The following is a 144,179-nucleotide window of genomic DNA, read 5'->3' as shown; positions in this document are numbered from 1 at the left end:
TAAAAATTAATTGTCCTTTTATACTTACAATTCCTTCAGCAGAAAATCAATACTTCATTTCAGTAACTGTGCCTTCCTATGAGCATGACTTTTCCTGTGTAGCTGAAGGCAGGTTTAATCTTTGCTTTTAATTCACTGTTTGGCATTTTGTTTTGGTTGTTGGACTATTTTATTTCTTGATTTACATAATGACTTTAAAGCTTTATGCTTGGCTTAGTTATTCAAACTCCTTTATTTGATCTAGCCCTCAGTTATGGTCAAGAGACAAATTCCCTCCACACACTTGCTTTTAGCTAGTTGTAAATCACTGGATGTCAGTATTCCATCAGAAGACTAAGGGCATCATTTACAAAAGCCCAAAATTTGAAAACAAATAAACACATAAATCAATCCGGGGAAAGTTTTAAAAATTGCTGTTGCACAAATGTTTCCTTCCTACAGAGCCCCATGGCAGGAATAACATTAATCTTCATTGAGAAAAAGATGCAGCATACACTTAAAATAACTGTGGGCTGCTTATAATTTGAGAGCATCCTATATCAAATAATAATTTCTCACTCACTTCAAGGAGCATGTGGAATTACTCATTAACAAAAGATTAAAAAATAGATGGTTGTGCTTGGGAGCAAGTTGCTGTTCAGAGCTATGGAGTGAACAGAGGGACAGTTGGGATCTGAAAAAAAAGTGTTTCCAGCCTCCCAAAGCTCAGCTTTTGTGAAAAACCCTTGAATAAGCTTTGCTGAGGTGAGAACACCTGGGAATCTTTCTCAGAGACTGGAAGTGGTCATTCAGAGGTAAGAAAGAGGGTGGGATCAGTGAGGCACTTTGTGGGTTGCTGGCTGGACACAAGAGTGGCTAGTGTAGGACCCAAGTACATAAACATGGGCAGGCAATGCAGGATGATGCTGTGGTGTTGTCTTTGTATCAGTTGCTTTACAACCCAGAGGGGAACGGGAGGAAAAAGAAAATCCAGAGCTCCCTCAGACCCCAGCCCAGGGATTTTTGCTCCCCTCCTTGCACTGTCCTGGGCTGGAAGGCTCCTCCCTGGTGGAGGGAGCTCTATGACTCCTGTGTGAGCTGCAGGGACATCCCTTTGGTGCCCTGTTTGTGTTTCTGCCGTGTGAGAGAGCTGCAGGGATGTACAGTGTGGATCAGCCCATCCTGGCAGTACTGGCTCCCACCCTGGGGCTGTTGGGAGCATTGATTCATCCTTCAGCTGATAATGCCTGGAAAATGCAAAGCAACACCTGTGATGTGAAGAGTTTAGATGAGCTTGAGAAGGAACATCTGTCTGAGCAGTCCATCCCTCATTGCATGTGTGTTTTGATAAGGGGGCTGAAGCTGCTCTCCTTATCCTGCTGTGATGCACTGAGTGCATCCCTTTCATCCAGGCAAGAGGCAAACACAAAGGAGCCTTAGAGAAACAAATGGATTAGGCTTTTAAGCCATGGCTTGTAAGGTCTGAACAGATATGATATAAACTCATTTTAATGGAGTATCTGCTTTTTAAACTCTCTGCTGTTTAAATCCTCTGAAAGGAGACAAACATGCTTGTTGGTCCTGGCAGTTATTTTATAAATCAAACAGTGACTGTTAGCCAGGAGAATTATAAGCAAAGATATGGAGAAATTTTTCACTGCAGCAAAGCTGACAAGGAGGAAAAACGACCCATATTTTTCTTTACTGCTCTGAATTGTTTCATTATTTCCTTTTACAAAAACAAAAGGCTCACTTCAAGGTAGAACAGCAACTCCTTTTTACATAAACATTACCTTGTGGTGGTGATGTCCAGTAGTCTCTAACTTGCAGGATAGGATACCCCTCTGAGACACATCTTTTGCCCTTTCATCTTGAAAATACATACAGATCAGATTGAGGCTGTATCAATCTTTTTCCAATTGAGGGAAAGTGTTGTGGATGAATTCTCAGCAAAAATAACTGGGTTATGCCTGTAGAACTGCCACAAATACAGGCAGAAAGAAATAATGTAGTCCTTCTTCACCTCTGAATCACTTATTTCAAATCTGAAGTTAAATTATTGCTAATGAAAGTAACTCCTAGTCAATAAAGTTTTAACAAATGAGCAGCAAAACATAAAAAATAGTTATAGGTGTCTTTGTCATTGTAATAGCTGCAGGTACTCTTTAATCCATACTGATAACTAATTCATACACTTTTTTTTTAAAACAGGCTTTACTCAGATACTTCAGAAATTTGTGGGGAGAGGGATTTGATCAATTAAACATAAGCAAAAGTCAAACTCAAGGTCCAAAATGTGTTTTGGCTTGAAACAAGACAAACAGATACAGGCTTTGCACAGGGCTTCCATCACAGCACTGCTCCTGTTCCTTTTCTGAGCAGTTTGGTCTGCAGGGGATGGTGAGGATGGATGTTTGTGGCTTGTGCTCATGCACAAAACCTCCTGTGCTATTGCTCTGATGCTGTGTGGTGATCTAACCAGGGCTGTGATGTCAGCTGAACCACATCCTATCTTAAACTGGAAAAAAAAAATAACTTGCACAGGAGGCTTAAAGACTGGATGAACAAGCCTGAGATGTAGTACAAGTATGGACATGACTGCAAAGCAGGACATGAGGTTAAAATAAACACTGTCAGCATCTGCTGCCAGGTCACTGGGAAGAAATGGAGCCCCAGGAAGAGCAGCCCCAAGAGCCCAGAAATGTTGTTGGGTAAGGATGAGAAACCCTTAGAAAACAATGGCAAAACCAGCCCTACATAACAGATTTATCTCTCCTCACTGATATGAGGAAGAGGAGGAAAGAATAATTGAAGATCTGGAATGAAAAGTTAGGGGCCCCAGGTGGTCCAAGCAAGTTTGGTTAGGGCTGTCTGAGGGAGCAGAGCCTTGTGCTACATGGGACACCCACAGCAGGCTCTGCTCCCTCCCTCTCCAGCTGGAAAGCCAGAATTATTGCAGCATGTTATCTAATTTCAGCTATAATTTGCCAACAGGAGAAGCAGAAATATCATTACTAGTTTTTCCCTGTTTTCTTTTCTCAAGAGAACAGTTTTTCTCCTGCTACTATAAGAGCTGGGAGAATGAAAGCTGGCCGGTTTTCAGAGGCACTGAGTGCCTCCAGCACCATCTGGAGCCAGTGTGAGCAGCCAAACAGCTCAACAGCACAGAAAATCTTCCTGGTTTCAGACCCTCCCCTTTCTGCACAGCTCTGCACATGAACACTGCACAAAAGATTCTTTCTGATGAGGATCCAGTTGGCATCCATATAAACTATATTTTCCACTGTCTCCCAACAGGGGATGGATTGCATCTTCCTTCAGAGAGAGGCCAGATGACTTTTATTACAAATGAACCAAAACCTTGAGTCAGGACATGCATTACATTTTCCATGACAGCCCTGGCTGGAGTGAAGGATCCTGATAAGAATTTAAGGATAATTGAGCTCTAGTCTATAGCTCTGTAGGTAGGTAACAAATATAGCAGCCTCCAAATTTGGCATGTCACCAAGAGAGGCTGGGTGAAAGGATAAATGGCCCATTGCTAGATGAGTGAGGATCAGTCAGGATCCTGAGCCTGAGCCCCAGCTGTTCATGGTCTCTGTCTTCTCTTGTCCTTCCCAGGACATGTGGGCAATATCTGCTGTAGTAAATCAAATGTGTCCAAGGCTGTTTTTTGGCATCAAGGCTAGCTGGTAAAGAGCTGCCTGTGCAAATGGGGAAAAACTTTTTAGTAGGGCCTGTTGTGTTAGGTACTAAACAGGATCTATTTAGATTAGATATAAAGAAGAAAATTTTTACATGGAGGGTGGTAAAACACTGGCACAGGTTACCTAGAGAGGATAGTGGATGCCCCATCTCTGAGCAACTTGATCTAATTAAAGATCTCCCATCTGATTGCAGGGGCTTGGAGCTTGATGACCTATAAAAGTCCCTTCCAACTCAAACCATTCTGTGATTCTATGAAATCCTGCTAAACTTGGCCTCTGTGACAGATTGTTATGTTACAATGTGGTTTTATAGAGGGATGACAAATTAAACTGGTAAACTTTGAGTATCTCTTAGTTGGGGAATGCATTTATTAGAAGTGCCAGATGGGTGGGTATAAAAGGCAGTTTGTGTTTAATCAAAGACAGAGAACAGTCAAAAATTATCTCTGAGAATGGTGAAGCAATGGGTCTCCTTCTGACTGGGCTTTGGTGGCAGGAGGTGATCAGGAGGTGATCACCACACAGGCTGGCACTGAAGACTGCCCAAGCAGTGAAAAGCCACCCCATGGTTTCCACCCTGGTTGTTGTTCTCATTTCTGGGGGATGTTCCCTGGATCCCCTTTAGGTGAATCCTCAGGTGCCCCTGCCCTGGGGGCTGCTCCAGGCCAGGCTCTGGTTCAGCCTCCCTGCAGCAGCTCTGGTCCATGCCAGTGCTGCCTTTGGCCATGGCTTTGCTTGTGCTTGGGGTTTTGGGGGTGACTGATGTTTTCTCATTCCTTCCTTCCCTCTCATCCCAATCTGTACTGAAGATATTCCCAAGTATAACCCAAGGCCTGAGTGCTACCTGTGTTTCCCCATGGGGTTTTTTCTGATCATGTACTCATGTACACTCTCTAAGTACACATGCAGCCTTTTCATCACATCAAGAAAGGTCCTTTTCCTCAGCTGGAAGCTCATTGACTTTTCTATAAAACTTGTAGTCAGAAACACTCTTTAATTAAGACTTTACAGAAAAGAGCTTTGATTCCAGACGTGTGTTACAGCCTGATGTTGTTTTCTCTGTCACTGCAGCAGATTACTGGAAGTGTAGTCCTTGATTAAAAAGATTGTGGGCAATTACATTCCATCTCCACATCTTCAGCTAGATCAGTAGCTTGTCAGTGGGTCACTGGGAATCAGATTGCCAGAACCTTTCTACATGTTCAATTTATAAAGGACTGTTTTTGGCACAGCACCCATCAGTCCCAGACAGCCAATACCTTATTAATGCACCATTGGCCACAAGGAACATTTTAAAGTGAACCTAATGTACAGGGAGCCATGAGGGCTTGCCTGAACTGACTCAGCAGTTTGGAAGGTCTTTTCTCCCTTGCAGGGATCACACTGACTTCTCAATGTGCCCAGATGTCCCAACCCTAAATACTCTCTTACCCCCTGTAGCCATCTTTTATTTTGGTTTTTATGGGCTGGGATCACTGTGGTTTAAAAGCAGAGAAGTGGGCTGAGGAATAGATACCTGCCATAAGGGAGTTCTCTTTAGGGTAACTAAAATGATCAAAGGGATGATCAGTTGCTTTATGAGTGTCTGAAGAAGATGGGTAAAAGGTGGCTGAGGAATCATGTTTGAGCTATACAAACATCACAGATCAGGAGAGTGGGAAAATTGTTTCCTTCCAATCAAAAAAACAAAACACTAGTTTTCAAAAGAGGTAAATTTGGGGGCATTCAGTGAACTAGTAGACAACCAGCTTGTTATTGAAAAAAGGACTCTTTTATTCAGCAGGTAGGTAGTGACTTCCCCAAACTTGCTACCACAGAGGACTGGAGACAGCACCAGCAGGCTTTTTGAACTGGATGAATTAAAGACAACAGGTCCAGAAATAAACCCTGAAGCTGTTAATCAGAGGTCTTTCCTATGATCTCCTAATACAGCAGTTGTGGCTATGGGAGGATGGGCTGCCAAATATGACCAGGCCAACACAGTGTCCCTAATGAGCACCTCCCCACAGAGCATTGGGCTGCCCCAGAAACAGCTTCCTTATGTTCTTATTTCTTGGCTTGTCAGTGTTTTTGGGCTGCCTCTGGAAAGTCCCTTTAAGAGAAGAGCAGATATTTAAGATCTGATTGAATTTCAGCTTCAATCTCTATTCATATCTGTAAGTAATACAGCTCTAATACTTTTAAAACCCAGCACTGATCTTTGCTTCTAGTTTAACACTGTCTCTTTATATTTACTGAATGTATTTATATTCAGTGCAATAATGAGATTCCTCAAAATCTCTTCATGCATGAAAAGAAACTAAACTCAAACAGCTCAGTCCTATGAATAATAAGGTGAGATGTGTCCCAGTGGGTTCCTGCCTGTCCATGGCTGGTATTTCTTTATTGTCACAGGCTCATTTTATGCCCACGCTCTTGGAAGTTTAATTAATTGCAAATGCAGGCAGTGGAGAGTTGCCTGCAGTACAGGTGACTTTGGGCCAGCAGCAACACAGGAATGATGTGGGGATCCAGATGTGGGGATGAGACAATTACCTCTGAGCACCATCTCACCAGACACATAGCACAGAGCATCCAGCCAAAGATCTCTAAAACTGTGCAGGGAGCACGACATGATGGCACCATTAGGATTAACCAGATTTTCCTGCCTCCTTTGGTGTACTTCTGTGTGAAGATTTATGTTAGAACTCACAGGACTGCAGTCATGACTCAATGCAGACCTAGATTTTTCTAAGGCCAAATTTTTATATATGTGCAAATGCAGATCTGGGACTGAATTTTTCAATTTTTTTTTTTTTTTTTTTTTTTTTAAATTAAGTATTCTTTGTTTCCCCTTGGGCTGTTTACTGTTTTCCCTGCAAGGTCTTCTAGATGATCCTAATGCTGGTAGGGAATGACTCCAGATCTCCCACAGGTTCAATGTGCTGCAGCTGAGCCTGGAGCATCTGGAAGGACAGGACACTGAGCTCAAAGCAGCCCTTGCTTTTCAGTTTCTCAGCTGCAGCTCTGCCTGGTGCTGTGCTCAGATGCTGCTCCTGCTCCTGTGCCAGTGGCAGTCACACTTCTTACAGCAGGGGTTTGATTGAGGAGGGGGAGAGTGAAGTGGAGATTTATAACTCCATCGTGGTTCAGCACAGGACTTCTCTTAGAATGCAAACAAGGGCAACTGGTTTTGCCCAGTTCTGCAGTGTTTCTGATTCACAGCAAAAAGAATCCTCAGATCTTCTCCCATGTCACTGCAGATTAACACAAAGAAATATCTGGATGCTGTGTCTAGGGGAGAATTGTTCCCTCTATACTATAAAACCCTGGCATTCTCCTTTGGAAGCCCCTGTGTAGGTACAGCCTGGCATGCAGAGGTGTGTGAGATGCTCAGGGTTGTGCAGGGGCAGCTAACACAGTCACAGGGATTATCCATGGCAGCACAAGGCAAGGGGCCATGTTTTGTTTCATCTCTTTAGAGCAGGGTTGTTCAAGTCACCTGTAACAGTGAAGCACAGATCTCAATTCTAGCTGAGTTTAGGAACTAACACTTCCAAAGGAAGGCAAATAAAATCTTATGACTTCTATTTTTCTGAATTGCTGAAACTAATTATTAACTGAGAAGATGCTAAGCTCTTTTAAAAGCAGAAACCTCCAACTCCCAGTCTGTAAGCCTGGGCTCTGCCTCTCTTGGTCTGCTCTGCCAAGGGAACTTTGCAAAAGGAAATTTCCTCCAGCATCTCTATCCAGGTATGGGACTGCCCCAGCTGCACCTTCTGAGGGGGACAGCAATGGAAAGTAGCCTGAGAGTGCTGTAGAATTCAGTTCTTGTAGCTGTGCCAAGCAGCAAAGGCGTGTATGGCTGGTGGCTGCAGCAGATGGAGTGTGGGAAGGAGGCTGGGAGCCTGCTCACACACAGCCTGTGCTGTGACCAAGGTCAGCAGCCCTGGAGTGACACACGGTAAATAATGGGGCAGTGTGGCAGGGCTGCCTCAGGCACCCTTCCTGGGCTGAAGGAACCCTGCATTTCAAACCATTCAATAGCTGGGAGACATGCAGCACTCAGCTAGGAAATAGCTCTTTATGGGCATGCTAAAATATGGTCTGCACGTGGTTGGTACCTCTCTTTGAATGACTTTCCCCTAGCAGAATAAAATATCTGCCTTCTATTTACATGACTGCCAGCACCCTTGAACTAAATTAGTTTTGTTGGACTGGCAGTGGGAGGGTTGATTCCTAGTGAAATTCTTTTCATAATAAAATGCCTCATAAAAGCTGCATTGACTTCAACCAGGCAGACTGTGGGCAGCTAGAAACTTCTGACAGCTTCACTTCAACCCAGTGCTTTGGGGCTAAGCAGAACACAAATGGCATCATGGCTGTGCCAAATGTCCCTCATGAGCAGGAGAATCAAGGGCAGCACTATTTACATCTGCTGGGTCAGGGCTGAGGAGACTGTGATATTCACTGGGTAAACTTTGTGCTTCCAAGACAGTGGAATCAGTGGGATGTACAGGCTGGCAGCCTACACTTGGCATTTCCCATACTGAGCAGTGGTATGACAGACACAAACTTTAGACCTCCTCCCCCTCACCCTTTTTTATTCCATGCTCACTAGGACTTTGCTGTGAGAAAGACAGTGGGGTTTGTGCATTGCTGGGTCCATGTGCCTGAAGGTACCATCTCAACAGCTTCCAAGGCCTCCATAAAATCAGGACTGGGACTAAACAGTCTCAGGAAACCCTGCTGAACTTTCTCTCCCAGGAAAGCCTTACTGCCAGAAAGGATGCTCTGATGGGAACACTGCATTCCCAAGCCAAATTGCCCTTGGAATAACTTCCCCTTCTCTGCCAGCTAATAAAACCCTAATTTTCTCAAAGGAAAGTTCAAGCAGAGTTTTGACTTTGAAAAATAAGTGCCAGCAATTATCTGCTGTTTGATATAGCCAGTTCTATTGATATACAATATTTAATAGGAAGTGTTTAAATATTATAGTAGCAACATAAAAAACTGCACTTGACCACAAAGAATGGTGTCCAAATTATTCCTTTGGAATCTACGGAAGGTATAGCTCTAAGTAAGTCTTCCAGAAGTCTGATAGGCTGTCTTGTCACAACCTAAAACTTCTGTGAAGTAATTTCCTGAGTGCTGTCCTGGGATGGGTTTATTTGATACACTTGTTTTTTCCCTTGGTAACCTACTGCAGTGGACACCAATTAAAGCATTTGGCAGGTTTCTCATAAATATAACCTTGAAACTGTGGAGCAATCTACTGGTGAAACAGGGCCAGCCTATGCATATCTGTCCATCAAATGACTCTGTAAATGCCTGGTTAGGAAGGAAAGCAGGTTTAAGAAATTGGGGGTATCCTCTCCACACAGCACCCTGGTGCAGTTTATACTGCAGGGACTCCTCTCCACCCCCTTCTATTTCAGGTCTTCTGACAAAGCTAATTATGGCAGTGACTTGCATCAATGACATTCAGGGAGCACAAGCATTTTGGGCTTGGGAGTTCTTGAGCGTTGCCCTGTCTGCAAATTTTTCTTCTTCCACTGAAAGTGCAATGGTTTGCTATTTATGTATGTTTAGGAAAACTCCTTTGCTATAATTCACCTTTTCTACTTTACCACCAGTCTTGGATAACAAATATCCTCAGAGACCTGCTGTGTTACAGGCAGGGACTCTAAAACCTATCTTCCCTTCTGTTGTGTTTTTTTTTAAGCTTGAGATGCAACATTGCTTTTCTAACCCTAAAAACATAGCCTGGGAACTGGATCTAGGTTCTTTGCTACCTCATGAATCACCACACAGGGAATGATTCCACACTGGAACTTGGAACAGCCTAATAATTCAGGAGCCAGGAGACATCCTAGCTCCCACACACCCTGGCCTTACATATGGCATTGCTGCATTGCTACTGGATATAAAAAGCCTACAGGATCTGCTTCAGTCAGGAAGCAGCTGGGGCTGTGAATGCAGATGAGAAACAGACTTAATTCACTCAAGGAAAACGAGGCCGATAGAAAACGAACATTATTTTCCTGTCTATAATTGCATTTTAAGTGCATAATAAGTAGATGATGGTAACTATGTGCTAAAGGGTCCAACTGTTCTTAATTGATTAAAATAGCTTCTGAAGGCTGTTCTGCTGTGGATTTAACACAGCATGGTATTCTACCATTGCACCAGGATGAGTTTGTAGTGAGCTGTGTGTCCCTTCTCTGGGTTAGAGAGTTTCACTTGGTCCTGACAGTCACCTGCCTCTGTCCCTCTGACCTCAACAGAGGGGCAACTCAATATATCAGCACCAAAACCCTGCTGTCCCCCACACAAGCTGAAAGTGTCTTTCCCAGGGGCTAATGCAACATTCAGCTTCTAGAAATAAGCAGAGTTTGGTGGTCAGACATGCTGAGCTGGGGCCATTGTGCCCAGCTGGTTTTTTCTTCATTTCTTTCCCTCTACTCCAATGGCAAATCTCTGATATCAAACTCTGTGGTGTTTCAGTCTGAATGTGTTAAACTTCCCCTCAATAACCCAGAGCAGGCCTGGGAGTGAGCACAGGATCAGCCACGCTGGCAAACTGCAGGGAGGGGAGGGTGATGGAGGATTTGGGACGGACAGGTGGAAAAAAAATAATTTATCCCAGGCCAGCAGGGTGAGGGGGACCATGCCTGGCTCTATCCTGGTAAATTGCATTGAGTTAAAGCAGCATGGTGAGACAGGAACTGAGTTTGTCCTCTGTGGGAACTTCAGACCTGGGACTGCATCTATTTCTGAGTCTAGTATCTCATATCTCAGAGATGGGGGGAAAAAGCTGAATATTTTCCCTGTAAGATGAAGTAGAAAAATCAAGTCTCTTTTCTCTGTGCAAGGAAGATACTAGGAAAAGTAATTTCCACTAGGGTCCTAGAATGAAAACACTATTTATCCTACCAAAGGTTTTGTTCTCCAGCCAGAGAATGAGTGCAATTCTGAAGTGTCTTGAAGTTGGCTGCAATACAGGTTGCTCAATATTAATTAAAAAAGAAATAACAACAGCATAATCATTATGGTCAGCCCAGTGTTTTATTCCACCTTCTTTAAACAGACTAAATAAATCACTGACTTAATAAATATTTTCCATGAAGCAGCATGGCAACTGCTCCAGTTCACTGGCAGGTGTGCAGGCAGCAGAACCTGAACACCCACATTTGCAAGGCAGCATCTCTCAGCCCTGTCTGTAATTGCAGAGCCTTAAATCACACAACCCATCTTGCTCTAGGCTCTGTCTCTCATCTGTGTCTTATGTTAACCTGTTGTCAAAATAGATTTGATTTGCATATATACAAGAGCTGGGCTGATACTTTAATTGTAGATCACTCACGTGAATGCAGTTTTCATGCCAGGATTTCAGCCTGGCTTTAAATAGGTACTAAGGGCAGACCTGAGAATAAAGCAGTGAGGACAAGATGTATAATTGCATTTAGGTTATTAATTCCTTGTAGACTTGCTTAACACTTCACAGATTCACAGAATGTTCTGATCTGGAAGGGACCCATGAGGATTATTGAGTTTAGCTTTGAGTAAATGTCCATATGGATTGAGCCCACAACCTTGGTGTTATCTGCACCCTGCTCAAGCCAAGACTTGAATGAGAACAGGGGTTTCTAGGAAGGATTCAAGAACCAATTTATTCCTATGCCTTTGGCTTTTAACCTAAGTCCAGCTAATGCTGTCAGATTTAAAATATGTGCTTGGTTTGCTTGGTTTGCTGGAATTGCCTGTACATTGCAGTCTCTGAACTGGACATGGCACTTCTCCCAGTCTCCACCTTCATTATTGAATGTTGAGGCAGAAAATTGAAGCACTGCTAATTAAACAAGGAAGGAAGTTCTCAACTTTAAAAATGAATGTGTTTATCTGGAATCCTCCCTGGAATTCAGATGGTTTCCTCATATCTCAAGAAAGAGTAACCATCTCTTTCCTGTTGGTTATTGTCTATGAAATAATTTTAATCCATGTGATAAGTGATATGAGATTGAGCTAAAAAAAAAAAAAAAACAAATCATAAATCTGTGCTGACCATGCATATTATTTTAAAAAAGGCTCAAAATGACTTGGTCAGTAAATGAATACAAAGCCTTTGACATCATGGGTGCTTCAGACTAATATCTACACAGCTGATAAAATGGAAGTTTGTCATCCCAACTATTAAATGGAAGGAAGGTCAGAAAAATTAATTAAGCAAATATACAGGAAGCCTGACCTAGCAGCCATTAGAAACTAAAATCAATGGGTATTTGTCTTGCAGGACAAAACCATTACTGCTTACAGAAACGTTAAAGAACCATGGACTTGGATCAAGTAGACAGAAATCTATTTTGGAAGGCTTTTCTTCTTAGCACAGGACATTTTCAAGAGCATTTAATTGCACATTTTCATTTTAGAACTGAATGGTAAATCCTTTACCACCCTGACTGAGACCACAGCCTCACATAACCCCTGGAGCAGCATTTCCCCTAAACAGCAGCAAATTTGTCAATGCCTGACTTTATTAATATGAAAGCAAGAGCTCTTGCAGCAGAAAGAGAAATCCCTGTGGAATGTCTTTGGCCAGGGCTGTAGCAAGCTCCATTTTAAGTTTTTTGCAGTGATGTTAGTAAATGCCAATAACAGCCTTGGCTCCTGGCGTGTGCTGAAGTTCATGAATGGCAGCTCTGCCACTGTCAGAGCTCAGAGGACAGCACACCATGGGAAACATCCTCAGGATACCTGGAGTTCCACATTCTTATCTGGGAGACATGCAGGAAATAACACCAACACACATTCATTTTCAGCCTCATTTTCCACCTTGGTGAGAGGCTTCTGCCCGTTTCAGTGATGGTAGGATGGTGTCTGCAGTGTCTCTGAGCCCTTTCCAAGAATGGCAGCAGGCATCTCCAGGCTGCTGACAGAGCTGAGTCTCTCCTTGCTGGAATTTAGAAACTTGGGAGTTTTGAGCTTTTTGTGGTTTTTGATATTGATTTTTTCAGGTAGTGCAATTACAACGTTTACATCTCCTGTTATTGCTCATTGCATCACAGGCTGCTCTCGGGTCTCTGAACTATTTCTCTCTTTGTATTTCACAGAACACAACATTGGTAACTGCACTTAGATCTTTCAAGTGCTAGCCTTTTAAGAAGAAAGACTATTTAGCTTTCAGATTTATTTGCTTATGTCCTACATGCTGCCAGACTCTAATTGTAGATAAAGTTCACCAAATGCTGGACTTGGTGACAATAATATGATCTGGAAGTGTTTCACTGGAAGCTCGGAGCAGTGGCTGGGAATAAAACTTCTCCCTGGTTGATGTGGTTCAGCTGTGGATAAATAAGCAGTATGTGCTTTGGTACACTCCCTGTGCATTCTGCTCCAGTGGTTCACTTCCTCTTATTTTGATTTATTTATTTTTCTGGCATAAAGTTAACATAAGACAGAGCTGTGCAAACTTGATAACCTTAAGGAATTATTTGGGACACAGTGATCTAGGCGTAATTCTCTCCTCCTTTATACCCATAAACAACAAAGACCATAAATCACCTTCCATCTGCTTTGGCATGCAGTGGCACTCAGGAAATGCTATGCAGAGCTCTCCATCATGCAAATCTAGGCTGGGACCCTGTGGCCAGTGAAGTCAGTAGCTTGAAAACTTGCTTCCAGATAGCAAGCAAAGAAAACCATAAGACTAAATCTTGATTACTCATTCCTTTTCCTTTTTTTATTTTTTTTTCTTTTATTTTGTTTGTTTGGTTTTTCTTGGGGGGTGTTGTTTGGTTTTTGTGTGTGTGTATGTAGAAAGGAAACAATCAAACCAAATCACACAAAATAATGCACATGCACAAGACCTAACTATCGGTCTGCCTTTACCTTAAAAACTTCCTTTTCCTCATTTGACAACCTCTGAACTTGGTGAATTTTATGAATCCTGTTTTAAAATATGGGAGAACTGAGCTGTGTATAAAGCCAGCTTTTTTTTGAGAGGGGATGGGTGGGTGGGGTGTGATTTTTAAGAGAAAATCTTTTTTTTGAGGGTTTGACTCCAGATACCTAAAGTGATTCTCCACTCTGTCTGAAAATGTGCTCTCAGAAACTTTAAACCACAAACTGCAATATTCAGTTGTTAAGGCAGCAAATTACATGAGCAGGGTGTTTTACTGCTGTGATTTGAACACCTTGGAAATGCTGAGGCATATTAAAATATTTTGAAGGCATTTAATGAATAATAAATGTATTTATTATTGCTGTGCCACTCAAGCAGGGAAAACAACATCAGCTTGCATGAAAATACGTCGGCAACTGCTCTGCAGCAAACAGAAGTTGATTATACACAAATCTTTCCTGTGGCTGGGCTAGAAGTATTTTCTTGCATGCTTTTTACACATCATTCCTTCCTTTTTGCAAAGGAGAATTGTGGTTTTCCCTCTTTGCATGCACTTGCACTTCCTTGCCTTTTTTAGTTCCAGCAACTGGAAATGATTTCTTCCTTCTCCTTTTTTGTAACCTGGTGAAAAAAGTGCTTTTATTCCTCCACAAATTCCTTTTCTAAACAGTAGCCAGCAAGGACTTTGGGAGCAGTGATTTTCACAGCACCCTTTCAGCATCCCCAGAGTTGTTCTGCTGTACAAGCAAATGCAGCTTATTTCTGAGAAGGATTGAAAGTAAATGACTTCAGATTTTCTGCGCTCTACTCACACCACTGTTTTAAGCACAGCTTCTCAGAAAGTTACAGAGATCTGAAAATACATTTAAAAGAAAGAGGTGTACAGAATCATCTTTGCTGTTTTGGTGTGATTATTATTCATTCAAACACATTCTGAATGTATTTTTACAAGACCTTTAGTAATTAACACCCTGTGTGTTAATTTGATTATGGGCCCAATAAGCAACATGTTAATGCAAGTTTACATTAGCAAGAGCCATGTGTGGGAAAAAAGGAAAGTGCTAATACAATGGGAAGAAACTAAGAACAGAAATCAGAAAATTTTGCTGAGCCAATGTGTTTAGAAATAGAATTCATCCTTTGCATTTAGTTCTTCAAATAAAGCAGGAAGAAACTCCTTAAGATAACCTTACAAAGAGATCCAGTTGGGAAAAAAAAAAAAAAAAAGTACAGTAATTAGCCCATGTTCTGTGATAAAAGTAAATTATTGTAGAAACTTGATTGTTCTTCTCCTTTTTACTCTGACATAAATTGCACTTAGAGCATTTGCTAATTTTTATTTCATGATAACACAAATATGGGAAAGAATATAGTAAGTACTGGACCAGATCCCACTTTCCTCACCTCTACATGTTTGATCTTCTAATTTTATTCCTTATCTTAAAGTTCTCTTTGATTTTGCTTTCAAGTTGAGGAATATTCTTGACAGCAGCAGGACTGGCACAGCCATCTGAACCTTTTTTGGAGCTGCTTCTGCTTTCTCCTCTCTTACAGCATCACTTTGCAAAATTCATTCTTCTAGAGAGTAATGCTTTAATAACGGAGGAAAAACACAAGTTTAGAATAAACTGTTGTTTGCTGCTATGAAGTAAGGCAGGAGATTAAACAATAGATCATGTACAGGAAAGGTTGAAAATTAGTCTAATCACTCAAAAATTCTGAAGGAACAGCTATTCTTATTTTCCCCTGCTGGTTACTACTCTGTTTTATGGTTCAAACTGCTTTAAAAAATGCTGACTTTCTCTATGCCATAGAACTTCAAAATATTTCAGAGAAGTGCTATTGGGCAGTTGTGTAATAAAATTACTGTCTGCTTGCAATCATATATTCTGCTGCTGTCCAAAGATCATCCTCTCTCAGGACACCCACAGAATTTAATAGAGCTGGGGGAGAAATTTTTCTTTTCCTGATCAAACTTATCACATTTCCCAGACAGGCAATGGGTGAGACACTTTGTTGGCTCGTGGGGTGAAGGGGGGGAAAGCAAGGACAGTGTCCTAGCCAGGGAGCTGGGGCTGTAGTTTGGTGCTTCAGAATTATTCCTCCACAATCTCCTGAAGAGCTGAGCACCTTGGTGGTGCTGCTTTAGCTCTGGGAGAGGCAGTCCTGGTCTTCTTGCAGAACACAGATCTGAGGTACTGTATCTGTGTGCTGGGTGTGGACCATCATCTTTCCTCAGAGAACCAGTGATGGGAATGCTCTTGGAGAGGTCCCAGAGCTGCTCTGCCTCTTCTCCCCCATTCCTGGAATTCCTGCTGTGTGATTTTTGAGTTAGGGTGTGTAACTCCACCCACCTTGCACTTGGAGAAGATGCTTTCAGCTGATGCTGAGCCATGCTGAGGAGCTCTGTGTGCCCCCAGACAAGGTCACTGGGCCCATCTCAAACCTTGCCACTTCACTGCCCTGGATGTGCTCAGACTCCAGACACAGCTCCTGTGCTTGGCACTGATTAATATCCTTTATTATCTCCTTAGAACAGACCTCACTGTGCTGGAAACTATTTTGCATATCATAAACTTTGTGTGAGCAGATGTAACCTGCAAATGGAGGAAGAAAGATGTTGTCGCAGGGAACATTTTTAATTTTTCTTTTTTTTTAAAAGAAGGAATAAAAAGTAAGTGAGGCAGCACAGATTCCTGTTGTTCACTGTAGTTCTCTCTTTGTGGGGTGACTTGTTCCATTGCTTCCTGTTATGTTTACTAATGTGTAGCTTAAATTGTCAGTTAATCTACCTCTCAGTTTAGCCAAAGGTTTTAATGTAGGAACTTAAGGAGATTACAGGAACAAATTGTCAGGAGAAAAGAAAGCTAGAGACAATGGTTCTGAGCCCTACACAAATAAGGAAACAAGACTTTCTTTACACAGAGTATCCCATTCTTACCAAATCCAACAGAAAAAATTCTGCTAGACTGCCAGTGTTATTTCCTTCTCTGCTATTAATTTTAAAAATGCTGCAGGCATGCATGTTTTGCAGATACTTGCTTTAAGACACAAATAGTTGTCCAAATGCAAATAGGAAAGTACAATATTTTTTTTCCTGGGAGATGGAAAATCACTTGGAAAATTCTTCTGCACTGTGTCCAAAATATCAGCAAAGCATTTGTGCACTTCAGTGTCCCAAGGCAGTGTTCTGAGAATGATGCCAACCATCATTGATTTCCATTTCGGAAAGATTCCTTTTAAAAAGTGTTTTGGTTTGAACAACCAAAAGCAGGCATAAATTATTTCTTTTCTCAACATTCCCATGCTCATTCTCTGACAGCTATTCACATAAAAGCTTTATCTTTGGTGGGTGAGTAGTAGGGAATGCAGAAAATCATAGGTTAGTACAAAAAGAGTAGGGTGTTTATTTAGCACGTGTGTGTTTTCTGGCAGTGTCTGACACTCCCCTGCCCACACAGGCTGTCACTTCAGCACCACCTCAGCCCCACACCTGAGAAGGGTGGGCTTCAAGACCACGACAAGTTCAGCTGGCTCAGAGTTAGACCTGGGATTACCCCTTTGTGACATTAAAATGTCAATAATGTATGCACCAACCTTGCCAAATCTCTCTCTGTCCTCTGCTTAGAAAGCGTTGACTCCACAAAACCTCCTTTTAGATGCCAAATTCATTTATTTCAATTCCTGTGCTGGAGTCAGCTTCCAAGCAGGCTCCACAGCAGCTTGCTACAGCTCCTGCTTCCAGCTGGCCAAGCTTCCAAGTGCACTAGAAAGGCTCATGTGTTCCTGGAGATGAAAAGTTTCTCTTTACTTCATTCACCTGAAAAAATGGCTTTCAAAGCTGTGCTAGAGCTATTTCCAGCAAGGTTCATGCTGATGTGTTTCTGTTATTACTGTGGCATAGCACATAACATGGCCATAACTGCAGATGGGGTAGGGAACTTCAATAAAAGTATTACTTCCAGTGTGGTAGGGTTATTATTATGTTTCCAAGACAGCAAGAAACCAAGGTCATGCATCTTTAGAAGTTACTTCTTGTCAGCCAAGACAGAGTAATACACTGCCCATGAGCTCTAGACCATCTCAGAAAACCAAATAAGTTTAAATCACTAAATCAGAGTTCATAAAAAACCTCAGCCTAGGCTGGTTGCTCCTGTGGCTCCCTTACACAGCCAGTGTGTGCCTTTCAGTGTTAAACTATAACTCCTGTGAATTTTAACTAAGAACAATTCAGTGTGTTGCTCTACTGCCAAACTGCCCAGTGAAGCCACTGGAGCACATAGAAATGGTTTTGAGGGCAGCAGGTTTAAATACACACTTAAACTTTGAATATGTGGGGCCAAGTTGCTATGACAGCAATGGTAACTGCAGGGTACAGGGTGAGACTGATCCCTGGTATTTGAAATGTGTAGGCTGCTAAATTTCACCTGCCACACATGCAGCATGTCCAGATATTTGAAACCCAGGCAAGCATCACAGAAGAGTTTGTTCCATGATCAGCAGAAGGACACCTCAGTGCTAACCAAAAGGGAAAAAAAGCCTAGCATCAGCTGAGGTGTTTCCTTATGGGTGGTGACTGATTAAACAACACCTGAAAGCAGAGCATCACTTTTAAAGCAAGATCCCAGGTGCAGGGGAAGCAGAGAGCACATTTTGCTCCATCCCTGCTCTATTTAATCTGTGCCTCCCTTGCCCACAGGCAGGGGTAGGGAGCAGTGCTTGTAAGGTGATGTTCCTTCAGGTCTACAGGCTCAGGGAAGAAAACTCAGAGTGCTATAAACAAAAAAAAAGAGGAATAGAATAACTCTTTATTTCATGAGAAATTTAGTATTTTGTCTTCATAATGTAGGGAAAAGCTACAAAAAGCTTGTGCTGTTCATGGGCTCCAAGTCTTTCTCAGCAGCCATTTATAGTGAGCAGCTGGTGGAAACCCCAAAGATGAACCCCAAGGCTTGCATCTGTGTGTGTGTGCATTTGTACACAATTATAAATTAAATGCCCTCTCTGTATTTTACTGCCACTCAACCTCTTCCTCTTACAGGCAGTGATGATTTCTGTGCAGATTGTGCTTCCTAACAGCTCCATACTGTCCTTTTAAGTCAATCCCACTGTCACAGGGTAGTTTTGGAGACAAATACTGACATTCCCTGACAGGCTGCTGTACAATTCTGTCCAGAGAGCTTGTGATGCAGCACATGAACCTAAACCTTCCTTGGCTGCTGAAACCTTCAGCTGCCTCGTCAAGAGAGACAGGTGGACCCAGCTGGGACCTGCTGCTTTTGCTCCTACATCAGAGACACAAAATGCCTTAGCACTAAATATTGCTTAGGGAAACTTACTGTGGAATATATGCTGCTTGCATTTTCTTTCCAGATCTTGATTTATTTGGGGTTTTTTGGGTTTTGCTTCTTTCAAAGAATCTGCTTCATTTGTATGTGCTTATTATTCCTCACCAAAATCTTGGTTTTACAAGGATTATATGAAGGAAATGCTTTAAATGTAAAAAAGAGAGATGCATTCCCTTGCTGGTTTTCCTTACATTTTGAGATCTAAGGATGTCCAAAAGGCTTTTTAAATCAAATCCCAAGGTATGGAGTATTATATATAACACCCTCCCTAGGTGCAGTATGTCTTCATAAGAAAAGTTACTCAATCTACTTTAATACTATCTGTAACCAAATTTTATTTGTGCCTGTATTATGCTTTCATTCCTCTTCTGAAATATTATTTCCCTTGTTCTGCACATAATTTAAATCAAGACAATATTAAAAAACCAAGCGAATGGAGCAAAACTTCATTGTGTACAACAGCCCTGCTATGAATGTTTAATGTGTGTGGGACTTAGGCAAATAAAGGCCCTGAGGGGAGCTGGGTGTTTGCCCAGGAGGGGCTGCAAACCATGGCCAGGGTTTGCAAGGTCAGGAGCTCCTGCACCTCTTTTATTCTGCAGCACAAACATCACCAAATATGCTCCCAATATACCTTCCAAAAACTCTTTTAGGTTCTGATGCAGAGTCAGTGGGAGTCTCCTCATTGCCTTCCATGGATATGGGATCAAGACACAAAGCAGAAGGCAGCTGGGGGAAAACTCCTCCACAGATGCAATTCTGAGGGTTTTTTGGATTTTTTGAGGGTTTTTTTTTTTTTTTTCCCTTGCTATTATCAACCTGTTCTCATTCTCCAGGCAATTCTTAAAAGAGCTCATTACTAAGATGTGGCAGAAGGAAAATGGCATGGAGTGGAAGCAGGTGTTTCCAAACAGGAGAATCTGCTTCTTCCCAGAAAATGCCCATAGTGAGCATGGAAATGAGAACTGTCAGTGCTGTAATGGTGTGACAGAGTCTGAATGGGAGAGAACATAATGCAAGTCATCTTCAGTGTGCTGACCAAATATAGCACATGAAAGGAGTAAGGAGAGATATTTCTGAATACTTTTGCAGTATTGAACAAGAATTGGATCAGCTTTACTTGGGTATTTCCTTTCTGGCTGCCTTTTGCTTGCAACTTGGAAAACTGCAGTGATGATACAGTGAACTCAGAGGCAGAATATAATCCAGAAAACACAGTTTTCTGGTGGTTTGCTGATGCAGATGGTAGAAAATCTCTCCATTTTTCTTCCTGGGAAATATTTCTGCTGGCTGTAAGACACAAAGATGGTCATGTAATGTTGTAAAAAAATAAAAACAAAACAGAAGCAAGTAATGTTTTGTAAAGCTGTGATTCTGAATATAGGGATCATCTACATTTCAACCTGGTGTGATTTTCATATGTTATGATGTTTTTGAAGCTCTGCTAAGGTTATTGTGCAAGGATATAAAATATATTCTTTATTCTTTATTCTAAAATGCTCTCATATGCTTGAAGTTGAAAGCTTTGAAGCATAAATCCTTAAAAATACCCCCAAATGGAAGACAAAACGAATGCAATGTCTATTTTTTCAGAGTTCAGTCTTTTTGGTTTGGTTACTTTGGGTTTCTTGACTTTGGACAATTATGACTTACCATTATTTGGACTTCTAATTATGGGAGACACTTTCCTGACAAGATCTTACTGACAAAACTTGGTAGCTGAAGTTTCCTCTTCTTTTCATTCCCACGATTTTTCGTAGTCTCTGATGCAGCTTTTGGCTCATGGCTCTCACCAGGCATTTTAAAAATCACTTCCCTGGAAGTGTTCAAGGAGAGATTGGATGGAGCTCTGAGCATCCTGGTCTAGTGAAGGTTCCTTGCTCATGGCAAGGAGCTGGAATGAGATGAGCTTTAGGCCCCTTCCACCAAAACCACTCTGTGATTCCATAATTGATCTCCTCCCTGCTGAATTATGCTCAGACTGAGGGCTGGATTCTAAACTAAACTGGTGAAAATCCAGAACAATTCTGCAATATATGGTGTGATATGGTTATCTGATAAGAAGTCATAGATATATTGGTGATGTTGATAGAGGGAGTGGGAGCTTGAATTTAAATTTGGAAACAAAATTGGATGGGTGACATCAGCTGCCTTGGACTGTTTTATAAGACAAACTAAATGTGTGAAGCAGCAAATTCTCCAGTAATCAAGAAATCAATCAGATGGGGCAGGGAGAGAAATGGAAGGCTTTTCCACCAGGTGCTTTAGATTTGCTTGGGCATGTGATTCTTTACAGCCATCAGCTCTGATTGAAAGTCTAAAGCAAAGCCTTGAAGAAAACCTATGATTTATGATAAAAAGAAATAAATCATTCCCTACTTCTAGCAGAAGAAATGTGAGCATCTGTGCTTTCAGCAGCCTTCTGTCTCATTTCCTCATCTCTCCCTCTGAACAAAGTCCTGACTGGCACTGGGGGATACAGTGTTCTTCCTGTCTAGGAATCTCTCTGGCTGACTACTATGAATTCTGAGTATCCATGGATAGGATCCCCTGAGGCTTAGTCTCCCCAGGGCTGGATGAAATAGATTTGAAACTCAAATGCTAAAATCATGCTGAGAAGAGGTGTGTGTCTCTGCAGCCATCGTTCAAGCACACCCTTGTTTAGTTCATATGCTCTTTCCTTTGTATTTGTGTCCAAAAGGAAAGAAAAGATCATTAAAGGTTCCATGGACTCAGGAAGATTCAGAGCTGAGCACACAGCATTTGGAATTTCTTCCAGATGTTTTAGTGGAAATCAGATACTGATTTGCAGTTTGTTGCTCATGACTGAGTTTGTTAGAACACAGACTTCCACAGCCTTCTTTTAAAGTTCAACATCTTGAATAATCCTCCAAAAAGCCAGGTGCCAGAATTCTTGCCTAAAGTTTAAGGAATAGATGCAGAAGGTGCTGAAATCACGGGCCAGTTCTTCTGCACCCTCTGAAGGTCGCCCTGCCTTACCAGGAGCACTTTGAAGAAACTTTGCCAAACACAGCGTGTGATCTTCCTAATTCTGCATGGGCTTTGTGTGCAGCTCTACACCTTTTGAGCAGCACTTGGGAAAGGCAGGTGCATCATTTTTGCTCCTGTTTTCAATGACAGCTCAGGCTGCAGGCTTTAGGAAGTACTCAATCTTAGTCCTTTAATCCTCCTTGAATGCCACTGCACTGCTGCTTTACTCACAGTGGGTTCTGTGGTTTGTGTGGGTGTGGAAAGTGAGGAGAGGCGCTGTGGCAAATGAAGTATCCTAAATTGTAGCTATTACAGAGTATTAAGTAATTGCCCTTGGAAAGAAGTGATAGTAGAAAATAATAGCATATTTATTTTGTTGCTGAAAATGGACTGTCTAAGCATATATCTGAAAATCCCAATTAAACTCAATCTTGATGCTCACAGCAGATAAGTATAATGAAGATTCTAAGAGATTTTCTTTCATACATATGAATAAAATAATTACTATGCAGCATATCTAAGTAGTTGACGCCATCAGAAAGTCTACCCTTGAAAAACAAGAAAGGAAGAAAATGTCCTTTCTTTTGTAGTCAGAAAGAGAGTATTGACTATTTATGTGGCACATTTTGGACGTCACTAGCTGTAAGATGTATTTCCTTACAAACATGACAGTTCTACTAAGCATGGTACAAAAATTCCCTGCTCTTGTACGAGCACAGCTGAACTTATCTCTTTGAGAATGTGCTGAATGTTGTGTCTTTTAATGTGACATCCTCTGCGCCATTGGTTCCTGGTGCAACAATGACACACACTTTCACTGGGCTTTGAAATTATGCAGCATGCTTATCCACCCACTGTATATTCTTTTATCCAGTTTTGTAGTGGAGGTTTTGCCTCTGGTACTCAAATGACAGTCGGATTTCTTGCTGTCAGGGGAAGCTGTCCGTGCTTCTACATGTCAAAAACTGGTAGAGAGACAGTGATGCAAATTAAAGTAGTTCAGGTGACTACAAATGTTGAGCAGCTACTCTTCATTAATTAAATTGACTTGCAGCTCATTACTGGCAAGGTAGCACAAAATTAGTAAACTTCCCTTTGCATGTTTCTCTCTCAGGTTGCAAAGCAATAAAGTGAACTTGACTTCTGAGGGAAGGCTCCTGCCAGGGTTACTTACAGACAAGATGAGGTGAAAACATTTGTTTACTAATATGCTTATTCTAGACTGAGAAATGAGATTTTATACCTAATGTTCTTCATTTTACATTTGACATGAACAACAATATTTGCAAATAATTCTGAGGTTCCAGTTCAGGAAACACATTTTGATTAAAGACTCAGAATGGCACGAAAGCATAAAACCAGACATAATCTTTGTTCTTTTCTTGTGATTCTCATTATGAATCCAGTGACTTTCCAACATCAAACTCTTTCTTTGCATTTCTTTCCCTCCCCTGTTTTGCACCTCAGAGGAAATAATTTGAAAACAGTAGCTTGTTAAATAACTGGAGTTAGTTTACCTGAAAATATCTGATGATAATGACATCTAAACTGTGTGTTCCGAGCACATTTCACTTGCAGGTAAAATCCCTGCTCTTTCCTCATGACAAATACACCAACACTAGTTTTATAATGCTCAGTCAGAGATACCTTACAATAAACTCTCATCTCTTCCAAGTTTGCTACTGGCTTTGCTGGAAATCTCAATGTAGAAAACAGGGGCAGATGAGGCACACACGGATTGTGAACCCGTGACTGGAAAAACTGCACTGATCTTAGATTCAGATCCTTAAATGAGAGCAACTATAGCACTATCAGAGACTCATAAACAGAAGGGGAGAAGTGGGATTAGAGAGAAAGAGAGGAGAGGAGCAGATCAGATTCAGATGTGATCCACCCTCCTTGTAGATTTGTCCATCTTCAAAGTTGTACAGCTAATGAAGAATAATTATCACTTATTAATTTTGCATTATCTGAGAAATTGCAACTCAATAGCGCCATATGTCACAAGGCTTCTCTTAGAGTAAAAGGAGAAAATTCTCTTGACTGCAGTGCCAGAGGAAGAAAATTCCAAGACATGTGTGTTGTACAGGAGTGAAAAGGTGCCGTAACTTCCAGGGTGTTTTTGGGTCTCATCAGCTGTGCCTGAGTAATGTAAACATTACACACATCTTCAGCAGCATCTCTGCAAAAACTCTTTTAGAAGAAGCTCAACTTTGTTTGCCTGATTTTTGAGAATTATCCCTTCAAATTAGTGATGCTACAAATTTTGCTCAAAACTAAAATGACAGATACTTCTTTCTTCATTATATGAATATTTTACAAGAACTGAATAAACACCAACTATAAACAAATATTCAGTGGGAAAATCAAAGAATGCTTTCATTAGTGCTCCTTTAGGGTCCAGTGGTTATTTATTATTGACATTTGACTGAGTGCAAAAACAGAATCCCTAACTTTTGGCAGTTGCTCTCTTAAGCAAATTTCCGCAATCATTTCCTTAAAGAGTTAAACATGCCCAAAATGGCAGTGAGGCTGAAGGCAGGCAGTTATCCTAAAGCCAGAGCTCTTAAGTCACTGAGGAAGCTGTACCAAGAAACCAGAGGAATGAAGCTTGGTATTAGTTTATAAGTAACAGAACAAAATCTGTATGGTTAAATTTGCTTTAAATGCTGCACAGAGTCTTTCCAAGGGCCTGCAATTACTGCCAAAATACTAATTTTGCAAACACTTTTAAACTATGTAAAAATCCCTCTTCATATAAAGCAAACTTTAACTCATGCTTTCCCTCTCCCACTCAGTACAAACAGAAAGCTGCTACTGCAGAGTACAGAAACAGAAGATCACAATCTAAGAAAGCCACAGGGATGCTCTGATAAAGTACTGCTTACAAACATTTATCTACCAAAAAACATCTGCAATTCCAGACCACTGTGAAGAAATTATCACAAACTAGAAATTAGCCACATCTGCTGAAGTGAAATAAAAACGACCCACCATCAGGGCACTCATTCACTTAGTTTTAATCTACAATTCATCATTACCCACAGGCACAGCCCCTGTAAATCCAACATCAGAGTACCTCGTACCAGTACAGAAAATAGTTTTCGCCCAAGCACAGGAAACACGCTGCATGATTAAGGAGAATACAAATGCTGATAATAAGTTATTAAGCACCATCTCTGCTCAAACACGAGCACAGAAAGCCTCCCCAAAGCCAGTCCTAGTTCAGCACAGGACACAGAGCAAGCACTGCCCTGCAACACCCACACAGGCACACAAAGCAAACCACACCGCAAACCCGCTCCATCCCTGCGCTTCATTGAGCAGCAGCAACCAAGCCAGGCAGCCCGACCCTGCTCCCGGTGGAGGCTGTGTCCCTCCCGGGTGGCGGTCTGTCCCTCTCTGCCTGGCTGTGTGTCCCTCCCGGGTGGAGGATCTGTCCCTCCCGGGCTGGCGGTCTGTCCCTCCCGGGCTGTATGCTCTGTCCCTCCCTGCCTGGCGGTCTGTCCCTCCCGGCTGGCTGTGTGTCCCCCTCTGCCTGGCTGTCTGTCCCTCCCTGCCTGGCGGTCTGTCCCTCCCGGGTGGAGGATCTGTCCCTCCCGGGCTGGCTGTGTGTCCCTCTCTGCCTGGCGGTCTGTCCCTCCCGGGCTGTATGCTCTGTCCCTCTCTGCCTGGCGGTCTGTCCCTCTCTGCCTGGCGGTCTGTCCCTCCCGGGCTGTATGCTCTGTCCCTCTCTGCCTGGCGGTCTGTCCCTCTCTGCCTGGCGGTCTGTCCCTCCCGGGCTGTATGCTCTGTCCCTCTCTGCCTGGCGGTCTGTCCCTCTCTGCCTGGCGGTCTGTCCCTCCCGGGCTGTATGCTCTGTCCCTCCCTGGCTGGCTGGCTGTCCCTCCCTGCCTGGCGGTCTGTCCCTCCCGGCTGGCTGTGTGTCCCTCCCGGGCTGGCTGTGTGTCCCTCCCTGCCTGGCGGTCTGTCCCTCCCGGGCTGTATGCTCTGTCCCTCTCTGCCTGGCTGTCTGTCCCTCCCTGCCTGGCGGTCTGTCCCTCCCGGCAGCAGCCGCACAGGCTCCGGGGAGCCCGGGGAGCGCTGCCTGCTGCAATACCCGGCACTTACTGCATTGCTTCTCAGAGCGGCTGCTGCTCCCGGGCACACATGGCTCGCTCGGCCAGGGCTCCTATTCAGCACAATTCAGCTCCACAGTCTCTGCATGTGCAGGGCAGCTGCCCGCGCTCGGCACTGGGGGTTTCTGGCTGCAGTGGCTGCTCACCCTATCCATTGCCTCTGGTGGATGCTAAGTAAGCAATCCCCTGGGTCTTCATGAGGAGAGGATGGAGAGTCACAGCTTTCCAGAGCAGATAAGGTGTTCTGCCGTGAGCCTCTGTGCTTCCATGGCATTTTAAAGGCAAAGGGGCTGGGATGCTTCATCCTGATTCACAGTTCTGTATCGTGCAAGTTGTGTTCTGCAACTTACAGTGCAATTCTCAGCCGAACACTGATTTAGATGTTTCAGAGAGAGCTCAAGTTATCAATAGAAATTCAAACCAATGCGTTTTTAAATGTTCAGGAACGCACTCTGCCAATTGAACTAAATCTTCTGTTTTTCAGAAGTACAAGTGAAGGGGAGGGGTTTCCTAGCTCTGAAATGCACTGTACCAGCCCTGCTGGATACAGTCAAAAAGTAGTAGCCTAAAACTTCACGGATTAACATCTCAGGTTTAACAAGCTCCAAGCACTGCTCTGGTCTTGCAGGAGGGACTGTCACCCTTGTCCTTTGTCTGTCACTTGTGGGGGCTCCTGCATGCAGATGGGGCAGAATTAGTGAGCAGGAGTAATAAAAGGCAGGAAGACCAAGAGCCACAGTGCCACTAACTCCTCGTTAGGGACCCTAATTTTTTGGCTGTGCTGAGAGGTTTGTCTCAGTGCCTTTGGGAAGCTGTAGGGGAGTTGCACTGGCTGTCCCCATAACCAGCTGCACAGACGAACAGATTTGTGAAGCTGGACCATCCCCTGCTCCAACCCTGACCTTCAAAGGGGCTCTCAGGAGAAAACCCCCATTTTGGGGCCGTGCTTACCTGTTACCCAGGCCTCCTGCAAATGCTAATTGTGCCTAACTGTGTGTGGCAAGTCCATGAAAACAAATACATTGCAGCCCCACGGGCAAAAATGGGGATATTTTTTCCACATAGGCACCCCCAATAGATAACAGAACAACCATTAATAAACATTTCATAAGACCTGGTGCTGTGTAAGGTGTTGATTCACTCACCCCCAGGGCTCTTGGGCAGGGATTTTCTCTGCCACTGATGGGGGCATTAAGCTATCACAAGAAGAGCAGCAGCTTTTTGTTGGTGAGGGAAGGTTTTGACCCCCTTAGCAAAGGCTTTGAGCTTCCCCAGGGGCTGATTATCCTTTCAGATAGCACAGGGAAATCCCAGCCACCAAAACAGTGTGGCTAATAAATTTTTCAGGATTATTAATTGGATTCTTTAGAAAAAGGGCAGTCAAGGACAGTCATCTAGAAAGAGCCCATTTCCCCTTTGATAAGTGTTTTATTAGCTGGACTTCAGTTTCTTCTGGAATTTCTATATAAATGCAGCTTTCTATGATATCTGTCAGCATCATTGGTCCTTCACCTATTGTTTTCTGTGCTATAATTTCTGCCTGTGAAAATGCCAAAAATACTCAGTCTTCCTGGCTGACAGATGTTGCTGGGAAGGTGCTGCTTTGCACTTTCACAAAAATAACACCTCTGAGGAGAGGGGAAACCAGCACACATCAGTGTCAGCACCACTGGATTCCTATGAAATGAGGAGGCAGTTCTATAGTAGCAAAACTGACCTTTTTTTCTCACTCTTGTGCTCACAACTGTGTTTAGCACCTCAAGGTAACAAATTTGTTGAGTCATAGAAAGCAAAAACCAACAAAGCTGCCTTGAATTTTAAGTTTGTTTTGTATAGTAATTATGTATTATGTGTGCATCTTGACTTTTAAAATGCAGACAAGGCACAGCCCCTGTCCCAGGGAATATCCAGTCAAGTCAGACAAAATGAAACAACCAGGATTGCCAGGTGACAGCCTTGTTGCAAGCAAAGCAGGAAAACCTGGATGGATCTGGGAGCTGCAGAAACAATTAACTCACACTGAAGGTTCTCAGCCTTTATAGGACCCAGTAGAAAAGTGCTCCAATTTCCCCCTTTATTCCTGCCTCACCCTTTTGGAGCATATTGATCCTCTGAGTAAATCCATTTACTTTCCTTGGATGGGGGGATAAGCTCTAATGTATTTCTTTAAAGTATGAGTTGGACAAAAATAATCAAGTCAGCACCATAATTAGGTGTGGACCTTCTCAGCATTCCAGGAAACACCAGCCCTGGCCATGAGAAGATAAGTAGTTATTCTAACAAGCATAATAATCTCATGTTCTGGAGCTGTGGTGAGGGAAAGAGCATAGATTTCAGTGGATCATTCTCCTTTGGTTTTCTGGGCTCCTTGCCCCAGTTCAATAATGCAGGAACTCTGCTATGCTTACACATCACTTCACTTTCTGTTGGTAACAGTATTTTACACCCTGAAAACAAAGAACAGGGACCTGATTTACAGGGGGGAGGCACAGAGGATGACAGCATGGACTCAAAGCCTCTAGGAGACATTGAAAACCTAAAAGCATCATTATGCTCCCACCCAAAACCCCCTCAAAACAAAAATAAACACAAAACTGTCTTTACAGTCATTTTAATAAAAAACAATACGTTGTAAAATAACTCTCTCATTTAAGGACAGACCAATAAATAGCCTGGAAGTGTGGGGCTGTCAGGTTGTTGCTGTGTAGGGAGGTAGCAGTGACTAAGAGGCAGTGTTGCACAAGATGATTTAACTGAGGAGCTTTTCCAAGCCAGCTGGAGAGTATATTGTATTTGCAAACTGCAATAAAGGAGAATCGAATTTTAACCTTCCTGCTAGAGAAAAATAAAGGGTTTATAATTGACTCTGGATGTGCAATGTTGAAGAGAGCCATATAGTGCAGAGTGCTTGTCCATGAGAAAAATAAACCAGTTCAGGTATGGATTTATGTTTGCTGTAAATTTATTTATTTATTTGTCACAAATATAGAAATATTTATAAAGTAATAGTATGGCTGTGTAAAGAACAGGCTCTGTATGCTTAAAAAAATTAGGGAGCAGTCTGAATTAGTGTTACAGGTTAGTTGTGGGTGCATGGAATAGCCCTAGGAATATCCTGGGATAACTTGTGCTAGTTACTGTACAGCAGGGTGAAGAGCTTTTAGTGCTGATGATCTGTATTTTATTATTCCAGAATAATTTAACCTGAATGACAAACACCCTAATTTTCAACATAAACTACAAACTAATGATTTAGGAATCAACTTATTTCAGATCAATTTTCCTGAATATGTCTACATAGTGAGAACCTATAAAAGTGAATGCATGGGAATTATGCTTGTCTCCTCCATCAGGACATTCCCAAATCTTTCTTAAACTGATTTCATTGTATTCTATTTGAGATATTACAGTTCTTGAAGATGAGGAGAAAAAGGAACTGAGTATTTAGCCAGCAAAGCATCTCATTATTAGAGACGTGCTTTCTAATTTAATGGGACACTTAACTGTGGGCATCAATATCTTAATTGACTTATATTTTTCTCTTAAATTAGCAGATTCCATGCTCTTCTATAACCTGTTTCAGTTCTTCTTCTTTAGTTTCTCTGGGTGCTCTTACTCTCACTGTACAAATAAAACACATTATTTAAATCACAATTTTTCATCCATAATGTTTTTCAGTTAAACCCATGAGTTCAACTTTACTCTCCTTACTCTTTCTATAGAGTTGTTCTCTCTCAGGTCAAGAATTAGGAGAAATCCTCCTGTCACACCAATCCAGGTATATCCCCAGTAAAACTGAAGATGGAATCATGGAACTTGAACCTGATCCAATGGAATATTGAAGATCAATTTGCATAAATTGTAGTCTCTGTGCCCAAAAATGCATTAGATCCTTCACAGTTGATGAGAGGGCAGGCCCAGCCCTAAAAAATCCTTCAGTTTGGTGGAGATATGTGCTCTGGAGACATGGGAAGCTGTGGTTTTTTTCAGGATGAGAGGGAAAAAAGCAGAATGTTACTAAGGAAAGCAGATGATGTGAACAGAGAGGAATGCAGACAGCCCTGGTTGTCCAAGAGATCACAGAATTTCTTTTCTCCAAGTTTGTATTTGGGTCTTGCCACTGGAATTCTTGGGGAACAGACTCTCAGGTTCATGTGCTCATGGAGGTTGTTTAGACTGGAAAAGAGACAGCCCTGGGCTGAAGGGTGAGTTATGTGGTGCAGGTTTGATTTTGCCAACGAGGGGAGCAGAACTTGAGGCAGTTGAGGCAAGAGAATGGAGCTACTGAGAGCCCTGAGCAGCAGCTGAGGACAGGGCTGGGGGTCTGCAAGAGGGTGGCTTAGCCCTTGGACAAGCTGAAATAAAAAGAAGAGTCAGACCTGGAGTGTGGGAACAAACCCCAGCTGTCCCAGAGTATGCCAGCACAGCAGCTGGAAATTCACAACCCTGATACAGGTCATGGGATGAAGGCAGGACAGGCCACTGGTCTCTTATTGTTCTTCTCTGATAGGTATTCATTGCAGTGAGAGAAAATGAAGATTCTTTCCCATTTGAACAGTATTAATTCTCCCTATCAAGCTTCTTCTGGTATTGAAAATTCTGAGGAATAGAACAAATTATTTTATGTAGCCAGCCCCCAAAAGCCTCAAAGAGAATAAAAATTGAATGGGATCTTCTGAGAATTTTTTTTTTTTCTCTTTCTCTTGTGTCTTTGGGGAAATGCATGATCTGATGAGCTCCTTATCTGTGCATCTTTATTCTTATTCTCCTCAGAGCTGAAGTCAAACTTTCAAAAGCCTGGGTCAAAAGAATTGCAATAGCAGAGAAAGCAATCTGGCTGAAATTGAAGGAGTTAGCACAGTGGGTTTTATGCAGCCAGCTCCTACAGAGAGAAAGGGGAGTGCTGTGCCTGTGCTGTCCCATTAATGTTCTCCTGACTTAATTTAGTCAGGAGCTGGGATGTGACAGGAGGTCTGAGGGTCCATAATGCTCTCTGAAGATGTCTGACATGGCTGATGGTTGTCTTGTGCCAGTGATGCTTTGAAGAATCTACTAAGGAATATTTATATATTTTATATATTTATAATTACAATATTGTATAATTACAATATTATTTTATTTTATTTTATAATATGTGAGGCCAGTGTTGATCCAGGGCAGAACTGGACTGCTCCTGCTCCTGTCTTTACAGTCTGTGGTGGGGCTGGGAGTGCTGAGTAGAGTTAATGAGCCCTCATGAAAGGAGAGAGCTCCTGCTGCTTTGCAAAAAATGTGCTCAGTCTTTCAGTGGAACAGTCAAAATGAGTGTGGTTCCTACTCTGGGGGAGGTTGGTGACCTGGGACTTGATGTTGCAGTGATGGGAAGGACTCATCTGTCATCTCAGATGGCGTCTGTGGGCAGACACTGACTATTAGAATTTGTTTCAACATGAATTTTAGCTTATTAACTAGTGTCTGAATACATCAAGTAGTTAATAGTTGGGTGTGAATCTGTTTTTAATGCTTTGTATTAGGCAACAACTTAAAACTTGTGAATTAAGATGTCTAGGGAGCAAAACTAAATAAAAAAAATAATTACAGCAAGTTAGAACTTCTTAAGAGATGGGAAGAATCTCAAACCAAAAATAGGTTATTAAAGGATGGATCATAAGACTGTGGGTAATAGGGTCATACATTACACCAGCCTCCTTTCAAGTGTTTGCCATTGTGCATGGCATGTATGCCTTGGAACAGCATGCAGGTAAAAAATGCATCATATCTGGAATGTGTAAGTCATAGATGAGGAATAACAGCCATGAACGAGCTCATTCAGCTGGGCATAATTTTCAGATTATGTTGTTATTACTCAGCATCACAAGACATTTATGACCAGGAGAACCAAAATGAAAATATGGACTTGGAACACAAAGCAGTTCATCATGCCAAATGCAAGTTGTTTGTATTTTTGGATTTTTTTCTAGAGAGCAAATAGTGCATTCCTGCCATGGATGCTTTGGGGTTTCTGTGCAGGAGTTTAGCATCTTGATGCTGTTCAGAGAACTGCAGGGAAAAAACCTTCAAACACAAACCTTCCAGTATGTTCTATTGTCAAAGGGAATATCTGAAAACCCAGGATCCAAATGGAGAAACCATAAACCCCGAAGTGACTGGTTGTTTTGGAATGCCCTTCAGTGGATGGGATGCTCCTCTGGAAGTGGAATGAAGCCAGGAACTTGAGTTAGTGAGCTTTGGGTGGGACTTAGCTCTGTTTGGCTGTTTCTTCTGCAGAGCAATTTTTTGTCCTCTAAAAGGCTGCACTCAATACTCCCAGCTTTTTTCATTAGACAAAATAATTTTCCAGGCTTATCCTCTGTGATTTCCAAGGGGTGCAGTAAACAGTATGCCAAGCCAAATTTAGATAAGAACTATTATCTCTGAGGTTTTCCAGCTGATGTGCTTGGTAAGATACTTGAATTGAACCTGTGGGCTTATTATCCAGCCCCACCACAAACCTCACTGTGGGCCTGAGATGAAGCTGCATGAATAGGATTTTTATTTCACTCTTATACCCATTATGTATGAGACTGTTCTGTAAGTCAGTGCTTGATTTGGCACAAATGATCAGTTCTGATTAGAGCTGCAGATGTAGAAGGAAGAGCAAAGTTACCTCTCTATCTTGATTTACCTACTACCTGTATTTCCTTTTAAAACATTACAGCCTTAAAAAATTACCAGGCAGTGGAGGGAAAAGCTGCATTAAAATAATGAGGAGTTCTCTGAGAAATGCAGCTCTATCATTAGGACTTCATTCATTGCACTGTCATAGCAAAAGATGCAAGAAAACTTCCAGTTATTAGTTCAAATAAAATCAGCTCAGCTTGGGAACAAAATAAATCAACCTCAGGCCTCAGGCATATGACAAACAACAATTCCAGTTGAGACCTCCATTTCTTTCCGATGAGACTGTCAAACATTATTAAAAAATCATGAACACAATTTTTTTCTGTAAACAAAGAACACTTCATTATAATATCTGCCAGCTGATCTTCTATGCCAGCATATATCAGCAATGAAAATTAAATGCCTTTCCTTGAAAAATGAAACAGAAGATAAAATTAACTGAATGTAGGTTTTTCTACATACTTAGAAAGTCCTGGTTATATTGCCTGTAGATTTATTCAGTTGCAACCATCTTTTTAAATCAAAATAAATCTCCATCTCTCTTTTCTGTTCTAGAAAAAAAGCTCTACTCCAGCAAAACTGAGCTCAATTATAACAGTTCATTACAGCAAACAAAAAACTCAGTTCCCCAGAGAAAAATAACATTAAGGATGACAAGTTGTTTGCTGTTTTATGACCAAGTGTCTGTGAATGGCTCAGTACTTAACAAATGTCTTTTAATTTTTGCTCATATTGGCATTATCTGTCCTTTACTAAAATAGCTGTTAGATTTCTGCCACAAGTTGAAAGACCAGAAAACAAACCTAGATCTCAGCCTTGTTATTGTAATACAATGTTTTTTAGACTTTTGAACTTATAGTTTTTTAGTGATCTGCAACTTTTTTCCACATTCAAAAATATAAATGATGGTTGTTATCTATTTAGTGCTGCTAAATATTTCACTATAATGAAAATACAGAGTCCAGAAAATCTGAGTCCTATCTCAGTTAGTGTGAGCCAATCCAATGTGACTGATGGAAATCTTCATGGGCATCCCTTCAGAGACTTTCCCATTCACTATTCAGCTAAAAAGGGAATCAGAGCTTGTTCTGACCTCTCCAGAGGAACTTTTCCCATTGATAATAACAACTTTTCTTTCTTTCTGCTACTCATAAAACACTGATGGATTTCTTTTCATCATTTGCCAGGGAAAAGAGAATGAATTTCTCTCATTGAGTCCCATTGTCTAGGATAATCTGAAGGATTAATAGGACAGACTTAAGGGCAACCCAAAATCTGTTTCCACATCCTATCCTAAATGTTTCTCAAGAGAAAGCTTTCAAGGCTGGAAGAGGAGTTTCCCTGCCACAGCATCAGTGCACAGAAACTGAAACTCCTGAAGTGCTGCAGTTCTCATCCATCTCCTCTGTACCAGGACAGCCCAGCCCATCAAACACCTGGGGCTGTACCAGTGCCAGGGGTCCAGAAAAATGGAAACAGATTTGTAAGTTATTTTTCTTCTTCCAGGCATTTATGCTCATTTCCTTAGGTTTTAAGTGTATGCTGTCTTAAGTGTAGCTAGCAGAAGTGGGGAAGTAGGCAAACAAGATGCAGTATTTTCTGTTTCCAGTGCATTGCTCTACCCTCAGTGTATTTTTAGGAAGTCTTGAAAAATATTTTCCATTTTATCCTAGGAGTTCACAACACTTTTTAAAAGGAATACAAACAAATTAAGAAACCTCAGGCCATATTGCAAAAACATTCTTTGCATAAAATGGTTTACAAACAGAGGTGGTATGAAAATATGAGTTGGACAGGGGAGAAAAGAAAGATAAGGAAACAGAAGTGTTGGAAAACTAAAAAATATTAAACAAAGGGACAATTTTAGCATGGGAATGTACACAGCATAAAAGACCTGGTTGCTAGGAATTTTTGGAAGGAAGATACTTGTTCATGCAACACCTCAGGTGGCGACTCACTTACTCCCTCACCTCCCCATCCATGTGAATAGCTGAGAAAACCTACAAAGGAGAGCAAATTCAGCAGTCTCTGCAGCACAGAAGCCTTTTCCACTGCTGACCTAACCTAAAAATCTGGGAATTGTTAGTATAACGTTCTAGATAGCTAATCCTAACTCCTGTGGTTTGGAGAACCAGGGGAATTAAGTGTACTGCTTCCATGAAGAGTTTATGTGCTTCAGCCTGTGCATGTGAAGGTTATTTATGGAGTTAAATCCAAGAAAGCTGTTTAGTCTGAGAGAAGATGGAAAGCAATGGGCAGCAAAACAGTGACTGAGACATGATACCTGGGGTAAACAACTTCAAGGGAGTTAAAATAACAATAATTCAATAATCAGTTGGGAAAATGCTGTTTTCCAGCCCCCAGGCAGTTACACGGCTGGCTTGCCAAGTCTGAGAGCCTGGAGATCAAAAAGAATATGGATCTTTGTGTTGGAACAAAAAAGGGAGGAGTGAGTGGTGAGCAGCTGCCTAGGGATGAGAGGAAAAGTCTGAAAAAGGAAGGGAATGCAGCTGAGCCCAGAGATGCAGATGAATGAACAGACAGGGAAAATGTGGGCTGAAACCTCAGTCCTGCAGAGAACTTATCTCAGCAGCAGGTGGAAGTAAGTCCTAGCACACCTTGGGAACACAGTGACCAGAAATATCTGATTACCACAGGGATTTGCACTGATAACCAGGGGTTTGATGGAGTTTGGTTTCCAGTGGAAGAGGTAAAACTAAATCTGGACTTTGGAGTTGAAATTCCCTTATAGTTTGGAATTCACCTTTTTGTGCTAATATTTCACTGAACTAGCAAGACTGTTCTTTCCACATGGTGGAGAAATTCCTTGTCTACTGAAAAGGATCTGTAGAGAGCTAATATCTTTGTTCATTGAGGAATTTTCATCAACCACTACATGTTGGCTGAGGTGCAGAAATAATTGGTGTTTCTATCCATTATTGAAAAAACAAAATTCTTCAAGATAAGCTTAAATTAAGTAAAATAATTTTTTTTTTTTTTTTGAAACTGTCAAGGAAATGAGAGCCTTTAAGTTGAACTTCTCTGGATAACACATTTGGTTTGAACATGATTGTGACACACTTTGTTTTCCCCTCCCTTTTTCCTCTTTTTCCTTTTTTCCTTCCTCTAACACTGCTCCTATGCCACACTCAGCCCTTGGGTAAATTGTGACCATCCACATGCAGCACTTCCCTGCAGTCAGTGTCATGTCTCCAGGTTCATCTCCTGGCAATTGTATTCAGAAAAAATAAGGTTTTCTACTGAAAACAAAACCTTGTTGAGACAACAGCATGTAAGTACAAGCACTGTCTGTGTGGGATGGGAGTTTATGCTTGGAATGACTCTTTTATCTTTGAAGCCTTGAAAACCTTAATAAATATTTTGGAAGCTGTTTCCCTGACTGGGGTTTGTTTGGGATTTTTTTGAAATCCCATCGTGCCTGCCTCCCACCCCATCCCACAGATTTGTGTTGTCTGTCTGCTGTGGCTTGTCAGCCAAGATCAGCCTCCATGGATTGTCATTATCTCCATGTTCCAATGAGCTGGCCACTACATGCTACAAAAATACTTGCTAGAAAACAATAATAACAGCTCATCCAAGTGGTATTCACTTAAGTATTGAGTTATTGCTTTTGAATTTGGAATTTCTTGTTCAGATCTTCAGGAAAATATTAGTTTTCTGAGAGGAAATTCCTCTGCAGTAAACAGCCATAGCCCACAGCAGAACAGGGGCTACTAGGTAGTGACTTCCATGTTATGCTGCTAAACTGTATCAAATGAACATTTTATATTGAATATTTGATGGATACTGGAATAAACATTGTATTTTTATGGGTGCTTAAAATTCTGCCGGTGGTCCTTGCAAATAGCCCAGTTTGCTGTGCAGCTGCCCACAGGCCCTTTTGGGGTAGCTGAGTCCATTCTCCCTCTCCTCCATGAAAAGGGCATTGTGTTGGAGCCAAACACCTGCCCCAGCTTGTGCCAGTGTGGTCTCCATGCCTAGGTCCACCCATGGATAATGTTAGCATGGAATACTGAGCAGTGCAGCAGCTTGGGATTTTCCATCTCTGTATAAAACTAGCTTAATGTTTCTACTCAATATAAAACTGTGCAGCTTGTGCAGCAGGGGATTATGAAGTCTATCAGAAATCCTGTGCCACTGAGTTTTCAGAGCAATGCATCATCCTTGTTCATCTTCCTCCTCAGAATTAACACCCACCTGAGCAGCTCTCTGCATCGTGGCTAAAGGCCAAGCATGCTCTCAGCCCAAGGCAGGGAAAGGAGGTTCCCAAGAAAGTGCCATCACAGTAGAGGCAGTGACAGCCTCCTGAAACCCATGGGAAGGCCAGGTCTTAAATCATCACAGATTTACAGCTTTGATTTCTTACTCAACAGGATCCTCGCTGGAAGAAACGTGGATGTGGAAAAAAGAGTGGTCAGTGAGAAATCTTTGCATTGGGATTGTATTCACTTTTGCATCTTAGTTCTTCATCCTTCGTACCAAGGGTACAAAAATTGATGTAATATTATCTTTGGGTAATTTGGTGTTCTCAGAACTCCTGGAGGTCCAAAGGAACTGATCCCCCCTGTTCCCATCAGTGAGGGACTTGGAGCCTGTCCAGTGCTCCTGTGAACTCCAATCCCATCCTGCTGCTGCCCACAGGTGAGTGGGAACTTTGGTGGAGCCACACCCCAGCCTGTCATGGTACAGTTTGGTATTTCATACTTACATTTTATTTTTAATAAAAGCATTTCATGGCATGGGATCCTGCAAACACTTGTGCTAACCTGCTAAAAAACTGGTCTATGAAGTCTTCTTAGTTAGCCCTTTAAAATGACAAATCCATGCAATTTTCTGGGATCTGATTCTTCTACTTAAACATTTATACCTTGTGTTCAGAGTAATACCTCCATTCCAGTGCTCAGCTGGTGGACTAATGAACAGTCTAACCTGCACAATGAAAGCAGTACCTGGGCATTCATTTACATCTGTATGACACTTGTATAATTCAAATAACCTCCCATGACCCTTGTGTGAATGCTAGTGTTCATGTAAATACCAACACAAATTATCTTGCCCATAAACCGAGTGAACTGTGTATAAATCCTTGATGTCAGGGATAGGATTCTGAGATATAAGTTATATATAGAAGGAATATAACATGCAGAAGAAATTACTCCTGCCAGAAAAAAGATTGATTCACTGAGTTCTATTTAGCTTTTAATTTATAACAAACTTGCCTAATCTCAATTTCTTTAGCTTCTGTTAAAATATTAAATAACATTATTATATCAAATACATCCCCTGTGACATTAAAGGAAATTGAAAGCTTAGGCACACATTAATTGCATTCCAAAATGTAGCATAGACCTTAATAAACCTAATTTAAAGAACCTGAGAACAATGACATTTATGCTTTAATTAGAGCAAATGAAAGCTGAGCTGTACACTTTTACATAAACAATTTTTCTTGTGGGACTTGGCCTTTCTGGCAAGGTGCACATTTCCCTGCAGTGTGCCACGTGTCAGTCTTCTTCCAGAGGCAAAACTTGCTTCCTGGAGATGGACACTGCCAAACCAAAACACAGCAATAACAAGCATCACAAGAACCAAGCAGGCAGTGTAGGCAGCCTTGAAGCAAAGCTTGCTCAAAACCAGACTGGACTAGCTCAGGAAAATGAAGTTATTTCCCTTTAAGGAGAACACATCAAAATGGCCAGATAGGCACCAAACCAAACAATAACAGTTTAAGATGATAAATGTTTTTTTAATGATCCCTATCACTCTGGTATTATAATCACAGCACATACGGTTAAAATGGAAAACATCCAAATCTGCAAAAAAACATTTGACAAGAGATTTAAAAAAACATCCAAAATCAGATAGATTAATAGATCTAATTTACTTTAGAGGTATTCATAAACTGTTACAAAAACCAGATTGATCATAAGACTCCAAGTTGTTGCCATATGCATCTCACAGGTTCTGTGTTATGTTCCTTATGCTGGCAAACTGACTAATGAGCTCAGGACTGCTCCCCAGACAGGAACATGACAATTTGTGTGCTGTGCATTAGAGCACTTTGTGCTCTGCAGCAGAATGAAACATACATTTTGTGGAAGAATTTAGATGTTCTTTCACAATCTGCTCTGGTAAAAAGGAAATTGTGCAGTTGCTTAATATATATCTAAAACTGAGAATCTCACTGAATGCAGATGAATGATGTAATGCATATACTGCACTTGTAGTTACTTTTATTTTACTTTTTAAATCTTTTACTGCTATTGCCACAATCTCAGCATCTCACTGTTGTTTAAGCCTTCATATTGATAATTTATATAGATCCTTTCTCTGTTGTCTCAGGAATGTCTGCTGTTTCTCTGCAATTAGACAGTTTGGAGGCACTTGGGACCATTGGGCAAGCAGAGCAACCAGGTAAACCTGTTGAAAATAACAGCAATTTAATTGTTTACTCTGAAACCTAATGGCACTAAGTAAAAATGTCAATACTGTCAACAAGTCAATAAGACTATCAATTCAAAATGCAGGCATTTGGAAAGACAGCCAAAGTATTATTTTTAAAAAGCTGATCATAAAATAAAATTACAGTTCCTTAGATCATTGTAGCATCTCTAGAACTTTCCTTGGTATCAGTTTAAAACCCCTAACTTTTAGGTGAGGGGCTAGGGGGCAACAATGCATTCAAGTTCAGAAAGCTCTCATGACTTGTTTCATTTAACAGGACAGAAATATTTGATGCAGATTGTTGAAATTAATGATTTTGATAGGACTGAAACAAAAATTGTGAGTTAAAAATGCTTCCACCTTTTTTGCAAAAAAACTTTTGGGGGAAATAAAGGCAAAGGAATACTTTGATGAAACTGCAGATTCTAGAAAAAGCTGTTGCATTGAAGAAATATCATCAACCTCTATCTTGGGGCTCATTCAGGCAATTTAATGAATACAAAAGCTAACACTTGTAATCAAGCAGGACTAGTGATACATTTTTAAACGGGAAATTAATTTTGGAAAACACTAGAACTCCAACTCTGTAGGACGTCTGTGGCATCATGCCAAGTACTCGATATTAGCTGTTAATTGGCACTCTAATTCTCATTCTTTATGGGGGCATGTATGCCTGAGAAGTGATGAACAGGACAGCTCTGTGCAGGACTGGATGCTCAAGGAGTCCCTTAAAACCATTCCTATAAATGGTCACACCTCACTAGCAAGAGGCACATGTCTGACATCCAAATCCTGGTAGAACAGAAGCTCAGAGTTCATTAATCTTAGACTGTAACAGCCCCAAGCATTAGCAGAAAGCCCAGGTGGGTAGAGAACATGTTCCTGTGCTCCTTGGGATGAAAATGATGATGCTGATGAGCTGTGCAATGGATGTCAGGTGATTTGGGAGCAAAGCTCCAACCCCATGTGATCCCGTGGTGAGGGAAAGACAGGAATTTTCTGAGCATTATTTCTGCTGCCTGGCAGTAAAGACAGGAATAAATGAGCAGTTACTGATGAGTTCTCCTCTATTTAAATCCTGTGACATGACCCACAGCATCACACTTCTGAATTTTAAAACACTGAATCATGCCTTTTAATTGTGGACACCCAAACCTTCATTTGACTGTGGCACAGTTTTGCTTCTGAAGATACAATACAGAAAACCAGAAAATTTAAAGTTAATCTGTAGATAAAAATGTGAGGTACATACAGTGTGAGTGCTAGAAAAATCATTGGTATTTTAGGAAATATTTTTTCATCTCTGTTACCTCCATGGTGTTGTAGCACAACTCAGCAGAGTTGGCTTTCCATGTGCAACTTTGTGTTCCAAGTGATGCTTAGATGATTAGTAATACAACATGACCTTGAATTCCATCACCTACAGACTGGTAATTACACATCTTATTTCTATTTTGCTATTGCTTTAGGCAGGAGAAAATAGAAGGATTTGCCTTCTTTGTGAATACCTTAACAGCAGGGCTAATCTGATTCCATATGGTAATAATAGAAGTTCATTCCTTTTTTTTAAAAAAGTATTTGAAAAATGTCTGAGAACAGCACTTGATTTTAGTCATGGTAGTATGAAAACATTGTGTGAATATTTTTTTCCATGGGAAATACTGCAAGAAAAGAAGCACTTTGCAGATTCTGGTCTTCAGGACACATCCCTACTATCCAATCACCTGTACTCAGGGGGTAAGGCAGTGAGAAGCACAACAAATACCTCAAACACATACTGAAGAATGTGTTCACTGGGAATGAGACACAGAGTATTCAATCCTATTTCTAATGGCTGTTTTTCATTTCAGGAGAAGATTCTCAAAGACCTGATTTGCTCAGGCCTTTTGAAGATTGGAAATTCAGTAAGGTCTGAGAATCAATATGGGGATGAATAACTTACCCAATCCACATTTTGGCATTGGAAAATGTCTAAACCTTCTCATTCCCAGACTCTGACCATCCCAGAGGGGACTCCAGCCACATGCCTCTGTGACATCCAGCAGCTTTGGGGCAGTCAGATAATGAGTGGGAAGGGAAACTGCTCTGTGTGGAAATAATCTGTTTCAGGAGTAGCAGAAGGAAACATCAGACTGATGCTGAGCATGATTAAAGGCACATTTAGACAAGGACCAGCACCATTCCAGCTGGAAGCACTGGGGGAAGTGCTCCCACTCCTGTGATCCCATATTATTGCTCATGCCCTGACTAACCACGTTTCCCTGCTCAGTGCTCTGCTGTCTCCACCGTGCACAGTCACTGCCATGGACTCTGCCCTGGAATTGTAACAGGGGGGAAACCTGTGGCCCAGTGCAGACAGACAGAGCTGCACAGCTTTAACATCCTCCCTCCTGGGGCTGGGAATTAACACAATCTCCGTGGTCCTCTGTAGCTCCAATGCACCAAGGGCATTTCTGGACAATCCTGTCCTCTGATTTTGCCTTCCATCAGCGTTCAATACTCTAATTGATAGATGGTAACTTTGAGGTGAAGCACAACGTGCTTAGAATGGGAAATCTCTGACAAAACCTATAAATGTCACATTACAAAAGGGTAGCTCAGGCTCTGAGGAATCAGGCCCCAACCATCCATTCTTCTGGTCTTTTTTGGCTTTGTCTTTCTGCCTCATACCAATGGGCAGAATAAAATACACCATGAAAGAGGCAGTGTGAAAAAAACAGTGTCCTGCTTAGCCCTTACCAACAAAGCTTTAAAGCTATGTCCTTTCCAACTTGGCTGTGAGCATGCAGCCCTTCAGTGAAATCCATGTGCACTCAGGGAAAAATGTTGATTTTGAATGGCAGTAAGTGGTTCTTCCAGAAGTATGAATTGTCCCACGAGCCAAACAAAAGCCCAACATAATATCCCAGCCTTCATCACATTCCATTTTGAAATATGGAGACAATTGTGAAACAGTTTAGTACTTTTTATTCTTGGTTTTTTAATCCAGGATGAGTGGGAAAAGAAGAAGCTGATTTTCCAGCTTCCAAACACCCAGAATTCATTTGCCTAATATTATGTGGGAGCCTTATCCTCAAAACTCTGTGGTTGTGAATTGAGATGAGATGAACCCAGTGAAAATGCATTTCAACCTCTGGATACCCAGGATATTTAGTGACACTGTTTTTTTCAGTTCAAAGCACACCTCAGGTATTACTATTCCACAGTCTTTTCTTTATAAGCATTCATCTCAGTTGCCTTGCAGTGCTCTTTGCTCTGTACTATTACTCCCTAGCCCAGAAGATGCAGCTACCAAACAGGAATCTGTGTGCCAATTCTATCACTGCACTGGTTAACATCCTGACACTCAGTCTCCTGTTTGAAGGGAATCAATACATGATTTTACCTGGATGGACAGAAATTAATCGATGTGACATTTTACAATAAATTCAGAGCACTGGGCTAATGCTCAGAATGGATTTATTTTGCAAATTAAACCTCCAACTGCACAAATTCTTGTAGTTGCAGTTTGCTGGAAGCAGCAAGAGCACAGCAGAGGGAAGTATAGCTCAGTATTTGCCTTGTCTCTGCCTTTTTCCTCAATTGTTGCAGAGTTAGTGGACATTGTCAGAAACAAAATGCTCAGCCAGCTGGATCTTTGGTCTGATTAGTTGTTATATGTTGGTAACTGGTTTTAATATAAGTATATACTGACACAATCTTATTTATATATATTAGCAGATATGGTAAAAAATTTTGTTATATTCAAGGTGATCTGGAAAAATAGATAAGAAAGAAAAATTATCTATGGCTATATATCCAGCTATTCAAGATGGTTGTTCCTTCCTGTTAATGCAACTGCAAGAACCATAAAGCATATGGTAAGGGATGCTCCATCACTTTTAAAGAACACTTCAGCTAATGCAGAAATTAATTATGCTGCATTCCATAATTCAGGGATTAGATTTTCAAATATAATTTAGGGTGTACTGCCTGGTCTTTGAGACACAGGTACATGTGTTCAGCTTGTCTGCTTCAGAAATAAAATCAACTAGTGAGCTACCAAAAATATTTTGTGCAAGCTCTTTAAATAAAAGGGTCTGCTGAAAATTTGCATAATATCTTACTTGTGAAACGTAAAAACTGTCATAAATCATAATTCAATTTATAAGACAATTAAATGCATGTGTTTCTATTCTCTTTTATGGTTCTTGGAAATCATTATCTTGTGTAGCTGGAGAAAGAGGGGCTAAAGAAAGCAGAGAAGAATTAGAACAGAATTAGCATTAGAACAGAGGGCAAATATCAGACAGTCACTTCCTTCACATGTTTGTTTTTTCTAGCTGTCCTGAGCTCAACTGAAATAGCACAGCATGCTCCACATTCCTCAGAATTTCTTATTTGCCTTAGGACAGAGGTTGCTTTCTATGTCTCATGGGACTCAGATGGTTTTGCTGCAATTAACTTTGAGAGATTTTCTGCCATTTTCTTTTGCAAGAGATTTTCTGCCATTGTAGTGTCTTTGCAGCTTATGATGTTCATTAAATCTCTCTGATGACATAAACAAAACCCTCTAAAGAGGATAGAATGTTGTTTATAAAACTTACTGAAACACTCTTCATAAATTCTTATTTCAAACAAGGCAAAGGTGTCCCTTAAGTAGTAGCAGTATTTTTCTAATGTACCATGTTCTCAAAGTATGTTTTTCAAACTGCACTGCCATAAATGTAAGCGTGTCCTGGTCCTGCCAGTGGTTTTATTGTATGTCAGAACATATCAATCTCTTTGGTTACAAAAAAGTCAAGTTTAGAAATACTGAAAAACTAGAAATTACAAATCAAGAAACAAAATACTTTTTCAAAATTTGTAGTGTAGATATGGCATTACTTGAACCTTTAGATTTCACTACATTCACAGACTTTGCAATAGAGCAGGTAGGGAAGCAGGAATCTGGGAAAATGGCAGTTTGGTCCACACTGAGCAGTGTTTCCCTGCAAAAGCCCAGCTCTGGTTTTACCACTCATTTTTACTAAATTGATCTTTCACTCCAGCTTCTATGATAGCACTAGTGAGTAGGGTGATGTCACACAGTGGTAAAATTGCTGAAGAAAAAGTCTTCACCTTATTGGAACTACTAGTAATGTTCATGTTTTTGTTTCTGCAGAATTTAGTTTCTTATTTCTGAAGGTCAGAAGAGATGAAGATGTTCAAGACTCTCTACTGATGTGGAACTCCATTTCTGTGTCTCCAACCCAACAGGTCTCCATGCTTTAAATCATTATATCCTGATTAAAGTATACCAGCAACACATGCCTTCAGAAGAGAAATCTTTTAGTTCAACATAAGATATATGGCATTTGGGGGAAAAAGGCTTGACTTGCATAGTTCTGATCTCAATTGCTGATTCAGTGCTGTTTCTGTGATATATCCTCTTGCTCATGTCTTGGGTTTATGTAAGTAGACCAGCATTGACTCTAACATTTTGGTTTTTTACCCATTTGCTTTACAGAATGGTTTCAGGGATATAATTAGGTATGCAGAGTGAAAAGTGTATTCCCAGATGCTTTGTGGTCAGTTCTGCCTGAGGTAACCACCAACAGCCTCTCTCAGCTTAATGATGTCTACAGTTAGCAGTACTTCTGCCAGAGAGTGAGGTTAATGTCAGGAAATAAAATAAAATCTGCTTAGTAAACACTGCAAAGAAAACAGGTTAGGTGTTAATGTGCTTGCACCAGCTATTCCTCTCCCACACTTTATTTTCAAGTTTCATTGCCTACATTTTTGCTGTTCATATATGGTTAAATTTATACAAAATTTGAAGAAGCTCAAAATGATAGAGATGAAATTGGGAGATAAAAGATGTCTGTCAGGTGTTGGCTCCTAGTCCATACTTCCACTAGCATAGGAACACTTGTCTGATCTCAGCTGAATTTCTTAGGTAAGAGGCATCTGCCACACACATTTCACCTTTAGAAGTGTTTCTCTAATACTCAATGTCATTTTCCCTAAAGGAAAACCACTGCAGAATTTAACAGCAATAGCTGTAGAGAGCATCATAGAAATTACATTTCTATACCTGCAGGACTGAATAGAGATTAATATAACTTACACATTTCTATTGAAGTGTTTTATTGCATTTTATAGGAAGAATACAATTTTCTCTTAAATTATATGGGATAGTTTAAAGAACAAAGTTGTAATTTCCTTAACAAATGCTTTTAAGACCTTCCTATGATAGTTCATATTTTAAATTTCATCGTCTCTATAGCTTATTTAGGCAAGTGTGGCCACCCATATGTGACGAAACAAATTAAAAAGGGCACATAATGTTCCAGTTTCAAGTACTTGTGTGGATGGGATTGCTTAATATACATATATCATACTCTTCCAAGCTATCAAAGACCTTTGGGTGAATTGGGTGCAATATATTAACTCAATTACAATGGAAACACAGATCAAAGAATGTAGCTGGGAGGTCTTAAAGTATGAGACTTCATTAAAATGTCACAGGTTTTGATTAGACTGGATTAAAGTGTCTGAAATTTCACTTAACTTCTTCATGTCCCCAGAAAAGAAAATTCTGCCGGGTAACTGTAAGTTCATGGTTTCAGACCTTGTTTCTCAGTGTTGTTATTTAAGCAGGATTTTCATAAATTTGTAAAAAACACCAAAGACATTTTTTATTCATTTCTGACACTGAATATATAATCTCATTTGCTTCAATTTATTCCCTTTTTCGTTTGTAATTTTTATTTCTGGCTTTTACTCATTCACATCTATCTTGGAAAGACTTCATTTTTTTCCTAATGAAATAATAATAAAAAACCTCTAATTTTTCTCTATTTAAAAGAAATAAAATAACTTAGAAATTACTAGTTTACATTATGGGATGAACACATAGAAAGGTACAAAGTCCGGTTTTTTCCCACTGGCAGAGCAGTTCTGACCCTTCCAAGGAAAGGTGTTAATGGGGAGCAGTTTCTGTGTGCTGCAGTGCTCAGCTGATCCATCTCTGCCTCTCCAGCCAAGAAACAGAATACACGTGTATGCTGAGCACTGCTATCAGTGGTAATAGCCCTTTAAATTGGAAACAATCATTGTAAAGACACCTAACAGACACTCTCTGGTACCATAATAACAAGATTGAGATAAAAATCACTTCTCTTAATTCGCTTATTTTCCTGTTGCTACACAGGATGTCAACACTAGTTTGTAATTTTATTAAAATGGTGATGCACCCCCTGCTGTGACGCAGGAACAGTGAAAAGTTTGCATATTGCTGTCTTGCATATCCATCATATTTTGTGCTTGATATTGATACAGCCCAGCTTAATTTCTCTGCAAGTGCCAGGGTGGAGTCCAGCCCTGTCTCTGCTTTTGTTGTGAGGAGCCCCATTCCATAGGATTTAGGTTTTCAAGGTACATAGCTCAGCATGAACTCAACAAAACATGAATTCTTTCAGTAACTAAATTGATTTCCTGCATTGCTGTGTACATTCCTTAAATTACAGTGAAAGTTAAACACAGAGTGTGCATTTCCACCATAACTAGAACACAGTTTTATGAGCAGCAAGAGTTTCTCTCTCCAGTTGCCAGTGTCATTGATCTCCCCACAGATCTGGAAAAGTTTAGGACAAAATAGCAAGGAAGCAGTGTACAACAGATAAACAGAATAATTCCATTCATTTATGGATTGTTTCAGGGATTCTGAAAGACTCTGCTAATATTGGCTACTAAGATAGAGAAGATGGGGAGGAGAAAAAATCAATTAATTTCTCAAATCAATTTAAGTGAACTTAGACTTGCGTGTGAAACTGAACAGAGCATGTCAACAAGCTCACACCAGACAAAAAAAGAAAAGCAATTTTATTTTGCATAATTGTGTCTGAATCACAGAAGATTTGACAGAACCTGTTCCATTCTGAGCCCCAAGGTCTTATTTAGCACAATATCAATGTAATGTGTTTTTCCTGGGCTAATCTAACATCTCACGGGGTGTCACGCAAGGGGACGGCACAGGCAGTTGAGTGGTTTCATTGGTTTATATTCAGTCTTTGTAGGACTTATTCCATCTGTCTGTTGAAACTTATGACAATGCACTGTCAGATTTCTCCAGTTTTTTTAGGGTGGCTTCCTTATCTCTAAAATAGGAATGAAATAAGAAATATTAGTGCCTTTCTGGTAAGAAAGAGATAAGGTTTAACCTCTGAGCACTTGTAAAGGTCTTCAGAGGACACTTCAGAAGTGCCTAATGCTACAAATTCTGGCTTTATAAGGTATTTTACTCTCATTAGAGTATTAGGAATTCGACCTTTTAACCTTTATGCCCTTATGTAACCTGACATAATGGAGGCTCATGGCAAAGCTTTCATGACCAGCATTACCTGTGCAATCTGAATACCAGACTTTGCAGAAAACTCAAGGAATTGAGCTATGGCTCTGCAGCAGGGGAAGTCACTCCAAATTTTGCTTTCCTCATAAAAGGTAAGGGTCTAGAAAAACTGTGACCAAGATGCCCTCAAATCACAATGTTTTATCTGAACAGAAGAAAGCTGCATTTACAAAATTGCTGATATTAACAGTCTAGTATTAGCAGGGTAAATGCCTTGAGATCGGAATTAAGATTGCCTGCTGAGCATCCAAAACTCTACAGCATCAGCAGGCACTAAAGCAGTAAGATGCTTGGAAAAACAGCTCCACATCTGATAGGGAAAAGCACAATAAATCAAAGATAAAGTAAACTTTCTAGATAACCAGGAGCATTTAGTGCCGTTCTGATTAAACTCCTCTACAGGAAATGAGTCAACACAGCCTCCATGCTTTCCTCATCTTTCTGCCAATTTACATCTTAATGGATAAACTGGTTCAGGTTACTCATTTGGCAAAGCAAGGGATTGATTTGCGACTTTTCGTTTCGACTGTTCCCATCAACTTCTGCAGGGCTGTTCAGGGCAACTGAGCACAGCCATGGGCAGGCATTTAAAGATTAACAGGCCTTTGCAGCATTCCAGGGGGACGACAAAGCCATCAAAATTCTTTTTTCTTTTTCTCCCCAGTATTTCACACACATTACACATGACTGCTGCCGTTATTACACCGGTGGCTTTTCAGAAATCTTGCAGTTTAATTCTGGGATGCTGGGGGCTTTTCCCCTTGAAGACCTGATTTATGAGATTAGAAGAATCTCCAATTTCATTGAAAGTGTACTTTTTGTCCTTGTGTTCGTAATGCAAAGCCTTGAAATGTGAGCTGATTTACAAAGGATCAGTTGATCAGTTGCACTGCTTAGTGTGAAAGCAAGGGCAGTGTGAGCCAAACCAAGGTTTTAGAGGAATAAGATTCCATTCATACACTCCACCTGGAGGGGCACAGAATGACTGAATTCCTGAACCCTTTTGTACACTTGATGAGTGTGAACTCATGGGGCTCTCTCCCCCTTCCACCTTCCAGAGGACCTTGTCACTTCGGAGAAAAGGGATTTTATTGTCTGGGGACAACACAGATGGTGATAACATCGTTCTACAGCTTCCCTTCAGCATCTGCTCAGTTCTGGGGGATGGTGACCTGTACCTCAATCTTCCCCTTAAGTTTAGGAGGGCATGGACAGCACCCCAAGCTTCCCCCTCAATTTAGGGGAGGGATTGACAACACCCCAACCATTCCCCGCAGTTTTGGAGGTGATGGATATCACCTCAACATCCTCCCTCAATTTAAGGGTGATACAGAGCACCCCAATCTTCTCACTCAATTTAAGGGTGATAAAGAGCACCCCAATCTTCTCACTCAATTTAAGGGTGATATAAAGCACTCCAATCTTATCACTCAGTGCCGGAGGTGATGGATAGCACCCCAATCATCTCCCTCAATTTAAGGGTGACACAGAGCACCGCAGCGCCGCGCTCAGTGCCGGAGCTCACGGACAGCACCCCAACCTCTCCCCTCAATTTAAGGGTGATACAGAGCACCGCAGGGCCCCCTCATGCCGGAGCTCACGGACAGCCCCCCATTCCCGCTGTTTTGGGGCGCTGGGCCGCACCCGCCACAGCCCCGCGCCCGCCCCGCCCGCGCGCTCCGCGGCTGCCGCTGGCTCAGCGCGGTGCGCGCCCCGGGGCCGCGGGTTCGAGCCCCGAGGGGGGCGGCCGGTCGGGGCCGTGCCGGGGGCCGCTCCCGCCGGTTCTTGCGGGGGGTCCCGGCCGGGCAGCGGCGACCGCGGGCCCAGCGCACATGTGCGGCCGCCCGGCACATGCTCACTGAGCGCGGCGCATGAGCAGAGGCGGCGCGGGGCCATCGGACATCTTGGGCCGCCCCGCTCGGAGCGGGCAGCGCCGCCGGTCCGGGGCGGGAGCAGCCGCCGCCCCCGCGCCGCCCGGCCCGCCCGCCCTGGCGCCGGCCGCCTGCCCCTCCCGCGCCTCCCCCGGGCTGCTCTCAGCATCCCTCCGCCCCTCTTGCATTTGTCTTAATTCTTCTCAGAGACAAGATGGCAACGCCGGCGGCGGTAAACCCTCCCGGTGAGTAGCTGCCGTCTCGCCCCAAGTGGCCCCGCCACACAACACGCCCCCGCCCGGCCCGGCCCGGCCCGGCGCGGCCCCTCAGCCCCGGGGCGAACCCGCCGCTCCTCCCCGCGGGGCCCGGCCGGGCAGAGCCGGGCCAGCGGAGCCGGGAGCCGGCGGGGTTCCTGGGGTCAGCCGCCCCTGGGGGCTCGGCGCAGCCCTGCAGATGAACAGTTGTGCATAAGCATTCGCGGGCAGCAGCGCAGGGCCGGGCGGTGCGGCGCCGTGCGGAGCCGAGCCTGCCTGCGCTCCGCACCAGCACTGCCCTTCCCTGCCGCTGCCTTCGCCGGCTTCATTGGCGGCTCCTGCACCACAGCAGGGTGCTGAGACTGACCAGGGGCACCCCGGCAGGTGCCATGTGTTTGCTTCCTTTCCAAAGGATGCAGTAAATGTTTGCTGTTAGTACTAGAGATATTGACAAAAAAAACTTACAAACATTTTCCCATTTGATTTTTTTCGTGGATATTGACAAAAGAAACTTACAAACATTTTCCCATTTGATTTTTTCGTGAGGGAAGGCATTCCCCGACGTTTCGTTATGTGTCTCTGAGATGTAACATCTGTTTTGTTCAGTGCGTAATGGAATAAATTGAGTTTGGATGAAAGGACAGAGTAGTATTTTGGGTCAACTTGGCGTGGATCAACAAGTATCTGACACTGATGCACTGGACTCAGTACTAAGGAAGAATACTGCTATTAAAGGTCAATTCCAGTCTTACTTGTTTTAGCATGTGCTTGTATTGTGTCATTTTTTTGTAGTGTCAGGTTGAGTTCTGACAATTAAAAGCTTGCTTGAGTAAATGCCAACTAATGTTTAAAGCTTATTCATTAGATTAAATCCTGCTGTAGCTGGTAGTGTAGTTGTCATGCTGAAAGTAAATATTATGATATAAACAATGAATTTGGTTCAAATTTGCCAATACAGTAAGCAGAAACTGATATTTGTCAGTCAGATTATGTTTTAATATCAGAATTCTACATATTAAATGAAAATCAGTATTTAAAGGAAGGTTATGAAATTAATACCATTTGGTTTTCAAAGTACCATGTTGTGCATCATAACAGAGTTTCACTGTGTGCACTCACAGCTACAATCAGTTTTGCAGGCAGAGGAGGATACAAACAAAAACTTTTTGACTTGGATTCGTTTGCTGTTCTCCCAGCTACACCCTGAAGGAGCAGCCCTGTCCGCTTAGAGGTCAGTGCTGAAACTGCTGAGTTATGGCAGAGCCCAGTGCCCCTTTCACACCAGCCTTTCCACTTTCTGTACCCACCTGCCTGTGGCTGAGCCCAATAAAGATGTGCTTGCAGGAGGTACAGCATGCATGGACTGCTCCTAACTCTGAGCAGGGCTTCACCATTGTTCTGCTGTGACCACTTGTGAATTGAGAGTGTAATGTGATCATTGAGGAAACAAAACAAAACAAAAAAAGTAAAGAAGAGCCAAGGGTGTTGGCTGTGTGCATCTCTGTGCATGTGACACAGTGAAAGTTGACTTGCAGTGTGGTCCTCAAACTCTGAACACCGATTGCCAGCCCATGGGAAGGATAAGGAAACGTGTTGGTTTCCTGAAGTGAAGCAAGATCACCTTGTGCAAGGCTGAGGTTACAGAGCATCATTCCTCTCCTGTCTGGGCAGCTGGAGCAGATCTGAGCTCAAAGACAAACTCACTGGCTGTTTATGATCCTCCCACGTTTTCTCTGCCTGAGTGTTGTTGTCTGACACCAGGGCCAAGTCAAAGTGGGGAGTTGTGAGAGAAGGAGACCCTTGATCTGTAGCACGGTGCTGCCTTTGCTCTACCATGGACAGCAGAAGAGAGAGCTGTGTGAAATACCTGGACTTGTACTGTGTCTTTTTAAAATCATAAATTGTTGCTGTTCTTTTTTATGTAACTGCAAAGCAATGCAGAGAAACAGTCAAAATCTATAACAAAATTATTTTAGTCCCATTGTTATCTCTTGGGGACAGATCCTCAGCTGGAGTGACATGAAAGTAGCCCTATTAGTATTGGTGAAGCTGTGCCACCTTGCACCAGTTGACTTTCTGATCTGCAGTGTTGGGGGAGCACAATAGAGGATTAACTTGTTAAGCATCTTTAATGATGATTAGAAATTACAATATGATTAAATTTTTATTAAGCAATTGTCTGGGGTTCTAATAACAGTTGGTAATTTAGGCAGGACATTAACTTGCAGCTACCACAATACAAATACATGTGGTTTTACTCATATTCAAGATAGTGGAATGGGGATTAGGGAGAGAGAAAAGCTGGGTGTTCTCTTATCATGTGAAGGTTTTCAGTGTGGGATCTCCTGCTACAGAACCATGCACTGCTCTGTGGCAGCATCTTCTCTCTTGTGTTAGATGCAGATCTATCCTTTTTCCCACTGATCTTTTTTCAATGGAGAGCTTCAGTTAGGGAGGTTCATAGTAGTGGGAGCAGTTTGCATCCTTTCCTGTCTGAGGCTCACGGGAACTGCAGCATCAGGGGCCAAATCTATGATGAGAGTAAGGCTGCCCCTGTGGGCTGTGTTAGATGTACACTGATAGTTCTTTTTCGTGAAGGTGTTTGTGCATAGCTGCAGCTGGACATCCTCCTGACAGAGCTGAGGGCTGTGTGGGATAAGCTGCACGGGTCTTGTTGGGAGAACTTTGTTGGTTTCTCGTACTCTGGATGACGAACTGAAGTGCGAAACAATACAGGTGTGTGGGAAGCTCATCTGCATTGGCACAAAGCATCATAGTTAATTTATTTCCTCTTGAAATAAGATTGGCATATGAAATGGGATTTAAGAACAAAAAAACTGTGGGGGTGTAACAAGCATTTCGTAAATTACTGCTTGCAGCAAAGTAACTTAGTGCCATGTCTGTTTTAAATGTATTATTTTTGGCAGGCAAACTTTGTCCGCAACTGTTGCTTTGGGTTCAGATTTTACTGAAGTTGAGCGCAATACATGAAGTGGTGATTCTTGTATTAGCCAGGGTGGGATGAAAACATAAAACTCTTCATGAGTTTAGGAATTTTTTTTCTTGAGACATCACCTGGTTTTGGGTGATGAGTTCCAGTCTGGCTCAGTCTGCTGTGGTCAGGTGATGAGAAATGCATCCTTTCAGTGCTTCCCAGTGAGGCACCCTGAATGGAAGGTAGTACACACAGCTATATTGCCAAAATGCCACGAACTCATAAGTCAAGTCAAGAGAAATCATGAGATTTTGGAGTTTGTCTAAAGTTAATTTAGAGGGAAGGTGCATTTTTGGCTATGTTTTACGATTTTATTAATCCTTAGGGTTGTGTTTTTATATTTAATTGGGAAAAAAAAAAAAAAAAAAAAGAAGTAACAATTGTTCATGTGATCCCTAAAGCTCCTTTTAGTGATTTCTTTTTGAGCAGAGAGCCCCAAATACTAAGGTATGGAGAACATGTCCTGAAAGGGACATCTACTAGAAATGTGTAGAGAGAGATGTGCCATGAGAGAAGGATTTGCTGGGGCTTAGGACATTACTGCTGCAACCACAGCAGCTCATGAGGGGTTTTTCAGCCCATGGCTAATCCAAAATATTAAAAAATGACACTTTAAATTAAAGATTATTAAATAAGCTCTCTTTACTTTCAGTTTGTAATGAGTTAACAGCAAATTTTCTGTCTTATTTGTGAAGACTTTTAAGCCCTGCATCTGGGCTCTTGGTTTGGGTAAATGCATTGGGTTCTGGCAGGTGGTTTTGGGTTTTATGTGTTTGTTTGACTTGGGAATTAAGTGGAGATAAATCATTCTTCTGTTTGAACTAGAACTGTTCTGGGAACCGAGTAATTTGTTACCCAGCCCTACATTTGGGCTGAAGTTACCAAGATATTAAGTGCTGTGGAAGACTTTTGATGCTGCCTAGTTCATATTTGCAAAAGGAGCTGGCTTTCTGACAATCTGGCCATTCTTTTATTTAGATTTCAAACAGCTTTGAAATTGATGATTCAAAAAAGGAATCTACATCAGTGTTTTACATTTCAAAATTGTTCAGCTCAAAGCCTAAAAGTTGTGTTTTATTGCTGCTGCTCTGCCCTTCATTACAATACAGACTATCCAGTAAACTAAAAAATCAATTTAACAGCATCCTGGGGAGTAAATGGAGTGTTGTAGTGATGGAGGTTATAATGAGCTCTGATGTTTCTGGTATGCAAAAAAGTAGTCATCATTCTAAGATAAAGTTTAAAAAAAAAGGTTTCAAAATTAGAACACTCATTAGCTAATGGGAGGTTTACATTGCAGATCTTTTTCTTCCTGTGTTTTTATAGCTCTTGTACTGCAGAATTGGTCCCTAATTCAGTCAAACTGGTATGAGATGCCAATGCCTCTTGAATTGTTCTGTGATAATGTTTTGTCCTTCAGGACTGCGTACTGAACAGTAAGTGGCATTGAAGAAATGCCATTATTTTATATTTCTAATACATAAGTATAGGCCATACAAAAGATTTCATCTCTTCTATCTCAAAATAGTTATTTAAAATTTGCATATGTAGCATATGGTTAGTTCCAGGTATTTTTTTGATAGAATAATGTTTCCCCATTCCTCTAATAAAAATGCAAAACAAAAGAGATATTGCTGATTTCTATAATATCATATGGCGTTGCATATTTCTTAGCAGCAAGGAAAATTGCAATAGAGATTAGGTAAAAAAGAAAAAAAAATAGCCTTTTCAAAATAGTCAAGGCAAAATAACCCTGTTGATGTAGTGATTATTGTTATTAAGAGGACAGAAATGGGGCTGTCATTATGAAGATGTAGTCAGAGATTATGCTTAAATGGTTGTGAAGATCAGATATGTGTGCCGTTCAGAGTAATTTTGGGGGGCTTACTGCTTCATAACTGACAAGCAAGAATGGAAAATGTGTTAATTCAGTGCTACCTGCAGAAATTACAATGTTATTAAAATTTGCAATAGAAAAGAGAAAGAGAGGTCTTGAGTTTAAGAGATGGGAGCTTCGATCGCGGCTCTTGTTGTAGATCTCTGGCAGATTCTCCAGTCTATCTATAGCAGAGTGTCTTTGGCTGGCCAGAAGTGCTTAGAGATGGATGAATCAGCTCAGGATGAGCTGTTCTGTCTCGCCAGCTCTGGGGGGAGCAGAGATGCTCCCCTGGGTGCAGAAGAGTGCAGGTACCAGCTGCTTCTCTGACTGAACGGGTGTGCTCAATAAAGGTTTTGTGGGAAAGAAATCTGCGAAGTCAGAGGTGCTCCTTCACCATTCTGTCACATATTTCATGCAAAATGTTGCACTTGCTGGACAACACAGGCAAAAATGTGACGTTCCAGAGATCGTGGGTGGGTGCTTGCTCTAGAAACCATTGGTACAGTTTACTTCTTGCTAACAGTGTTTTCTTTGTTCAGCTCTAAAGCATTTCCTGTCACCCCATCTGTATCAATCATTCTGTCAAGGGAGGAAAAGAAACATTTTATCAGGCTGCATTTGTACATTTTATTTGCCTTCTGATTATAAGCCAAGTAAGATAGATGCAAAGGAAAAAAACTTCAGAAAAATATTCCTTCATCATCTTCCATTGTTTCAAATAAAAACCCACATGAAAATTAATAGATGGAATAAACCCCCATGGACCGTGTGCTTTCTGTCTGTTCTGGGAAGAATTACTTTGTCACAAAATGTTACAGGATTTTGGCAAGATCTGGCCTTTAATGTGCAGAAATTACATGTTTTAAAAATGCGGGATGAAATGGAGAGTGACAATTTTTTTAGCGAGAGCTGATTCAGAGTTTATTTTGGATAGTCAAAATTTCAAATGGATCTCAGTTTTATTGTTGGCATGGATTAGCGGCCGTAGTCATGTGATGTGTAATGAATTAGAAGCTGTTTTCAAGATAGATGTAATTTCCTTTTTTTTGTACCCAAAGCACGCTGGTCTTCCTTGAGCGAAGCCATCTGCACAGGGAGAAAGAGAAATCCTTTCTTTTGGATACTCTACATATTTGATGAATGTTTTTAAACTTTTTGCTTCCTCTCTCTTTTTTTGTCAGCTTTTGTTTCCATTTTGCTTATCTTTGGTATTTCTGTCCTGTGATTTCAACCCTGCTTTTCACACTTAGACGTCTCTACCTTTCTCACAACTCCTGGAACTACCATATTTTCTCTGCGCTGAGCTTTGTATTGACTTCTCAGTGTTGTTGAAATGTAAATGAATCCTGGCATTGTGCTGCTGCTACTCCCAAGTCTTTCAACAGCTTGTAAATTCAGATTCCATTCTGTAGGGAGCATCTGAAGTCCCCCTTAGAGAAAAGTGGTACTTCTTCTGTTCCAAGTAGCAACTGTGCTGCCTTCCCTGCAGCCCAGCAGGTACTGTGAGTTGTAATCAGCTGGGTCAAATTAGGAGCCTCTATTAGCTTGCATCTGCCCTGGATGTGTGTTGTTGTTTTGTTCAAGGACAGCTCATAGTATTAATTTCAAATTCTTAGATCTGGGCTGCTGCAGGTTTTTCTCATCTAAATGTCAACTGCATGTGACAAGTAGAATAATATAAAATAATTGTAATTTTTTCTCTAATCAAGCAAAAGGGGTGTTGAATTGTTTAATTACTGGCTTTGCCAGCATGCAGATGGAAAGGCTTTTCAGGTAAGTTGCTCATACAAAATGCCTAAAATGGATAGTAATTAACAACTGGCTCTTCATTGGTATGTTAATTATGCTGCCATTTGTCCTGGTGCCTGTCGTTCTTTAAATGTTCAGTTACACTGAACTGAAGCGTTCATTTCCTGGCAAACACAGAATGTATCAGAACAGTTTGACTCTCAGATATATGCAAATATTTTATGGGAAGAGACATGCCAGTAAATCACTGAGCTGCAAAGAACAAAAACACTGCATATTTGTATTCCTCAGAGGTAAAAGCAAAACCTGTTTCTGAGGAACCTGCAGGCCTGTTTTTGAAAAATGGTCTCTAATACTTTCCCAGTACTAAACCAGAACACAATTCCATGCAATTTTAGGAACTTGTTACTGCTGGCTGTTTCTGTTAGTGAAGATAGGTGGACACCTGGGTGCTGTTAAAAGCCCTTGAAATGCATATATTTTAAAACTCTGTTGCTTGTAATATCTGTATGGAAAATTCAAACTGAACTGGAAATGCTTTTAGAACTTGGGATAGAGCTGATTATTTGAATGCAAGAAGAATTAAAGTAACTTATGAATAGATCACAGCAGTAGTCCCAGATTTTATTCCATTTACTGTTAGATTCTTTTGAGAACAGAGATTGTCTCCTGTTTTCTGGACTATGCTTTGCAGAGTGCATCCCCAGTCTCCACATACTATTGTAATAAATCAAAACAGGCTGTGCCTGGTATGTCTGCAAGTCATCCAGTAGTGTCCTGAGGAGGGCCAGGGTATTAAAGCTATGTGGCAGGTTTGCTGTGACCAGCATATGCGTATGAGGCTGGTATTTTAATGTGCTGAGCTGCTGCCACATGGAAAGTGGTTAATCAGCCCAACAGACAGTGACCCTCACATGTGGCAGAAGTCAGCCCTGAAATGAGGTGCTGATTGTAACAGGAGCTGTGGGAAGTGCATTATAGCCACAAAATTAGCTGTTAAAAGGCACTAACTACTATGTGTCACTGCCCTCTGCATCATCTTTCATCCTATCATGGACAAAAAATTGTATTGCTGTTAGTACTGCCAGGCTGGGCTGGATTTCCATTGTGTTGTGTTCAGTGAAGTTGCTAGCAAAGTTCCTAGCTCAGTTTTGAGCCCAGCTTTAAACACTTGAAGCAGTGATAGCTAGAAGAGCTTAGTTGGAAGTGATGAATTCTTGTGTTCCTAGTCATGAGAGGTGGCTCATTTAGCATCAGTCCATGAAGGCTGCCCTGTGAGAGTTTGGGAAAAGAGTGCTCATTCTCTTGACTACTCTTGTGAGTCATATTCATAATATATGGGACAGCAGTGTTTTCCTTGGATTTAATTTATTATTTGTTAAAGCATCTTTAAGAGATGGCCCTCTGCATATAGATATCTCACCCTGAAAATATTTTGCACTTTCTGTAATAAATAGTGGTTTGACCAGTAGAAAACAAGGCTGTATAATTAAAACTTCCTTTTATTGTAATGAGATTTTCAGTGGATGGGTATAATGGCAAATTATTGGAGCTATGTCAGGGTTTCAGTGTTTCGGAGATAAGAGTTCCTCTGCTAAGTTTTTTATGTTTTCATCTGAAATAGGCAATATTTCTAGTTTAAGGGAAAAAAAAAAAAGCAAATTTATTTGGTGTGCAGTAAAGTTTGTGGGAACAGCAGTTGCAGTGTATGTTTGCTTAACAATGAAGGTTTGAAATATGCATTTTCATTGTTGAGATTAAAATAAATGAACCATCACAAAGAAAAGTATAGGAGCATTTTCAAACTCTCTTATCAGGACTGGAAAATAAGAATACTTTCTAGCTGCATCTCCAGCAAAGGGGACAGTGGACTGTTGGAATTAAGAATGTCTTAAGTTAACATAACAATCTTCCCCAAATGCCAAGTGTTGAGGCTTAAAGAATCCAAATTTCCCAGCTTTCTGAAACAAGTTCTTAAAAATGTGTAATGTCTCTGTGGATTCTCTGCTATCTGTGAGTTAGGGTTGGTCCAAGTGAAACTCTTTCTCTAGAACTGGGTTCTCACTAAGAACAAAACGTTCTGGATCAGACTAAATGGACCCCCTACCAAAAATAGCCCATTACAGACACTTTAAAATTAAGTATAAAATGTCCATGATGGATACTTACAGAACAGGACAGCAATGGGGAATTTTCTTGCTTCTTTGTTGTTGATGATCGCTGTGAAGTACTTGAGTGTATATGAATCTTTGGGCTACTTGTAGTTTACTCATACTTGAGACTTGGTTCTTGAATGATCACAGATGTTGGGTTGTTTTTCTTCTAAATAAAACCTGAATGTTCCTAGACTTCCTGTACTCTCTGATCTGTTTCTGATACACTCAAGGAACATGTGCCTTTCTGTGATGTATTAGTTTTTTACTTAAATATATCTTGATACTCTTTCACTCTTCAGACAGTCTAACACTATACATTTCCAAACTGATTCCTGACTCAGGATTTAATCATATTTTGTTTTAGTGGTGTCCTGCTGCTTCAGAACTCTTTGGTTGTGATCTATAAATGAGACTGAGGCTTATAATGGCCTTTAATGTTTTAGGGGAAGCTGCCAGTCTCAACATCTTTGCTTGCCAAAGTGTTCCCTTTTGTCACCTGTGTTTCTCCCTCCAATTGCCATGCACGTTTTTAAAAAAGGAGGCATGTAAATATGTAAATAATGTTTGAGGTTAGGCAGCTGTAGGATGGTGCTGTGAAATGAAATCTTCATGCTGGTGTTCAATAGCTGAATTAAAAGGTGTGTGGTTTTACTTGTTGGCATTTTGGTTGAGTACTATCAGCTGGAGATGTGTGAGTGGGTGGAAAGAACAGTAACGTGGAGTTCATGCTGAATTATGTTTTGCTGGAGGAAAGCTATTCATTTGTCTCATAGCTGGCACATGCCTCTTTATTCCTTCTCTCAAGTAGTATCTCTGATAACTTTGATGAAAAAGTTGATATGACATTCAGGAATTGGTTCTGCCTCATCTTCTGATGTGCAAAAGCCTTTCTGCCCTTGGCAGAGCTGAGTGAGACACAGGCAGCATGCCAACTCTCACTTTGCTCTAGGAAGGGCAGGAATGTGGTAAATGGTTCAGGGTTTGAGGAGCCTTGGCTCCATCTCTGAATGTTTTGTATGGAGGTTAATGATGGTGTATCCAAGTTCTGCTCCAGGCTTCATTGTGTCTCCACCTACGCCCCTCTCTTGGTTTTTCAGGATGGTCCTAAGGACAAGGCTCTCTTTCGTCATTGCTAAATTTAAAATGAATGTGGTAATGATGAATAAGGATTTCAGAGACCGGTCAGTTGTCACTGTGCAGGAAAATTCCTGGCTGTTGCATGCTGGCTGCACGTTCCTCCTGTATCACTGGCTGATTGCCTCATGTCTGAGAATTGACCCGGGCAAGAAGGCAGGCTCATGGTACAGGCACTGGACAGGGTTCAAATTTACTGCAGGCTTTCTACTGAATCACTGACAAATAACATTCACATGCCACAATTAAGTCGTCTGACTTTTGTTTTCATTTATCTTACCATCAATTTTCAAGTCCTGTTTATAAGACTGTGTCATTTGAGATGTTTTCTTCTTACGTGTCAGTTGTAAAAATGACAAATTTGTAAGATGCCTATACTGGGACAAGCAGAGAATGTGTTTCGTTGTGATGTATTAATTGATAATGTTTTATTAATAGACTTTTATTTCAGCCACATTTAAAAATTTTCCTCCCTTTGGGAAGAAACAGAGGGAGAGAAGGAAAATATACAGCTTCTTTCTCTCTGGAAACAGCAGTTATTATTTATTCCAGGCACATGAATAACCATTAATTTTTATTTTCTTTACAGAGTAGGTAGGATATTTGGATAATGTGATTTTTAACTGTCTTCACAGAATGTACACATGATGGTTATTTCAGTGCTGAACTAGCAACAATCCACCTGCCGTTAAAGTATTAATATAGATTGTACAGCTTATATCTTGTTCTCTTATGGTTGCTTTTGACACGTAAATTTGCCTTTGAAAATGCATTAGTTTATTCTCATCCAGTTACAGTTATGTTAAGATTGAGAGCAAAATATACATTGCTTCATACACCAAGGAGATGATCAAACTATATGAAAAATACAGTTGCACTGAGAGAAAATTATGAGATAGTTTTCAAGTGTTCATTGTGCATTTGCAAGTTAAATTTAAAAAGTAGGAAAATGTATTATGTGGGGGTGTTTGGTTAGTGGGTTAACTCAAACTGCTCTTTAAATCAAGTCAGTGAGCTGTCCCTGGAAGTAAATACATTTTCAGAAATGAAATCATGATTCTTTCTAATGTTGAAATATAACAAAGTATTTGTAGTGTTTTCTTGGTAAATGCATGTGGCTGCTGCTGGTTGTTTGCTTTGTTGCATTGAGTCCCTGTAGTAGCTGGAACCTGATTGCCAGGTTTGGAATTCAGACTAATCTTGTGTGTCCTGTGTACTTGCCTGTGCTGCTCTTCAGTTAGCAAATAGCACAGCTAAAACCTTACTTTGGTCAATATTTACAGACAAACAATCAGCTTGTTTTTTGTCAAACATCCAGTTTGTTTACAGTGAGGGTTTTTTCAGTATCATTCTTCACTTCTGCATTTTATATATGCACAGAATTGTATGCTTTTGGGAACAAGTGGCTTGTAATGGATGTCAGATCATGTTTAATGTGAATATAGGGACATAGAAAAATAATGCTTTGTTGTTATATGCTTTCTTTTTTTTTTTTTTTTTTTTTTTTTTTTTTTTTTTTTGTTTAGTGCTTTGCTGGTAGAACATCCAGCAAATCTTGTATTCTGTAATTCTGAAAAAGCAAGTAAGAGCATGACTGTTACTGCTGATCACTTCAGAAAGTCTAGCACAGCCTACCTGGAAACAGAATTTTCTCTTTTACATTAAAACTGATAATTTTAAAAAGCAAAACATGAGATTCAGTTTAATGAAATATGTTCAGGAAGTAGCTCTGTGGAGAAGTTAAGCAGAAACAGTGTTCCAAAAATTCATGACAAATTCTTGGGAGTGTAGTAAACCTGAAGTAACACTAAGGAATATTTTGCAGCAGAACTTTATAGTATTTTGTATTTTCTACATGCCTATGGAGGTTTCCCTTATGCCATGACATTGTGCCATTTGGAACATTTGTGGTAACGAAAAATTCTAGAAAGTAACAACAACAGCAAATGCGGTTTTGAGCACTCAAAAACTTGTGAACGTCTTTATTTTTTTTTGTTGTTATTTGCAGACATAAAAGATATAATATGTAAAATTACCTAAAAGGAAGAATGTTCTAAAAACCATTTAGTGAAGTGAAGGGGCAGAGAAAAGTAGAAAATTCATTAAGACCTTTATTTGAAATGTTGGGCTTTTTTTTGCTTGCAGAAAAATTCAGGGTTTGGGAAACTGATCTGCAAAGAGGAGGGTAACTACTAATGTGGGTTGGTGTATCAGGTTAGTTAAGACATCAGAGGATGTTCTGAAGGTTGTCCTTGTTGGGAGGTTAAACTGAGCACATCCAGATTGGTGACAGGTGCCAGATGAACATTGTGGGAACCCTGGTGCACTCTCTTCAAGTTCCATTTGAATCTGGAATTTTCTTATCCATAGCCCTCTTCCATGGTCTGAAGGCTGGACTACAGGATTTCATAAACTGGGCAAGGAGTTTGAGAAGTAATGGCTGGAGTACACGAGCAGCCTGTTCAATTGTACACCCTGTTGGACTCATATTTTTTGATCCTTCTTGCTACATTGGAAAAGTGAGGTTGGCTGTTTTCTTCAATCTTTAGGGAAAAAAAAGTAAAAGAAATTTTAATCAGATGATCTCCTTTGACTTAAAGGAATTTCAGACATCATAAAATGAGCTGAGTATTTACAGTGCCCAGGCTCAGGCTGGGTGTTTGAAAGGGAGTTAAGTGTGGGTGTTTTCCCCTGCAGGTTTTAAAGAATGCTGTATTAGAAATCGTGAGAAAAGGAAGAAGTACTAAACCACACCCTGTTTTTAGAATGGGTTTTTGATGAATACTTATATTCTTTTTAAGGTATTTCACATAAAAATTCTTATTCTTAGTAATGAATTGGGGTGTGAAAACACCTGAAAGGCCAATTAATTATCATAACATCAAATAAGCATCATTTGCTTGTTGATCAAGCAGAACTGAAGTCATTAGTGCTATCAATAGAATGCTGTTTAATGAAAACAATAGCATTCTGATTACCCAACAGTGCCCAAGGACACTGTAAATTTACTGATAATTAAGTATTTGGTAACGCAAGTTGCAGTTCTGAATGAAATTTAAAATTAACATACCCTTCTGAGGCACACTTAATCTTTGTAATAAATGATAAAGGCATTTGAAGGACACAAGTCAGTAATTTTCAGTGAATAATTTGAATCAGAGTGGTCCACATTTTACATCTTTGTTGGACTGTGTTGCTCCTGAGCTTTCTGCAGCTGATGGGGAGCAAATGTCTCGGTCTGGTGAGGTGGGGACACCACAGAGACCTCAGGATGTGACCCCAGTGTGGTCAGTGGCTTGCAGGGCAGCTTGTGGGCTACCAGCAGAGCTGTGTGGTGCTGGGTTTGTTGGGATGAGTTTGACCAGAAAGAGGATGTACAGAGCCTTGGTGGTTCCTCACCAGCCCCTCGGTGACTTGGTTCAGCAGTGACTGCAGACATTGCTCCTGGTGATTGCTCCATGCTCTGTTCTAGGCAGGATAACACTTCTGTGTTGGTCTGGCTCTATGTATTTTCAAATTGTTTGGTTTGGGATAAATTATATAACTGCTTGCACCTGTGAACTTAGAATAATGCTTTCTCGGTGAAAATGCGTTACAAGAATATTTTTGTGAATATTTTTGTGAAACAGTTATAAAAGACCAAGACTTTATTAATTCAGTTGAACGTTTCTGCTCATTATTTAAGAAATATGTTGTCAATTTTTTTCGAATGTGAACCAAAAGTTATAGTCTTAAATACTGCCTCTCGTGCTCATGAAATCTAATAGCTGATTTCCTCTGTAATTAACCAAAAATACGGGCAAGTGACGTTGGCAATGACTTTCATGTGAATTCTGTGCATTTCTGGGTAGTGGAAAAATGAAGTAGTTGAGAGAAGACAGTGGATTTCTGGGAAAGCTAGGCTGCCCAGATCTACATTTAGTTAAAATCCATTTTGGTGAATGTTCTGGATGGATTTATTACCAATTAGCTTTTTTTCTTTGCATTTATACAGCTATTGACTATGTTTTATGTAGTTGATAGGAGTTTAGAGAGCTGTCATCTTGTTATGATGTAAACTCTGGAGAGCCACAGTATTGATCTCTGTGAGTTTTTTTCTTATTTGTACCATTGCAAGTGTTTTAATAGCAGCTTCAAAATAATTTCCACTAATTGGCAGTTGAACTTGTACATGAACAAAATAGATTTGTGATCAAGCACTGAAAATGCTTGAAATCTAAGCCAGCCTCTATTGCTGGAAAATAATTGCTAGATAGATAGTAAGAAGCCAGACTACTTGATAGAAAATTGTGGAAATATTATTTTTAAAGAAATGGTTTGAAGAGGAATGAACAAAAATGAAGCCTCAAATTATGACAGTGCAGATAAACTATTAAGCATTTACTGCTCTTATTATTTCTTTATCATACAGTTACATAGGAATATATTAAAGGAAATTTGCTTGCAAATTTTTTTTGATGATTATAGAAGAGAGAAAGGAAACAAGATGAGTTGAGGAAAGAACAAATAGCAGTGATGGTATAAAACTAATTATCAGTGATCCAGAGCAAGGGCATACAATGGAAAATGCTTTATTTCATTGTTAATTAAATAAAGTAATAGCGATAATTGGCTGATTTCTTACCTTTCTTACCTTTGTAGAAGAAATGCACTTAAGAAATGCTGCATCTGCTGCTTCTGATGTAAAAACATGCTGTCTTGTCCTGAAAGTAAAATTTTTCAAGCCCAGCATATCTTTTCTAGCACTGACCAAAAGCAGGTGCTTGAAGGACTATAAATCCAGTATAAAAAGATGTGTGGTGCTTTCCCTGTCCCACCCTCCAGCCATATGTGACTCAGAGGCTTCTTGAGCCAGGCGTGAGGTTTGATTCGTAGAGCTCAGTGAATTTCTTCTCCACAGTTTTGGATAAGCTCTACCTAAAATCTAAATTTTTTTTTTTTTTTTTTTTTTTTTTTTTTTCATCCACAGATGCCCATTGTATGGAGTTTGGGGCATCCAGAGGTAGTTGTGATTGGTCAGGAAAGCTTGACAAAAATACTAAGGGTGTGGGAAGGTAAGAAAGATGAGAAGAGGGAAATTGTGGGGTGGGATACCCTTAGACATTGCCTTTTAGGAGTGGACTGGCTTGGGGACACTCCCAAGAGGGGACAAGCAATGCAGTGGGAGAAGGAATCCAGGCTTAACTCTTCTGGTTTATACATATATATATATATATATATATATATATGTATATATATATATATTTGTGTGTGTGTACATACATCTATATCTCCATCTATGTGTGTATACATATATATATGTATGTATGTATGTATATGTAGCCATGAGAGCAGCCAGCAAAAATGGGATGCTGGGCAAGGCAGGAGATGAAGAGTGGTTGGATGAGAGAGCTTTTCTTTCTGTGTAGACAGAAGTCCAGTCTCAATAAATCTTAGGAATGTAGAGGCAGATATGACAAAACACATCCATGACTGAAGTTGCAGTAAAGCTGATAGTATGGTTGTGTGGGTTATTTTTTATTTTAACTTGCACTTGCCAGCTGGGTAACTCACAGTTTGATCTCTTTGCTTATTTACTGAGCAATAAATTTTACCAGGCCCTTTTAACAATTAGTGACAATCCTAGGGACAGGGCTGTATATAGATGTTTTGCCTAAAACAGGATTATTGTGCCTGGCTTTAGTGTAGCTTTAGCTGGTCTTGCAGCTTCCACTTTACCTCCTGATGTTTTACTGGATGAAATACAGCATGTGTTCTGTTTAAAAAAGGGAAAAAATTGTTCTGTACATGAATTTTTAATTGAATGCCAGCCAAAGCAAGCTAAATGAAACAGACTTGTTAAATGAAGAATTAATGGACTGAGCATGATCTGTCTCTGAGAAGCTTGAAAGAAAGTCCTTAGGATTTATTATTTTTTCCTCATGTTTGTTTGTCCAGGCTGGGTGTGTGCTTGCACAATTTTTGTGAGTTCATTAATGGGTCAGCTGTGGGCAGTTGTATATAACAGAACAGCCATATATGCTATTTGCTAAGTCTGATGTTCAGTAAAAAAGTGTGGAAAATAACATTGAATGTTACCTTCTGTTTCTTGCACATAACTTATAATTATGCAGTTACTTTTGGCAAATACAAAATGTCAAAGAAGGGGGGAGAATCACCATTCATTTCATATGGAAATGATGCATAGTTTGGGGAGCCTTGTTTTTTGGTTATTTGCTTGGTACTTTTGCCACATGTCAGTAATATCAGCCAAAGTAATGTCAATAAAACCAGGGCAAAGTAATGCAGACACAACTGAGTGTGGAATTTTGTTGTATGATTGCATTTTCATGTCTCTAGTGGCCAAAGACCAGGTGGGGTCACATTCAAACACCTTAAATGGTCCTGCTGCTGTTTTCTGCTGTTTTACTGTGACCCTTCATGTAAGTGAAGCACCTGCCTCTCTTCTTTTAATAATGTTTACATCAATCCTGAAACAGCCTTTCAAAGTCAGATTTTCATCCTCTCTGTGAACTGGCCTTTTACAGTAGCTGCCCTACTTCCCTGCCCGATTTGCATGTGCACTTTCCCACTTGTAACTATTTATACCTGAGACATTTGCCAAGTGTTGGAGGCTCAGGTTGTGTTTTCAGTGTGAGTCTATCCCAGGTCCTTGGATTTGCTTCTGGCTCACTCCCTCGTGCACTTACAGATTTTGGATGCAAGAAGTACTTTTCTTCTAATGCATCAGTCCATCATAATCCTGGTGGGGACCTGGGTGCTCTTCTGCTTGAGTTAAAGCCCCTCACTTCTGCAGGGGGAAAGGTTATCAAGTTTTAGAGGCAGGCTTAGGTTCAGGTCAGTTTTCACGTTTATTCTGCAGTGCAGATTCAAGCCTGGTTTTAATTCTGAGAGAGTTTATTGTTTTCCAAGACTGCAGACATCTTTTCAGAATAGGAGCCATTAAGGCTTCTCTTTTAACCTTTGCTCCCTGTTTTGAATTTCAGCAACCTCTTTTGAGGGAAATGGTCACAGTTTGGAGGACTTGTCAGCAGTTGGACGCATTGGCCTATTAAAGAGAGTACAAGAAATAGTTCACCTCAGTCAGAGGCTGAATAGGTCAAAGAGAGATAATAAGGAATTATGAATAAGAAGTGGAAAAATAGCCAGGGAAAAAATGCAAGGGCATAAGGTGCCATGCCATTTGTCAGGAAGATAGGAGAAATGAAGGAGCACCTACCCTCTTCCTTCTTCCCAGCCTCATTTTAAGTAGCCAGGTGCATCTTCTCTCTGTGCTTCAAGTTTAATCTTTAGTCTGTAACATTCTCTGTGGTAGGTGCAGAGGTGTGACTTCTGTTTTCTTCTGGATTGTGCTAAAGAGCATTCTGAGTTGATTCGGTCGTATATGGGTTGTGTTGGTAATTTAGGCAGTGAATATGGATGTGGTCCACTTCCTTTCCTTATTCCATGATGTCTCTGGAAATTTTTGTGCCTTGACCGCAGGGTAGATATGGATGAATGGAATTACCAACATGACTGGAGCGAATAAGGTGATTAACATGAAAATTGGAAATTAATGTAAGAAGTACTGTCAAAATAGCATTCAAGATCACATAGTAATGTATGAAATAATTTTTTGGTTTTACAGATTGATGTTTCCACTATGGGGTTTTTGGGTACTGTGGTTTCTGCATGGCATGCTAATTTTGGATGCTTCAGAGGATCCTGGTTTTTAGTGTCGCTGCTCATTCTGCAGAGATTGGTCTCACATTGTTCCTCAAACTGAGCACTTATTGCAAGAATTCCCCTGAAGAAGCCTAAAACTCTCTTGTCACAGTTTACTTCCAATTCTTTATCTGCATCCCACCTTCTTTTGCCCATCCAGGTGGTGGTGTTGAACTATGGGGCATACAAAAGGGCGTGGTGGATTGCAGTGAAATCCCGGGGCATCCCACATGGATGGCTTGTGTGGGCACAGCAGCCAAGTGTGGAGGCACCTAGAGGGTTTCACCTCTGACTTCAAAACTTGCTCTTCGAGTCCCAGAGGTGGGGCATGTGGCACTTAGTGTGGCACTGCCTCTGGCATCTCCTCCAGAGTCACAGCAGAGAAGTCTAGGTGACTGATCTGGCCTCTGGAACACCAATTAGGATACTCTCTTAAATGCTTGGTCCCAGTCTCTGCTGAACAGACAGTGCCCCTTCAACTGAGCAGCTCAATCTCATTATCTCCCCCCCCGCCTTCGAGTGTGCTTAACATTCACCTGTGATGCAGGCAGAGAATAAAGCTCTGATCTTCATTTTGAAAAAGAGAATGTTTCTCTAGTAACTGCTCACCATATGCCCTAATTTATCTTCAAGATTAGGGGTGGGCCCCCTGCACACACCCCAAAGCACAGGGCGTTGTTGTGGAGGGGAAAGTTTTTAGTTAATTAGGATTTTTATATTATTCCTGTCTTACTAGCTCTTTCCAGAACCTAAATGGTTAAAGTAGAAAATGTTAGTAATTTTGCTGCAAATAAATTGATCAGTATGCAAGACGGTTGTCACCGGCTGAATCATGGTCCACAGTTAAGGTAAACAGATCTGTGATGACATTTTCTGAGCAGAATACCAATGCTGCTACATTTCTTCCCAGAGGTTTCTGACTCTTCTTATATGCGGATAAAATTTCTCTCCAAGAAGGTTTTGTTCACAGGAAAGAAATAGCTTCTCTCTAGGAGTCTTCCTTAAAGGTGGGATTTCTTGTATTTTGTGATTTATTTGTAATCGTAATTCTGTCGAGAGCATGGCAAGGAATGTTTTTGTTTTTCTGCATATTCCTTCTGTACAGTAGATGTTTTTTGATGTGGAGTCTGTTTAAAAGTGTCTGGCAGTGGAATGCAAGTATAACATTATTAACAGAGTTATCAGGAACAATGAAAAACGGAGGTTTTTTATTTTCTTTGAGAGTGAGCTCTGTTTTATAATCTCTGTTAACACATAAAAGCAATGGCTAAATATACAGCTAGATTTTTAGCATTAGTGTTTCTGTGAAATATTTTTGACTACATGATGGCTTCATATTTTTGTTGGCATATTCTAAAGTAAGAGCTATGATATAGTTTATTCTTAAATGTCTCTGTGCTAGGCAGAAAATCCCCCTTGCAATTGACTGCAATCAAAACCATTTAGCTGAGATGCATCTAACTCCCGTATGACTTGAGGGTAGTGAAAAATACAGTTTCTAAAGAAGTTTTTGAAATCTGTTTTCTTAGAATATTTAAAAGAACATTTTGAAATCACTGTGTAAGATGCTGTTGGGATTCAGGCTCGTTGGTAATTCTGTGTTTAGCCTTAGATCCACATTTATTTGGAGGTGATTGACATCTCAGCCATTCTATGGATTAGTGGCTGGAAATCTGTCGCATTTGTATTGATAAAAGTAGAATTTCCTCTGGTTTAGTCAGATGTTGGTATCTGACTTCAGTTGTGTTTATTACAGTAGATGCTGAAGGATAAAGGAGCCCTGTGGAGAGCATGCTCAGTGGTACCTGACATGGAATAGCAAACCTGGAACTGGTCCTCACAGCTAATGTCAGGGATTCAAAGTCTCTGGGAGTCGGCAGAACCATTTCTCCAGTAGACTTTGGGTTTAAACTTGGCCCTGTCCGTGTCTGCTGTATTTAGTCAAGGGGAGTATAGCTCGAGTGGCTGAAAATAGTGCAGTTATTTGTAAGATGGACTTAGAAAGTCTTGTCATGCACAGCATTTCACAGCTTCCCAGCAGGATGCATGGCTGTGGTTTGTGGAAGGGAGCAGAGCAGGGACCACCATCTCTGGAGCTGTGATGCTCCCTGTGATGATCCCTGGCCTAAGAGCTGCCCTGCTCTGGGGGATACCTCAGCAAGTCACAAATTTGTGTCAGAGACAAGACAGCTGCATTTCAGGCAGTGGATCTGGGGTGGGGCTCAAGATGCAAAGTTTGGGCTTGAGAGCTGTGGTTTCATAATTCCCTAGCAAAAAAAAAAAAAAGAAGCCCAGGTTCATCCTGGCATGCTGCACTTTTTGGTAATTCTTGCTCTGGTTGGGGTTCTCGTGCACTTGCATGGTGTCCTTGTGCAGCATTTAGCTTGCTCTTTGTGCTTTGCTTTGTGAAGTGCACAGCAGCTATTTCTTTTGCAGATCTATGTAACAGCTTGAGATGAACATGGATTTTTGAGGGAATAAATCCCTGTATTTTGTCCCAGTATTTTAATGTGCATTTGCAGATTATCTTTTATTTCGGAAACATCCGTGAATATTTTGAGGTTGACCTAAATTTGGCACTGAAGTAAAGTGTCATGTCCAAACTTTGAATGTTCAGCAGTGAAATTAAGTCTGGACAGAAATGGAGGGACTAATTCTGTTTTTACATTGTACCTGGATTAATGTGGCTCCTCAGGGATCCCCAAGATGAACATAAATATTAGTGGCAGGATCTAGCCTGCTCCCAGACATGACAGTGATAAGACAAGAGCTGTTAAGTGTTGTCCAACTGGAGGAATGTTCCCTAAAGATTGTGGGTTGTGCTGGGTTCTGTTGTAATAACATTTCTGTGTTCTTTGGCAGATCTTTTAGGAACTCTCTAACCTCCACATGAAATATTGCATGCATTTTTTCAGAAAAAAAATACTTCTATTTCACACTAAGAAACATCTTTTAAAGATTTTAAAGAAATTTGTTCAGGATGCTGCCTTGATGGTTACCGATGATTTTCATGAATGTTCAGCCTGACCTTGTTTCACTTCCTGAGAATTGTACCCTTATGTTCGTGTTTTAATTCTGGGTAGAGTAAGCAACACTTGTTTTATTTCCATTGGCAGAAGGGAAGTCCACTCTTTGAACATGCAATCTTGGAAGGAGAACACCTTGTTTCCCAACACTTTTTGCTGCTGGAACACTTTTGTGAACATCAGTGTTAATGTGGATGTGGGTTTAGATAAGCCTGAAAACATGATCTTTGTGATTGTTGATCCAGAACGTATTTTCTTTTCGTCTTCTTTTAGTTTTCTGTTTGTGGGATTTTTTTTGTTTGGTTTTTTTGTTTTGTTTTTAAATATATCTGTGATTTGAAGGGCCTGAGCCATTTTTCCCTCTTAGCTGAGCTTTCATGTGGGTAAGTGTCAGTGCATGCCCTGATGAATTTTTTTTTTCCTCTTGTGCTCATATCTTGGAAGGGGAAATTTTTAAGGCCTCGTTTTAGAGCAGTCAGCACAATGAGCTTGGTTTCATTCTCCCAGGACTGTGAAGACATATCTGAAGGCTGATTTGTCTAAGAAGTTACTTTCTGTATTGCGCTGTCTTTGATGTGCAGTTCTGTAGAATCAAGATATCTACACAGTAATTCTTTAGCTTATACTGTGATAGATTATCTGTTTGTTTAAAATGTTTTCTTTCACGTGTTTTTGGACACTGACTTAACTGAACCTCTGGTTTGGCCTTTCCTTTTATCATTTTTCCCCTCTTATAAAAAACCCACAGTTCTGGTCTACTTGAATCTAGATAGCTGCCTTTGCCTCTTGTATTTTCACACATGTAATGCTGAATCTAAGTGCAGAAAAACAACTCATTCTGCTTATCCACAACCACATAAATTGGGCAATGATAGAAATTATTTGTCTGCTTCTCCCTGCCTTGTCAGTGGTGAGAGCAAGGGCTCTACAGAAGTTTGCTCAACCTGTTCTGGATGCATCTCTAAGCATGGAATGTATAAAAGAGAGCAAGGGGGCTCTGTTTCCTTTTTTTGGTGAGCTTTAAAGTTATCTTAAACAATTAATTTTGACTTTTGGACTTTTAAAACCAGGTGAATGCAACCCTTGGTGTGTTTTTTCATCACCTTTGGTTTAGATTGAGGAAAATGAGGTTACAAAAGTTTCTCCTCACAATACAGTATTGTTCTTACTGTTAAAATGCTGCTCAGAGATAATCTGAAATTGTATTACAGTTACTACTTTAAAGAAATCTGATCTCCTCGATGATCTATATTGAAATGTGTTTCTGAGTGATGGGGACACATTGCAGGTAGATTTATTATGGTTTTTACCATCTGCTTTAATAAATGAGTGAGCAGAGCATTTCAGAATGACCTTCGCTTCTGTACATGAGAGATGAGTTTGAATGTTCTGAGTGAATTATGAGCCTTAGACAGCTAAGGGTACTTGTTCTGGAAATAGTGATTTACCAGTTGTTTGTATGCTGATGCTTTTATTTGTCTGGAGATATGCTAATGTACATTAATGTTGTGTTTCCACATAGCTGCAGCTTTAGCTGCTGTGGAATTTTCTGCAGTGTGGGGGCATAGGCAGAGGTCTCATTGTTTGGTCTTGCAGACTTTGTTGAAAAATATTGGATTGTTCTGTTGCTTTTTAGTTGAAAAGGAGTTAATAAAACTAAATGTACTAGAAGAAATTCATGAAATCAGTGAACAGATAAAGTGTTATTATTTAAAATGCATAATGTTGCATAATGGATGTGTATAAAGTGTGGCAGAGATGGAAGTGCTCTCCAGGCATAATGAAAGAACATGGATTCCTGTTTCCATAATTGAAGTTATTTCATACTTATCTGTTGGGGAAAAAATAGCAGGATTTTTAAACAGATTTGCTTTCCATTAGTAATTATATTTAGCTGTAGCTCCAGATACCTTGCCAAGTTGTTTTTTTAAAAGTTGGAAGGAAGATGCATTTTCTTTCAAGATAATTAAATGTTTTGACTGTAGATTTTGCCTCCAGAGTGAATAAAGTATATGTGCATTAGGAAAAAGTTTTAATTGCTCATATAGTTTATAAGTGTTATACAGAGGAAAAACATTCTTAATCCCATGCTTAATAATGGATAGAAAAAAAAGGATAGAAATGTGTTGTATTCCACTTCTCTTTTTTGAAGTGTGATGAACTGTTATTTATAGACTTTAGAACAGACTTTTCTTGCCATTAGCAGTCTGCAAACCATTGCATAAGGTGAGCTTTTGTAGTTTCTCACATCAAAGTTTTGAGGTCTGAGGATCTCATTAATCTATGGTTATACCTCAAGCCCTGGCAGAGGGATGAATATCAGCCTGGATTTTGGGCTCAGTTCTGCTCTGTAAGACACCACACAGAAATGCAGGAAGCCTTTGAGCTCTTCCAAGCTCAGTCTGGCCCTCTGAATGCCTCCAGAATATAAATAATAAAAACCAGTATCACCTGATAATTCATCTCAGCTCTCAACTCTTGGCCTCTCTGGCAAACTGAGTTTTTGAACTTTTATTTTCCTTGGTACCGTGGTACCATGATCCGCAGCTCCATTTGCCTTGGGAATTCAGCTCTGCATTTCTGCACAAGGCACTCTAACTGTTGTAGAAGGTTGTTGGCCTTCATCTGACATCCCCTTTGAGACCTAAAATGAGAACCATTAGGTCAGTGGAATTACAGAGATACCTACCTGCAATTCTCTCTGTCTCCCAGGCACTGTAATGTCTATTGACCTAGCTGGGCTTTTTCTAAAGGATCTGTGAATCTGCTGGATTTAGTAGGAGAGCTTTACTTTTCCTCAGAAATAAAAAGGAAAGCTTTCTCTGTTTGCTTTGGGAAGGGCCTGTCTCTAATGTTATCAGCAGAGATTTCTCCTTGAAGGTAATGGATTAAGGGATTTCCCCCTCCTCTTCCCCTACCTCTGCCTTACAGAAATGGCATCAGATATTCCTGGCTCGGTGGCCTTGCCGGTGGCTCCGATGGCGAGTGGACAAGTGAGGATGGCAGGATCCATGCCTTCCAGAGGAGGAAAGCGTCGCTCTGGGTAAGCCATCTTCTTTTTTTGCAGGTCTGAAACTGGAAATTACTTGTTCTGTAAAACTCAAAATGCACCTATATATGTGTGTGTTTGTTATGTAATGTTATATTTACGTACACTGCATTATGATATTAGTTACTGATGTTTCATTTTTCTCTTCAATGCATCTGTTCCACCTGCAAGATCAAACTTGCTAATAAGCATATAGCTTGTTGTTTTGCTTGTTTCAAAAGATTTTCAGGTTTGGCAAAGCATACAGAAAGGAGTTTGGATCCTGTGGCTGTTGTAGGTATAATGAATGTGTATTGCCTACATCTGTTTAATCTCACAGTGATTTATCAAGTAAATAAAGGTAGCAAGATTGCACATGCAGACGTACTCAACTTCATCTGAAGGTTACTCTTGGAATCTCTTAAAGAGAGGCCTGTTAAAGATGTTTTCTTTATAGGTCCAGGTACAGAAATAGCAGAGATTGTGGGCCATGATCTTATAGGTCTCACTGGAAGTGCAGCACAGTCTTCTTCTGGGAGAAGGGCCTGAATCAAATCCAACCCTTACACAAGCTTGAGGGCTCTGCTAAAGAAAAAAAATTGTTTTATCTAGCATCAGAGACTGATGTGGTGTAGGGGTTGTTGCCCACATCAGATTGCTCTGTGGCAACTCATAGTAATTCTCTGTGTTAGAAGAAAAGTGTAGTAAGAGCTTGAGAAGAGCAGAAAACTACTTTCTAGTTTGACAGCTTCCTCCTGTTTTTATCAAAGGTTCATCACAAATAGTAATGGTCTTTGGGTGATGCTTTCTCAGAGATAACTGATCTGAGAGTCTCTTCAAAAGAGATTGATTAGTCTTTTATTTAGTCCTGAATAAGGCAGTGGTGGGACTCAACAGGAGTAAAATGTTCACTGGCGAACACCTACAGAATGAAGACATCATTCCTTGCCAGAGCTGCTCTAGGGATTTTTCACCAAGGTATGTGGCCAGTTTTGTGTGTCTGCTCCAGTAACAGTGCTGGAGTCTCAATCTTGGAGTGAATTAACAAGGGAGAAGCTGACCTTGCCTTGAATGGGAGCGAGGTTCGTGTGATGGGAACATTCTGGATGGTTGTTCTGAGGGGTGTTTGAACAGAACACTGAATATCTCTCCCCACTGAGTGCCTTTCTTATGCTGAGCTAACTGTATGAAATTGGTTTGAGAACTCCTAAAATCTGTCTTTGACACACATCACATTTTTATTTTCAAGCAGCTCAATGAGAAAACCTTTTTAAACTTGTACTCAAAAGAAAAGACAAAGCATTAACATCTTTTCATTGCTGCCTAACATAGATAAGGTTCTGTACTTGAGTTGCAGGATATTTGATCTCTTTTTTGATTATAAACCATGTCAGCTCTGAGTATCAGTTTGCAATTTACTGTTGCCAAGGCTTGATGCTGCTGACTGTGAAATATTCTGATATTAAATACTGACTTGATATTAATTGAAATGCTTTAACTGTTGCTTTTTAAGTGTTGTCATCTATTTTTGAGAAGGTAAAGTAAGGGGAGGGTGGGAGGAACATAAAATCAAATTATTTTAAATGTCTTTAACATGTTAATTCTGTCAGTAAATTAGTATAGACTCACTTTTATACCTGGATCATGCTATTTCATCTGTGCACCATAGCTCTGAACTAACAGCCTTTCTCCAAGCCTGAGCTGAGAGTGCTTTTTTTTTTCTTTTTTTTTTTTTATGCTTTTTTTTTTTTTTAATGTTTGCTGTGTGTGTGTATTCAGACCTTGAGGGAAAGAATGCCTGCTGTGTCTAATTCCTCTGAGCTTCTCTTTGAACCAAGTTGCAACTAACACTTGGTCCTTTCACTGCTGTTCTGGTGATACATCTTTGTACACCTCAGTCCTTGGGCATTTTAGAAGTGAGGGTTTTCTGTCAAACATAAAGGAGTGGAGCTAGCATACACAGCCAGCTTTCCCAGTTTTGGTTATCTCTGAAAATTGTTTCTTTTTTCATAATTGCTGAGGCAAGCTGGCAGAATAATTGCTGTGTGGACTTGAATGCAGATCAGTTTAAAGTCATTGGCTATCCAGAAAGTGTTTCTGCCGTGTCGGCATTTGGCTTCATTGACAGCTTGGAAAAATATTTTTTCTTTATACAAATTATGCCAACTTCATAGAAAAAAGTGACAGCATAAGATAATGCATGCAGTGGTCAATTACTGCCTTAGGTAATACACCCTCAGTTCTTTATTTAATGTGATTTTAACTTAGGCTTTGCTGTATTAGAGGATAAGGAGCCCTTTCACTTTCCTGGGCTATCTTTATTTGGGCAGGGAGGATTGGGTTTTTTTTTTTTTTTAATGAGTTTGTTTCAGTTATATTGGTTTTGTTTCAGTTCACCATGTAGTCTTGCCTTTTCTCTGAACCAGAGCTATAAAAATCTGGGGAAAAGAGACCTCATCCCACCATTCTACCCCCCAAATTGTGCTGAATAAAAGGCTGTGATACAGATCCCTGTCTGCTTCTCAGCTGCATCTGCTCCTGATCATTCCTGCCTGCCCTCTTCCTGCACTCTGTAATCATGGCAAGCATCTTTTGACATTGCTTGGGAATTTGCATAGTGATTTTGTTGCAGTGTTGAAATCCTCTTGCGTGTCAGTTTTTCTAACCTGTGCATGTCCACCTTGTTGGAGGCGTTTTGGTTTTGCTTTGTTGGTTTTTTTTTTCTTTTTTTATGAAAGTGTTTCTAATTGAGAATAATTAAATTTTTGAAAGTGTTTTTATCACTGTATTTATGGTAGCCTCACATCTTCTGAGGAAAATACATTTTAATAAGTACCTCATGCATCAGACCTTTTCACGATTGATGTGAACAGTGTGAAAGAGGAAAACAAGATTTATGCTGTCTCTTCAAAACAAAAGAGCATAGTGCAGCTCTTTTTTAAAGCCTCTTTTTAATGGGAATTTTAAATGAAGATAAAAGATAGTCTTTCTGAATCTTCTGAAATGATGTCATTTGTCTTCTGGGAGGCTGCTTCTACTGTTTTGCTAATGTGCAGTATATTCTATCTAAACAGAAGATCTTATCTGTCAGGGTATGAGGAGGTTGATGGAATATTATTTTTATGTGTTCTGCTGTGTTCTGCTAAAGGTTACAACTGATTCACTGTCTTTCCCTCTGCCTTGCTGTAAAGCAGACATAGTGGATCAGGCAGGACACCAGAATCAATGACTTTATACCTGAGGGCTTTTTTTTTAATGTTTCAAAGGGTTTTTTCATTTTGCACACTGAAATTAGGAAATGTGTTATTAACAAAGATGGGACAGAGATACATTTGCTGTTGCATTTTTTAAAGGTATTGATACTTTAAATGAAATTTATGTTCAATTTCCATATGAAATAAAGGGGTTTGGGTAGTTTAACAAAGCAAAGACATTATTTAAAGGCTTAGTCTGGTGCAGACTGATGTTATACCCTATGCATTCAGATTCTGCTGTGATGAGCCCACTGTAAATTGGGAGGTGTTACCTGTGCATATTTTTTTATTAAAATAAATGCACTAGTGCAGTAATTGTATATGATAGTTTTATATCAGCTTAATTGTCTACTTTAATGGCAGAGTTACATTATTATAATTGGGGATATAAATATTTATCCACCTCTCTTTAGAGGTATAAAAATGGATAAAATGCTCTGTAAATTATACTATTGTATAAATTTGTAGTGATAATATCTATGATACAGTCACACTGCCTAATCCAGGAATCTAATTTAGATGTCTAGATTAGGAAGATAAACTTCCTAGCCTGTCTGTGTAAGAAGTGAAGAAAGAGGTTCCTGCTATTTGTGGGTCTTTGGAGGAGCCAAACTGGCAGGCTGGGATTTGGCCCAAGGAAGAACTGGGCTCTTCCACAGCCCTGAGAAGCTCTGGGATGTAAATCAGCTGCTCCTGGGTCTGGAGAGGATGAGCAAGACTGGAATCCTCATCTTTAACACCTCAGCTGGCTTGAATGTTCATGCCCCCATTGTCAATGCTTTGACCTGCTGACTTGGAAATCTTGCTTTTACAGAATGGACTTTGATGATGAAGATGGGGAGGGGCCCAGCAAATTTTCAAGGTGAGCATTTACTGAAGAGTTGGCCAAATCACTGACTTTTTTCAGTGGGGAAAGACAGCTGTCTCATTACTGATGATTTAAAATCAATATAAATGTAGGTGAAGAACTTGCCAACAACTTGACCCAAGTACTAGTTACACTTTTTATTAGCTTCCTCTGAAAATGAGGCATTCTGGCCAAAATCTGCCTAATGTGGTTATTGGCTTATAAAGCTGACAGGCTGTGTGTCACAATTTCACTCTGCAGCTATATTAAATGAAGAAACTTGTGATTTTTAGCTTATTATTTCAACTGCTGTAGATGAACTTTGGTTATTTGACATTGCTGAAGTTGTCTTTCGGCCACTGAAAATGAAATTTCATTTGTAGTTTATTTCAGATGTTAATTGCTTGTTAAGACAATTTGACAGATCCTAGAGATGGATTGTTTTTTTAAAGTTAATGAGCTTTACATTATGTACCATTAGGTGTAACTGAATGGTAAAAATTGACAGGAAAATGTTAATTAATGTAGAATATTCAAAGCTAGAAATAAACAGTAAATCCTCATTGCCATTTTTTCACTTTTCCTTTTTTTTCTGGTCACACTGTTTGCATTTTTTCATTAGAAACCAAGCAGCTGCAGTGAAGGGTGTAGATACTTTGAGGCCTGTGGGTAACTGCTGATTATCCAAATTGTAATTGCAGCTCTGTAGAAGCAGCCATGTTGAAACACAGCTGTCACTGTAGGGTTTAACAGGGTTACTGCAGTCAGTCTCAAAGAGAAGTGTGCTGAAGATACACCGTGACACCAAATCATCATTTACTGGACAGGACCAGCAGTGCTTCTGTTTGGTTGATGTCATTTACAGAGCCAGTGCCTGGTGTTAAAACTGGTGATTTGAGGGCTTAGTGCTAATATTTGCTAGGAGACACGTGTTAAGGGAACAAGATTTGTGAGGAATGCACTCTGATTGGTGCCTGCACAAGCACCAGGGTTTCTGGTATGATACACATGTTGGTCCTTCCCCATTTTGGTTTTGGCCTTTCAAAGTTTGGTGGTGGGTTGAGCCAATAATTGATTACTTTTAATGGAGAGGTATTCTGTGCTGTGCTTACACTCAGTTGATTTTAAGAGTCAGATCCAAATCTGATATTTAAGTCTTAACTGCTGTATAGAACCCAGATTGTTCTTAGAGACTACACAAAAGCCATGCAGAGACACCCAGGGCTATGTTCAGACATCCTCTTCTAGTTGTTCCCTTCTCCAGATTGCTTTCATGACTTATTCCTAGCTTGTTTCCTTCAAAATTATTTATTTACCAAAGAGCTGCTGTTGAAATGTTGAAGCTAACCCAGCTGGCTTTAACTGAAGTGCCTGAAGGAGTATGTGTGCAGAGGTCAGCTGGGAGGCTGGAAGGGAAGCAGTAGTTGGAGGCAATAGCATCTTCAGCCCAGTCAAGCAGAGAAGGATGAGTAGACAAGCCCCAGGCTCGTGGGAGCACAGGAGTAGTGGTGTTAGCTCAGTGCTCCATGGGAGGTAACACTCTCTGCTTCTCAGGGCTTCCAGCTCAGCTCAGGTATCCCTGCATGACACCTCATCCTCACACAGAGCTTGTGCATGTGCTTCCCTGTAATGTGCACATTCCTCACTGAATCCATCCTTTTGCTGAAAATTACTCAGACTCAGTCTCTTCTCCAGGCAGAGTCAAGGGGCATTGTCATTTGAATGTTTTGAGGGTGCTGGTGTTGAACACAGCATAAAGAAATACAGCTCAAGACTTGCTTAAGCTTTGTCTTCATTGTTTGGATGAGGAACTTGCATAGGTGGATTACTTAAAATTAGTTTTAATTAATTTCAGACAAAAAGGAAAAGTTCATGATTGATTTATCAGAAGAGGAAAAACATGCTCATTTAGGCTATATTACTTTTATAGCTAATACATGGGACCTTCATAGGCTGTCTGTCGTAATAATTGACATCATTTTGGAAAGTTGTAGTATACAAAATCTCATTTAACTGTTCTTGAGCCATTATGGTCTTCACTTCTAGAAAAGCCATTACCTTATTTTTCTGTTTTCCAAAACATGTTAGCAGTTTGGTTTCAAACAAACAAGTCTTTCCATAACTATGCTAGCAAAATCCAATTTCAAATGATTGGTGTGTTTCTTAGGAAAGAGAAAGAGGAGCAGCATGTAATTTTTTTACTGAAATGTCACATTGCTGCCTGTCTTTGGAACATGCATCAGAAACAGTGAAGCTTTAGTCCTACAGGAAAAAAATTCCCATTAGTCTGGATTTCCTCCATAAAGGTGCTGCTCAAACACTGCACATACCTGGCTGGGCATCCAACTTCTGTTGATTTGAGTAGTAGTGAGGTACCTGTTTACTTCTAGGGAATTAAGCCAGTTTAAATTTCACTTCTGTTTACCCAGCAGTTTCACCTGCCTGCCTGCCTTTTGCCAGTCTCCACGACAGTCAGTGCAGTGTCTGTACCTACAGAACATTTTCCTGGAGGCTCCCTTACATAAGGCATCACTCTTCAGCCGTGTCTGCCCTCCCGTGTTATCTGTAGACCATCAGTGCCCTCTGCTGAGTGGAGGGAGCTGTGGTTGCAAGCTGGAACAGTCACAGCCTGTTCACTTCCAGCACAGCAATGAATATTTCATGGCCTGCTGTGGATAGAAGCTCACTGGTGTTTTCTGTACCTGGTGCTGCTTGTTAAGTTTCCCAAGAAATCAGTGTATGTCAGTGTTTGCTTAAATCCACTGAAATGTGTCTTCTGTTTTTTTAAATATACAAATGAAGTTTCTGAATCAGCATGGCTTGGAAGTATCAGCAGACTCTGTGTTGTCTTTGCTGTATCATTCTCATTCCCTTGTTTTTCTTGCTGTTTTTTGTAATGGTTTGCAGTTGTGAATTTTTTTGCTTTCTGCAAGTCTGTGTTGACTATCATGCAATGCATAACCCCTGTTGATTGATGTACTATCTTTTGTTTCTAGGTATGATGGTGATCAAATCACTGGTGATAAGGAAAAGTTTGCAAGGTAGGCGTGTCCTGTAGAGCTCTTCTGCTGAGAGAAAAGAGGGGGATGTTCATGTCCAAAAAACCTCAGTACGTGTGCCCTAGCTTAGAGAGATGGTTATTTGTTTTAGGTGATCAAAGCACTGCTGACACAGAAGGGAAAGGTAGGAAAAAGGGCAGTCAAATATGGTTTGCCCCAATTTTTCTTTTATATAATGCTGTTCATACTGATCTTTTGGCTGTTCCAAAACTGCTTGAAGTCAGAAATACAAATCCGTAGTGGTTTTGGATCAGCTCCCCCATATCCCAAAATTTAATGTCTCTTTGTAATTTCTGTGAAAAAACTAAGTTAGAAATGGCAGAATTAGGACATCATTCTGTACAAGTTTGTGAATGCCAGGGTTCCTAGGACACACACTTTGGAAGAGGAGCACAACCCCTCTTTTTCTTTTAAGGATTTAAACTTGAACTAGTTTCAGGAAACTTTTGGGGCATTGTGTGATTGAACATTGTCTCAGTTATAGATTAACATACTATTACTTTCTAGCTTTTAAGATCATAAATGAAATGGACTGTTGGGATACTCTTTTTCTCTCAGGAAGTTTTACAGCCTCTTTGTTTAGTCCCTATAATGGTTGTTTTCGATGTCCAGAAGTACTAGAATACTTGACTGGTAGACAATGTATTATGTACTTAAAAGTGTGAAATGTATCTTGAATATGTCTGTTCTTTGTCTCTCTCTCTTTTTTTTTGTAACCACTGCTTCTGTGAAAATGCTGAACTTAGAGCAAGCTTTCATCATGTAAAAATGCTTTTATCTTCCCTGTGTCCATATTTATCTGCATGTACCAGCTGGCATGTACACACGTGTGCTCTGTGTACATGTGCACTGTCACACCAGCTGTTCTGCTTGGTGTGTGTATGATCAACTGCCCCTGTTCTTACATCTGTGCAGACCCACACAAGGGCTGTTCCTCACCAGCTGAAATCAAAGGTGCACTATTATCTCTGGGCAGTGACCTCAGGCAAGGCTTGGCTGTAATTTACTGAGCAGCCATGGGCTGTCATAGCTGGGTTTTCTGTATATCACACAGTAGGCATAGAAATAATAACTCTGCATGTAGCCCTGACAAGTGGTGTTTCTGCAGACTGCCTCATGCATGTAACACCTGTGTGTGTAGGGGCAGGATACCCAAAGCAGAGCACACCCTTGCATTCCTCTATTTCAGGAAGCAACATACAATTCTTTCCTGCATTTTAAGAAAAGGCTTAATTCCTGAAAGTATCCAAAAAATGTGCCAAGCCTAGCTTCTGCTTTCATGGTCAGTCTTCATAGCACTCAGCTCCAAAGAATGTTGCAGTTTCTTTTAATGTTGTGTTATCACATCAGTCAATGCTGGTGGAGTCTCCAAGTGATCACCTCTCACATCTTGTTGGATCAGCCAGCGATCCCACAAGACAATGCCATGCACAGCTCATTGAAATCAGTGGAAGATGCTGCTTTGACAACTGAAGCATCATCTACCTGTCGTGTACTTGTATTTAGCTGCCACCTGACAGGTACAGTATGAGAAGAATAAGTGCTGGGCACTGAAGCATTCTAGGTCCATTTGGACTATTTCAGATGTATATATTGGTGTGATTCCTTAATGCCAGTCAAGCAGTGGTGCTTTCCAGAATGGGAAAACTGAACTATGAATGTTTATTTCTGAAAGTTTCTGGTGGGTGTCCATTTTGGGATTTCTCAAATTTGACTCGCCACCTCAGCCGTATGATTTCTCTGAAGGATGAGAACATTGTAGCCTAGCCCAACTTGGGGCAGCATCAAGTACTGTCATTGTTGCTTCCCTGCTGTGCTAAATTGTCCCTGAACATAAATTCCAGTCTGTGTCTGACAAGCCAGATGTTTACTTGCTGTCTTTCATATTCATTTTATTTATTTATTGGGATTTTTTTTGGAATGTACTGTTATCCCATATATGGTCCTAGTGCTGCAGTCTGATCCTGCAGGCATTTAGTGACTCCCTGCAGGGATGTGGGAAGTTCTAAACAGCTTTGTTTGGGATCTGTGTTGTCACTGAGTGGGTTTTTTCCTAAGTCAGTGCTGATGTTTCCTGCCGACCTGATCCAGTTGTTAGTGAGAGGTTTCCTTTAAAGGACACCTTTTATAAGCAGCTGAGAGATGCATCAAAGCAAATCTGGGAGTTTGACTGGAGTTGGCAGATGTCAGCTCCTCACATATTTCTGCTTCATTTTTGTCCTTAAACCAAAGGAGATTAAACTGGTTAAGAGATTAAGGCCACAAACCAATAGGTAGAAATACAGGTTCTTTTCACAGCTATGGGCAAATCATATTTATCTGTCTGTGGCCTGGATTTTCTGTCTGTAAACTGAGGGGATAACAGTGGTTGGCTTTGTAAAGCACTTTGCTCTCCTGGGGTACAAACAGCAAAACAAGTGGGAAGTATTGTATTCATTACCTCCAGTTCAGATCCTTCCACTGCTCACGTTCTCTCCATTGCTTTGGTGTTTGTTTGAATGCTCAGGGAGAACCACAGTGAGATTGAGAGGCGCAGGAGGAACAAGATGACGCAGTACATCACCGAGCTGTCGGACATGGTGCCCACGTGCAGCGCCCTGGCGCGCAAGCCTGACAAACTGACCATCCTCCGCATGGCTGTTTCCCACATGAAGTCCATGAGGGGCACTGGCAACAAGAGTACTGATGGAGCTTACAAGCCTTCCTTTCTTACAGAACAGGTACCATTTACAAAACCTGGTTTTCCCTGTCTTTTTGGTCTTCAGTGGTGTGAGGAAATGCTGAGAGGAGTAGAGCCGCAGCTTGATCCTTCACTGTAGAATAGCAGCTGGTACCAGTTATATATCCAAGGTGTGAATACAGACAGGTTTTTTGTGACTGTTTGGATTTGGTCTTAGCACTATGACAGATCTTTTCTTTTTGGAGAAGCAAATTGGCATTCTTACCTTTGAGATCTGTCTATCTGAAAAACAAGTCACTCACTGCCTCGCAGAAAGGAATTTTCACCTCCAGACCTGAGTTCTTCTCATCCTAACAAAGATTCTCTAAAATAAGTAAAGATGAGTCTGGAAAGACCTGCCTCTCTCTCTGGGGATTAGAAGAAGGTTAAAAACATCATTTACTCTTAATGCTGGAGTTGCCAGCTGCTGAACTGGGCAGAGATGAATCCCATCTGTACTGGCTGAGGTATTTCCTTGGTTATATTTTTGATGGAAGAAGGAAGATGCACCCAGTGCTTGAAGGAAAACTATGTTTACTGAGCACTGAAAACTCCTACCACCTCCATGGTTTTTGAAGTCCTATGGGCGTAATGTTCATTTTTGTGGTCTGAAGTGATTTAAGCACTTACACATGGAAGTTATGGCTGGAGGTAATACTTTTTTCTCTTAGATAAACAGCAGCTGCTGCTGACCCCTCAGTGCTCATGACTGCTTATTCCAGCTCTCCTGGAGTGTGTTTCTGGAGGGACTGTGCCATTCTGCTGGTGGCACACCCTAGTCACTTCTCATTGCTTTTCTTTTTTTTTTTTTTACATCTTGCAGAATTACGGAGTTTGTTTTAATCTTTTTTAATAATGTGTAAAACTGGTTATATTATCCTCAATATAGTATGGCCAGCTGTGCTATGGTACTTTTTGTTTAGTCAGTAGTTCAGAATCAATGTGCTTTCTCCATAACAAAGCAGCAGAAGTTGACAGTCTGTTGAGTGTTTCTTGAGATGAATTATCCATTTCTCAGTAGTTTGCCAGATTTTTATCCTCACCTTATCAGATAATATCTGCCACTGACTCTGCTGAGCTGTCTCACCTGGAGTGGGAGTCAGATTTTCCAGAGGTCTATGTTTGGGTTCCAGGTGCAGTGTTTTAACAAGCTCTGGTGGTCACTGGAACCACGAAAGGCTGTTCAAGCTTCTTTTCCAGGAATTGGAGTGGTAGTTGTCATTCTTTGCCATGAGAGGTTTTCAAGCTCTGTTAAGGAAAGGGAGTATTTCTGGCTGATGCTGAGGCTTTATACTCACAGGCTGAAGAACAAAAAGCAACAGAACCTTCTTGTGTAGTGGCTCAGGGCTCCTAATGGAAGAGGAGGCTGAGGTTTCTTTTCTCATTCCTATTACTTTCTGCCTTCTATCCAGTGACTGTTTAATGTACAAGCAGAGCTCATCCTGAGCAGGGCCAGGGGGAGCCAAACTAGAAAGTCTTATTGGTTTCTTTCCAGTTAAATTATTTAGAACGTTTAATTAAGGGATGAGTTTGCCATGGTTTAGAGCTGTTCATTTCCTCTGTTTGTACTCAGAAATATCTTTTTATTTTTTAATGTTAGATGCCTGTCACAGAATATGCAGTGAGTATTAGTTGTTTATTTTCCTAAAGTGCATGGAGATCACCAGATGAAAGGCAATAACAGAAAATAAAATGTTGTTTGTTATTGAGATGGGCAATTTATGCTTTGCTGCAAGTTTGGTTGTATTGTTACATCAGTGAAAATTTCTATCGAGGTTTTGATCAGCTACTAAGATCGCAAGAAAACAATATTCTCTGACAGTGACAGACATTATATTTAATTCCCTTTCCTTGCTGGCATTCTAATCAAATCCTTTCTTTGGAAGGAACTGAAACACCTTATCCTGGAGGCTGCAGATGGGTTCCTGTTTGTAGTTGCAGCTGAGACAGGAAGAGTGATCTACGTATCAGACTCTGTGACTCCTGTGCTAAACCAGCCTCAGTCTGAGTGGTTTGGCAGCACTTTGTACGAGCAGGTTCATCCAGACGACGTGGAAAAGCTGCGAGAGCAACTGTGTACATCTGAAAACTCAATGACAGGTCAGATATGGCTGATGTATGGTTCTGTGTGCTCAGGATCCCTGGAGAGCTTTTCCTGACATTCAGAATGCCTGGTGTAAAAATCTGATTAAAGTGAAACTCAGCAAGAGTAAACTGTTTTCTTGCAGGCAGTGCAGTAATATAAATCTTTTGAGTGACTGCATTTTGCTTCCTATTCATTTGACTTCAGTCAAACCACCTACATGTAGCTCTGCATTCAGACTAGTTTGAAATCTGGATTGTTCTCAGACTTGGTCTGGAAATCTAGATTGTTTTCATTTCATCCTCAATGAACTTGTGACTTCTTTACAAGTATGTGTTTCTTTAGGGCAGTGTTTAATTTGAAGTCAAAAATCATACTTCAGACTTTGTTTTCATACAAGTTCCTCATGGTTTGCTAATTTGAATCTTGAGGGGAAAAAATCCAGTATTTGGCAACTGAAAATATACTGGATTTTAATCATGAGGCTCCTGTGCAGTAGTGTAAGTTACCTATAAGTTGATTGCCTCTCATGTTGAATGTAAAATTAAACCTTATTCATATCTCCTCTACTTCTGCAATTATTCATTCTCAAAGCTGCCAATAGGAAACTGCCTTGTCTTTAATAGGGTATGTATATGTTAGAGCTGTGAGAATTAGCTAAATCCTGTTATAACTCAAACTTGGAAAGGAGGAAACTTTTCTTTTTATTCTTCACATAGTATGTTTATAGCTGAAGGAAAAAAATTAGGGGATAATATTCAAAAAACCCTGATCCTTGCAAAAGTCACATAATTTCTCTTTGCTTCAGTAGTTAAGATTTCTGACCTGGTTTGCTGGAAGTTTTGTTGTGTTTCATAACTCAAAGGACAGTGATCCAGTTTTGAGTGAACCTGCACACTGTTTACAGCTTCCATGTCAAAACAGTGCCAAATTCATGATTTCCTGTGGTTTGAATGTGATGTGGTTTTGGCAGAGCTTTCATGTATTCAAATTGGAAGCTCAAAGCAAAATTCTGTGGTGAAAATCCAGATGGATAGAAACCAAGTGAACAGTTAGGGGAACCTGTGCAGGGCAAAACAGCTGAGTTTCATACCATGAGACTTGCAAAAGAGCACAACCTCTGTTTGTATTATGTAGCCTGTAATACATTTTAACATACATGCCATCTTGTCCAAGAAGCAATTACTGCAGAGCCTTAGTGAACAGTCATATTTTGACTTCCAAAAGTGCTCAGTTATGGGACTTAACCTGCTCAAACTAGAGCTGGACTGGACAGATGCAGAGCACTTCTGAAAACCCAACTTTGTGTTTTTTCCAGCCCTAGCTATGGGCTTTTCTTCTGCACTGATTTGATTTGTAGCCAGTGGAAAGAGAAGTTCAATAGTATTTATAGAGCTAAATCTTTTCCCTGCCTGCATCTTTTGGAGTTGTCAGATTGCCACTGAAGGCCTGTAAATCTGGTGTACATGGTCAGCTGAACATTTTCGCAGCATGAGGAAGGCAGGGTTGCCTGCTCAGCTTTTTGAGTAATTTTGTTTTAAAGGTGTGGCTGGTGAAGTGCAGTAATTTTGTATACAACTAGTTCTGTCAGTTTGTGGAGCATGTAGATAACCAGAAAGTTCTAGATTTATTATTTTAAACGTGTATTTCCTTGACTCCACAGGGTATCATTAAGTAGGAGAAGCAGTCTTCTATAAGGACTGTCAATCCAGCCTCAATTTTTTGTTTGTCTAGGAGAAAGGTGATTCTAGAGTCTATTCAGCCAGTTACACTTCCCTTGCTGTAACACAGGCCATATTAAGAGCAGCAGCTTTGTAACAAGTTCTGAATGAAATCTTGCAGTGACCTGAAATATTGCGTGTCTTAGTGACATTTTAAAAGATGTCAAGGAGGCAAATGCATTTCCTCTAATTTGGTGTTTATAAAACAAAGTTTTCCTTGGCTTTCCAAAGGCATATTTCATGCAGAACAAAGTGCAGTGCAGAGCTTGAAAGTGATGGTAACCACAGGCTGGGCAGCTGCATCTGAAACATTTTTTGCTCAAAGTGAAGTTCATTTCAGGCAGTAGGAGCATCCCCATCTTTTAGTGATGTCTGGCTGTTGGGCACAGGATTCTCTTAGGGAAGATTTTCAAGTGAAAGCATAACAGTATGTTATGATTTTAATTTTGCTATCTTCCTCATTTTCTCAGGGTCTGTTTTCTCAATGCTACAACCTCCCCCTTCAGCCCTTGAGCTGGGAAAGCAGTGCCAGCATTTTGACTGAGGAAAAACTTCACTTGTCCTGCAGCAGATCCGAGCTGTGCGCTTTGGCTGTAGTTGTCTTGTACAAGTGCTGATCATTAGTGGTATTGCTGGGATTTTCCCAGCCCCTCTTTGCAGTCCTGCTACCCAGAGATGCTGCTTCAAACCCTGAGAACTTGGGAGGCTGCCACTGCAATGGGGAGGGACAGAGAACAAGCCAGTGGAGGAAGCAGGCTCCCGCTCACATTTCTGCCCCCAGGAATAAGGCTGGGACTGGGGCTGTGCTCACATGAGCGCTTCTTTGGCAGTCACACAGCTTATGCAATCCTCACCTCATTTCACCCTCTCCTCCTCTGGCATTTCTGTGGTACTACATATGAGTCACATCAAGGGGTTGACCTGCTGAAAGCTAAACAAAGCTAAAACCCCTTGGTTTTGGTGGAGACAGCTCTTTGGCCCACCTTATCATGGGGTTTCTCGAACTCTTCTGAGTGCTAACACCAAGGAGAAGCAGGAAGTGAATAGTTAGGAGGAGAAAGGACTCAGCCACATGGTGTGTTTGGGGAGTTAATTGCTTGCTCTTCCTTGAAATCGTAGGATATGGGGAAGGATGGATAGTTTCTGTTTAATTTTGTGTCCTTGGAGATTTTATTCCCTGGAAATTGAACAATTGTCTGCTTGTTTGTTGTGCATTAATTGCTAACACATTGTAGCAACAGGAAAGCTGAACTGTGAAGTGTATGAACAGTTAGAAATGATCTAGAAAAGAGCAGCTGAGCCGTGATGATGGCAAGAAGTTGAGCTCCAAGAAGTCTTTATGTGCGTCATGTGCATGATTAATCAGAATGGGGCAGATATTCAGAGTGATAATTCATTATCACTCTTTGTTCTTGAAAATCTGCAGATGTCAAAATGAATCGCTTTAAATATGGATAAAGATCAGATCCCAAAGGAGGATCCATTAGCAAAGACCACTTTGTGCCTAGGGGGCACTGGTGGAGCTTGGTGGATGTTGAGTTCAGGTGCAGGTTCAGTTCCAGTGCAAGTGAGAGACTCAGTTGCAGACAACAAATCTCTAATGGCACAGGGAACAGACAGAACTTAGATTTAAGTGCAGAGAAAAACCACTTTTGAAGAATTCCTCTGATATATTAGATTTAAAAAAATTACTGAGCAAGCATTGTAATAGACTGTCCTGTTAAAATAAAAAACTGCTCCTGTTCCAGAGCACTTTGCAAGACTGATTTCTACAAATCTAATTCTCTGTAAGTAGTTCATGAAAGAATAGAGTGATGAATCCAGACACCTCTGTATGGTTGCCTGGAAATACTCCCAGTGATTCCATGATGTGTCTGAGATGTGCTTGTCAGGGCTATAAGATCCCTCTTCCTGCATCTCCAGTGGTGAAGATGGGAAACACCCAGGTTTGTTATCTTCAATCCTGGGCTGCAGGCAGCACAGCACATAGAAATCAGCTGTAACATCTCCCTTCAGCCTCACCCTCTCTGTTTAGGCGAGGCAGGGAGCAGGGTTTGTCATCCCACCCATGACACAAAGGCTCCTCAGGACAGTCAGGTTCCTCAGGAGTCCTTGCAAACTGTTCCAGCTGAATTGTTAAGGGGTGCTGAAAGTGCAGAGCAGTGACTGCAAGAAAATTATGAGAACCAGAACCTCTACAGCTTTCATTTTCAAGTGATCTAAAAATGACTAAGTCACTTCACTTGCTAGCTGACCAAGATTAGTTGAGGTTACTTCTGGACAGAACTTGTATGCCAAGTTTAATCTTGGCATGATCTTTTATTGCCATATTTTCTAAATGCAACAAAGTGGAACTTTATGATGGAAATGGTGACTGACCACAGCAAAAGTTGAGCTGATAGGTGTCCCTTGAGAAGAAAAGAGCATTGTGTGACAATTTTCTGTGCCTCGTGTATATTATGGAAGCATCACTCCATGCTACATGAGCATAGATTTAGGCTGGGGAACCTGTCTCACAGAACCTTCTAATAACATGTTGTCTTGCAGTGATTAGTTCAACTTAAGCAGTTTTCTGTCCAGCTGCAAACCTTTGTTGCCAAGCCACAAAATCCAGATGTTGTAGATAGAATCAGATTGTAAAAATGAGAGAAAACTAGTGTTCAGCTTGAAAGCGGGAAGTGCCAGAGACCAGGGGCTCACCAGTGGAGAAGCAGAGTAAGACATTCTACAGCACTGAACAGATGATAAATAACCATGTGAAAGAGAAGATTAAGGATAACTTTTCTCCTCAACACATAATCTTCCTGAAAATCAGCACAGGATTCTTTGTGCTGTGAGCTGCCTTATGCTGCCATGTCTGTTTTCCAGCTCTGATTTCTGCATGATCCTTCTTAGAAGGAAGGGGGTGATTCTCATACTGACAACCAGCCAAGTGAATGCAAATGTGTTTTGAACTCTGACTTTCCATGAATTATTTAGAACTCCAGCTGATACAGAGAAGAGCTGGATGAGACTCCTAGCTGGCTTCACATATAAAATTCTCCAAAGAAATTCAGAGACTGAGTTGAGGCATGACAAGAAACAGTCCTGGCAAATACAATCCTGTTCTGCTGTAAACGTCATCATCAGTAATAGTAAAATTCATGTCTAATGGAAAAGTAATATATTATCAAAACACTGTATGGGTTGAGTTCTGCACCCTATTGGCAAACTGCTATATTAGTTTCTCCACATCCACTTAAAAATTTGATCAGCCCATTTATTAAACAAAAAAGGGTAAAAAAGTCTATTATGGGTATTTGTGCCAAAAGTTATATACCAAAAATATATTGTCAGAAGGTCTGTCTTTCTTCAGTCTTTTATGAACATTAAGATACTTGTCAAAGACTGATATTTTGCTACTCAGAGCTCTTAAAACTGCCTGGAAAAAAAAAGAAGAAAAGAAATAAAAAATCCCTTTTTTCAGGGAATCTTATTTTTGCCGAGACAGTTGACTAAACAAGAAGCTGTCATAGAGCTCCTCTGGGACTTTGTTCTGTAGCCTTTGGTTCTGAAGAGCACATTTGTCAGTTTTATGCATCAGAAAGATACCCTCCGTGTGAAGGGCTGTTTCAACTGACAGCACTTGATTTCTTTATTATTATTATTTTTTTTGCTTCTGTCTGTGAGCTCTTTTAAGTACATGAACCCTAAAGAACCATCTGTCTCTGAAACGTGCCCAGCCCAGCAGATTAGGAAGTCAGAGAACAGAGAATTAAAACCAGATCCCAGCATTTTTGATTTTAACATCTTGGTACAGGATGACTGACCTAGTAAGACTGTTGCCTCTGGGCAGGTAAGGAATGAGTTGTATAATATTTTGTTTATAGAGAGTTAATAGCTACTTGTGCTTTTTATCCCAGGATAAAACAGAGCTTTTCACTGAATGTCCATGAAGCATCACAACCTGTAGAGTGAAAACAAGCAGGCACCCAGTAAACAACACACAGCAAAGTTGATGGGATGGGGAGGAGAGAAAGTTTCCATGTCCTGAATTCTTTTATGTCTCTGCAGAACTGTCCAAGACTTGACTCAATTTTTTATGGGATTTTCCACCCACCCACACATACCCACACAGCCCCCACTTTATTCCTTGGAGGGCTGGAGGCTGGAAACAGCTGTGTCAGGATTATTGTACCTGCAATGGAAGGTAACAGAGAGATTTCTGAAAATAGATGCTTTGATACTCTAGTTGCCTTGAAAAAGAAGGAACAATTCTTGATACACACTGTCATGTACAGACTGTATGAGCTAGTGATGTGAACAGCATATTTCAGATTCCAGTCTGTTTTTTTCTGTAGAAAAAGCCCATTTTGGCAAGGCATTTTTTTGTCTTTTAAGTGTGAAATCTGGAAAGAGATTTGCCTTGTTGTTGACAACTACCACACCATCATGTGATACCTGTTTTTCAGTAGAGTTACGTGGTCCCACTGGCATTGTGGAGAGTGAAGAGGATGTTTCAGATGTGAGACTTTCCATCCACACCAGCCATTGCTGTGCTGTTGTTCCAGAGTAAAAGACCTGCCCACGTTTTTGTGGACTGCTTGTTCTCAAGCAGGAAGGTCACAGTGCCAGCCAGAGATGGCCTTAGAACTTGGGCAGTGCCAAGCATAGGAATTTGTGGATTTTCAGCTTTAGTCTGTTTAGCCCTCAGGATTTTTACATGCAGGATGGAGGAAATGAATGTCCTGCTTTTCCATTCCCATTCTGTTTGATGGTAAATGAATTAGTGCAGGAAACAAGGAACCTGTGACTGTAGGGCATCCTAGAGTGCCATTCCTGCCCTTTGACACACTAGACAGTAACACAGAAATAAGAAAAAACAGTCTGCTCTCAAAAAATTGGTATTTTCAAATGATCATATTTTAAATGTATGGTACATTTAATCTCTCAAACATTCCAAGAGAATTTTGCTTTCCTTTGGTCTCTAGAGCTGTTTCTGGGGGTAAAAAGTCCCAAATGTTGGAAGAAGCCAAGTATGTATAAAGCAGTTCAAAAGCAACTCTTACACAAACACAGTGACCCAGTGGTCTCCCTGCTGCTGACACATTCCATTTGGGTGGATAGTACTGGAAGGAAAACCAGTGATAATAAATTGCATTTTTTAAAAATTACTTTGGTAATTATAATGGTTTAGAGAGGTCAGTACATGCTTTTACCAAAACAAGGAAACAATTTTAGCTTAGTACTCCTGAGACAAACTTACTACACCTGATTAGCATTAGAGAATTCTTTTAGGGTGAATTTTCAGGTGTTTGGACATGCACATGCAAGTGGGTTTTGTGGTTGCTGTTTCTATTCAGTCTTCACCTTGAGTTTCCCATTTGGAAACTGCTTCATTCTTGGGTGTGTTATTACAGATGTTGGACTGGATCACTTTCACTTGCTGGGTTTCAGGGGTGGTGGGTGCTTCTTTAATGTTCAATATTTGTTCAACCTCCTCTGTTTTGTTAAACACCATGAGATATATGGAGTTAGTGGGGTTTTCCCCCCTTGCAAAAATACTGGTGTTTTACAAATACCTGAGCAACTTCTTTGGTTCACACATTGGCAATAAAATAGTCCAAGTTTGCCTGGAGGCAAACTTGGAACCTTCTCAGGTGCTTCAGTGCTTTGATGGTAGCAGATGCTGGGAGAATGCCTTGTGGAGCAGGAGCTTTGAGTGTTGTGTTGTCTCAATGAAGTCAGTACAAGGCTCTAAAATATTTTATTGTTGGGATGAGTTGTAGTAGCAGCCTAGGGAGGAGGGGTGCCTTGTGTGTAGTAGTGTTCCACCCATAATTGATTTATCCCTGCTGTCATCTCTCCATCCTTAGCTAAGGCTGAGGTCTGTGGCAGCGAGGACAGCACTTCTTGGACTTTGATCCTTCCCTGGTCTTCCACCAGCTTGCTGAGACCATGGCTCCCACTTGCTCCTCTCTGATCCCCTGCAGGGAGCTGCAGCTCACACCCAGAGTGGGAGCATGGCCCACAGGCAGTATTCTTTAGCTTGATCTGGTTTATTGCAGTCCCTGGAATGTGAACTTACATCATCAAATATTCTTCTATTTTCATAGTGTGGAGACTTTTGCATGTGATTTTTGAGTGTCTTGAGTCTTCAAGAAGAGAATTAAAACCTATAATGGATGTTTTGCCCCACACACCTTATTTTAATTTAACTAAAGGAGTAGCTGTAAAAACAACCAGGCAGCATTCTTGAGCCTTTTTCTCCTCCCTCTCTTTCCCTTCTCATGTGTTTAAATTTAATTCTGTCCACAGCAAAGTATCTTACAAGGTCATCTTGTGGTCATTATTTCCTCTAATGAACTACTCCATGGTGTGTCACCACAGCCGGATTTCAGAACCAGACAGTACTAGTATTTACTAACAAAGCATAAATCCCAGTTACCTGAGTTTGATAATGAAGTACAAGTAACATAGAATAGCCAGGAGCTGAAGCTTTTTTGGCAAAAGGGCTTTTCAGTAAAGCTTCTTGCTGAGCTTCCAAGTGAAACAAATAGGTTAGTTTAGAAGCTGCTTACAACCTTTATGTATTGATTTATTCTGCAGCTGTGAATAGTAAAGAATAAACTACGTAATCCAGTCTTATTTTGGATAGCTGTTCTGTCCTGGGAGTATCTGCTCATGGTGCATTGGAGTTTCTGCTGTTTCCATCCCTTATTCTAGAAAGTCCAACTGTTTTGAGGAGCTGTCTGTACCTTGGATCAGTGGCAGGTGTTGTAGTTTTCTCCAGCTCAGTCTTTCTTTCAGGTACATCTGATATTTGTGACAGAAGGGCTACTCCAACTGCCCAAATCATGGAGCCATGAACTTTGTCATAGGTACTTGTTTTGGGAATGAAAACACCTGTGATCACAGATAGATGTTGTGTATTCATGTCTACAGAGAGCTTACATTCTGTATGGGTTTCAATAAGCTGTTTTACTTAATACTCTGAATGTGCCCCATACTTTCAGTAGCCATTCTTGAGAGTTCAAAATACATTTAGTTAAAGTGTTATATGGGTTGATTTTGAGGGTTTTTCTGTTAAGTTAGAACTTAACTTTCAACATATGCTTTGAATTATTTGCCTCCAGTTTCAAGTCCAGTTTTTCCAGGTCCTTCAGCAGAGAGACTTGCATGTGATCTGTAACACTATCCCTTCAGATAGTCCCTTAAAATTAACTGAATAGCAAGACTGAAAAGCCCACATAGTTTTTTTCTAAATTTAATTAAAATGATACATATTTGCCCAACACTGTGTAGAATGACATGATGCAGACTGGCTAGTCAAACATGAAGGCAGGCACAGCAGGGGCCTTTTGGCCTTGTGAGCTTTTATAATAACAAGTTGTATTAAGCAAACAACTGTGTAACATGAGGGGTTTCTTATTGAAAAATAAGAGGGGGTGAGAAAGCTTTTCAGTTTCCCCCTTGTGGGTCAGTGTCTCCAGTTGGTAAGTAGGGAACAGACAGATATTTAAAAATAGGTGCATTTCAATTGCATGACTTCTTTTTTTTATTTTTTTAACTTTGCTGTTGATTGGATCAACTCTTCATTCTATTGTAGGAATGTCATAACTTGACTCTAATGCTTATACAACGCCTTTTGCAATTAGATGATGTAAACCTTTACATATTTTGAGAGGTTCAAGTAATCCCCTGAGAAGCTAGGCTAGTGAGGAGAGTGATCTTTGATGGTTTGTATTTATAATCATGGAATAGTTTTGCTTGGAAAGGACCTTAAGGATCATCTCTGTCCATGCTTCCCCCCTGCCATGGGCAGGGACACCTTCCACTAGACCTAGAGCTTCATGCAACCTGGCCTTCAACACTTCCAGGGAAGGGGCATCCACAGCTTCTCTGGGCACCCTGTGCCAGGGCCTCACCACTCTCAGAGTGAATTTCTTCCTCATGTCTAATCTAGACCTGCCCTTCTTCAGTTTAAGGCCATTTGTCCTTGTTCTTTTACTCCATGCCCTTGTAAAAAATCTCTCTCCGTCTGTCTTGGAGGCTCCCTTTAGGTACTGGAAGGGGCTCTTAGGTCACCCCAGAGCCTTTTCTTCTGCAGGCTGAACAATCCAGCTCTCCCAGTCTGTCTCTATAGCAAAGGTGCTCCTGCCCTCTGAGCATCTTCATGGCCTTTGGGTTAATTAGTTTCAAGTTTCATACTGATTTATCCAGAGACTACCACTGCATGTAAATAGGACACAGCCTGTAGTCTTGTCTTGGAAGCATAAATTTAAGCTGATAGTGCTCTTTTAAGCATATAGGTATCATGAGATTTATATGGGCTTACTGGGAATCACTGTGCATTATATTATTTTCTTTATCTAGAGCTGCAGCATGTTGAGAATTCTTGTCCTGTGAACTTGGACTCTGTTCCTAGCTGCACCTCCACTGCTGCCTGACTGCAGGCAGGAGAAATCATTCCTTTGGGTTCAGTGTCCTCACCTTCAAAATAACAGTAAAGGTGTAGATGTCCTCTGGAAGTTGCTGTGGTGTCTGCTAACAGCAAATACCTGCTCCAAGCCAGTTGTTTATTTTGTATGTTGATACATTTATTTGTCAGTGTATTGCAATGTAATGTGTGTGCAGTGGGGTATGGCTATAGGGCTGCTTCCTGCTGCAGGGTAAAACAAGCACCTGAGGCCAGGGAAGCCCCAGCCTGGAAAATCTAAAGCAGTTTCATAACTTTTGGGTGGAAGGCAGTGACAGCTTTGGAGCAAGAGCCAAAGATCAAGAGCAACTTAATTTTATCCCTGCCATCCCACGAGTTTCTTGGTTGGTTTGTGTGCAGTATGACCACAGCTGGGAGGTCCTGTGTGGTCCCTGATGTTGTTCCAGGCTGTGTGAGCTGACTGATTTTACAGTTCTACTGTATTCTCAAGGGATGTTTGTGTACCAATGTCCCTTGGCTTCATTCTTGTGGAGAATTTGTCAGACACAGAGTTCTGTATGGCAGAGGAGAGGTGTAAGTGTTGTGCTGCTGTACAGCAGGCTGGCAGGGTGCAGTCCCATCCTCCCTACAGGCCAGCTGGGAAGCAAGAGTGGGAATTATACAGGAAGAGACCTTATTAGCACCTGCACTGCTTCTTGGTCCTTGAAACTTCTGAAAGGATCATGATTTTAGTATCATGGAAGATTTAGATTGCATCAACCATCTCCACATGATAGGAACATGTCCATTTTTGTCACCCCTGGTTCTGGTTCATAAAGGCTGTGGTACCAGTGAGGGATGGATGACCTGTACTATCAGATACCTTCCAGGCAGAGGCAGGGACTCCTGCACCACAGGGGAGACAGTCTGGAGAACAGACCATTCACTCCTTGACAGATGTGAAGGAGGAATGTTAACAGCAGCTTACTGGGTGTTTTCTTGGGAGCTGCACTGTAACCTGGATGTGAGTGAGAGAGGCAGGCTGGCTCTGGGTGCACTGGGAAACTGGTGCCAGTCTTGTGGTTCTGCCCTTAGTTTGCAATTTTAAGTTAGGATGGTCTTAAGTTCACCTGTGTTTTGAGTATTGATGGTGTTCCTATTGCTCATGTGTTTGCTTTCCTCTCGATGAGGGGCAGAGGGATGCTCTTTTTGTCAGTACAGTTTTATTAGAATTTATTGTTTGGTGTGCACTCTGATATAGATATGTGCATGGTAGGTCAAGTCTTTGCTTTTATAAGCCTTGCCTTTATGTAAATAATAAACCCCATAATGCTAAATGTCCATGTTTTGGGTTTGTTTGCAAGGCAGTAGTGATTCTTAATGTGTTCTGTAATTTTTTTTATATTGGAATCCACAGGGTGGATGTATATTTATTACACTTAATAGAGCTTAAAGCACTTGCTGAGCTGCACTAAACACAAGATAAAATTGTATCCCTTACAATTGTAAGGCTCTTTTATTTTGTGTTATTGTAAAGTTATTTTATTTTGGTTTAATTGTTGAATTAATGCAGAATAATTGCTCTGGCATAAGCTTATCAAGAGTAATTTAATATAAATTGATCAAATTTAGGCTATTTAGTCTTATTGGAGACATTTTGTTTATGCATTTGTAGTGCATCTGTTGTTTTGAAGAGGAACTCTGTCAGCTGAGCACCTCAGTGTAAAGCTGAATGCTCAGCTGTAGTCAGTGCATATGTACAAAGTGATACCTGGCAGTTTCAAGAAGAGTTTCACCTTGTTTTCTTGAACTTGACTGTTTATCCCAAACAATGAGCTGGATATTGATTCTCCACAAACTGTAGAACACTCAAACATTTTTAAGCTGATCATTTCTGCTAATTTCTAAAGACTTAATGTACTAGTACAGAACATCACCACAGAAATCCTTTGTTCTCTGACCCTTCAGTTTGAGGGTGAGCTTACATTTGGAGCTGTGTTCAGCAGCAACAGTACCTTGACCACCACTTTGTTTTTGTTTTTAATTATTTCCTCTTGTTTTCCTCCATCCTGGTCTTGCTTTTTCTGTATTTGTAGTAAGATAAAGATGGTTTTAGTTTTCATAAGGATTTTTGGGTGCAGTATTCCTGTGTTCTGTTTTTCTTCCTTGAGCAGCCTGTGGAGTATTTTTGGTGAGCACAAAGTCATCTTTTGTTATCTTGTCCAAACCAAACTTAGTTTATCCTTTATTTTATTTTGCCTGGAAGGAAATACGTGGACAATCGGTGGCTGAGAATAGTTATGAAATATCTAATTTTGTCTTTGTAAGACAAGACATTATCATCTAGAAGATGAAACTTGCTGGGTTGCTTAAGGTATTGAGGTCAAGGTGAGAGTCCTTATATTAATTCAGACTGTTTCCCTATCAGGTCCATGTTTCTGTGCAGAGCAGGAGTCCATCTGCTGATGAGTTAGAGGGAAACAGAAAATTGTATCATGTACTTTGCCAATAGTATTGTTGTGCACATTTCAACTTGCACTGAAATTTTTACTGAAGAATGCCCTTATGTAACACCCCTTCTTTCTAGTTACAGACTGCAGCATTCTTAGCAACTGGGAGTCCAGCAGAGAAAGCATTTGTGGTAGAATTAGGTGTAGAAGTATATGGAGTTTTGAATCAAACAAACAAACAAACAAATAACAAAAAAACAAAAACAAAAAAAAACCCACCAAAAACCTGGAAAAAGTAGAAAGAACAGACTGTATTTGATTACCAGGCTATAAACCTTAGCATGCAGTGTGTAAACATGGAGGGAAATTTTCTAACAGGCTGGTGCTATTGTGTGAATGTGGGTTTGAGCCAAATTCCCAGATTTGAAACCCCATGAACTCCAGTAGGCCCACGCCAATCCTTGGCTTGGGTTCATCTCAAAACATTGCAAGTACAGAACACAAGTTTGAACATTCTCAGTAGCAACTGGAGATCCAAAAGGGGAAGGTTTGTGCCTAATCCAGTTGCTGTTTGCACACAAAGGGGCACATCTATGCCAGCATGAACATTTGCCCCCTTGATCATCATGAGAATGTTTTCAGAGCATCTTTGAAAACACCCTGCAGGAAATGTTTCTGGCATGTGTCCCCAGTACTTGAATCTGTTATCTCTTTACTGGTAAGAGCTTTATGTGGCTTCTCTAATTCTACCCAAATAATGAACTTGCCTGTTGTCCTCACCTCTGTGTGCCAGCCCTTTCCTGTCACAGCAGCTGACATCAGGCTCCTGGATCACACAGTGCTTTCCTGCTCAGAGAACAACTGGTTTATTACAGGTTGAAGCAATTCTGCCTTCTGGATGGAGACTGGATGGGGAGATTTCAACAAATTATCCATTACACCCAGACCAGCCAGAGAGATTCATGTGCCCATTTTAATCAGCATTGTTTTGCTTTCTCCTTCTCAGCAGAGCAAACTCTGGTTTCCTCTGAGTTGTGCAGCTGCTGTAAAGGGCAATAAGACAGCAGTGTCAGTCACAGCAGTGCTCCTGCACTTGCTGCATCCCAGGGCTGTGTCTGGAGCTGGAGAGGGGAAAAGTTGAACATGAAAATGAGCTACATACAATTAACAGTTTATGGGGAAGCTCATAAGGCATCCAGCTGGTGGTGGCACTGGGCTGTTAAATGGCTCTTCTGAAGAAACTGGAAGGAGAATTAAAAAAAAATGCACACATGCACTGTTCAGTTAACAGAAGTCATCAGAGCATCCTGGAATAGTTCTTAATAAGAAGAATGTAATTTCCAAGTTTAACATCAGATGTGCTTTGTGTTTGTCCCGTGGAGAAACCTAAATGAGCATTATCAGTGAGGATGCTGGAACAGAGATAGGAATACTTTATGATTCTGTGACAGAGCTATCATCAGTACATGCCACCTCCTTGAGCTGAGCTGCCAGTGTGACTATGGTGCAATTTATGCCAGTTTGCTTGATTTAGTCTATTAATCTATAATTAATTATAATTTTATATATCAGTATTTAGCTATGATTAATCTATAATTCTTCCTCTTTTTAATATAATTTGATCATAAGATTCTGATAACAGATGAGACACAAACTGCTTGTTCTATTTCAAAATCTGTAATGTATTATTAGATCTCTACAAGGTTGACATATGAATGCTGAACTATTGAAACAAGCTGCTGAGAGAGCTTTGTCAAAGTATCAGTACAACAAACACTTCTCTGACTCACATACCCCCTGCAGTGATTTTGTAAGTCAGGGCAAAATTTAGAACTCTATTTGTTATCTGGTACATATTTCAAAGACATTGCCAAGCAAAAAACTAAATTTAAAAACTCTGACTTTTGTTATTGGGGGTTCCAGACATGCCAAAGGAACATGTGTCAGCAATTTTAGACTCAGTGACCACGTAATTGTGAAATATCCTTTATTTTTTGTAATAGATGCTCTTGGATAATAAAAACAGAGAAATTTCTATTAGCTGTTTGAGTTACATTCACTGTCAGTGCTCTTTGATTAATATTGGTATCTCTTCAAGAATTTGTATTGGAATGAAAAAAGAAAGTGCACAGAAAACAACTTTTCTTTTTTTGTCTGTGTATGACAGTTATTTTGCCCTAAGAGAAAATTACTTTTAGTGGTTTGATTTGACTGGCCTGTTGATACAGACAGCCATTGGATCCTGCACATATATTCTGTCTTTATGTGCTTTATTGTACAATGCCTTCATTTGTGAATGAGTTTGCCTCCTGCCTGATGGTATTTTATTTCTCTAAATTGTCTGATTAGTTGGGGGGATGGGGAAATAGACTGTGACTTTAGCTATAGAAAATGAGAATGTTCAGTGCAGGGAAGGGAAGTGTGTTAGAACTTCAGAACCATCCTGCATCGTGGGGTCAGCACAGCTGAGCTGGGAAATGTGGTGTGATTTCTTCTCAGCTCATACCTGAATCATAGCCCAGCTATGATTTAATATATAGCCCAGTGCTTTAAACTGAAGCACCTTTAGGACTTGTTCCCCATGCTTGCTGACTTCTTAACCATCTGAGATATACCTTGGAGATAACACCCAATGAAGTCTGACCTTCTGTTGCTTTCCAAGGTGGCTTTCCTCCAGAAGGAGTATCTGGAGTTTACCTTAAAACTAAAATTCGTCTGTCTAGTTCCTTGTCTCAAAACTATTATGTAATGATTTTGTTCCCATTCATGGGTGGAAGTAAATATTTAGAGGTAGAGTAATTCTGAACTTAGTGTTTGGCAGTAGGTTTATTTCAGAACTTAATTTTTGGACAGAGACTTTTAGGTCAGTCTGGGGAGGGAAACTTTGAATGAATTCTGCATGTTTTCTTCAATTCAGTACAGACAGAATAGATGCTTTATATTGCTGTAAACCTGGTTATTTATAACACACTGAAGACTTAAGTTTGTATAATTTCAGTTACTGAAAGATACCCACTTTAAATATGTGGGTTTGCTTGTGGTCAGCACTGGTGGCTGTCGTTTAATTGCCTGGCAGCTGTTCCACTGCATTTCTCTGGTCCACTGTCACTTTTTGTGGCTGCATCCAGCCCTTGAGTGTTGTGGATGTCATCCAGTGATTAATTTCTAGTCTGTGCTAGGTTTTGTAGTCATCCCTTAGCATTTGAGCTGTAGATGTGAAAATCCATTCTGTTAGTTCTTTGGTGATAAGCAGAAGGATTCTGGGTGATACCCAGTGTCCTCATCTGAACCTGTTGTAATCAGTCTTCTGTTTTAAATGAAAAAATGAATCTGTTAGCCCCTTCCTACCCTGGCATTCATTCCCTCTGTCCTGTCCTCTCTTGAGCTGCCTTGGTGACTCTCATCCCTTTTCCAAGCTGTGCCTGTGGTGTGTGATTCTGAGGGCTGTAGGGAGCAGGGTTAGGCCCTGGACCTTGCACAGGCTTGTGTTTCTGTGTGATGAATCAGATAATCTCACTGATGGGTCTGAAAATAAACTTTAGAAATGCTCTCGATGTGTCAATTTTTTATCAACTTTTAAAATTTTTTAAAATTTGTCACACAGGCTGTTGTGACAAATCCTCTATCTCATCATCAAGGAGAAAAATTTGGTCTTTTCTGCATCTCATGCTGACAGCTCTGACTAAGGTGGTGCTGTGGTGAGAGTGTTCTGGATAGGGCAAGCACAGGGCAAGAGGAGCTGCTGTCAGGGGACTGATAAATGTTGCTTTATCCACAGTTCTGGTAAAGAGTGGAGCAAGCAGATCAAGTCAAAAGCTCTGCCTGCTGTCATTGCCTTGTTTGCCTCCAGGATTTGACTCTGCCCTGGAAGTTGGTCTTGGGCCAGCCAAGAAAAGAGCCATCACTCCCGTGACTCAGAGTCAGCTTTGCTGAAATTGTTGGTTAAACCAGCACATCACTGATCATCCCCTGTGAGGCCACGATTAAGAGGGTTTTTTGTTGGTATTTTTTTCCCAAAGTGGTCTAATGGCATTCAGCTCATTAATTTCTTGTTATCTTAGTTTCTAGTAAATGGAATTAAATTTGTGTTGCTCTCCCTGGCATTTGTAGGACGAATCCTGGACTTGAAGACGGGGACAGTAAAGAAAGAAGGTCAGCAGTCCTCAATGAGAATGTGCATGGGATCCAGGCGCTCTTTCATCTGCAGGATGAGGTATGCCTGTGTTCCCACAGTGGTTCCAGTCCTGTCTCAGCTTAGACTTCAGACATTTTGTTGCACTAATTTGGCCTTGATTACAAACTGAAACTGTAGTGACACACTCCCATGAGGTACTTCTAGAATCCTTGTTTTAGGAACTGGAGTGAAACTGAAACTAGTCTTCCTTGAACAGTTAATGACAAAACAGCACCTCATTTCTGTTGTAGTTATTATCATTAGTGTGGGGTGTAGGTTCCTTTTTCCAGAGACTTTCATGACTGCTTCACCCCTGCAATTTTAGCCACTGTCTTTTCTAGTAAAGTGACTCAAATTGATACTTTGGGAACAAAACTTTCACAAGTGTAATGAACACCCAGCTCTGTGTATTTTTTCAGCAAACCAAGAATATTAAAAGAATCTTGAAGATAAACAAGAATTTAGTTGCAAACCTGCCAGCTATGGAGGAATTAACCTAAGCCTGGTATGAATTAACCAGATGTCAGCTGGCTGATGCTAGATAAATGAGTAATTGTTAGAGGGTTTTTGATTTGCACTTTTCCAACTTCTCCTGCACTGTTTGGGCTTCTTTGAAGAGATTTGTCTGCCCAGTGCTTTTTGGGGGGTTTGTGAGCACTTCTCTTGTTTTAGTGCTAATAGGCTAAAATGCCTGTTGCTATTGCAATAAATTTTTGTCTGTGGTTAGGAGGGGAAAGTACATAATTGCATCTGTAGGCTATGTCCAGTATAAGTGCTGATAACAGCACTGCAAAATTCATTACAGAATGAAACACACAAAGCACAGTATTTGACATATTAAAGTACAGATACTTGTGCTTTGGTAGTATGGTAGGTTTTTTCCAGTCTTGTGAGGATGCTGAATGTATGACTCTTGGGTGCCTTTGTAAGGTTTTTATAGACTTTATACCTGCATGATCAGACTTCAGAGCTGTAGAACCTTTCCCCCTCTTAACAGGGAGGGAAGAAATACAGCCCAGCAGAGCAGCACTGAGAACACTGCTTTTTCTTCCTCCCAAGATGCGCATCATGTTAGGAGGACTTGTTTGTGCAAAGAAAACCAGGCCTAGTGTCCTGTTTACAGTTGTTCCCAGCTTTCAAAACAGTTCAGATTGCAGTTATCTTATTCTGTAAATTCCAGTGCATGAGAGTGATTTTACACATGCCAGTAACCCCACTGTTTTTGTATTTCTAAATCTTACTTTACTTGTTCACTTCTTCTCCTTGGCAGTGACTGATAAGGAAAAAAAAATTAAAGGAATAAAAAGAAAACCTTCTGGGAAAAATGAGCCTCAGATAATGCGAACTTTCCTTGTGGTTGCTTCTTTCATTGTTGTTATTATTTTTCCATTAAAAATGAACTGCTTTTACCCTTCAAACTGTTTACTCAGCTTCAGATGGACTGTTGAAATGATACAGTTAGGCATACTTACAAATAGCACAAAATGCACATTAACAAGTGTTAAACAAAGTTGCTTGACAGTGTAAATAGTTTGATCTTGCAAACATTATCTTAATGTCTACAGACATTGTAAGTGGTGTATGGTGGAATTATTATGTCCAGAGAATCTACAGGAACACTGAGATTGGTTTGTGCGAATATTTGGGGGCCTGATATATTTTTCTCTACTTTTCACCCCTGTTTTATGGGATTTTGAAGTGTGTCTATTCTTTAGACACCCTTGGGATATCAATTTCAAATAGTCTTTATACCTGAGGAGTGTGAAGGGAATATTTTTCTAGGCTCTTTTATTTTCCTAAAATAAAGAAGATTTTTATAGCACATCTAAAAAGCTCAGCCTGTGGAAGCAGCATGTTCTGAGAAAACATATGCAACTTTTTGCTAGGAATAAGTATCTGTTATTGTCTACTTACATATGGTAGTGAAGATCTGAAAACACATTTTCATCATATGTATTTATATTTATTTTTGAGTCTTTTAAAATATTAATTTACTTACAGGTGTGGAAATGCTCCTCTGGATCATTTACCTCTGAACAGAATAACCACCATGAGAAAAAGATACAGGTACTATTACTTATTTTACCACCAAGCAGCTGTAGTTGCCCTAAGCCCTGTCATTTGCCACTGGGTTAATGCCCACTCCAGGAGTGTTACTTGCTTCTGCACACACTGGATCATTTGCAAACAAAATCTCTTTGCATGTGTCACTCAGATTCTTTGTCTTACATCAGCTCCATCTCTGAATCAATCTTCACTAATTTTCTCAGAGAAATATTACAGAAAACAGATGTGAACAGCTTGAATAGCAGCATAACAGAGCTGGCAGTGTGCAAAACCCTAGGTTGATTCTTGGGTGTTTCCAGCATAACTTTCAAATACTGGTAAATCATTAGTAGTCTTAGTTTGAAAGCACAAAGCTATTCTGCATGTCCATGTGATGTTTTTGTGTTTCTTGCTTGTTCAGGAATGGCCTGGGCCCAGTGAAAGAAGGTGAAGCACAATATGCTGTTGTCCATTGCACTGGCTATATCAAGGCTTGGCCACCAGCAGGTTTGTATTCCTTGTGGGAGGTGGTGTGCACCAAACTGTCCTTAGGACAGCTGAAAACCTGGCTCAGATTTCCTTGCTGCTAGAAAAACAGGTAGAATTTTAGTGGGGTAACCAATTAAAGCTCACCTTGGGAAGCTTTTGAGAAGAAGAAATCAGCTGTTGTTAGTCACTCAGGGCATCCCTGTTTTTCCATGTGACATCATTCTCAATTTCATTGTCACAGAGGACCTGTAGGAATTGTCAGAAATGCAGGATTCCAGAAAGTGGGGCCAAAAGTTTTCAATTTATGTTGATAAACCAACATAAAAATGGTCTCATTTTAAGAAGGTGGACACAAAGGATTGTGTACCCCTAGAAAACACCAATTAATGCTTTTATACTTAAGCATTGAATTGCAAGCACCTATGTATGAAAATGTGTAATTTCACTTTAGACACAGGGATGTTCTCAGTAAAGGTGTTACTTGAGAATGTTCAGTATTTGTGATAAATTCTGTTTTGAGGCTGTTTTTCTGGGAATCAGGTCTTGGCATTCCGCTTCGATCTACGGAGAAAAACATTTACCTGCTGGAACTCAGTATTACATATGGGAATATTTACCTTTGAAAAAATTCTAAGAGGAGACAGTGGAGCTCATCCAGACCTCATTATGAGTGGGGTTACTTGACCTTGGCATTTGCGGGAGTTGAAGAGGTTGTTTGCAATGTGACAGCGCCTGCTGGCATGAATCAAACCAGGAGCTGTCATGCCCTTTTGTGGTTGTACACCACGGCCATAAATCACATTGATCTGGGGATTATGAGTCCTGAGAGGTGGTTTGTACCAAATGTGTGCAGTGGTGTGCAAACACCAGCATGCAGATGTGAACTTCTCGGTGGTTTTCTGCTGAAATGCAGTTTCAGAAGCAGAGGAAAACTGCCCCTCTTGTTGCTAATAGGATTTAATAGGAGTCAAGATGTTCCAATTTTGCTTCTGTCTCAAAGGTGTGAGAGCACAGTGTCTGTAAAGTGCTCTGAAAATGGATGTTTTTTTCAGTCTTGTTTTCTTTTACAAAAAGATTTACTTTTCTGTTGGTAATTTTAAATGTAATTGAATTTGACCTTGATATATGGGATGTCTCCTCAAGAAGCTGTAGTTCAAATAAGATTTTGTTTAACTTGAATGAGAATCTTGTTGCATGTTATGGGATGTTTAAAGAGATCTGACTCTTCAGGGGTTTATGTTGGTGATGCAGAGCTACAGATGCATGAACTCTTGTCAGCACTAGGTCCTGATGTTGGCAATTTGAGCCCTTGAGCCACCAGTTCTGCAGGACAGCAGCCTGGGGTTAAAAGGATCTTCTGTGTCTTTGAGTGCCCAGTGGTCAGGTATCAATCACATTGCAAATCCCAGTTGGCATTAGTGTGGTCTTTTTCCCATCTCAACTCTTCCAAGCACTTGCTGCTTTCCCATGCCTAGCAACCTCTTTAATTTTCAGTCCTCATTACTTTATGGAATGCTTTTATTTCATGAAGGGCACATGAGAGTTTTCCTGCCTTGTGTCTCTGTGTCTCTCCAGTGCTCTGTGTTTCCAGAAGGAGGTTATATCCTGTCAGCCTGGATCTTGCAAAGACAATCCAGCTTATTTCTGCTTTCCATTCTCAGAATGCATTCTCTTTACCCTTGTGACTTTTCTCTGCATTGTTTGTGTTTTCACTTCACTTCTCAAAATGTAGGTCACTGGCACTATGCATTCTTATTTCAGATGAGGTTGTAGTGATGGATAACACAAACAATATTTCCTGCCTTGCCTGACAGTGTAGGATGCAGCATCCTTCTCTTTTGTGTGGTGCATCCTGCAGGCACCCTGAGACATCTGATATAAATTTATACATCTTCCAGGTTGCCTTTTTCTCACTTGTCAACTGAAAATCTTGCTTTGAATTTTGTGATGTTTCAATTACTAATATCAAATTCCATCCTATTTCTGTTGCTTTAGCTTATGACTGTTACTGTTCCCCAAGTGCATGCTTATGCATTTAGTAATGTTGGATTTCATCCCATTTCTATTACTCCACTCCTCAAAATCACATGGTGCTCCCTTATGATATCCCAGTGCTCCTCCACAATGTTAATGCCTCCAAACTATAGCACAATCCTAAGGGATGTTTTTGATTTTGACAGTCTTATGTGGAATTTCATTGGTCTTTGATGTTACCATCCAAATTGTTACTTCTATTAGTCACGTCTGAGTGCCTTTTTCAGGGCACACAGAACAGAACCAGGGCCTTTTTCATGAGTGTTTATTTGCCCTCCCGGTCTTTCCCACTTTGTGTTGGTGATTGTCATGTATCCATTGACTTTCAAAGTTGAATGGGAATATATCCATGGGCTGAATTGTTCCCCTGTATGTTTGAGTAAATAAGTGACAGCATCACTGCATTTGTTCTCATTTCCAGTGGTAATCCAACTATAATCTGCAAAGCAAATGAGATAACTACAGCAGTAATGGAATTTGCCAAGGCTTCTCTACCCTGTAATAAAATTACTTTGTTCAAATCAGCAAGCCCTGCATGGTCTCTGGATTCTTGGGAATAAATGAGCTTGTGCTAAATCACAGCTGTTTAAAAATTCAGTGATCAAAAAGATAATTCTCATTTATTTTTCAGTTGCCAAGTGGACACTGGTATAAACTCCTGATCCTTTTCTTTCAAAGCATGCAGTGTGGCATGTGCATTGTATAGCTAATATACAATACAAAGAGTAGTTTAATAAGCAAAAGAACCAGTAATATCAAATGCCCTTAATCTTTCCTTCATCTCATTTGTTTAGTACTTGGTATTTTCTCTTTCTGGGTTGAATTGCATTGTCTGTGGCCAGTGCTCAGTTTTTTTATTCCCACACTGAATAAAAAAGTGTTGATACAGAAACATCAAGAGAAGAACTGTGTTTTTTATTGGTGTGATAGACTATTTGACACTGCTGCTGCAGGGAGGAGTCTGTGCAAATCTGAAGTGGTCTGAGTACCTTAAACAGGTGAAAATGAATAAGCTACAGACATAAGCTGGTGGCATATTTTAAGGGCTGGGTTTGTTGTGTTATGGCTCAGGTCTGTGTTCAGCATGAACATCCACATCCAGCCTACCTTTGTGGTTTTTCTCACTTGTGTTGAGCAGCAAGGCTCATGTACTGGCATTCTGTCCTCAGCCCCTTCTTCACTGAGAAAGGAGAGAGAACACAGGGGAAGCATCATGCTTCACCCTCCATTCAGGCTGTGTGTTAATGGTCTGTTCATTTTCCTCCATTGTGCCTAAAAAGACAGGTAAAATTAAGATCAAGTGCAAAACCAAGCATATGGCAGCTACATACTTCTATCCCCACAGGTTAAATGCTGGCCTCAAGTAATCAGGGTGCAAATTTGGTGTGGAAGTCAAAGGAAAAAGAAGTCAGATATTTCAGATGGATGTTTCAGCCAGTCATGTTGTGTGTTTGGTTAAATAATGAGAGCATGGTGTTGGTTTATTTTGCAGGAGGTAAAAGAACCCCTTGTTTGAAGCTGGCTGAGCAGCAGTCCCAGCCTCTGTCCCTCTGTTCCCAGGGAAGCAGCACAGATGTACCTTGTGATCCTCAGCCTAGACAGTGCTTCAGCTTCATAGCCAGTCATAAAACTGAGAAGTACTGACCTTCTCCTGGATTTTTTCCCATTTTCAACTTAAGCAAGATTTGCTTTTCTTCTGTTTTTTTCCCCTCTGAATATCTCATTCCTGGAAGGAAATGAGTCTTCTGTGGTCCATATGATATTTTCCTAATAGGTTTGTTTTGCTTTTTTTTCATGCCATAAAGATTTGGTGAAGAGGGAAGGTAAAGTCTATCAGGATGTTGGTAGTTTTCAGTAAATCAAAGCCAGGATCTGCAGAAAAGCACAGAGGGAAGAAAAGAAATAGATACATGTTTCGAAAACTTCAAATAAAAAGTCACAGAATAATGTTAAATTCAGATAATGTTGAAATCTTTTTTTCCTCTTTAGTTAAAAATAAACATTTTAGTCTTCCAAGTCAGACTTACGGTAACGTCTTAACCACAGCATGCCAAAGCTGTTAGGTTATTTTAAAGTTTTGGCCAGAATCTGAACATTTCTGCAAAGTACTCCCTCTTCCAATACAAAACAAAATAGTTGCTTGAATATTCCTTGCAGTATTGTCATTTTTAAGGCTTTATTTATTTTTTAAAGAGTGGTTAATTTAGTTTTATTGGGATTTTTCACAAGATTTTTATCCTTAGTATGCACTCCACAGCCTTTTTTGTTGAAAGCCTTTTTCCATTGTTTTGTATGAGAGATAAAGTCACACAGTGTATTCCTTCCCTGGCAAGTAACTATCAGAAATGGTTCTAATGGAGACAGGCATTATCAGGGGGTTGCTAGTGACCACTGGACACTTAAATTCCACCTTTCTGAAGAATTATAAATAATTTCTTTTTTTAGTGTAGTGAAATAAAACCGTAAATCCACTAATGCTGTTCTGTGTCTCGCAGAAAATGTAGGGCAGAAGGGTAGAGAAAGAAAGCAGAAAACGAGGCTTTTCTGTTGTTAGAGCCAACTGGAAGCTCATTGGGGAAACTAAAAGTTCCTTATGTCCACACCAACACATGCTGTTGCCCTGTGGGAAACTGTTTGCTGGTATAAAGGACACATGGAAATTAAATATAACCTCTGACGGCACAGCGTTCTATTTGTGATGCTCAGTTGCAGCTTAGCTGTGCCAATTGTTGATATGAACTCAGGCAAGCACAGCACTGTATTTATTATTTGAGAGGGGTGTATATTTGGTGTTGAGAAATAAACCCTCTCCCAGGGTTACACATAAAGAATGTGAATAACTGAAATATGTTTATTTTGTTGGTGCCCGATAAAGATCAGTTTCATGGCTGCTTTTCTCCAAGCTCTTACAACTTTTTTTAGAGATAGTAATGATACTTGGTGATGTTAAGGGGCAATATTACATTGTGTTAAGAGCTGGACAAACTGGTAGAAAGTGCAGTGTACATCTTTATTGACCTGTCCATCCAGGAGCGTGTTCAATAGGAAATGTGCTAAAGCAAAAGTAAATCTCATCTACAAATGCACGCTCCCATATAAAGACACCCAGAGTTGAATCTTTGGAAATATCAGCTGAAGAATAAAGAATATAATTTTTCTCTATGGAATGCTGTCAATAATAGCCCCTCATTGCAGAGAAGCAGACAATCTTTTTGTCATATTTTTTCTCTAGGCACTTTGGGAAGGGGTGTTAACAATCCACTGGGTCATGTATTGATTAATTTTCCTCCCTTTGTCAACAGGCTGACATCAGAAATTATATTTCTTAGCTAGGTTTTATTTTGGAGGTTGTTTATGTTACTTTGATTTTATTTGAGCAGTAGCAAGCATGGACCAAGTTCCTAAAAAGGAAAGCATTGTTGAAAGCTATAGAGAAAAAAAGATTATGCAAAGTGGTAGCTGTCCAGCTGTATCTTTGCTGTCCTTTGCAATACTCTGTGCCACTAAGGAAATGATTGGAAAAGCTTTTGAAGTCAAGTGAATATACTTTAAATATATCCTTCTCAAATGGAAAACTCCATTTGAAAGGGATCTTTTGGTTAAGGTATCCAACTAGAATGCTTAGAGTTATGTCTTCAGAACAGCACTTGTTAGGTGAGACAATAATGCTCCTCCTTTGTAAAGCTCTTGAGACCCCTTGATAAAATTCTAGTTATCAGTAGGGGGCTGCAAATAATGTTGTGCCCCCCAGATTGTGAAATTATTGCAGAACAAGTTTCAATATGATACAAAAACATGGCGGGGTGGGGGGGAGTTTCTTTCATACTTGGTGTATTTTATTTTATTTTATTTTATTTTATTTTATTTTATTTTATTTTATTTTATTTTATTTTATTTTATTTTATTTTATTTTATTTTATTTTATTTTATTTTATTTTATTTTATTTTATTTTATTTTATAGTTCAGTGAGTACCAAAAAATACCTGTAAAGTGCTGTTTGGAAACTGATTTTCAGATACGATTCAACTGTTTTGATACAAAATAGCATCCTTAGAGATGACTCCAGTTCACTCAGCAGCACTTCTAGCCATTTTTCAATTAAGAAAGTGGTGTGCTGTCATCCTCTGAACTGTCCAAAGATTGACTTACATTGGGGATTATAAATTTAAAAAATAAGGTGGCTGTTGTTTCAGAAATGATAGCTTATTTGTAATTGATTTCATTAATGCTTTTAAGTGCTTCTTAAATGATTCACTGCCTGTTATGACTAAATTCCTTAAAATCCTTGTGAAAGAGTTTACAGATCACTTAAAATAGGTCAGTGGTGTCAGTCCTGGGAGACGTTTTGTCAAGTGTTTTATACGAACTTGGTATCTCAGTATGGAGTTGGGAAATAGCCTTAACTCAAGGCTTAGCCAACAAGCAAGTAAACAGTGCTATTTGTGAAACACTGAGATGGAAAATAGTACACATGTATGTTTTGAAACTATTCCTGTGTTTATAGTAGTTACTCCTGTTACACAGCTGGAACGAGCAGTGTTAGCAAAGCATCCACATTTTTTTCAGTCTTTCAACGTAACGACGCAGGTTTAGTCCATTACAGAAAAAAGTAAAACCAGCTGGTAGATATGTGCACAGAATTAGTGATTAATTTAGGCTGTGCCTTGTTTTTAAGGCTCATTGTAAGATGTTATTCACAAAGAAAACAACATAGTGTGCCTTCACTGACATGATTAAGTGACCCCATGGTTCCATAACATGCTGGTAGAGCAGCACTCATGGAAATGTTACTGTCCATCTTGGTATATAATGGAATTTTAGTATATGCTTTGTCTTCAGCAGCCAAAATTGCTGCTATGGGTACTATGTATACATGTGGGATATGCAGGATTGAGCACAGCTTAGAAGGACCATCTGATCTGAACCCAGAAATAATGACTGAATCTTAGAGAAGAAAATGAGGTTATTTTGTAAGATTTAGAGCATCTAGAAAAGTACAGAGCCAGGAGAGCAGCATCACTGTTTATTCCAATTTCTTAATTGTAACAGTATTTATTATCATTTACTCCAGGAATGACTATACCAGAAGAAGATGCTGATGTGGGACAAGGCAGTAAATACTGCCTTGTGGCAATAGGAAGGCTTCAGGTAATGCCAGTCTTTCCATACACAAGCTATTTCTGAAAGCATGATCATTTTTCTGGTGTGGTTGTAAAAGATTTGCACACTGTTTTGCTACTAGACTGTAACTTTTAACATGCCTCCAGTTTATAAAGTGCCTTGATGTCTGTGCTGTCAGTAACTTGTCTAGAACTTGTCAGCAGAGCAAAATTAGGCTGTGATTTTGGTGGATATATGTATTTAATCCAGAAACAACAGCAGAGATGCCTCTGAAGATGTGTGCACAGGCCTGACATTCCTTAGGGTGTGCAGGGCTGGGGTGCTGGGGGCAGTGAGAAATGTGGCAGTGCAGGTGCTGCAGGTGATGGGTTAAAGTGACCCCCAAAGCCAGTGATACACTCCCTGCCATTTTTCCAGTCATTCACTCTCTGATTAATCAACTACTTGAGAAACTGTGATTGCAGGGGTTGTCCTGAGAATGGTAATGATAAAGCAGTCAAGAGGCACTTCAGAAATCCTGGCTTTATTCTCAGTGTGTATTGTGTTATGCATTCAGATGAGATGTGAGCTGAAGGAACTGGGAGAACAAAATTTTCTTTCCTTTTTGTGCAGACGGTTGCAATTGTTGTAGTGCATTTCCTCCTTTGTGCATTGCTAAGCAGAGTTCAGAGCTCTGAGCTAAAGCACTTGTGGTGAATCTCCTTCACCACAGCAGGGAGGACAGTTTTCATCTTCCTGCTCTGGGAATTCTGCCATGGGTGAACATGTTTGAGCCTCTTGCGTGATCCCCTGCACTCACTGCCATCTGCTAGGAGGGGCTCACTCCTCCTGACAAGGTGGAATGACCCTGACAAGGTGGAATGACCCTTTCACAGGTGCCAAACCCATCTTACCCCAGGTCAACAGCCTGCAAGTGTTAGCATGTCTGCAGAGTGGCTCTCCATGGCCAGGGCAGAGCTACACAAGTACTGCAGGATGGGTTTTAGGTTAATCATACTTTCATAATCAAGAGTAATATATTCCACTAATAAAAAGAAGGAAGTTATGGGAGTTCATGTGTTACAGCTTCCAAAGAGAGATGATTTCCAAGTAATGTCAAAATGTCTGTTACGTTAGAGGAGCCATTGTGGTACGTGATGGAGGCAGGAGGAAGCTTTGTGGTGGGTTAAATCAGAAAGGAGTCAGGGTGCACAGATGTAATATAGCAAGTTGAAATCTTGCATACAGTTGACTTGTTAATCTGCTCCAAGTTAGCAAAAAAATGAGGTTTTGCTCATTTTGCATTGTTAGCAGAGATAGCTCTGGAAGTTGTGAGAAAATCAGCACTCCCCTCTGTACCTCTAGTGGGAAGGAATGGATATGAAGTGGCCTGATAGCACAAATTTCAGGCAGAGAGCTGAAAACACATAGTTCTCTCTGATGAGATCTGAGAAATATTTAGAGAACTGTTTTTCATTATGAGCAGCCACTTGCTGGTCTAATATCCCCTACCTCAGCCTCTGGAGGACTTGGTTCAGGTTCTGTGGGTGTTTTAGGTGGGGTTCATGTCACCTGAAACAGGAGTGTTTAGTCTGAGCAGTCCTGTTGGTTAGGTCTACAGATAATGGACTGCATTGTCCTCTGCAAGTCACTCATCCTTGGTTGGCAGAGATAGGAACCACGATGCCTGATGTGCTGCAAAGTGAGAGGAATCCAGCTGGACTTCTATCCTCACTATATCCCCCCTTCTTGGGAAATTCTGGTGTGTTTGTTTCTCTGCTGTGCTGCTAAACCCCCATAGATGCCACGGGGTGAGATATTTGCCCTGCAAACTGGACTAAAGGCTGTTCTGTCATTTATCTGTGCTGTTGTTTTATTTTACAGTCTGTAAAATACTTTTACTGCCAGCAGATGTGTTCTTTAGCTGTGGGGTCAGATTTGGCCCTGGGTGACTGGTGTTCTTGCTTGGCCCCAGGTGACCAGCTCTCCGGTGTGCATGGACATGAACGGCATGTCAGTCCCCACGGAGTTCCTGTCCAGGCACAACTCTGATGGAGTCATCACCTTCGTGGACCCACGGTGCATCAGTGTCATTGGCTACCAGCCCCAGGTCTGTGGCCACCAGGAATGTGGAGAATGGGTGGAGCTAAAGCAGAAAGTCCCGTTTGCAAGCATGAAGTATTTGCAGCTGATAATTCATACATTGTGCACTAAATGCTGTTTGTTTTTCTTTGCTGTCCATGCCTCTGTGTGGGATATCTTCTTAGACTTTAGATCTGATTAAAATTCTAACAGCAGAGTGTTCAGAACCTTGCACAGCTTTCCAGTGAAGACATTTCTGTGATAGAAGGTTAACAGTGCTTGGAGAGAGTTTTAGTCCTGTAGACCTTTGATTCCACCAATCTCTTGAACAGTAAGAAAACATAATTTACAGCATCTAATTTCCTTTAGGCTTACATCTGCTCCTCTGAACAGGAGGCTAGTACAGAACTGAGTAGAATAGTAAATGAACCACAGCACTCCCTCAGATAACTCCTAACAGTTGCAATTTAGAGGCAAAAGTAGTTCCTTGTTCATTTGCTTATTCATTTATTTAAATTTTAAATTGCTTTATTAATAATTATTTTTACAAAAATTAGTGCCATAAAATGAGCTGTAGTAGCAGATACCAGTCTTTTCAGGGCACCATTTCACAGGTATTAGAAAATCATTTAAACTTTTTTGTAAAAGCATAAGGCATGATGCTTACAAACCTTTTTTGTGTGGTTCATTCCTATTAACTGAGTAGTCCCATTAAGAGTGATTGATCTTTTTTTGCAAGAATTACTTGCAGGTCTGCATGTGGATTTGTGTTGTGGTTTGGGTTTTTACATAGATTTATGTTTTATTCTAGGATCTTCTGGGGAAAGATATTTTAGAATTCTGCCATCCTGAAGATCAAAGCCATTTGCGAGAGAGTTTCCAACAGGTGCTGTGTCCTGCTCCTTTTGTTCCACACTTTATTATTTTGTTATTATTTTGACCACAGAACTAGTTTTTATTTCATAGTTCAAGGTATTTTTTTCTGTTAGGAGAAGGAGTGGCAAGATACAGAACAATTTGTTGATCAGTAATCAGTTGGTTAAGCTGCATAATAAATGGCAGCTTAAACTGCAGCACAGGTTGACAGTATTTTCAGAAATTAATATTCTAGTTATATATGGGTTTTTTTGCTGCACATGGTGAACTGTTTTGGAGATGCCTGTATTGATCCCACTATGTTAAGTGGTAACCAAAATGATTTACCTTCCAAGATGGGCTGTTGGTTTGGAAGTAGTTACATCCCTCTGTGACACTGAATTGTTTGTAACTGAGTTCTCTGCTAGCATAGATGAAATGCTTTTTCATGTACTTTAATGGAATTACACCACTTTACATCAACATGTAATTTGGCCCTTTTTCTCTATTAGAAATTGAAATGTACAGGGAAGTAACAAAATAAATACAACATACAGGAAGAGTTACTGATTTGGATTAATTATTATCATGGGCCACATTTACATCAGCTAAATCAGAGACGTTTATTCCATTGCAGAGCTTGCTGTTTCAGCTTGGTCTGGGACATGCATTAGCAGGGCTTTCCCTGAGCTGCCTCCTATTGCTGGGCTTTTCAGTGCCTTTCCTGCTGCACCAGAACACCCAGCACAGGGTGTTTAACTGATTGCTGAGGCTCAGTTGATCTAAGTGGTCCCAGATTTTCTAACAACAGCCAATAGCTCAATCCTGTTGTGTTGATCCATCTCTTGGACGCTGAGATGTATTTTCAGTGGTGAAATGTGAATATGAAGTGACTTCTAAATAATTCCTATAGCCAGCTGTTTGTTCAGGCATGGCATGCACAGACAGAGCCTCTTGGGGAAAATCAACTGAATGCTGTGTCCCTAGAACAGATTGTGAGACTGAGCTTGTGGTCTCTGCAGAACCATTGGACACAGTGTAAGATATTGGTCCTCCTGAGCAGTTTCTCACCATCTCACCATCTCACCATCCCCCCCTTCAACATGGGACTACCAGCCCCATGGCCAACTGAGCCTCCAGTTCCCTTGCACAATCTGAGTGCAAACATCAGCCTTTTTAAATTCAAGATGTTGATTCACAGGCTGTGATAGTTCAGTGTTTTAAACAGATCACCACACTCAGAGCATCTCCTCTGCCCCACCGTGGCTGGGGATGTGATTCTGCAGCTGAATCCTCCTCAGTTCCTGCTTCCCCTCTTCCCTCCTGCCTGCCCTCCTCCCCACCTTCCTCCTGCCTTGGTGCTGGATGGATGGGCTTGCTGGAAGGCTGAGGCACTAACTCCTTTTGCAGGGAGCTTCCAGCTTTGGGCTGGTTCAGCTCCCTGAGCTGGTGCCTGATGCTGTCAGCGGCGCAGGAGCAGTGAGAGCACAGATGCTGTTTTTCAGTGGTGCCCAAATGATTGATTCCACTCATCTGTCCAAGAGACAGTGACAGAGAGCTGCTGGATAATGGCCCATCAGACATCCAGTGTTGCCTGGGTCTCAGCAGGGCTGGCTAATGAACATTGCAGTTAATGACCTGGTCCTCCCTGTGCTCCCTGGGAGGGAGATCAGGCTGTGGGAGGCTGCCAGTGTGTCCCTGAACTCAGCTGCTGGGGACTCCACTGTCACCACTCACTGCTAGGCATGTGCATAAGTGATTTGCTGGATCAGGGACCTACAGGATTTGCTTAAGGTCATACAGAAAGATAGCAGGGGAAAAATACAATTATAAGTGAAAGTTCCTGCTCACTCAGTCTATGTCCAATCTATGAAAATAGTGTTTCCTTAGCAGGCAATGCCTTCTTGGGTGTATTTTTGTTCACTACAGTAGCAGTGTGACTGGGGCTGTTATTCCCATCATGCAATAAAAAGACTGAAGTAAACAGTTCAGCTTTGCACCAGGTGGTTTTTATTTCTGAAGAATATAAGAAAGTAAAGTTTAATCATTAGCTTTGAAATTTTTTGTGCTGGTTTGTTTGTGTGCTCTGTCTTAAGACAGTTCAGAATTTTCCCACCAGCAGTCTCTCTACTTTATATATTATTACAGAATTACTGTTTGCTTAATCAGGATTTCAGGGTAATAGATCACTGCTGTTTGTTTTATTATTGTTAGTTCAGACTTAGAAATCTCTTAATTAAAAAGGTAACTGTGATTTCAGTTAAACTCTTTTTTTCCTAAAACCTGAAAACTTGACACTTCTGATTTGCTGACAGTATCAGAACCAGACTGGTGCATAACAGAGGAGGGAAGGAGGGAGGGTGGGTATTGCAATTTTTGGTCAATTGCCAGTATCTATCTCAGAGCTTTATTTCCTTGGGAAGATAAATTCATTCATCAGGGTGGGAAAAATCAGGCCAGAATAAGATAGTCTCAAGGTTAAGACCAACAAATACAGGTTAATATCAAAGGGTCCAGTATGCAGCTATTGGATAGCTATCCAGTAGGATACTATTCAGATTGCACACTCTACACCAGCTCTATGGTTTCTACCCTGGGTGTGGTAGTAGAAAATTGCTGATAAAAGAATGTTGCTCAGTGAGCTCAGAAAAACCCTGTAAAAGCATTTAAAAACCCCCAACAAAACCAACCAGAAGTCATTTACTTTAGTATGGTTTTAAACTTTCCTGGGCTTTGCTAAAGCTTGTGTCTTCTATTTGCATTGTCTTCTATTTGCATTGTCTTCTATTTGCATTGTTTCCATTTAGTTCTATATCCAGTTGATTAATTTGAACTGCAAACCTCTAAAAAAACCAGGATTGGAACATTTTTCTTAATCTAATTGCTTGTCAATAAAGACAGAAGGTAAATAGTGAGTCTTCTACTTTTAGAGAATACAGGCTGCAGATAGCTAATAAAAAGTAAATTCCAGATGTTAATGATTAAGAATCCACAAGATGTGGCATTTATTTGCAGTAGACCTTCCCTTTCCTTCCTTGTGGCAAGCTTGAGATAGCCTGGTGGAAAAGCTGTAAAATATAAACAGAGATAGGCCAGGTAAGTGCCAGCTGAATGACTTAAAACCATGGAAATTTTCTTCTGGTTTAACCCCAGATTGTTGGACAGCACATGAAATGCTGTTGTAGGGCCAGTGTGAGAAGATTGCTTTGAATGTATTTTAGTTGGCTGCTTCTGAATCCTCACTTGGTGCCCAGCTGTTGAATTGAGCAAAACTTCAGCTACTAAACCCAGAAATCTGAATTCTTAGTTACAAACAAACAGCCTGTGCAAGCAAAAAATCTATACTAATAAAATGGACAGTGACTTATCAGTGTTCTCTCCATTCAAACACTGGCTCACTCTTTTTTCTTCTGAAAGTCAGAAGCAAGTGTTTCTTGTTAGCAATTTGCCATCCTTTTAGTATGTTTGGGTGGTGGGGAACCAACCCCTGGCGGTTTCTAAAATAACAAAAAATAAACACAATTGTGTTTAAGCATTGTTCTACCTAAATTTTAGTGCTGATTTATCACATATATTAACTGTATAGCTGGGTGCCAAGCAGAAAAGCAGTCAGCCTCAGAATGGCTTTACCTATAGGGTTTTGTTTAGCTGCAGTGTTTGGTTTATGATTTACATATAAACATTTTAAAGTTTGGTTTCTGTCAATCTCTCAATAAGTTTTTCACATTAAAATATTCCTAAAGTTTCTTTGTTGGGATAACAGCACAACCTGATGATTGTCCTGAGTCTGTATTCTTTTTATAAGCAGGCTGGAAATTGGCATTTTATACGACAAAGCATGAGGATTTAATTCTGAAGGAGATAGTGTAGGCATGGATAGGATTTTGTGTATTCTCTCCAAATTAAAAATTCCTCTGCTGTGCCCGTAGCTTTCTGGAATTCAAGTTTAAAATGCACCAGTTGCTGCTATTGACTATTCATTTGCACAGCAGATAGCAATCTCCTGTTACTAACCTTTCCAAATGGCTTTGCAGGTGGTAAAACTGAAAGGTCAAGTCCTGTCTGTGATGTATCGTTTCCGCACCAAGAACCGGGAGTGGATGCTGATCAGGACCAGCAGCTTCACGTTTCAGAATCCTTACTCGGATGAGATCGAGTACATCATCTGCACCAACACTAACGTTAAGTATGTGCCTTTCTGGGTGCTCAGCTCCGTGCTTTTGAAGGAATTGTAACAGTTCTTTTTCGCTGTAAAGCACATCCCAATTTTTAACAGACACCTTTTGTTTCTGTCTGACAGTGCAGGCTGTAACAGGGTTTTGCTGCATCAGGAGATCTCCCAGGGTAGCTGTTTCTCTGTGTCATTATCCTGTGATGCTTCCAGGGCCTGGCTGCACTGGGGGGAAACGTCATTTATCTGTTATGTCATTAGACAAGTCTATTGATCTCAGTCCAGGCTGCCTTGAACTAATGCAGAGCTTCCAGCAGCTCAGCAGCTGTCCTGATACTGGAGGAAGGTTAGCCTGACCCTGAGCCAAAAGAAAATTCCATATCCATGTTCATTGTGATCATGCCATTCTGTAGTTCTGGGCTCTTCTGCTTGAGCTGTGTCTGCTCTTACGACCTAATGAAGCTGGCAGAATTATTTCCTAGTAGGTTTGATTGGGAAGGGTTCTTGATACATTAGATTTGATAGAATATCCCCAGGTATGGGGGTGATCCAAATCCTTATCTTAACAGGGAAATGAAATCATCCTGACATGGAATTCATATTTTCAAAAGTCTTTCATTTGGCCTGTTAGGAGGAGATCACACTCAGAGTATGGTGGAGGTGGATTTCTCTGGACTGAGCAGAGATGCTTTTGGAGGCTGCTGGGTTCTCAGCCAGTAACTCCAGAACCTAATCTGGCCTTGATTGCTTTATATTGTGAGGCTTTTTAATAAATGTTTCTTCTTTCTAATACAAATTTAATCTATTCGTAAAACTAAATCTTCTTCTGGTCTGACCAGAGATTTTTTGCCAGGTCTTTAGCTGGGAGGAAATTACTGTATTTGAGATCTGAGCCTGTTAGACCGTGTATTGGAAATGCTGAAGGAGCAGCCTGCTGCTGAAGGTGCCTGCTGAGAGCTCCACTGCAAAACCAAACCCCTGGGGCTATGGCATTGGAGTTTGGAAGTGCCTCTGGGCATTCCTTGTCTTGCTTCTTTGGACATGGCACATACCTGGACTGGAAGGGCTGTGCGTTCCCTTACATGAAACCCAGCATCACAATTGTTTTCCTCTTTTTTTTCCTGCATACCCAAAAAGTTGGGCTTAAACTGAATAGTTAAGCTCATTGAAAACAGGCAAATGTGTCTTGAAATCAGACTGCTTGTCTGCACTGTGCATCAAAATAGCTATTTCCACATTTCTGCTGTCCCATAATACTTTTCCAAATTATTTGTATATGCAAAAACAGGCCTGCAAAGTAAAAAACATCTTCTGAGGTTTGTCCCGGGCTGGCTTAATTGTGCTTTGTTCCCAAGAGGCCACGGATGAAAAAGTGGGGCTGGAGACTTATGCTGTGTTGACTCTGGGAATGCTTTTTCTGAGCCTGCACTGTACAGTTCAGCTTGGCACCACAGCACTCTCTGTGATGAACAGGACTGTGCCAGCTCCTGGCTCTGCTTCCATCCCTCTTGCTAGGTTTGAATAACAACCCAGAAATGCTGACCTAATATGGAAGTTGCCTGCTGCTACTTTGACAGGGGATGTTCCCTCTTTCCTGTCATGTTGAAAATGTTCTGAAATGGGCAAGATACAGCCCATTATACTCTTGCTTTTGAATAGTAGAAAGAATGCATTATTCAGACTGGTTTTGTTTTTCCCCTTATTCTCTCCCAGTTCTCAGATTTCCAAAGAGGACTTACTGTAAAGTACTGCAGTTCCTGCCTGCTTCTGGCTTTTTTCTTCTCCCTTCACATTTGGGGTCATGTTTTGATTTCTAATTTCCTAGCTGCCCTGAAGAGTTGTACATCATGGTGCAGCTGGTGATTTCCAACTTTTCATTAAGCTGCTGCTGGGACTGGTGGTTTGGCACCAGCCCTGGTGTGTGTGGCCATCCTTACATGTTCCTGGAAGGTGCTCTGGGTCCAGCAAGGTGCTTCCCATGGAGACCAGGCAGGGATGCCTTGCTGTGCCCAGCTGGAAGCACAGAGACAGATTTGATCTGCCTGTCATTAGATAGCCCCATAAAAAACAGGCTTGAAGTAGTTAAAAATGCAGTGTGAAATTGCAAAGACAAAGTAGTCAAAAAATCTGGGTTTGAATCAGTTTTTAACTGAGGATAGTTCAAAGCCACATCTGTGTATGTTTGTTAATGGAATAGCTCAAGTTGGTCAGTGAACAGCATTTTCCCAAAGGACTGTAGAGGGCAGTGATGACTCCAGTTGTGGAGACATTCCTTGGTTTTTACTGTTACTTGTTGGCTTGGTTTGGTTGTTCTGTTTCTTTTTTTCTGTCTTTTTTCCCCCCTTTTTTAAAATAAAAATAGTCCTTTGGAGCTTCAAACACTCAAATGTCCAAACTTGCTTTTGGTACAGAAGGATAAGGAAACATTAGGTTCAAATGTTCTTAGTTCTTTGCAAAAAAAAAGAAAAGAAAAGAAAACTTCTCTCAGTTTCACTTGGGTGTAGTCATCCAAGAGAAACTTCCTGGAGAAATGAAGCATTTAAAGTTTCACATTTGTGCTGTGTTGGGCTGAAAGAAGAGTCCCCTGTTTGACCACGTCTTCCTGTGTAGTTGGGACTCTTTGATTTCCAAAGAGAAAAAATAATTGTTATCAGTGTTTATTTATTATACAGATAGAGCAGTGTTTGAATAAAATAATGTTGTGGTGACAGGTTATATAAAGGTCTTACACGTATATATATTTATATGTATATACATCAAAATAAAGAAGAGATGTTTTTTTCTGACCTGTGTGGAATATCTGATGTTTCATTTTTGGAAGCCACAAATCCTGTTCTGCACTGTGTGAATTTATGAGTCCTGTGGTTGTCCTGAGTCTCGAGACTTTTTGTGTTGGAGTGAGCTGGCACAGGTCACTGCTGGAAGCAGCCTACTGGATGAATCAGCCTGTGGGAGAGGTACTTTCTGCTCTGGATGCTCCTGGGCCAAAATAATAAAGAGATCAACTATTCTGATAAAATTCCAGTTGGTTGTAGTGGTGGTAAAGTCTTTCTCGTGCTCGTGTGTCATCTGTGGTCTGACTGAGACTGGTGTTAGACCCTTTTGCAGGGGTGAGTGGAAGGAGGGAGATCCGGAGAATTTCTGAAGGAGGATTTTACAACCACAGCCCCAAGGCTTTAACTGCTCTGCTTTTGTCCAAACCAGACACAGGAAACATGTGCCTGTATTATATAAAAAAAGCTTGGTAGAGATGCAGTACTGTTGTTTCTCTCTCACCAAAGAGTCTGTTAATTTTAAAGTTCAAATCATTTTTTGTTTACTGTAATGCCTGGAAAGGGAACCAGTGACCAGTTTTCATAGAGCTTAACATCTTTTCAAACCTCAGAAGAACTTCCATGCTATCTTCCTCTTTCTTCCATGTTTATTTGCATTAACTATCAAAGCCTTCAGATTTACTGAACCATTCCTTGTCCAAGCCGAGGGCTTTCCCAGTTTCATACTGAACCTGTGGGTCAGTACAGACAGAATCCACTGTTGACCCAGACAGTGCCTCACTTGCTGTATTGGGTATCCTGTAGGGCCAAGAAATTGTTCATTACTCCTTGAACCCTTGAAACTGAAAGTGAAACCAAGGACAGTTTTTGGGTTCAAAGTTAGAAGGCAGCTTTGAGTTTTGCCCAAACTGATGATAATTCCTTGTTCTGTTCCATTTTTACTGTCCAGCAGTTGAAGGGACCTGCCTGTGTTGGCTGCCAGAAAGGCTGGTGAGATAGAAGAGTCTGAAGCAGCCACAGCAGCAGCACTGAGCTCTCCCTGGACGACTAGTCCATGAATTGCTGCACAATTTCTTTCAGGTTTCAAGCACCATTTAAACTCTTTATGCAATAGCAGCCAACAACAACAGAAGATGTTACCCTGGCTTTGCATTTCAGTCTTAATTAAGTGCAGCATAGCTTGCACAGAGTTCAGTAATGATACACGCAACTTCTTGGTTTTTATAGGAAATGGATTTCAGGAGGTTGTTCCCAAAGTTCAGTGCTGTTAACACAATGTGGTGTTTATGTTGTACTGCAGCTTAATGAGTATTAGAGATGAAAGATAGAGAGGGGCAAAGGAGCACTGAGTTAGAGAAGTGCCTGCAAAACAAATAACGAGTGAGTGTGCTGTTTGCTTTGGCTCATTTGTATGTATATGGCTGAATCAAGAAAACATTCTTTATAAGGAACAGAGGAGGACCTAATGTGCTGTTTATTGACACATGCACCAAGTCGGTGGTAATAAAAACAAATGAAACAGTGTAATTGGCTTTCACGTTAACAACGGGGTTTAATGGGTGTTTATTGTCCACGGGGTGGGATTTAGAAACTTCCCCATAGATTCCCCACAATTTAATTGCCTCCCGGAGTTCTCTTGGAAAAGTTTGCATTTTATGCTTGTGAACAAAGAATGTCTTTGCATTCCAGAGGTAATTTTTAGGAATTTTCTGCTTGCTAAAATAATAAGGAAAATCCATGGCTCTCTAATGGCTTGGAGGACTGCCTTTTTTTGCATGTTACTGCTAGGACAAAAGTTACTCCCTGTATTATGTGTTCTCACACTGTAAGGCTTGCAGAAGGCTTTGGTTACTTACTCTGACCTGCTGTTTGTTGCAGGACACAGATTTTTGCCATGGAGCATAAAAACTGACCAAAGTGTCTTCTGGAAAAGCATCAAGGGATAGCAAAATCTGTTACTTACTTCAGTTGCTTGTTTGAGTGATTCCTCATGTTTCCAGTGGTTTGTGTCTAATTTGTCATTTGACTTTGTCTGCGAGTTTGTCTCTCAGTCCCTTCGCACTTGAATCTGTTTCAAAATTTAAAGGAAGATTTGGATGAAAATCTAAAATTTAAGCCTGTGGCTATAAATACATTGTAATTTTCAGAGTTCCAAATCCATTATCTTGCTGTTTTGCAAAATTTCATCTCTTCCTGCCTGTCCAAGTATCATTTCTGGAGAGAGACACACATGGTGTGTAATTCCCGTTTTTTGGGTGATTTTTCCTTCAGAAAGAAGCCAGAAACATACACAAACTGAGCGCTGTTAAGGATCATTTACAAGTATCAAATCCAAGTATTTTGTCAGTTCAATCCTGTCCTAATCTCTGAGCTCTAGCATAATTGTGGGGGTTTGTATCTTCTTTGCTAACTGAGCCAAGAGCCCCACAAAGATGAGGGTTCTACCTGTGTATCTCCAGGCCAGAAGTTTTCTTGCTTATTGTGACCAAGTAACAGAAAGCAACTGTTAATCAGTGGTGCAAAACATCTGGATAATTTCCAGCTGTTGAGGTGTTCTGTTATTAGGTGTCTTCCTGGAGAGCAAGCTTACTGTTTCATTCAGCAGGATCAGAGAGGGGGTCTGGTGTTTTCATTATTAGCATGAGGATGACAATGAGTTAAGAATAGTGAATTTTTAAATCTTTTATGAAGAGATTGTATTCCATCCTCCATTGCTTATCCACCTTCACTTCTGTGCTATGGCAGCAGAATTCCTGTTACATTCCTGTGGTGCAGGTTTTCTCAATGAGAGAGCTGTAAATACAAATGGATCTCACAGGGAAGGATTTAGTAAATCATCTGAGACATGTTTCACTGGGAGTGTAAAATAGGTGACCATGACTATTCCTTTTTGTATCTTAATTGGTTTTTGTAAGAAAGTAATTTTGTCTCCCTTGCAGACAACTTCAGCAACAGCAAGCAGAACTCGAAGTACATCAAAGAGATGGGCTGTCATCCTATGACTTATCTCAGGTGAAATTTCTCAGACTTTTCTTTTTGTGCCTCTGATCATTTAAGATGTAAAACAACAGAAAATTTCAGCAAGACTAAAAGTACATTGTGACTGTCCCTGAATTCCTTTTTGTCAAATATAGTAGAGGGAATTACTTTCCTCTGTGTATCTCAACAGGTGCCTGTTCCAAGTATACCAGCTAATGTTCACGAGGGTGGAAAGTCTGTGGAAAAGCCTGATGCTATCTTCTCCCAAGAGAGAGATCCTAGATTTGCTGAGATGTTTGCTGGAATAACTGCTTGTAAGTGAATGTCCCTGATGTTTAATTTTTAATACTGTATTAAGCTTGGTTACATGATGTAGAGCACAGCTTAAAGAGAATGAAGAGAAACTGCTGCATAGTAGAGAATTTTCTAAGCATCATCAGTCTTTGGGACATTTTCTAGTATTTATCAATCGGTGGAGTTTTCCCCTAAAGATGATAGGATTAAATTCAAAGAGGGAAGGAGGGCTTTTGTGTCACCAAACCTGCCTGGTTTTGATTTTCTTTTCATTTCACAGGGACACTTTAGGCAGTGCTCCTAGATATTAAATATACTGAGCAGAACATTCCATTTCTAAGTGTCTATTTTCTTTCTTAAACAGCATATGTACATTAATTTCTCTAAATAGGGACATATTTCTCTAAAAAGGGGTAAGAAAGTTACCATATAGTCTTAAGATAGGCTGCAGATTTTTATCAAATCACCAGCTTTTCTATTGATGCTTTCAGAGTCATATGCTGCCAACAATATACTTGTTCTCTGGTCAATTGAGACATCTCCAGTCATGGTACCTGGTTGTGAGGAGAACTTGCTCTTTTTCCCACAACTTTTAAGAGTGATAGGAGTCTCAGAAACAATATGTTGTTCTATGTTGCTTGGAAATTACTGTGAGGACAGAATCCTTACTGATGCCCTCAGGCCAGAGGATTTCCCAGCCTTGTTCTAGGAGGTAACAGCCAGCTTGTCAGTCAGACAGATGGAGCTGTCTCAGAGTATCCCCAGCCTGTGCTGCCTGTTGCCCTAAGGACAGAAACCTCTAAGACTGGCAGCTGAAGGGATCATCTGAAATATATCTGTAGGAAACCAGCTCATTAATGCATGGCTTGTGGAAGAGCTCATTGATTGTTTATTGTTCTTAACTGTCCTCACTGCAAAAGAGGAATTTTTACATTTGTTTTAAATAAATCAATGTGCAAGTGTCATGCAGTGCAAGGAGGAAACAACCCACAGGGTTTGACTCCAGGAGTGTTGGAAGGTGACCTCACTGTTGGTTTCTTATGTCTGGATTGGCTTTTTCAATTGGAGAAGACATTGTATGTGCAGTATATACTTGATACTCTGTCCTCCTGTTGCTGGGACTTCTCTGCTATTCCTGTTCATCCTGGTCTGTTTACTGAAACAGTGGAGTCAACAGCTGAGGCCATAAAAGGGGTCCATTAGAAGGTAGCAAGACTCCAACCCTAAACACCAGAATATGTTTTTCCAAGCAGGAACATCTTGCTTTTTGGCTGCCTTACTGGCTCTTTTTCAGGCAGCTCTCAGCTGTCTGTGGAGAGGGGTTAGGGTTAAGGGTGTTGCAAGCTGTGGGGTAGCAGGGAGGTTATGCTCTTGGAAATGCCATTTCTCTTTTCGTTTTTATCAATTTACAGGCTGTGCTTTTTTTGGGACATTCTCCCTGTGTGAATTTCTCAGGGGAGCTGTGATCAAGGTCTCCTCTGAATGATAAAGGATGCTTCCCAGTTAGGGATGCGATACCCTGTCCAAAACCAATATTGACAAGCCTGCATGCTGCCTGCCAGACATTTGCATTATGTTGATACCTGATCTCATTCTGTAAGAACATGGGCTGACACAGGGAGATTGCAGCTATAATTGCATGAAGTGGCCACACTTAATTAAAACCTTAAAAGTTGGGAGAGGAAGCTTGGCTATACTGATTCTTGCAGGTGATTTGAAGCACAGAACAATGCAGTTCTTAGAGAGAGATTCAGTCAAGAGGCAGAAACATTGGAAATACTGGTCCTGCTGGGGGAGGGCACATCATTGACCAGTAGAGTGGTAGAGTTTAGAGAGAAACAAGTAAAATTCACAAAAGAAACAAAAATCGTTTCTGTACCAAAGGTGAGAGCAGAGAATTGTGTGAAAAATCCTGAGCAGGAATACAGCTGGTAGAGATGTGGGCCAGATTCAGAGGCTAAAGAGCATTCAGGGTAACTCAGGAAGGAGAATTAGCTGCTTGCTATTATTGTAGCTGTTCCCTTTGTCTTGGCCTCATCCTGTGGCACAGACCCTGGCAGCTGCCATGGCAACTGTGCTGCACTTGAGGAATTCCAGTTCATTTGGGGCAGTCTCCATTTTTCTGGTGTGTTGTTCTCAAATATCTAAAGCACCCGCAGGATTTTGGCTCTTCCAGCCCTGAGAGTTTGATGTCCCTGCAAAGGGTGGCCTTAGAAAATTGGGCATCTCATGCAAGAATGACATTACTGCAGAAAAAGACAAATTAATCTGTCCTTCTTCTCAGAGATATGCTAACACATTCTCAGTTCTTCCTAAATATGCACAACCTTCTCTACATCTTGTCCCCATTTCTCCCTGTTGTTTTTTTTTTTAATATAAGAATGTAGTTTTGCAGGCCAGCCTTGGTTTCTGTGCTGGACAGTAGGTAGCCAGGGAGGAATTTCTACAAATTTCTGCATTACAAAGGACAAACAATGCCAGCTTGCATCAGTGGCATCCACACTCCCTCTCCAAGGCTCCTGTGAGGGAATTTGAAGTGTCTTTTTTTCTTTTGAGAGGCAAGCTAAGGTTCTTGTTAGGAACATAATGTAAGAACAACTTAGGTAACAGAGAAGAGCTGGTGTGTGTTGGAGGCCTTTGGTGAGTCACACTCAGGAGGTCTCTAAAACCTGGGAAAGCTAAAAAAATTTTCAACACTAAAAATTTCTTCTGTTACTTGTGAGTTGAGTGGGCCTTTTGTCCGAGAGAGCATCTTGTGAAATGAGTGGGAATCTGAAAAGAACAAAGGGGAAATGAGGAGGCAGACTTGATTTCTAGATCTGTCAGGTACACAGCAGCAAATGGTTGCAAAACCATCAGTGACTTGCAGGGTGTTTTGCACTGGGAGGGGAGATGGAGAAAGTGAATAAAAGGTGGTGTAGCAGACCTGTAAATTCTTTTAAGAGAAGCAATAGTGAAATTTCCCTGGGCTTTGGAATAATCCAGTACCAGAAAATTAAATTAAGGGACCAAATGGTGCTGTTCACCCAGTCTTGTTTCACTCAATTAGAGATTGATCTCCAGTTGCCACATTAAGGGCAGACTATAAAAGTTAATGGCATCACTTTGTGCAAGTTATTCCCTCTGCTCATTTGCCTTTCACCCCTCTGGGGTGCTTCCATCCTATTTCATGGCTCCCCCAAGCCACATGAGCACAGCAAATTCCACGGCAGACCTGTGTTTTGCCTTGCCACAGGTCAGGTGTGAGGTCTTGTGACCCTCAGGAGCAAAGTGCCTTACAGGTTGTCACCCTGAGATGTGCAGGCACTGCCACCAGGCTGCAGGGGAGGTGGCTGCTCCTTGGGCTGTCCCTTGAAGCAGATTGTCTGCTGGTTAGGAGAGAGCTCCTGGACATCCTTCCTTGGGTTCTCCAGCCCAGCAGGGTGGGGCCACCTCAGTGCAGACAGTCTGTGGTAACAATCCTGGGGCTGGAGGACTTTTCCTGGTGCCAGAGCTGTACCCTCAGCTGAGCCACAGAGCTGCCCGTGCATCACACCCTCTTCAGAGCAGCCTTGTTTCATGTGCCTCCTCACACCTTCCTTCCACAACAGCTTTGTTCCCCTCTCCAGTCTGTGTCTGTGCTCTGTCCAGTCAGGAGCAGCTTCCAGCAGTCTGGGCTGTGGCCAGAGGGCACAACCAGCACAATGTGCAAACAATGGCATTAACGAGGCACAGCCTGTGGGGAGAGTACACGGAGACACAGACCAGCTGTGCATCTGGTTTCACACTGAATTGTCATTTTGTGTCATTCCTGATGTGTTCCACAGGGCTTCTTCTTGAAGCTTGAAGAAAGGAAGAAAACATGCTTTGCAATTGTCTTGCAATAATTTTTTCCTTCATTATCTCATCCACTAAATTAATTTTCTGTGATTTGTTTTTCTCTTGCAGCAGATAAAAAAATGATGGCCTCTGCATCCACAGCAGGAAACCAGCAGCTTTACTCACAGGGAAGCCCATTTCAGCCAGGACACTCGGGAAAGACTTTCAGGTATTTAGTGCAGAATCCTGAAGGGATCAGTTTCTGTCTGAGAGGAGGGGAATGTCCCCATTCAGTACAATGGAAACAAAACCAACCCAAGGTGCAAGAGCTTTCTTTACATGAATGAATTTTACTTTGTGTACCCCTCACTGCTGGGGATGTTTCAAAAATTATGCTGGAATTACAAGCTGAGATGATTTGGGTATCTCTTAAAAATGTTGGCTGGTAAGTAGGCACTTTTTGCTGTGATGTTGTAATTGGAAAAAAGCTAAGAAGAAGCAAAAAATTCTGAAGGAAAATAGCTCTGAGAAGTGACAGGACAGGGTCAAAGATCTGAGGAACATTCCACCAAGCTGGGAAGGTGCAAAGATTGGTTTTGCACTTTGAGCTGTCACTACTACAGGCTGCCTTGAAGGGCATTGGTGTGGGTATCAAAGGGAACAGAGGGATTCTGCATCCATAGTCCCAAGTGAGGACTGGGACAGGAGCATGAATTCTCTTCTAAGGCAGCTCCCAAATACACATAAGGTGGTGGTCTGGCATGTTCCAAGGCATTTTGGGGTTATTCTAACTGTGTCATTGCCTGCCAGCTGGCAGTGCAAGTTCCAGTTGCTCTTGGAGAGTGTGATAGCAGCAGTCGTGTTTACCTCAGTGCTTTGTGATATCACCATTGCTTTGCTGGAGTTTCATTCTCCTGTTCAAACCAGCCAAGGCTGTGAAAGTGAAGGAGCAGCCACTCAGAACCTGTCAGTTCCTTGAAAACATTGGCAAACACTGATTTTATTTAAACCAAAGTGCTCTTAAAATTGTAATTGTTAATAATCTCAGTGAAGAGAAATAAGATCCATATGAGTGTGTTTTGTCAAATTAAAAACAAGTATAACTTTGGGAGATATGACAGTAAATTTAAATGTCTTTTAATTGGATATTGTGTATTACTGGGTGACTGACTTGCCATCTGGGGGTTTGGCTTGTGTTCTGTTCACTTCCTTTGCTAATTCCTGATGTTTAACTGTAGCTTTTTTCCTACTGCTATTCTGTTACATCAAGTAATGGCTTGCATTTCTGCCAGCACTTCCACTCTGAGTGAACTGTCCTCTGTATAATCTCCAGCCTGGGCCATTCAGTCACTGAGCCTGGGCAGCCTCTAGGCACTGTTCTGCAGAGTCCTATTTTCAAAGTGCAGTTTCAGATTCAGTCCACTCTCCTAGACAATGGGACTTGCCAGTCCAGCTGAGAAGGTGTTGGCAATAGGGCCAGCCCTCCCCAGCAGCTGCTGTGTGCTCCAGCCAGATTTAGATGGACTTTCTGGTCTACATTTCCCTCTTTAGGGACTCCATGATAGTATAAAATAAAAACAAAACATATTTGAAAAGATTAGAAAACTCTACAAAGAATTTCTAAACATACACTTTGCTTTTAGGCAGAAATCAATCCAGACTAACAACTCTCATATTCAAATGCCTGCCACGTTTTGCTTGCACTCTGGGAGGGATCCTGTCAGCCTTTTCCAAGGATTCAGATTCCTGGTTTCTCTCTGTTCAGCCTTGTTTGCTTCTTTTCCCAATCTGCTCTCTTCTCTCTCTTAAGATTGTGAAAATAAACAATAGGAAGGGATTGGAGAAAAGAACAAGCTGTTTCAGTGGATCCACAAAAGTGGTTTTGTGTGCTGCCTTCATTTCTATTCATTTATATATGACATGTAAAAAATATGGGTTTATATATAAAAGTACAGTCACAATGTGTGGTTTTTGTTCAAGACTTCCATGAGAATAAAATGGTGAAGTGGAGCAGTTCCTTCATAAAGTTTTTCTTACAATGAGGAATTTCTGGGCATTTCTCTATAGTGAAATTCAGTAGGTAAGAAACAGCTAACATATAAAAATATTCCTTTAAAATATTGTTTATTATTAGCGTTCCAAACTTACTAAATGAGTTTAACTTCCTGTCTTGATTATTCTTTTGCTTGACTATATAACTGCCTGTTCTTCTTCAGCATCAGTTGCTGAAAAAAGGAATTAAAAGCCCTTATTTTTAATATGTAGCACATAATTTTTCATTTCCCAGGCAGGAAACAAATATGGAAGTGCTGCTAAGTATCATCTTTTGTGCCCATCTTCATTTAGAAAGGCATTTAAGCAAATGCTTAAATACTGTTGACTTTAAGCACAAATTTGTGATGAAGTACCTGCTTGAATACTCTCTTCAAGCTGGATTTTTAATGCATTAAATGTTAAACTGGTGTGGGGCTAAGTGTGTATGCACCATGTGTGAGACTGGTTTTATTCTTAGAAGCTCTTTCCAAGAGATTACTGAAGTCTAATTCAAAATAATTTTGCCTGCTGTGTCTACTAGGACTGACATTTAGAATGCCAGTATGTTTCATAGTTTTCTAAAGGTTTTCAGTCATTTTTTCATATCAAGACAGATTGAATAATTAGTTTTAATATATTGCCAGCGTTTCTTTATCTGGGACACAATTTGTGCATTGAGAATACAGCCTACAGACGAGGTTCTGTGTCTGTTCTGACCCTTAGTTCATCTGTGGTGCATGTGCCTGGTGTGAACGACATCCAGTCTTCCTCCTCGACAGGCCAGAACCTGACACAGATATCCCGGCAGCTCAACCAGAGCCAGGTGGCCTGGACAGGAAACCGCCCTCCCTTTCCAGGACAGGTATTGATTTGCTGAATGAAAAGTGCTTCATTTTCGTGGTCATTGAAGATTTGCACTCTCTGTGCATTTTACAAAAGTGTTAGTAAGCCCATTTGTAATTTCAGTGTAATTGATTTGTGGTTGGGTGGAGTTGTGACAGTGGGAGCAGCTGTCCCCTGTGCAACTGCACTTGCTTTGGGATGGTGGTCACTGGGGTGGCAGTGGCTGCACTGACCCAAACCCCACTGCAAGATCTTGTCCTGCATTGGTTTTATGTGTGCACTGGATGAAGGAAAAAGGACAGATCTTCTGCTTTAGTATGAATTAAGCCTGTGAATTAAATCTCTTTTGGAGCAGGACCTTGCAACCATCAGTGTTGCCCACATTATCAGGGTGGGCAGAAGGAGCACACACAAATCCAGGCATGGACTGGGAGCAGAGGCTGCTCAGCCTGCTGCCCCTCCATTAGCACTGCCCAGTGTGCTGGACCAAACAGCACATACCTCCATCAGATGCATGTGCTTGTCAGTGTTAGCCCAGAAATCACCACTTGTTCTGTGTAACAGTTTAAAAATGGCTTAAAACTCTGTTAAAAAACAAATAATATTAAATAATCAAGTTTGATCTTAATAATGCTGCTCTTAATCCCTCCTGATTTCCCACTGTTTGGCAGGCTGGAATGGCATGTTGGGGTGGTCACTAAATAAATTTTCAATACGTGACTTGTTTCCACATAAATCACTGGTTATTCCCAGCCCTCATGGTTATCTGCCTGGTTAGTGAAATCTGGTCACAGCAGTTAACTCATTTCTTCAAATGATATGGAAGGTGCTGAAAATGACTAAAGCAAATTACTCATCCCTCTTACTGCACAAGTTCTGTCCAAGTCAACCAAGTTGGTTTATGAGTGTAAGGAAATTGGAATTAATTCTTCCATCTTAAATAAAGTAAAATGGAGCTAAGCCTTGCCAAAGTGACATGCCAAGCTCCCACTGCCATTGTGGAAACCTTCAGAAATGTATAATTTTTTACCTTGGAACTAAACTGAAGACTTAATAGCATCTTCCACATGTTATATGCCTGTTGGGATGTGTTTTCCTCCCCCAACTCCCTTGCATTTGCCCAGAAATCATAGAATCATTGTTTGGAAAAGACCTGTATGGTCACCAAGTCCAACCTACTGCTGCCAATTTCACCACTAGCCTACATCCCCAGGTGCCACATCTACACATCTTTTAAACACCTCCAGGGATGCTGCCTCAGTCTCTTCCTTGAGCAGCCTCTTCCTGTCCCTGACAACCCTTTTGGTGAAGGAATTCTTCCTGCTGAGAAATGATGGGAAGTGGCTCAGTGAGCACTTCTGCCAGCTGCTTCAGTGCCCTTGGGTGGATCCTGCCCAACCCATGGACCTGTGTGTGTCTGAGTGGTGTAGCAGGTCACTGACCTTTTCCCCTTGGATTGTAGGGGATTCATTCTGCTCCCTGTCCCTCTCTTCCAGGGAACAACAGCTTCCTTTGCATGCATTGATTGCCAGTAACAGTGCACATCATTGCAGGTATCCAGAGATGTAATGCCTTCAGTTTCTGTTTGTGGGGCTGGTTAGGCAGTGACTTTTTCTTGGGACTGCTGGACTTACTCATAATGTGGGAAGTGGTTTAGAACCAGATTCTGTCTGTGCACTGTACATTAGCACATGACTTTGGATGGAACACTTCACTCCCTTCAGTCTCAGTGTACCAGCTTGTACATGTCTAAAAGCAGCTTCTGCAGTGTTCAGTCATTTGTGTAACATTCTGGGAGATCCTGTGACAGAGCCATAATGTAGGTGAAATAACAGCAAGCTGGATTTTAGTGCTTTTGAATTCACTCAGCTGCCCAATTAAAGCAATGTTAGACTGTTTCTTGCCTTCTGCCAGGGCTTGGTGATTCACCCTTCCAAGCCTTTTACAAGGCAAAGTAACTGCTGCCTGTATTTCATAGGCAGGGAGAGAAAGCAGATCATTAGCTTTGAAGCTTCTTTGGTCATTTAGTCCCAAGCTGTGGTCATCTGAGACCTGCATGTGTCCTGCAAGACATTCAGATAACTGATTTTACTGTGGCACTGCAAAATCAATACACCTGGAACATAAAGATGAATTCTTCATCTTGAGCTGAGTTTGAGATTAATCCTCATAAAGGTGGTGAAGGAAATCCTGGTTTTCCAAATAGCTCTGATACAGAGTACATGTGAGCTAATCAGCAGGAGAGCTGTAAGTATTGGTTTATAGTCAGTTCTACTCCTTCTGCAGCAGTAAGCTGGCTTGGACAGGAATGAAATACAGCTGAGACAGGAGAAACGTGCGTGTTGGCATCCTCAGTTTATTTAGTCTTTGCTTCATGTTGGAAAAAGTGATTCTGCTGTGCTGTTCCCCAACAATAAAACTTTTTCCTTCTGCTTTATTCCTCAGCAAATTCCATCTCAGTCTGGCAAGGCTCAGTCGTCTCCCTTTGGCATTGGAACAAGTCACACCTACCCAGCTGATCCATCATCCTACAGCCCCCTGTCCAGCCCAGCCACCTCTTCTCCAAGTGGGAATGCCTACTCCAGCCTAGCAAACCGAAGTGCAGGCTTTGGTGAGTTCTAGATGGTGTAACACAGAAATGCACGTAGAATTTAAACACTAACTCCATTAAAAAATCTCCCACTATTTAATCAATAAAAATGTTTTTTTATTGCTTTTTTGGTGGGTCGGTTGGGAAGCCCAGGTGGTGAAAGGGTTTTGCTTTCTGCTGCTGAGAAAAGGGGACAGAACTGACCTGTTCCGTCGTGCTGCATCTCCTCCACATCAAACACACTTCAGAATATTGTCATTTTATGGTATGGTATTTTTATTTTTTCCCAGCAAATGGTGTCCTGAAAGATTCAAAATTTGCTTATATCACTAGTAACCGTCCTCCCAGGTTGTGATCAGCTGGTTCAATTTATTTTTACTTCTTAGGAAAATAATGAAAAGGCACAAATTTGTGGGTGTTTTTCATTTTTTATCTTCTTCATGGCGGTGTCCTCTTGCACTGAGATTGCATGTTGGAGTTTGGCTGAAAACAGGATTTATTTTGTACTCCCAGTGCTACTAACCTAATTAGAGCAGGTGCCATGTTTTGAAATGGTTTTATTTTTCTAATACATGCTAATTTGGTGGCTTTCAGACCATCACCCAGTAGGTAACCCCTTAGTAAGTTTTCTGTGGTCCACCAAAAGAATAATATTCAAGAGTAAAAAATATGATTAATTCCTTGAGAAATGTCACTGGATGATAATAATGTGCCATCCCAAAAGGCTTGGGTGGCAGTGTGCTAGTGTGTGTTGTTTGCTCCTGTCCCTGGAGAGCAGATCTGGCACAGACCTGTTGCAGACAGGGCCCCACAGGCACAGACCTGTGCCTAGAAAAAGGACTTTGGGATGGAGCTCTTCCCACACAGCTTATTCCTCCCTCCATTTCCATTTCCACCAGGCATTGTACATTTGTTTATGAGACAGCCTTGTATTTCAGGCTTAAGCTACTTGGCAAGAACCCTTTTAGTTAATGAGAAACATCTCCTGACCTACATCAGTTTGGGTGCTATTAATAACCCAGCCTTGACGGAGACCAGCGGCTTCCACCGCCGGCTGGCAGGAGCTGTTCTGCTGAGAGAACCATCATTTGCTTCACTCACTTCATTTCAATGTGTTGTTCTGAGGGGGAAAAAAAACCAAAACAAAGCAAACTTGCATCTTGCTTTTAAAGGGTAACTTAGATGAATTTTATTTTGGCTCTTAAAATGTCTGCAGGGTTTTTGAGTCAGCTGAATTACTGGTTGTGGTAATGTCAGTAAGGGAAGGACTGTAATCTTCTACTTCAGATGTGATAGGAATGCATCACTACAGCCCGTTTACTTTCCTGTAAAACCTTCTCTTTATCTGTTTTGCATGGCTTAGCTGGTAGCCAAAGGGACTGGGTTAGATATGTGTGTCTGTATTTTCTGAAGTCATGGCTGTGAGTAGTGCCTGATTTGACATGATTGAGTTTGGCTATCAAAGGCTTGGCATAGCACAGGTGTGGAAGTTTGGCACAGGAAATCTGGCACTGTTGGCAGAGGATGTTGATGATCATGAAGAACCAGACATGAAGACCCTCTGCTGTGAAACAGGCAAAAATAACTGGAGCAGTTATAGAGAAAAACATTAACAAGAAAAAAGAGGAAGACATGTTTGGAGAAAAAGCATAAGCCCGGTGGCAAGCTTTCTAAAATGCTAATTCTTAGAAGGACATACTGTAACTAATGAATGGGAAATTATCCAAAAATATTTTAATTCAGTGGCAGTCTGTAGCAATGCAGGGTAAAATGAGTCCAGCTTAACTGTAATCTGTTACTGTACTCATGAAAGATGTATGTGTAATAGGTAACCAAATTAATGTGTGGCAACATGTGTTTTTCCTGGTAGACCATTTAGAAGAAATTAATTTCCTTAAAATCATCATTTGAAGTATTTACAATAAAGCCTTGCTATTCGTGTTACTCTGTCAAATGTAAATGACCTGAGACTTTCATTGACAAGACAATAATTTGCTATGAACTGCATATTAAATGAATCACTTTGCTCTATCACTGGAGGACAAGACAGTCCAGAATGCCTGTATTTAATCAGCAAGGCTGTTGTCTGTTGATCATACTGTTTCTACATCTGCTTTAAAAAATCCTGGATCTGCTTACGTGCTTCTTAGATGAGTACCAAACTGCACACACTGCTCTGCAAGAATTCAGTGTTTTGAGGAGAAACAGCATTCAGATGGTGAAGTTTGGTTTTTAAGTGATATGAAAAATACTCCTTATTATTGATTAAAAAACGATGAGGGGATGTTTGAAAATGATTTTCCAGTGCCTGACTCACTGTGTCATTGTGCCTTTTGCTCTGGGCAGTTCATGACTGTGCAGCCATGGCCCTGAGCTTTGCTCTGGGGCTGAAACTCCCTCCAGCTGCCTCCTCTCAGGGCTGGTGTCACTCAGGGCCTTTCTCCAAAACTCTTTGCACTGATGGATGCAGCCCAAAGCAGATGTTTTGGAGGAGCTTCTCTCTGACTTCTGCCTTTTCTTTCCCCATGCAGCTGAAGGTGGCCAGAGCAGTGGGCAGTTCCAGGGGAGACCTTCTGAAGTGTGGTCACAGTGGCAGAGCCAGCACCACAACCAGCAGAGCAGCGACCAGCACTCGCACCCACAGCCCAACCAGAGCGAGGTGTTCCAGGTGAGGAGTGCCCAGAGAGCCCAGAGCCCCTCTGCTGACCCCTCAGTTCTGAGTTACAGCCATGGCCCTTGAGGATCAGGGTCAGCAGGGTCTGCAGCACTTCCCTGCAGCCACAGGCCTGCACTGCTCTCCTTTGCTACTCAGGTGGTTTGGATTTCTGCCACACAGCAGCATCTTTGCTGATCTAGAATGCTGTTTTGCCATCTCTTTGCACCTTATACTTAGGGCTTTCATCTTTTGCAGAGAGCCCATGAAATATTCCCAAGTAGAGTGTCTTTCTTATCCTGGTGCTGGCCTCTGACATCTCAAGTTCCATTAGATACCAATGTCATTCTCTTTGACAGTTCAAGCAGGAAAGGAGTCTGATACTGCACAGAAGATAGTGGACAATAATTTTTAAGGTTAAACCTAGTCAGATATCAGATAGGTGGTAAACAATCATTTTCAACTACCTAATTAATTCTGAGTCTTGACTACAGATAACAAAGTCCTACTATAGAGTAGGACTTCATAAGTTGACTAATAACATATCTGTCCTTGTATAACTGGTTTATAAATTAGAGGAAGAAGACAGTTTACAAGGAAACAATGCAGATAAATGCAGGAAAGACAGTTCAAGCCCCAAGCAAGGTTTAGAAGTGGGCACCTCCTTGTCTTTTGAAAGCAAATTCACCTGCAAGACTGGGCTCGTGTGCAGCTGCTCACAAGAGCTGTGAGCATGGGAATATTGCTGTGTGCATGAACCATTGCTCTCACACAAGATCAAACAGCAGCACTTCATCTGGAATAACTGCCTGTCTGCGTGCTCTTAGCCCAGGCATGATTGGCCTGTTGCATCTCTTTGTGTTAGCAGAGGTTAATTGCTATCCAAGAGGATATTCAGGGTAATTCCAGTGGAGCTGATGGCAGCATGGTTTGGTGGCCAGCAGAGATGTGGGGCTCCAAGCAGTGTCTTGCTTGTTTCTTAACAAACTTCTCATGAAGTTAGTGGAGAGGAGGACCATGGGATCAAAGGAGAGCTGGGCTCATCTGCAGAGCTCTTGGAGGGGAGCATGCATTTGGAGGGAATTAGGATAATAGCTGGATGGGATAAGAAACTTGGATGAGTTTAAAGGCCTCCAATAAGCTGCTTGGATTGTGCCCAAAGTCAGCCCTGGGTTAGCTGGGCTTAAGGAGAGAGGCAGACTCAAGAGGAGACCTGCTGGATCTGTGCCTGAGGAGGCTTTGCTACAGAGGCCCCAGCAGCAGAAATGCCTTCAAGAGATGGAAATGTAGACAGGAGGGAGCAGCTACAGCTTCCCTTTGGCTGGGAGAGAATGTAGGAAAACATCAAATAAGTCCAAGTTTGGGTCAAAAAATGAAGGCTGACCCTGGCAGCTCAGACACTGCCAGTTGTGTTCACAGTCTCTCTTACCACATTGACAAGGATGCTGTGAAGATTTTGGATGGATTTTAATCAGTCTTCATTTTGGAGGAACTTCCCAGTACACAGCAGCTCTCAGTTCTTTCCCAGAGCAGATCCTGTGAGCTTTCTTACTTGTTTTTTTGGTTTTGTTTTATTGTGAGGATAATGAGCCATCCCTGGCAAGACTTGGCTTTGTGGTAAGAGCTTACTATTGTAAAAACTAACAGGAAAAGCAAGCATAAACTCTGGTTTTCCCAGCAAGGGATATCTTTTCCCTGTGGCTTCAGTCTCCAGCTGAGAGGAAAGGTTGAGTGTTTTTTGAAGCCTCCTGCAGAGACCTCACTTGGCTCAAGACACGTGAGAGCAATTACCACAAAATCCCATTCTCCTGAGAGGTTTCTGCTATTTCCTCTGCCTCTCTGCATTCATGAAGGCTGCTTGGGGACCTTGTTATCTGGGGTGGATGTCCAGTGTTGAGTGCTCCACAGAGCAGTGCTGGGTGAGGAAGTGAGACCTTGCCCAAACCCATCCTGACACAGCTGGGAGTCCAGTGTGTGAGATGTTGTATACTCCCCATGCAGTGACAGAGAGAGTTTCCTTCTCTCTGTATGTAGCTCCCATTCCAAGGGGAGCTGTTTCAGTCTGGGAGGAGTAGGAGGCAGCTCAAATGTGTTTTATTTTAGAGGAGCAATCCAAAACTTCTGCCTTGTCCCACCTCTTGTTCAGAAACACTCCAGCAAAATAAAAGTAGCACATAAACCTTAACCCAGCCTTCTGCACAGGTCTGGTTTTTACCTTATTTATCTAAACTTGGCTTTTTCTGGTTTTACACTAAGATGAAGAGGAAGCAGTTAGTGTCTGGATAATGTGTTGGCAAGTCAAGCTTCACTTTGATTTTTCCTTTTCATGCAGGACATGCTGCCGATGCCGGGGGATCCAACACAGGGCACTGGCAATTACAACATTGAAGATTTTGCTGACCTGGGCATGTTTCCACCTTTTTCTGAGTAGCTTGTGAAGCAGGAATGGAAGTTCTTCTTCTCCAAGGCCATTTCAGTGTAATTTTGGCGCTGCTTTTCCTGTGTTGCATTTCTGTAGAAGCTACTAAACCAGAAGACACATTTCTCACATTTCAGATAGTGGTGTAGGGCTTGCTCTCTCCTCCTTGGGGTGCATCAGTGCCAACAGAGGAGCTCCAGCACTTGTTAGTGTTCATTGACAGCTCCATTGCTTTTTTTAAATTTTATTTTATTGTCATCTACCTCAGAGATAAAAATTTTGCTTGTTTTTTAAAAAAAAAATCTCTGAGTCTCAAATATTTGAATGTGAATGATGCATAATATTTCCTTTGAATGGTAATTTTTCACTAGATAACAAAGTAACAAAGACTAACAGAGAAAAGGTAAGGTCACGTCTCGGTACAGTGCCTGCCGCTCATTTCGATGCCTTGCTTTAAGCTTAAGTTTCTGAAAGCAGACACAATGTTCTGTTTTCTTTGATTCTTGTAGGTTTTAGGTCACTTTAAATGTTGAGATTAAGCAACATAATGTAGGCCTCTCTCACCAGAAGATTCAGCTCTGCCTTTTCTAACTTAAACTTGAATGTGTGTACATTTTGGTACTTTATGTATATCTTGTGCTGTATGAAGTGATTTCCAGTGTACTGGTTTCTTTTGCCTTTACAAAGGGTCCATTCTGGAGTGTACTGAAAAGGTTGATGATGTATGTGAAGGATTTGAATATTGTGGGAGTCTCCATCACTTCACATAGGTGTTCTTACTTTTAATTCAGGTGGTTCTCTATTTGGAACAAACATTTACTTACATAAGCTATTAGTCTGGTTTTGCACTGAATTGAGGCCTATAACCTTGTACATTTCTCACTGGCTGCTTTAATTATTATTGTTCTTGCTTTCCCAAAAATATTGCCTCTTAAAAAATGACTGTAAACACATTGAGATTGCATTTTCTATATTAGCTGCATTTCCTTTCTGTGAAGTACTTTTTTATACTGTGAAACCTCACATTTTAACAGTGCAAGGTGGTGGCCTGTTACTAGGAAATCATTCAAGCTCATTTGCTGTAAGCAGTGAGATGGTTTTGTAGTGTATAATTTTTTTAGAGTGGGTTGGTAATAGATACTGATTGGGCTATTGTCCACTGCATACACAGTGATAACTTGAATTTTTGCTTGGATTCCCAAGCAAATGCTTCTGTTAAACCTGTTAACCCTGTTCTGTTAAAGACAGGATTTTCAGCTTACCAAGTTTGTTGAGGACTCTTGACTGCTCTGAATGCTGTGTGCTTTTCCATAGAGGTAAGTTAATCACCTTCCTCTTGGGCAAGTCACCTGCCATATGTCTTCATCAGAGATGTGGTAGGAATCTTTTTTGTTCAGTATTTCATATGCATGATGAGTTACAGAGGTTGGATTGTAAGGATTTTATCCTGATCATTTCTTCTGGGATGGGAGGAGAAGGAATCACGCACAAAGCCCCAAGTTCCTGCATGCAGGTTGTTCATAACCCTTGAGGTTGGGTGTTGGTAGGCAGCCTCTGCAGAGGAGGAAGGGGCAGCTTCCCTCAGCTTTTGGGCATTCAGGGGCCATCACAGACCTTGAAAGAGCAGCCCCAGGGCTTAGCCCCAGTCCAGAAGATCTCAGTGTGTGCAGCAGTTCTTGGACTTCACAGGCTCTGCCCTCTCATAGCTGCTGTTAAATTCTGGGCTGTCTCTGGGGGGGACATGGTGCACATCAGCACAGTCCATATTTTTGGGATAACATCCTGGAGGGCAGGCAGGCCCTGCCCCACAGCCCCCCTGGCCATGCAGGTTTCAGGTGAGCAGGGACCAGGGACATGGCTGGCACAGATGGGGCTGTGCCCATTGACACTGTCCCAGCCTTCTCCCAGAGCAGCATGGCGTGGTCAGTAGCCAGGAAGAGTCCTTCCTTCCTTCCTTCCTTCCTTCCTTCCTTCCTTCCTTCCTTCCTTCCTTCCTTCCTTCCTTCCTTCCTTCCTTCCTTCCTTCCTTCCTTCCTTCCTTCCTTCCTTCCCTTCCTTCCCTTCCTTCCCTTCCTTCCCCTCCTTCCCCTCCTTCCCCTCCTTCCCCTCCTTCCCCTCCTTCCCCTCCTTCCCCTCCTTCCCCTCCTTCCCCTCCTTCCCCTCCTTGCCCTTCCTTCCCTCCTTCCCTTCCTTCCCCTCCTTCCCTTCCTTCCCCTCCTTCCCCTCCTTCCCTTCCTTCCCTTCCTTCCCTTCCTATTTCTCTCACTAAACCTGGGACCAGTCTCTTACCCTATGTGCAACTGGGGCTAGGGAGTCTTTTTTAAGGACAGTTTTGTATATCTCTAGAGAAGGTACTGAAGAGGCCTCAGATCTCCTGGTCTGCACTTGCCTCACCAAATCACACTGAGAACAAATAAAAATCTTCCTCTCTTCTCCCCTAGAGATCAGGAAAACACCATCTTAGGTGAGCAAGCCATGTGCTTACGCACTGTTCTTTTAAATACATGGATGTTGAATCTCTTGGAGCCATCTCCCTTTCCCCTCATGCTGCTCAAATAAGTGACTGCTCATGGAATTGGAGAGGCAAAGCTCTGCTGCCTCAGAGTAAAGTTCACTGGTATCTCTAAGAGGTGCCTGGATGCTGCACCAGTGAGTGAGGTGCTCAGTGTCTGTGCAGGGTTTTAAAAAAAGCTGCTTATGAGGGAGGGAGCAGTAGGTGAGCCATTTGTGTCTCTACACAGAAGATGCTTGACATGATAAATGTCAGTTCTTCTGAAATTTTTATAAATTTTTCCATAAAGTGAATGATGAATTCAGTGAAAAAGTGCTGTTCCTGTGTTTTATTTTACCCAACAAGCTGCTCGAATTATATTTATAGTTTATTTTACTTCCTGAATTCAATTTAAAAATAAGGTTTTTAAAAGTAACTTTCTTTCTCCTGACATCAGCAATGATAACTTCCTCACTGTGTCGTGGCTTTTATACTACTGGAGAAGGCTTCCCATGTACAGGTTTTGGTTGTGCAGTTCAAAGTGCACTGTTAGAAGAAATTTCAGCATCTCTCTTTTTCTTGTTTATTTGAAGCCAGTACACCTGAGGGATCAGCATGGACAGCTTCTCACCTTGTGGCCTCCTCCTGCCTGTCTGGCTGGGGAAGGTGATGGCTGCTCTGTTAGGGGCAGTGTGGATGGAGCCCAGGTTGGTTTGGGTTTTCCCTGTCAGCTGTTTCCTTTGTGCAATCCCAAGCCAGCGCTTTATTCTTGGCATTTCCACCCTCTCCCTGCTCCTCTGCCATTCCTGGCCATCCCATCTCCCCCAGCCCAGGTGGGAGGTGTTGGGCTGCCATTCCTGAGCCAGCAAGGAGGGAGCAATTCACTGAGGAGGGAGTTTGGCAACTCTGTGCTTTGAGAAAGCAGATGCTGCAGGTGAGGCTTTGCCAGTGCTGCCCTGGCCCCGCTGTGCCCGTGCCTGCTGCTCCAAAAAGCCACCCCAGGTCTTGTGGCTGACAGAGCTGTGTCGCCTTGGCTGTGCTGTATCTTGTGTTTGGTTACTAGAGCAACTTATCTTATCCTATAGCTGCAGTTATAAGGTGCATTGGGAATGCCAGTGTTTTTATTATGTGCTGTCAGTGTAGCTTTGCTGGCACTTCAGCTTCTAATTTCCAGAATTTCATAGGTGGTGGATTTCTAATTTCTTTTGTGGGGTTTTTTTTTTTTTTTTTCTAAGCTGGAAATAAAGCTGTGATTTCTGATTGAACTGTTGCAAATACAGTGTTTCTTGAAACTGAATCTTTTGGGTCTTAAACTAATAGAGCAAGAAACTGCAAATAGGGATGGTCTGGGTGAGTTATTTCAAGGAGCAGACAAGGAGACTGAGACAGTTTTAGATACTAAAATATTTATATTCATTTATTCAGTCAAACAATCCAAGACTCCATCACATTACTTGTACAAATGCTACTGGCATACCTACAGTGATGCTTTAACCAGATAGTTCCATTTGTAGCTTTGTTGCCTTTTCTTTTCTTTTGAAGTACAGTATGAGACTGTAAATATTTCTTGCAGAACTGCCTTTTTAACTCTTAATTACTTTTGGCACAGTGTTAAATAGTGTTGGATTTACCCAATTGCTATGACATATATTTTTATACATAGGTGTACTCTTTTTTCGAGAATAATACAGCCATTTTGTCATTAATGCCTTATTGGTGTCATACTGCTGTTGCTCTTTGTTTGCAAGGTATCGAGTGGACTAATTTCTAGTTCAGATATTTTCACTTTTCCTGGCAGTGCTCAAGTTTGGCTTCAGGTGATTTTTGCCAGAGCCCCATTTTTCACAGTTGTTAACTGTGAGAAGAAGAGAATGTAGGCTTGGGCTTTTTGCTGTTAATGGAGCAAAGAAAAGGTGATGGCATCTAATTGTCTCTAAAAGGTCAGTCTTTTCCTACTCTAAATCAGAATGCATTTCATGAAACCGATGACTGTGGGCACTGATTACTTTGTGTAGATTAATGGTCTTTAAAAAAGAAAGGGAAAGAAAAGAAAAAAGAAAACAACTCCAAAAATGGGCTTCTGTCATTGTTAGGCACTTGGTTACGTATCTGTTTAAACTCTTCATATTGATGTGAAGTTGTGCTGTGGATAAAGTGTATTTTGTACTTCTGAATGTTCTATATTTATGACTAACAAGTACAGAATCAGTTGTGTGTATGTATAACTAATACCTGCCTTTTTAAATTTCATTAAAATAAAAATGTCATGAGCTGTTGTTAATTCCTGTCTTTCTGTAAATAAGTAAAATATGCTGTTGGGAATTGTCAAGTAAGAAATAACCCTGAATTATGAGAATTATGTCTGTGGCAAAAATCAGATGAGGCATTGATCTTTGTCTTTGAAATCTCCTCCAGTGCTGTGTGGTTGGGGACAGGATGTTCCTCATTTATCGGTCTTGTAAAGGCTGTCCAGAGGGAGCAGGAGAGGAATGATAGTTTGAGAGCT

At 41.0% G+C, this 144,179-nt stretch overlaps 1 protein-coding gene across 2 annotated transcripts; it reads left to right on the top strand.

Moving 5' to 3' along the window:
• Positions 1-49,389: 49,389 nt before the first annotated feature.
• On the top strand, positions 49,390-143,943 carry ARNT2 (aryl hydrocarbon receptor nuclear translocator 2). Of its 2 annotated transcripts, XM_056499808.1 has the most exons (20): positions 49,390-49,635; positions 73,219-73,330; positions 77,384-77,431; positions 80,413-80,457; positions 82,982-83,195; positions 85,081-85,294; positions 101,957-102,059; positions 104,022-104,087; positions 104,488-104,573; positions 111,662-111,738; positions 113,666-113,800; positions 114,584-114,658; positions 118,662-118,813; positions 124,512-124,584; positions 124,742-124,865; positions 128,773-128,872; positions 131,401-131,539; positions 133,966-134,131; positions 136,642-136,778; positions 139,096-143,943. In XM_056499808.1, the coding sequence occupies exons 1-20, from the start codon at positions 49,605-49,607 to the stop codon at positions 139,192-139,194; spliced, it is 2,196 nt and encodes a 731-aa protein (XP_056355783.1). In that variant the 5' UTR covers positions 49,390-49,604; the 3' UTR covers positions 139,195-143,943. The 2 variants fall into 2 exon arrangements, with proteins under 2 accessions (XP_056355783.1, XP_056355784.1); XM_056499809.1 differs by lacking the exon at positions 80,413-80,457 and having other exon boundaries at positions 49,391-49,635.
• The last annotated feature ends 236 nt before the right edge of the window (positions 143,944-144,179 follow it).

Source organism: Oenanthe melanoleuca, chromosome 10, assembly GCF_029582105.1.
Source record: "Oenanthe melanoleuca isolate GR-GAL-2019-014 chromosome 10, OMel1.0, whole genome shotgun sequence".
NCBI lineage: Eukaryota > Metazoa > Chordata > Aves > Passeriformes > Muscicapidae > Oenanthe > Oenanthe melanoleuca.
This window is presented reverse-complemented; position numbering and strand designations above follow the sequence as displayed.

What these genes read in the sequence shown, in the direction of transcription:
- ARNT2 (XM_056499808.1), top strand. Translation starts at nt 49,605, where the DNA reads ATGGCAACGCCGGCGGCGGTAAACCCTCCCG. An exon ending in TCTTTCATCTGCAGGATGAG is followed by an intron (nt 102,060 to 104,021) that starts GTATGCCTGTGT and finishes ATTTACTTACAG; the next exon opens with GTGTGGAAATGCTCCTCTGG. An exon ending in GTTTGCTGGAATAACTGCTT is followed by an intron (nt 124,866 to 128,772) that starts GTAAGTGAATGT and finishes TTTCTCTTGCAG; the next exon opens with CAGATAAAAAAATGATGGCC.